The sequence below is a fragment of the Medicago sativa genome, chromosome 8, assembly GCF_051527215.1.
Source record: "Medicago sativa cultivar Bolivia chromosome 8, Bolivia_mono, whole genome shotgun sequence".
NCBI classification, from domain to species: domain Eukaryota; kingdom Viridiplantae; phylum Streptophyta; class Magnoliopsida; order Fabales; family Fabaceae; genus Medicago; species Medicago sativa.
Window position 1 is genome coordinate 65261555 of NC_140756.1, and position 144179 is coordinate 65405733.

Below are 144179 nucleotides of genomic sequence, written 5' to 3' on the forward strand. Positions count from 1 at the left end.
GTTAGAGGGATGCTATTAGTAGCATAGTTTTGCCATATACTACCCCTACTGAAAGGGTAATAGGCATATATTTTTGAAAACCAAAATGATTCTACAAAAGTGAATGCCATGGAAAATTCTGTTTTTTTTTTTTTTTGGTAGAAAAAGAGGGCTTACGCCCAAAAGCGAAAAAACACTAAAGAGTTACACGAATTTTCCTAGGCATGCAAGCCCCAGAAATGTCATCACAAATGAGACTTAAGATCCCACTAGGAGGAGTCTCCATAACATGAATGTTAAAAGAGTCCAAAGAGAAGCTAAAATTAGCCATCCAATCAGCACTTTTATTTCCCTCCCGCCAGGTATGATTGAAATGCACCTGCCAGTTCAACTTTAAAAGGTCTTGTATGCGGCGAATCAAGGTGGGTGGGTTTCCATTAATTGTAACTTTCCTTGTGATCATGTCAACCAAAGTTTTTGAGTCACTTTCCACTTGAAGATTGTGGAAACCTTGTCTCCAAGCAAGCTGCATTCCCAAGTACATTCCCCACATTTCAGCACAGAGAGCATCACAGGTTCCAATTTTTTGTGAATAGCCTTTAATCCATCTGCCATCTGAGCTTCGAAAGAGTCCACCACAACCAGCAAGACCTGACGAATCTTTGTATGCTCCATCACAATTGAGTTTAACCCACCCCTCCTGAGGTCTTTTCCAACCAACGAAAATAGTGTCACATTGGCGAACATTAAGAGGATGTTGCGTGTATTTGTCTATATTTTCAACCATCTTGAGAATCATGTAAGTGTGGTCAGTTGGACGTTGAAAATCATCCTCAAAAATAGCTTTGTTCCTCCATATCCATATCTGCCAACAAGCCACCATAAAAATTGTGCTCCATTTTTTATGCTGAATACCATGCAATTGATGATTGATATTCTTGAAGATCCAGTCCCTGCAATCAAAAGAAGAAAAAAAATTAGATATTTGATTCGAAGGGACTAAGCTTATCCATATTTGATTCGAAGAAATTCTGTTTTAAATTGCTCAAATACGTACGTATAGTGTCAAAGGTTTTATTATTTTGTATATTAACAATTTATTGTAAGGTGTGAACTATTGCAGCTTGTGTCAACGAATATTTTTATGGAGAAATTGAAGTTTCTGGTGATATAAATCATCTGAAGGTCCAATATACAAAGGTTATAAGGCTGTTTTGGATTCAAAGTCCACAGATGAAACCTTTGTAAGCTATCAATCTTATTTTGTTTCATTCTAAAATATTGAGTATAGTAAGGTCACGCTGTTCTGGTCTTCATGAGAAATTCTTGTATAATGTCAGACACACACAAATTGTGTACTAAGCCAAACATATATACTTTTCGACATCTCTTTTATATTTTAAAACTCATGAGTCCTAATGTGATATGGACATGACCCTATCTAGAACAACTTCACCAGATTTATATGAGACTCGCATGATTTGGTAGAATTTGTAGGATTTATGTGAGTTTTAACCGATTTTGAAACATATGTTTAAGAGAATGTGTGAAGCATTGCTCTTAAAATATATTTTAATACTCTACATATGGTTCTCTCTCATCACGTATTTTTAAATATTCCATAATTAAATTGTTTTACTTTTAACTTCATTATTTTTTTTACTCTCAATCGATTTTGCAAATAAAAATTTATTTTGTAAAAGTAAAACTAAAAAATGCACATGAATGAACTGAACTTTAAATTACATTATTTTCATAAAGTTGATGTTGATTTATATGATTTGGTAGAATTTGTAAGATTAATGTGTTTTTAACCGATTAAAACATTGTGTTGAAACTTGAAACACATGTTTAAGAGAGTGTATGAAGCACTACTCTTAAAATATATTTTACTACTAATACTCTACATATGATTCCCTCTCATCACATATTTTGAAATATTCCATAATTAAATTTTTTACATTTAACTTCCTTATTTTTTTTTACTCTCATTCGGTTTTGCGAAAAGAAATTTATTTCGTAAAAGTATAACTTAAAAATGCAAATGAATGAATTGAACTTTCAATTATATTACTTTCATAAAGTTGATGTTGATTTGTACACAATAAAAAGTTACTTTTAAAAAAATTGATGTTGTCTTTTATAAAACATTTTTTCTTAAAATTGATTCTACAAAATACAATTTCTTTTAAGGAATAAATTTTTTGTTATGCAAATCTCAAATTCGTTATTTTTAAAAAATATATTTAAATAAAACTAAAATTTAAGCTTTACAAAAAAAACTGCTTGTTTAAATTTTGAATTTAAATTTCAAATATTTTTTTTGGGTACAATTAAATTTCACATATTATTGTTTCTAAATTGAGTTATGTAAAACACAACATCATGTTTTGGAAAGCAACTTGTTATTATCAATTCAATTTTGAGTTTTAGAGAACTTTTAAATTTTTTACCTTAATTTTATTATGTTTTAGGGATTATCAGAATCTAAGCGGTCGGTGTATAGAATATGTGAACATTATAAATTTCGGCGTACTTAGATTGATTCATAATTATGGAATAAATTAAACTAGGGAAATGCTAACTTGTGCCCTTAGGGCACAAGATAAGAATCTTAAAATAGAATTAAACAATAAATATTGCATTGGAAAGATAAGTTTTTAAGCTTTTAAGGTTATGAATGCACAATTTCCAAAATTGAATTTCTATATTTAGTTTCTTATCTTGTGCCCTTAGGGCACAAGTTAACAAGACCCATTAAACTATCATAAAGAAACTCCAACACACTATGGATCATTTGGCTACCTGGGGGAAGTCTAAGTTTGGTGATATTCCCAATAAGATTAAAGTCCTTCAAGTCAGTTTAGACTCCCTAAAAAACACTATCCCTACTCAAAGCATTATGGCTCAAATTAAGGACATCGAGGCTTCTCTGGATGATTTACTCCATCAGGAGGAAATTTGGTGGTCTCAGAGAGCAAAGGCCCATTGGCTCAAACATGGAGATCTTAACACAAAGTATTTCCACCACAAGGCAAATCAACGAAAAAGGAAGAATACTATTTACTCTATTCAAGATTCATCTGGCACCACTTGGCAGGATAGTGACAAGATTAATTCTATTTTTAATACTCATTTTCAAAACATTTTTAACAGCAGTAGTAATATCTACAATCATGATATTTTCAAGGTGGTCCAACATAGAATTTCCCCAAATGATTACACCACTCTGAGTGCCACTTATTCTAAAGAAGAAGTACTTGAAGCAATCAAAAACCTGAAGGCTAACTCAGCCCCAGGGCTTGATGGCTTTTCAGCTTTATTTTACCAAAATTATTGGAAGATCATTGGGAAAGACATTTTGGACTATGTACTTAATATTCTTAACTCTGATAGTTCTGTGCATGATATTAATCACACCTTTATTAGTCTTATTCCTAAAAATAATTCTCCCATCCAACCCTCTGATTTCAGACCTATTAGTCTTTGTAATGTCATTTTAAAGATTATTACCAAAACCTTGGCTAATAGAATCAAACTAATTTTACCCCACATTATTCATGATTACCAAAGTGCTTTTATTTCTGGAAGATTAATCACTGACAACTCTTTGCTGGTTTTTGAAGCCTTACAATATATCAGAAAACCCAGGAAGAAAAACAATGGTTATGTGGGCATAAAATTAGACATTGCTAAAGCCTATGATAGTTTAGAGTGGAATTTTATTGAGCACACTCTAAAAGCTATGGGTTTTCCTAATAATCTTATCAAAAATATATTACAATGCATTAGTACCGTCACTTTTTCTATTCTTATTAATGGTCAACCCACTGACTCTTTTCAACCTAAGAGAGGAATCAGGCAAGGAGATCCTTTATCTCCGTATATTTTTATTATTTGTGCTGAAGTACTTTCTGGGCTTATTGAAAAAAGTCAGCTTGATGGTCATCTGCATGGTGTTTCTATAGCTACTAATGCTCCCACTCTCACTCACCTACTTTATGCTGATGATAACATCCTTTTTTGTAGTGCTAAGCCTAAAGAGGCTGAAGTGATTATGAAGATACTCCAGATATACCAAGAGGCATCTGGTCAGAAAGTTAACATGGATAAATCTGAAATGTTTTTCAGTCCAAACATTTCTATGGATCACAAGAAGGCTTTCCAAAACAAGTTACCTATCAAAATTAGCAACAACATTCACAAGTACTTGGGGATGCCAACCCATTTTGGCAGGTCAAAGGAACAAGATTTTCAATTTCTCATGGATAGGATTTGGAGCAAACTTAAAGGGTGGAAAGAGAAAAATCTTTCATTTGAAGGTAGAGGAGTTTTAATCAGGGCTATAGCCCAAGCTATCCCAACATATATAATGAGCTGTTTTTTGCTCCCTAAGGGTTTGTGTGACAAAATAGAAAGAGCAGTTTGCTCATTTTGGTGGGGAAGCACTGATGCTAAAAGGAAAATTCATTGGGCCAGCAGAGATAAACTTTTCAAATCCAAACATGATGGTGGAATGGGATTCAAAATTCTAAGGGACTTCAACATTGCAATGTTGGCTAAACAAGCTTGGAGGTTTCTCACTCTCCCTAATTCTTTAGTCACTCAATGCTTTAAGGCTAAATACTTCCCAAACTCTGATATCCTCCAAGCTTCTTTAGGCAACTCACCTAGTTATGCCTGGAGAAGCATTTTTACCTCTATATGGGTCATTAAAAAAGGGGGCTACTGGCAAATTGGGGATGGCAAGACAATTAGGGTTTGGGAGGACAATTGGCTTCCTTCGCACAACAACTTCAAACTCATTTCCCCTTACAAACACATCCCTGAAGTCAGATTTGTTAAGGATCTATTGAATCAGGAGAATACTGGGTGGAATAATGATCTCCTTAAATCTATTTTTCTACCCATTGATACAGACTATATTCAGCAACTTCTTATCATTAACACTAAACATAAAGACACATACATGTGGATGTATGAAGAAAAAGGAGTTTACTCTGTCAAAAGTGGATACAGGGCTATTCAAAATTGGAAGACTACCTCCAACACTGGACCAACCACTAGCAGTTCAGACACAAAATTATGGAAAAAAATTTAGGCACTACATACTATTCCTTGTCACAAAACCATTCTGTGGCGTGTTCTTAACAACTCTCTCCCCATAAAGAGTGAACTAGAAAAAAGAGGGATTCAATGCTCCCCTCTCTGCCCCAGATGTAATGGCAAAATTGAAACCATAAATCACAGTTTTATGTCCTGTCCTCTCATTACAAAAACCTGGTTTGGTTCTCAACTAAACCTTAGGATGTTGAAACAGCCTATCAACAACTTTGTGGATTGGCTAGCTACGATGATCCTCACAGAACAAGAAGATATTATTATTATGATAGCTTCTTTAATTTATAATATTTGGCAAGCTCGAAATCAGCAAGTTTTCGAAGATCTGAACATACCTGACGAAGCCATCATTCAGAGATCTGAACGCTGCATCAAGGATTTTCTTATGGCCAATGCTAAACCGACCGACATAACAGCTCCTCCCCCGTCCTCCTCTGTCCCCTCGAGCTGCACCCGTCCTAGCCGTTGGACTAAACCGGCGAAAGGCATGATTAAGGCGAATTGTGATGCCAACCTCCAGGTAGCTGATAAATGGGGTCTGGGTGCTGTATTTCGTGATGAACAGGGCCTTGTCATGGCTTCAGCAGCTTGGCTTACGAATGGGAACAAGGATGTTCTACTTGCAGAAGCTTTTGCCCTCCACCAAACTATGCAAATGGCGGTTGATTGTGGGTTCCGTCATATGATGTTCGAAGGAGACAACGAAAGGGTTTTTAGGATGGTTCAGAAGCACAAGACGGAAGATAGATCATATCTTGGTAGGATAATATATGAAATCCAAACACTGCAATCGCAGTTTGACACGTGTAGGTTCAATTTTGTTCCTAGATCTGCTAATAGTGTAGCCCATGGCATGGCACATTTGGCCCACTCTGACCCAAATAGAATTTGGATAGAGGAGGTGCCTTCCTCAATTCAGGAGGTGTATGTACAAGATTTAATTCCTTTATTAAAAAAAAAAGAAGATCTATTTGTCAAAATGAGTGATTGGAAGAAGAAAATATGTGTAGAGAGAGAGAGAGAGAGATTTGTGTTAGAAGCGGGTTTTACTTTTTTTGTGTTAACCATTTTGATTTATATTTTTTTTAAAGAATGATTTAGATTATTAAATAAAATAAAATAAAATAAAAGCAGAAATAAAAAAATTATATGAATTCACTATTCAAAGTATCTCTGGATTCATCCATACAATATCACCATTACAATTAAAATCAAGAATATTAAAATTCAATTCCACCTGTCACTATTACATATTGAATATATCACTGATATTCCGTGGAACTGTGACTGGTCACTCAGTAGTCATTAGAAACGATCATAGCGAACTCGGTAGGAATGGTAATTGACTCGGTAGGAGGAATGGTAATTGACTCGTAGGAGGAATGGTAATTGACTCGGTGGATGACTCAGGTACAGTGGCTAATTCAGTCTCGGTGGAAACCACACGGGCGTAGCCATCTTCATTCATGTTGAACAACGTACACAAATACGTAAAGAACATGTTACGCTTCAGAATGAGGAAGCTCCTGGCAAAGACGAAAACGACTGCAACCAACAAAATAGAGACAACAATTGCTGCAAACCACTTGTAACCTCCTTCAAAGTAAGGACTGAAAAGAGGACATATCCAGTATCCCCACCATGAGCATGAAACCCATGCTGGAATGTGTTGAACCATCTTTCCTCCAAACTAATTATTTTATGTGTAAAGAATTTAAGAAAATTGTTACGCTCTCTATTAGTAATTAATTTATTTGTTTTGATTGATCAATTTGGTGTGACGATAATAGGATAATCTTCTGTTTGTCTTTCTGAGTAAACTATTTTAAATTATTGAATATTAGGTTAATATATGGTATCTAATTAATGCAATGCTAGATTACTAACTAAAGGTTTAATAAAGTACAGTCCCCATGAGCTTAGCTCATTTGGTAAGGGATAATGCACAATTTGTGCAGGGGCCAGGGTTCGAACCCCGCACACCCCACTTAATCATCTTAAAGGTGAATTTCTCTAGCCATTAGACTACATGACCAAACATGACCCAAAAAAAAAGTACAAATATGATAATAGTTAATAGATAATTTGTCAAAAAAATAATAATAAAATGATAATAGTTAATAGATAATTTGTCAAAAAAATAATAATAAAAAGAAAAAAAATAATAATAAAAAGAAGGCTTAATTACTATTTTGGTCCCTTAAGTTATTTGTTGGTTACATTTTGGTCCCATAAGTTATTAACGTTATAATTTGGTCTCTTAAGTTATTTGTTGGTTACATTTTGGTCCCATAAGTTATTAACGTTACAATTTGGTCCCTTAACTTAATTTTTGGTTTCGTTTTGGTCCCTTAACTTATTTTTTGGTTTCGTTTTTGTACCTTAACTCTAATAACATAAAGGACCAGAGTGGTTGACGGAGGAAGAGTTAAGGTACCAAAACGAAACCAAAAAATAAGTTAAGAGACCAAATTGTAACGTTAATAACTTATGGGACCAAGATGTAACCAACAAATAACATAAGGGACCAAATTGTAACGTTAATAACTTATGGGACCAAAATGTAACCAACAAATAACTTAAGGGACCAAATCATTAATTAAGCCAAAGTTTGGCATATATCAGAACAAACCATAGAGCAGCGCACATATAGGAGGTATCTAGCGGCAGTTTATTTTGCGATTTTCTCACCGCTTCTAAGCTTCCTTGTGACAGAAATTATTGGGGCTAAAGTGGTTTCTAGGAAGGAAAGTTTTCAGGTAAGGGCATTTTCCCATACAACTCAAAATTAGAGATTGAATTAGAAGTCTGTAAAGTATTTATATGCTTTTAGGGTAAAAGATATTAATTTTAGGGATAATGAAGCTTAGTAATTGTTGGAACATTAGTGTGATGTTGGAAAATAAATTGGAAGATTAAACATCAAGTAATTATACTTTGATTTAATGTTGTGTGAATTGAAAAAATAGAGTGTGGGGGTCCCACATAAAATAGAACTCACACATTAGTAGTGTTTAAATTGCGGTATTTAATTTTAAATACTTGATAATGATAAAAATAATAGTAATTATTATTTTTATTCGAGAATATCATTTCTCATAAATTTAGCTTATGGTGGTTGTGATAAGAATAAAAATTTAATTAAATTTCTTATATTTCCTTCATTCAAATCCAATAGTTTGTTTCCTCCACTTTTGTGGATTTGTTTCTTTTGATCCTATCCACAAGTGTTGTTGAACTGATTAATGGATAAACTTCATTTTAAAGCTTATCCATTAGAGTAATTGTTGTCGCAATTTTTGCTAAAACAGTTGCAGAATCTCTATATAAATAGAGGACTCCACTCAGATCAAAAAACACACCAAAGAGTTTCATTGAGTTGCCGGGAACTCTTTCTCTCTTCTCCCTTTCTTGACTTGTGTTGACGAGTCTTTCTTCTCTTCATCTCCTTTTTCTGTCCCTTCGGAATTAAGAGTGTTCTTAAGACCATAGTCCCTTTTCGGTTTATTGTCCCTTCGGAATTAAGAATGGTCTTAAGTTCATAGTCCCTTCGATAATATAAGTCCCTTCGGAATAAAGAGTACTATTAAGATCATAGTCCTTTTTGAAATAATAATGTCCCGTCGGAATTAAGAATGATCTTAACAGTATATAAATATTCTTTCAATATTTTTCTATTTGAGAAGAAATTAAAAAGTGGAAATGGTGGTATCACCATATTTGAGTGGTCGTAGAGCCATATTGATATATTGGAGAAGTTAATAATTAGAATGGTGGTAACACCATATTTGAGTGGTCTTAGTACCATAACAGAGTGGTAACAATACCACATGAAAGTGGTATCAGTATTAAAAGAGTGTATTGGAGGTGTAATTCTCGAACGGTTTTCTACAGTGCAGTAGTTAATCGAACAGTTGTAGCTGGGCTTGTTTTATCCTGGAGGCGGCGTGGTTGATAGTCTGCCTTGCACAATTTTGGGCAGTGCCACGAAACGTCTTAAAGAGAGCGACCTCGTCGTGACTCAACCTAGTAACAACTTCGGTAGATAATAGAATTTGGAAATCCAAATACTACAGTTTGGAAATCCAAAAACAACAGTAATGAAATTAATTAATAAAAGTCTAAACTTTAGTATATTACTTAGTTTTCATAAATCTGTTTGTATCCATGAATGAGGTCATAGCAGACTAAATTAATATATATAGTAACTATAGTAAATGAGGGATATTTAAGACTTATAGCAGCTAGTTTATATAGTAGTATGTGGTATCTGGTTTATGACGCGGTTGGTTAAATTAACAGCAATAAAAATACAAAAATGTTTTCTATTCATGATTAAGTATGAGATCATCACTCTAGAAACTAGAAAAGAGGTCCAATATCTATGCAGTTTGGCGTAACATTTTATTTGCTCTAAACCAGTGCTCTGATTTCATTATTGTATATATAGGTATAACATAGTGGAGTTGACATATTTAACTGATTGGTTACTGTTAGGAACAAACAAACGTTAGTATCATTGTTTTCTTACGGTTATAGGAAGGAAAAAAAAGAGAGTAAGTTGTATGGACTATAAAATAGGGTTGTCAATTACTCATGACTTATATAAGTGTGCAAGGACTTAATAGATAAACTCAGGGTGAAAGATTATTTTATGTGTGGGTATATGTTTCTGACCGTTGAACATATGTAACTGAAATAATAAGAAGGGAAAATAAGACCTTTTTATGAAAGATTTCTTTTGTCATGTGCATGATAATGTGCTATTACTAATTTCTGTGTGGTTGCCTTAGTGGCGGAGATTGCATTTATTTTCATTATCATTATATAGATATTTTTTTTATTCTTTTTTTTTTTGTGTTGAGAGAAATTTGTGACTTGTTATTGGTTGTGATTAAGTGAATATAGTTTGTGTGATAAATACTGTGTCGTGGTTTTGCATTTTTGGTTATGTGATAATACATTTGTAAATTCATATATAAGATGCCTTTGAATATATATACATTTTTTTTTTGAAAGAATTTGAATATATATACATGTATCTTGTTTCTTAAATGAATGATTTTAATAGCTAGATTTTTGACATTGGATTTCTAATTATGATAGGATTATAATATGAATAAAGTAGAAAAATCTTGTAAAGGTTTTAACTTAGGGAGGTTAATTTTCTATTCTTGTTGAATTGGTATCCGAAGCTTACTTGTACATTTAATTGATACAATGGTTTTGTTTTCATTACATATGTTTTAGTGTATTTCGATGATATTTAAGAAACTTATAAACTTGGTTTATTGGTAATTTTCTTATAGTGATTGTTTGATTTATCCATCGTAAAAAAAAAAATTATCTATCATCTTATTGAATTTTATAGTCATGTTTTTCCGCAATGGTATTTGGTGCCTATGTTATGTTATTAGTAGTAAAGAAACAATTTTCTTTGTGAAAAATAGATAACCGACTAATTTATTCGAATTAATGAAATAACTTGTATAAAATATGGCAATCATAATTTATGAATTAGAGATGATTTAGATGATGGTGGGTGTCCTTATTGATGATTTTTGTATGAGTATTATATTGATTTAGTTTTTTTTTTTTGTCGTTATTCTTGTTATTATTTCCCTTACTTTCCATATACTATTGACCATGCGATGATCTATAGAGTTGAGTCTTAGATACTTAATTCTTTCATGAACTAAATGAATGAACGTAGGTTCTTGCTCTAATTTTTTTTTATTAGTCGCTAAAACCATTTTCATGTGTATTCGGTTTTCTGCTATTTGTCACTAAAACTATTTTTGTTTTTGTTGATTTTGTTTCTTGCAAATTGTTGTTGCTGCTGCAAAATGTGTTATCATTTTGACTTAAAATTCTTGTTGTTTTTATTTTTAGTTTTAAAATGTGTTTGTATTTTCTGTTTTTGTTGTCTATATGTCCAAATCTCTATTCTTTTAATGATGATGCTTATAAATGGATTTATGTAAATGACGTTAAAATAATTTTAACAAAGTTGAGGTAGTTAATATAATTTCTTTATTTATTAAGTTAAACTTCGTATACAATGATATCATGTTGGGTGTAGTGCAAGGGAAAGAGTTGAAAAATTGAAAAATGATATGATTGTGTAACTTGTGTACTTTAATTCTAGTCATCATTTAGCACGAGAATCATTGTTTTGGTGTTGGTATGTGTATTCGTGATTATAGAGGCCACTTTGTAAAAGCGAAGACAGCTTGGTTTGAAGGTGTATCTACTCCAATGGAAGCGGAAGCATGGGGACTCAAGGAGGCTATTCTTTGGCTTGGTGAAATGGGGATGTCAAATGTGTCAATTGAACTAGATTGCAAACTAGCGACCGAAGGCATTTTAGATAAATCCATAAACCAATCGGAGTTCGGCCAAATTGTAAGTGATTGTAGAATGTTCCTTTCCAACTATCCAAACTTTAAGATAAGTTTAGTTAGGAGACAAGCTAATTATGTTGCTCATCATTTAGCACGAGCATCAAAATTATATGCTAGTCACCATATCTTTGATTGTATTCCATCTTGTATCTCTCATATTTTGAGGAATGAAATAATATAACTTTGTTACTGTCAAAAAAAAAATAAAAAAAATTCTAGTCATCAGCATCATCTTCAATTTCTTCATCCGCTGGTACTCTGCGCATGTAGAGAACAATGTTACACATACAAATACAAACAATTAAATTAGACTATTTGAAAAATAAGGTTAGTGTTCCAATGGAATGCAAGTCAAAGCAGAATTCAATTAAAGAGTACAAATACGATATGACCAAAAAAATAAATTAGAATGCATGGAAACTGAATAATATACAAGCACTAATCAGTTTATATAGGGAGAGGGACTCTATTTTATTCACTCCTTCAACCTATAAATACTTATTTTGTTCTTTGACTATAATTATTAGAGCTTAGGATTTAGATGTCAAATATATTGATTTCCCTCCCTTTTGTTACTCCCTTAGGCTTTGTTTGCGAGTTCGGAGGGGAGGGGAGGGGAAGGGAAGGGTTTGAGGGGTGGAAAATATAAGGGAAAATAGAGAAATCTTTCAAAAATTTTAAAAGAGTGGTTTTTTAGAGAATGATAAATTAATGTATATGATTACTATATTTTTAATTTTAAAAATAATATAAAAACATCGATCAAATATGAAGATTTCATATAAACCCTCCAAAACCCCCTAAAACCCTCCTCCAATACAATTTTTTAGTTCCCCCAACTGAGGAGGGTTTAGTATTATGAAGAAAAAGTTAACCCTCCAAAGCCCTCCCCTCCCATTTTTCTCTATTTCTTCCACTTGCTCATTCATTTTTTCCCAAGCCTTCCCCTCACTTCCCCTCCAAACTCGCAAACAAAGCCTTAGTCTATTTTCTTCATTTGACTTCTTTTATTAATTTCCCCTTTTTCCTTGTTTTTTATTCAATCTTTGATCTCTTTTTTCGCTATACGATTGCCATCATACACATCTAACATTTTATGCATTGTTTTCATGTGGGATTCACATTAATATCGTGTCAACTGTAAACACAATATTGCAAAGTAGATTCATTAATTATTAATTATATTGTACATTCAATGTCATTTGTAAAAGAATGAAATTCTTACTTACAAAAATTACATGTCCTTGTGCCTTAACCAAAGGTAGTTGTCAGGCAATCTCAGTCATTGCTTGAGGAGCTATGATGCAAACTATGGTCATGACCTTCGAATGGTTTGAGATTGCGGCAGCAGGTGATTACCACAGCCCCGGTATTAATCCTACCTGAGTTATCTAAGCCTTTTCCTATCAAATGTGATGTTTCCGTAAGGGATTAGGGGCGGTGTTCACACAAGACCAAGACCAAATACCGATTGCTTATTTAACGTTAACCACAAAATTTATATGTAAGCTAATATATATCTTTCTTGTAAGCATGTTTATCAGCTAATGCACGCAATGTTCCTCTTGTAAGCATGTTTATCGGCCAATGCACGTAACGTGCCTCTAACGTGATTCATTTTCCTAAAGTTACAGATTTAACAAGTTAATTAAAATCGTACCAAATTGATCTATCAGAATTAGAAAGAAGTACACATATTTAACCTAACTAGTTCGTGCTAGCACGGGTGGAATTTTAATTGTAGATTTTTATGTTTTTCTTCAACCTAAATTATCCTATTAATTACCCTTTTTTTTTAAACTCTTTTTTCTTTATCCTAATAATTATTATTTTTCTTTTTAAAACTTCATTAAACAATTAAGGTCTGTGGCATTTTTAGATGTTCATTCCTTTTACCTAAATTCTCTCATGTTTTTTCATGGCCTTTATACTTTCTATCTAATTTTTTTTGGTGGCCAACATTAGTCCCTACTTAAATTTTATCAAATTTTTGGCCCCCAACGTTTTTTTCCGTTAGCAAAATAGGTCCTCATTGTTAATTGTTGCTGATTGAGCAAACGATGAAGCACACGTGGATGCCACATCTGACTTTTTTTGTTGGGTTAACTATGTTTTTAGTCCCTATAAAATTGAGGCATTTTAAGTTTAGTCCTTACTTAATTTTAATAGTTATTTTAGTCTTTACAAAAATAATATGCACTTAGTATTAGTCCATGCTCAATTCAAATTTGTTTAATTTATGCTTAAACACTTAAGTTTTTTAACAATTTTTTGTAGACGTGTTAAGAACATTACTAAAAGTTCCTCCGCAAAAAATTATCGCAAAATTTGATTTATATGTCCAGATTTTATTACTTTTATCTTTAACTTTTATCGTTTTCAAAAATTCATATTTAATTTGTTTCATGTTAAAAAATTCTAGATTTTAGTAATTGAACATTTCATAGTGTTCTAAACTTGTCTCAAAAACCGTTCAAAAATTTAAGACTTCAAGGATAATTAAACAAACTTTGTTTTAGCAGGGACTAAAATTAAAAGTAATTTTTTTTTTGTAGGGACTAAAAAACCTACTAAAACTAGTTATGATAGTATATTCATCATGAAAAGATATTTTTGACTAATAATTATTCCAAAAAAAAAAACTATCAATTCGGCAACAAAACCACTCATGCCCGACAATGCAAGAGAAGTCATCGATAAGATAGTGAAAATCGTGAATATTTTTGGCATTGTGATAGCCATTCCGCCCATTTCGTCAAGATAAAGAAGACATAGTCTATCAAAACTAGTTCCTGCCAAGAAAAAAATGGCAGTGCCAATAAATCCATGAGATATTATTTGTAAAACGGCTCTGTTGAGCCAGTATCACTTATAGAACCAATTCCTAGAATTATGAAACCCATATGAGATACCGACGAATAAGCTATTCTTTTTTTTAAAATACGTTGACCAAAAGATGTTGAAGCGGCATAGATTATTTGAATAGAACCTAATATCATTAACCATGGGCAAAATATTAAATGAGCGTGGCAAAATAATTCCATATTAATTCAAACCAACCCATATGCTCCCATTTCATGCAAAACTAGTGGCAGTATAAAAGATGGCTACAGATCAAACAAAAAGTAATGCTTAATTCAATTCTACAAAACAAGATTGTATTGTGAGGGATGTCTCGTACTTATAAATACCTTTTCAAGTTATAGTTTAGTCCTTACTTAATTTTAATAGGTTTTTTAGTCCCTACAAAAAAAAATTACTTCTAATTTTAGTCCCTGCTAAAACAAAGTTTGTTTAATTATCCTTAAACTCTTAAATTTTTGAACGATTTTTTTGAGACAAGTTTAGAACACTATGAAAGGTTCAATTACTAAAATTTAATTTTTTTTTAACATGAAACGAATTAAATATGAATTTTTGAAAACGATAAAAGTTAAAGAGAAAAGTAATAAAATCTGGACATATAAATCAAATTTTGCGATAATTTTTTGCGGAGAAACTTTTAGTAATGTTCTTAACACGTCTACAAAAAATTGTTAAAAAACTTAAGAGTTTAAGCATAAAGTAAAAAAATTTGAATTGACCTGGGACTAATACTGAATGCATAGTATTTTTGTAAGGACTAAAACAACTATTAAAATTAAGTAAGGACTAAACTTAAAATGCCTCGATTTTATAGAGACTAAAAACATATTTAACCCAACAAAAAAAGTCAGATGTGGCATACACGTATGCTTCACCGTTTGCTCAATCAGCAACAATTAACAGCGAGGACCTATTTTGCTAACGGAAAAAAACGTTGTGGACCAAAAATTTAATAAAATTTAAGTAGGGACTAATGTTGAAAACGCGCCTATTTATAGGGACCTAAAACATAATTAACCCTTAAAATTAATTCATATAATCTTGAAAATAGATGATTGTTTTATTTTGTGCACACAAAATATATAATTTGTTGTAATTTTTTTAATTACTCTAAACAAATGTTAAATTTTTGTGTCAACATGATCTATAGTTACTTAGATATTATGTGCTTTGATTTCTACACGACTAAAGTACTTTTTTATGTGTTTGCGTAAGATGCAATATTTTTGTGACAAACACACTCAAATGTGTGTTTTGTATGTGCATCTAACTTTTTATATGCATAAGCAGATTATACGTTTTATATAAAAAAAAAACTTTACATTTAGTTCGAGAGATTAATCAGATCCATTTAAGCAAACATGTGTTGTAGTTTTGCAACAAAACATTCTAGAAATCATAATAAATTTTTCAAAAAAATACATTCAGGATCAAATCGACAACTCTAACTTTATGATTAAAATATGAATAATGCTTAGGCATGACAATGGGGCGGGGTGGGGACGGGTTTTACATTCCCCATCTCCATACCCGATTCTCATATACTTACCCATTACCCTACCCATACCCAACGGGGATGAGAAATTGAACCCCATCTCCGTCCCCGACGGGTTCGGGTATCCCCGCCACATCCCCGTCCCCGCATTAAATATTTTTTTAATAAAAGATAGAAGTTTTTTTGCAACCCATAGAGAATTTTTTTAATGCATTATCCAGTAATATGCTCACTTTAACATTTGTTAAATTGATTAATTTAGTTGGACCTTTAAATATCAATGGTAGTTTTTATAACACGACAATTATCAAACAAAATAAACATGGCATATCAACATAAAGTAATTTTTAGCATTCGGGATGAGTTTGGGTAAGGGTTCGGGGTGGGTACCTATATACCCGTTACCCATCCCATACCCGTGTTTTCAAATCGGGGAAAACCCAAACCCATACCCAAACCCAGTCAAAACGGAAAAAAACCCATCAAATTGGGTTTGGTTCGGGCGGGTAACCACGGGTATGGGTTTTGTTGCCATGCCTAATAATGCTATATCTATTACATACTTTTCAACATCTCTTTTACATTTTAAAACTCATGAGTCCTAATGTAATATGGACTCCACCAAATTAAATGAGACTCGCATGATCTGGTAGAATTTGTAGGATTTTTGTGAGTTTTAACCGATTAAAACCGTGTGTTGAAACATGAAACATATGTTTAAGAGAGTGTATGAAGCACCGCCTTTACATATTTTAATACTCTACATATGGTTCTCTCTCATCACGTATTTTTAAATATTCCATAATTAATTGTTTTACTTTTAACTTCATTATTTTTTTACTCTCATTCGGTTTTGCAAATAAAAATTTATTTTGTAAAAATATAACTCAAAAATGCACATTGAACTTTAAATTACATTATTTTCATAAAGTTGATGTTGATTTACATGATTTGGTAAAATTTGTAAGATTTATGTGTGTTTTAACCGATTAAAACATTATGTTGAAACTTGAAACCATGTTTAAGAGAGTGTATGAAGCACTACTCTTAAAATATATTTTAATATTCTACATATGGTTCCCTCTCATCACATATTTTTAAATATTCTATAATTAATTTTTTTACATTTATCTTCCTTATGATTTTACTCTCATTCGGTTTTGCGAATAGAAATTTATTTCGTAAAAGTATAACTCAAAAATGCAAATGAATGAATTGAACTTTAAATTATATTACTTTCATAAAGTAGATGTTGTTTTTTACACAATAAAAAGTTACTTTTAAAAAAAATTGATGTAGTCTTTTATAAAATATTTTTTTTCTTAAAATTGATTCTACAAAATACAATTTCTCTTATGGAAGAAATTTTTTGTTATGCAAATCTCAGATTCGATATTTTTAAAAAATATATTTAAATAAAACTAAAATTTAAGCTTTACAAAAAAAAACTGCTTGTTTAAATTTTGAATTTAAATTTCACATATATTTTTCTAAATTGAGTTATGTAAAACACAACATCATGTTTTTTTGAAAGCAACTTGTAATTATCAACTCAATTTTGAGTTTTTAAGAACTTGTAAAGTTTTTACGTTTTGGGTTAGAAGCGGGTTTTGCTTTTTTTGTTTTAACCGTTTTGATTAAGATTTTTTTTTTTTTTAAGAATGATTTAGATTATTAAATAAAATGAAAGCAGAAATAAAAAATTATATGAATTCACTATTCAAAAAAAACTATTCAAAAAAACTATTCACAGTATCTTTGGATTCATCCATACAATATCACCATTACAATTAAAATCAAGAATATTAAAATTCAATTCCACCTGTCACTGTTACATATTTGAATATTTCATGAATACTAAAATTCAGTTTCATATATACTATCACTAATATTCCATGGAACTGTGATTGGTCACTCAGTAGTCACTAGAAACAATCATAGCAAACTCGGTAGGAATGATAATTAACTCGGTATGAATGATAATTGACTCGGTGGATGACTCATGTACAATGGCTAACTTAGTTTCGGTGGAAACCACACGGGCGTATCCATCGTCCTTCATGTTGAACAACGTATACAAAGACGTAAAGAATGTGTTAAGCTTCGGAATGAGGGAGCTCATGGCAAAGACGATAATGAACCAAATAGAGACAACAACCGTTGCAAATCATTTGTAACCCTTCTTCAAAGTAAGGACTGAAAAGAGGGCATCAAGCATCCCCACAATAATCATGAAACCCATGCTGGAACGTGTTGAACCCTCTTTGCTCCAAACTACGACGACATTGAAGAACATGCAAAACACGTTGATTCTCATTTGAAGTAGTGCAAGTCTGACAGGTTGATCTTCAATGAATGAGTCATGTTTATATATCTCTTGTAGAAGCTAAATTTTTTTTTTGTAAGCATGTTTATCGGCCAATGCACGCAATGTGTCTTTTCCTAAATTTACAAATTTAACAAGTTAATTAAAATCGTACCAAATTGATCTATCAGAATTAGAATGAAGTACACAGATTTAACCTAACTATTCGTAGCACGGGTGAAATTTTAATTGTAGATCAAATGTTTATGTTTTTCTTCAACATAAATTACCCTATTAATTACTTTTTTTTGAAAAACTATTTTTTTTGGTGTGTTTGTTTCAAGTTATATTTGTTGATTCCTAGAAATAAAATGATAGAAATATATATGCCTATGTTTGTTACAAGTTTACTAATTTTTTTTTTCCTGGATACAAAATATTCCTATGAATAGAAAAAATTTCGCAAAGAAAATGGTGGGAATAAAGTTCCCATGGCGATGAGAATAAATTCATATGTAGTTACCTATTATAATCACTATTTTTATGGTTCCTATGAATATTACAAAGTTAACCAACCATGTTTTTTCTAAATACCTTGGAATAAAATTCCCATCTTTATATTTCAAGGAATGTTATTAATTCCTAAGAATAAATTTGGTAAACTTGAAACAAACACACCGTCCTAATAATTATTATTTTTCTTTTTAAAACCTCATTAAAAAATTAAGGTATGTGGCATTTTTATAGTGGTAGTTTGGAATGTGCCATTGTTACATTAAAATCTGGTAGATGTTGTTCATTCCTTTTACCTAAATAATGAATCTTGTTTATTAATTTTGTTACGTCTGCAGCAATTTAACCTAATTTTTTCCCGCTCATTTGCTTTATTAGGTTTGCAATTATTTAACCTAACAAATTCCATCTAAAAAAAATGCATCGCACCAATTTCATTCTATCCTCTTGCCTTTTTTTTTCTACACTTATCCTTATTTATTAATTTTGTTACGCCTGCAGCAATTTAACCTAATTTTTTCTTATTTATTAATTTTGTTACGTCTGCAGCAACTTAACCTAATTTTTTCCCAATCATTTGTTTTATTAGGTTTGCAATTATTTAACCTAACAAATTCCATCTAAAAACCTTATTTATTAATTTTGTTACATCTGCAGCAATTTAACATAATTTTTTTCCGCTCATTTGCTTTATTAGGTTTACAATTATTTAACCTAACAAATTTCATCTAAAAAAATGCATCGCACCAATTTCATTCATATCCTCTTGCCTTTTTTTAAATTTTATTAGATCTGCAGCAACTTAACCTAATAATTTCCCTCTAAAATGATGTATTAGGTTAGCAGCAGTTTAACCTAACAAATTCCATCTAAAATGCAGCGCATCAATTTAACCTAACAAATTCCCTCTAAAATGCAGTAATCCCTAATATTTCTGCTCGCTTTTCATTCCTATCATGTTTTGTCATCGTTTGCATATATATATTGTTTCTGTAGACTTTTTTTTTTACAATAATTAATGTTAATATTTCTGAAGTCCAATAACTTTAAACCAAATATTCTCATACTTCTTTATTTTCATACGTCTTTGAAATTTTATTTATGACAAAGTATTATACCTTTTAACATATTATTTTATTTATGATGCAGGCTATGAATATTATTTTCTACCACTATAAGCCAAGTATTGATAGCTTATTTAGGTGCGAAACTAAAGTCAATATTTGTTGGTTAAAGGATTTTAACCATTAATATGTTATGTTGTTTAATGAATTTTATTTATGAATTAAATTATTTCAACCTAATATATTTATGTTTGCCCGAACACAAAAATTTGCTTATAATAATTAGGCTAAAGTGCACTTTTCCCCCTTTAACTTTCAAAAACTTGCAATTTTGGCCCCCTAAGTATGAAAACTACAATTTTGGCCCCTTAAGTTTTAGCCCCATTACAAATTTGGTCGTTTTTGCCAATTTTGACCGGTCAACGCATACGTGGCACGCCACGTGTGTAATTATTTAATTAAAAAATTAAAAAAAACATATAATCATTTTTTAAATTAAATAAATGAAAAATGAAATTAAAAAATTAAAAAAATACATTAAAAATTCATTTCTCTCTCTCTCTCTCTCTCTCTCTCTCTCTCTCTCTCTCTCTCTCGTACATTAACAACAGAAGAAGCTTTCTCTTCTTCTCCGAAAACACACAACCGTCCACCATTCCAGGCGATGTGCCGCCCTACTCCGGCCTCCGTTGGCTAAAAAAATATCACCATTGAACTCATCTCTTCTCCCTCTTCAAAACCCCTCAATTTATTTCATGATCAGAGAACTTTCGCCGACGACCACCGTGCCGGTAATCGCCACAACCGCGACGGAAAACTTCTCAGTCACGGTAAGCAACTTTAGTTGCTGTGAATATTCATTTGTTTTCTTCCATTTTCATCCCTTAACTCTTTCCTTTTGGTTTGATACCGTTGGAATTGAGAAACACTCAAAGCATCACTACGGAGTCCTTTTGTTGCCGTGTCGATGTAATTGGAGTTGTCATTGTTGTTGTCTCATTTCCTTGTTGACGTAAGTTGGTTCTTACTCATTTTGCTTACCAAATTGTTTTCCTCTAATTTTATCAAAACCAAATTTTACACTCTTTCACAATCGATTCTACACCTTCGTTTTTCTTCTTTGATTGCTGCTGGTTCGGATTTCTTCTATGAATCCGTCGTCAGCTTGTGGTTTGGATTTAACCGGCTTAATTTGTGTGTTGTGGCTGTCCTTGAATGAATTCGAAAAAAGCTGATTTGGTTTTGTATATGATGATTTTCGAAATTGATTATTGTGAGAAAAAAATGGTGTTTGTGTTCATGTGAGTTCATGTTGTTGCTGTTCTAAAAAATAAATCTGCCCATGGTTGAAAAGAATTTGTGCTTGTTCATAAAAATAAATCATGATAACGCCTCGGCAATTCAAGATCCATGGGCAGATTATTGCAGTGGCAGGAGTTTACTGTCTACAGTGTGGACATGTTTGGGTTCTAACAATATCACCCTTATAACTTGTCTAATTACTGTCTACAGAGGATGATCTTGTCTGCAGTGGAGGCATTGTTGAATAAGAAGGAGGAGGTGTCACCGGCGGTGGTGGTCGGAGAGTGACGGTGGGTGTTTTGAGAGGAAGAGATGAAGAAGAAGAAAAAATAAAAAATTGAGGGATTTGATTTTTTTTTTTCCTGATTTTTTAAATTTTTTTAATTTCATTTTTCATTTATTTAATTTAAAAAATGATTATATGGTTTTTTTTAATTTTTTAATTAAATAATTACACACGTGGCGTGCCACATAGGCGTTGACCGGTCAAAATTGGCAAAGGACCAAATTTGCAATGGGGCTAAAACTTAGGGGGCCAAAATTGTAGTTTTCATACTTAGGGGGCAAAAATTGCAAGTTTTTGAAAGTTAAGGGGGGAAAAGTGCACTTTAGCCTAATAATTAACCCGGGCAACGCCGGGTATTTAGACTAGTATATTAAAAAATAGGGAAAATTACACTCACCTCCCTTGAGGTCTTCTTAAATAACACTAACCTCCCCTCTAATTTTAAACTAAACACTAACCTCCCTTCTATTGTAACACTGTTAGCTTTCCGTTAGACATAGGACAAGAATTTTAGAGATTAGCTACCAATTTTGCTACCACTACCTGGGGTGGTTAACTCACTGATAATTAAAACACTACAAGAATGTTATTAGAGATTGATAACGTTTCCCTCAATCGATCACACTATGTTCATCAAACCTTACTACTAAACCTAATTTTTTTTGTATATATCCTTAATTAAACAGTTTTCAAACGTCGATTGAAATCAATTCACATTGATTTCACACCTTCCTTCAATTCACACCCTCTTCTTCTTCTAAGATTTCCAATTAGCAAATTTCTCTTGATTTTACATATGCAGCCTTGATTTCAACAATATATGCTACTAATGAGTTCATATTTTCAATCGATTTCTGCACTTACTTATTCTTCATCCTCTTGAATTTGGTTTATCTAGTTTTTTAACCTAGAATTTCAGTTTCTATCAATTCACTTCCTTCTCCAATTCTGCAAAAGCAACATTAAGCAATTCATCCAACTTTATTATGCTGATGTGAATTAAAATCACTTCCTTCATCCAAAAATTGAATATTTATTATGTTTAGACATCAAACTTCACGCCTCAAAAGTTAAGGTTTTATCTCAGGTCTTTCCATTTAGCCTTTTTTTTTTTCACTAGATAGAAGATAATCATTGTTATTACTTTTCCATATTTTTTTTTAAATATTTCCTTTAATCCTTCCATTAATCCATTTTTCACTAAATAGTATAAAGCATGTGTGAGTATAAAGAAGTTCGTTGAAGCAAAGATGAATGGTAGGGGGAGTAGTTTTTTCGGCAGAGAAAGAACCTTACTTAACAGAGAACTAACGGTGTTCCATCATAGGGGAGGTGTTTGTAGATTTAAATAAAAATTAAGGGAGGTAAGTGTTTAGTTAAAAACTAGAGGGGATGTTAGTGTTATTTAAGAAGACCTCAAGGGAGGTAAGTGTAATTTGCCCTAAAAAATAAAAACGTTTTTTAATCTCTCATTCCTATAATCTCTCTCCCTCTCTCTTGATCTTCATCTTCTCCCACTCTCTCCCTCTGATCTTCATCTTCTCCCTCTGCTTCTCTTCACCCCTCCTTTAGCCAAAACTCCTTGAAGCCCACTTAGTGGCACGCGAGGTTCCAACCGGAACCGACCTCACCGCCGCCGTACCATCCACAAACCACCGTCAAACACCAACGAACAAAACACTCAACAACCAACATTTTTTACTCACAACCCAGATTCGAATGAAGAAGGGGAAAAATTCGAAACCCTAAAATTGCAAATGGATATTCATACACGCACAATCCATATGTGTGTTTAGGTTTATGGAAGATGAAGAAGGAGAAAAATTCGAAACCCTAAAATTCGAAATGGTTTTTTTTTTTCTATTGATTTTTCTTGTAAAACATTGAATGAGTTTATATTTAGGTTTCTGGAAAATTAAGAAAAATGGTGAATGTGTTTATGAAGAAAAGTGTTTTTAATCTTTGTTCAGGAGATGAGAATGACAATTTGTGTTTCCTCAAAAAAAAAAAAAAAATTCTTTTTCAACTTTAAATCGAATTTGTTTCTCAGAAACTTCATATCTTAATGTTTAAATTGGGGTTTCAATTGATTGGAGAGTTTCAATTTAATTTGGGGTTTTATATTGAAGAAGAATAAGAAAGAGAGGGTTTGAGATGGGTTGGGTTGGAACAAGAACATATGAAATAAAGAAAGAGATGAAGAGGGAGATGAACAAGGGTTAATTTCCCGTAAAAGATGAAGAGGGTTTGCTGTTTTGTGTTTTTTATTTTTTATTTTTCTACTTGTGAGTAATAACATCTTTTAAAAAAGTTAACTCTAATCACATAAACTGATGATGCATCAATACACCAATTTGAACCGGTGCACAAGATACAAATCCATGGAAAATATCTCCTATTTAGGAGTTTTTTTTTATTTTTTTTTTATTTTTATCATTAGTTAATTCATAATATCTTTTAAAATTTGACATGGTATGATAGGTATTTGATTTTGATCTGTTTAGAAATAGTTTTCTTGTTTCCTCTTATAAAGATTATAATATATCATTTGTATGTGTTGTAGGATGAAACAGTGTTAACTGGTTCAATTAAGATCTTAGTGAAATAAATTTTACTTGAGTTTTAAGACTTTTCAGTTGAGTGCAAATAATACAATCTATTATAATGAGGTCCTTGATTCCGTTTACAATAGAAGTTACAATATTACTCTTAACAACAAATTTATTGTAGTCCAAAGTTTATTAATCCTTAAACATATTACACCTGTGATGCCTCTTTGGACACACTCCATGGTTCACAAAGATATTATTGAACCTTACAGTTTTAGCGCTCAGCTCCACAAATGCATCTAACATCTCAACATGATCCTATTTGTTAAGGAGGTAAACAATGCAAGTGTTGTTGTATTGAGTCTCAACATAAACAAAGTCGTGAGCCCAAAAATATGAAAAAACCTATCATTGCAAGTTTGCAAGGCCAACAAGGAGAATGAAGCCAACTTTGATGAGCTGAACCCTAGCTCTACCGAGCTGAATCTGCTCCAACAAGAGAATTTGGTCCCTCTTGTCCATTGTGTTTGAACTTATTATGCTTTGTGTGCTAACTGCTGAGTTATGAATGGCGAACCTATCTTGTGAATTGTACACAATTTTGGTATGGTAGGGCTTGTGGTCGGGTTGGGTTTAGTCTTGTCCAGTCATATCGGTACATAAACTTCATTGGCCGTTCTTATAAATTTTATGCATTTGAAATACCTCCATTTCATAGGTAGTTCTCGACTTGAACAAACCAACATAGTGGGAGAAACCCCTGTCATCTCATATGGGCTTCATTTCTACGGTTTGCACAACTACGTCTTTTAGTTCGCTCCCAATGGTGGCAATGTGCTCTTCAGTATCCTTGAAGATATCAATTCTGATATTCTCCAAATTAGTCATGTGAATGTGGTATTAAGGAGAACATCAGACGAACTCAATTTTTTAAACAGAAATAAACATCAATTCAGTCCCTAAACTATCACTCACTTTCGAATTTAGTCTCTAAATTATATAAATATAATTAGTTTTAAAGTATATGAAATCTATCAGTTTAGTCCCTAAAGTATCTTATAATTTGGGACGTAGGGAGTAACTGATTTTGTTTCTATTCTTCTATTTGGGGTGCTAATCGGCAGGTGTTTGATGAAGCTGATATTCTTCTCTGCGGGAGCTTCTAGAATAAAGTAATCCTCCTGATTAACTTGCTTCACTATAATGAAAACCTCTCGTCTCAATAAAGAACATCAGTATCTGATAAATTTCCAACTGCAGCCATCCGAGACGACGAGGATGATGATAACAATGAGGATATTCTCAATATTAATAACGAAGCTGAATCTTTCAACAAAAGAAGTAGTGATTGGAGGAGAGTTAGGAAACATTTGAACGTTTGCAGCTACACTTCCAATGAATGGAAAGAAAATAACTGGTGCATTTGTTGAAACACATGTTTCCTGATGCTGAGTTGGTTAGTGGAAGGAAACCATCTTCATTGTCACAATATATCATATATGCACAACATCTTTGATCTTATGCAATTTAGGCTCTACTGTAAAATCATGTCGTTATACATTTGTGATTTCATTTGTTGTTGTTTCTTTTCAATTTTCAGATTGAAGCAAAGATGGATAGAAGTGACAGTTGATAGACAGGTGAAGGAACTCACAAGGACTGTGAATCAGAGTTTAAAACGATTCATGTTAGTGCACAAAAACCATAACGGAGTTGTGAGCAAAAGGAGTAGAGGGTTTCTGCTTAGTCAAAGAATGTTCCTGCCAATAGGTGAATATATCACTCAAAATCTTAGGTGTCACTCTCCATATGAATTCATTGTTCTTGTAATTCGTACACACCAACCATATTAAGTTATTAACTCTTCAAATAACAAATAATTTCCGTTTATGAATCGATCTTCAAATAACAACCTTGTGGTTGCACCAATAATATGGCTTTTTCGAAATAATATTTGCTATAATTCGTCGTGAATTCTCTCCTCTGCTACTGGTACCTCCTAATGAAGCTTGACAAGATAAGGATTATATATATACTCTTAATTAAGGCCCGAGGTGTGAGACATAGCACAAAACGATAGTTACCATTCAATCAACAACACACAACATCTCCTTTTTCTTTTGAAGAGAAAAAGGGAGAAAGATAGAACTGTGACCAGCATCATCATCTGTGGTGATGGTGGAGGCATCATCATTCATATCTCATCAACCAATCGTCGAAGCTAAAGAATACGGAACCAGCCATAGAAGCAATCTCTCTTGTAAGGATCAAGATAAAACAAATTGAAATTTACATGATAGGTTGCATTGAGAAATTTTCAGAACTTGAGCATGGCAGGAACCAAATGACCTGAATGGTTATCAAGAGAAACGGTAAGCTTTTCCAAGCGCAAAAATCTTGAGCTAACAAATGTAGTTGTGGTGTTATTTTTTCAATTAACCAAAACAATATGAAAAAATCAAATGTCTGCTGTGGTTGATGCTTTTTTCAATTAACCGACTATTGTTATTTCGTAATGTTAAATTTTAGTATACTATAGATGCTTTTTTCTTTTTACGATTAGGGAAAAAAAAAGCTATTAAGGAATAAACAGGGTTACGGGATTTTAAACCTTCACTCCCACTCTCGAACCTTTACCCTCATATCCAAAAAATTGCAGCCACCATGTAGATCTAAGTGTTTGGTGGTGTGACGGGATACTTCAACAGTTTCTCCACATCACCGGAGTCCTGTGCATATCTGTTGTCGGTGGCTACGGCGGCGTCTGCTTGGTTGCCGGTTCAGATCTGCGGTGGCTTTTTTCATATCTTCAATGTTCAATCTCTTTTCCTTTTCTCCCTTTTCATCCTAGCTCTTGTGTTCAGTTCAGTCATCCTTTTGTTTTTCGACGTCACGTTGGTCTTGTGTGGTGGTGAGAAGACAGCCGGCGACCTCTTGCGGCTGCACCACCTTCATCCACCTCCTATGAGGGTCTCGCTGCTGTGTCGAGACCTCTCTCTGTTGCTGTTCACGCTTTTTTGGTGGTTGTGGTGTTGGTGTTACTGTTCACGGTTTATGAAGTGGTGGTGGTTCAGATGGAATTTTGGTATGGTGGTGGTGGTGCGGTTCAACGGTTGTGGTTTTGTGGTTGTGAAGAGGTGGTGATGTTCAGCGTTTTTGGGTTGTTGGGTGCTGCTAGCCGAGTTTAGAGGTGGTGAGGGTGTTATGGCAGTGATGTGGTGAAGGCTTGGTGGGAGGCTTTTGTAGGAAGATGCTGCAGTGGTGTGTCGCGTGGACCGGTTGGAGGTGGATGTGTGGTTTGATGGTTGTTTACTCCGATGGACGCTTTCCCATTTGTTACTGGCGGCCGACTATATACGATCTGGATAGATGTTTTTGTTTTCTGCAGGTTTCTTGGTGAGGCGGTTTGGCAGGGTAGTTTTATGCTGGTGGTGGTGGTTCAGTTGAGATTATGGTGGTGGTGGTGGTGGTTTCGGTTGAGATGGTGGTGGCTTGGTGGGAGGCTTTTGTAGGGAGATGCTGCAGTGGTGTGTCGCGTGGACCGGTTGGAGGTGGATGTGTGGTTTGATGGTTGTTTACCCCGATGGACGCCTTCCCATTTGTTACCGGCGGCCGACTATATACGATCTGGATATATGTTTTTGTTGTTGCAGGTGTCTTGGCGAGGCGGTTTGGCGGGGTAGTTTTATGCTGGTGGTGGTGGTTCAGTTGAGATTATGGTGGTGGTGGTGGTGGTTTCGGTTGAGATGGTGGTGGTGGTGGTGGTTCGGTTTGCGTGGGTGTAGGTAGGGGTTGTCTTGGTGTTGTTTGGATGGGTGGTCATGGATCTGGTGTCGAAACGCAATGCGGATGGGAGCTTTATCAAGGTGTGGTTGGGGTCGCTTAGTTAGGAGGTGGAGGTTGTTTAGGTGGTGGCATCTTTTTTAGGTGTCGTTATGTTGTAACAGATGTTAGGTGATTCATCTTTTTAGCACAACTTGTGCAGGGTGAATCACTCTGATTTTGAGTAATATATTCCATTTTGATTTGTTAAAAAAAAAAAAAAATTTAGTATACTATATGTTATATTTCACTAGTCCTCCCTTAAAAAGAATGTTGTATTCATTAGTCCATTTAGTCAAATAATAAAAATTCACTGGTTCAAATAGTTTTTATTCTTCAATGTTTTTAGATTAAATACATTTTTAGCTGTTGTATAAATTTTGTTCAGCTTTAGTCCTATCTTCAATTGTTAGGCCGGATGCCATGATCGGGGTTCAAATCCCACTACCTCCACTTGTGTGTGTGAGTTTATAATAGCTTTACCATTTCGTATATCTACCAAAAAAAAATCACTCACATTTTTAGTTAACCCTAAATTTTTTAGCCACTTGAAGAAATAATAAACATTCATTGTATTTTTTGACGGTCCGTACCTGACAATGATAAATTAATACTAATACTTCTAGGAATTTGTTTTAATAAAACAATACGAAAATTACCTTCCTTCAAAAAAAAAAAAAATACGAAAATTACCTCTAAATATTAGAGAGGTCAAATTTGGAGATCACTCTGTCTCTAACATTTATAATGCAACTTTTTGATTATAACAACAAATATCCTAAACGATAAAAAAAAAATGCTATAAAATCATACCTTAGATTGAAAATCCATAAAAAAATAAAAATAACATTACCTTATTTTTTTTGGTCAAGAACATTACCTTCTTTTTGTACTACATTGAAATGAAATTCAAACATGCATAAATATGGTGGTTTGATACCGAAACCCATACAGCTATGCTTCTAAGTTCTAATTGTCAAACTAGTCTTTTTTAATTTATCTTATCATATTAGAATTCAACAGCTATCATGGCAACCTACTGAATCTTCACACATATGGCTTAATCTTTCTTGTTCTCTCTTTTTCCACATTCTTTCTTATTTAATAATGCTTCTAGACTTGATACTTAAGTTTGTAATGATTTGGAGAAGATTATGTACAGACAACGTGGATTCATATGTGATCAATAATTGCGGTTGAAAAAAAAAAACCTAGGCATCAGCCACCAATTGGTGTTGCAATTTTTGAAAAGAATTTTCTATATGTTCCTTTTCCCTTTTTTGCGTTAGTGTGAAATCTAAAATGCAAAACTTCTACACAACAATTATTTAACAATTGAGGATTAATTAAGTAATGAGTTGAGCTGGGTGTTGAATAAAAAGAAATAATGAGTTGGCTGCATTTGACATGTCCTAGTGCACTAGCTGCCTTTGACAAATTTAATTCACACTAACATAAGAATGTAGTCAAAAGAAGATAATTGCAAATTTTTTAGGATTGTAAGTATTTTACGTATTGCAAAAAAAAAAAAAAATTTAATCCTCCACAAAAAGTGAAAGCATCAATTTAGTTCTCCATAAAAAATGAAAATATCAGTTTGGTCTCTTAAAGTTAAAAATCGACAAATTGTAATTTTGATTATTTTATGAAGAAATAAGAAGAAAATAGAAAGGAAGGAGACCTAAATATCTTTTGAATTACTGATTTTTGAATTACAAAATTCTTTTGGGGGCAAATTTTCCTAAAAAAAATAATTGTTGTAGAGACCTAAATATCTTTGATTTTCCTATAAAATACACGTGGACTATTGTATGACAGTTGTAGCACCATAAAATGACGATTTAAAAATGAGAAAACTCATTTGTTTTTTTACATAAGGACAAACATGGCTACGTTAATTTGTGGAAGGGGCTACAAATTGTTCTTTTTCTTCTCCTTAAGGACTAATACAAACTCCACAGTTTTTTAAGGGATCAACATTATAGGTCATCACTCAATTGCTATTGGACTTCCAACAACATCCTGACCGAATTCTGAATTACCATATATTTTAATGGTGTTGATGTGTCAAGTGTAGATAATGGAAAAGTCACACATTGATTGGAAAATAGATGTTGAATAACGTATAAGTGGGATGACTCATATACTTAATGTCTTAGTATTTTAAATGAAGACATGATGTCTAACCCATCTGTGAGATTGCTTTTAGGCCAACATGATCCCTGAACCCCCTCAAGACTCTAGAGTGGTAAAATGTTGGTATTTCAAGTGAGAGTAAGAGTTCCACATTGAAGAAAAAAATGAATGTTAAACATCAAATAAGTCAAGAGATCCATATGCCTAATATCTTAAGATTTTGGATGAAGATGTGATGTTCAATTCCAGTTGTTGGTTGCTCAAAAAGTGCAACATGATAATCCTCGTACTTTCCTTATGACCCAACATTGCAATCAGAGCTAACGACTTAAGATGAGTGCCAACGGTGGTGCAAGTGCAAGTGCATGTGGAATAAACCTTCTGCTAGAGGGATTGAATAATCTAATGAATGGATGAACTCATACTTGAAGGAGAGATTGATGAAGTGTCAAATACGAATTAGAGGTCTTACGTTCGATAGAAAAATGAATGTTAAGCAACATATGAATAAAGAGATACATATACTCAATATTTTAAGATTTTGAATAAAAATTTAATATCTAATTTACTTGTGTATTTGCTCTAAGTCTAATGTATCTCTGTCTCCATGATCCAACAAATGGAAGGGTTAAGAAAGAAATTAAACAAAATTAACCAAAAGTTTGAATTTGTCAACAGTTGATTTGCTAAGAAAGTATAAATACAAGGAGTTTGTCAACAATTGATTTGCTAAGGAAGTATAATACAAGTAAGGAGCCAAACAAGCTACTTGTTGACCACACAAATAGAAATTATCATAACAGAACAGACAAAGTAGAAGTAATGAGTTGAGCTGGGTTTTGAATAAAAAGAAATAATGAGTTGAGTGCTGCATTTGACATGTCCTAGTGCACTAGCTTCCTTTGACAAATTTAATTACTCCCTCCGTTTCAAAATGAGTGTCGCTTTAGCCAAAAAAAATTGTTTCAAAATGAGTGTCGCTTTCAGTTTCCAATGCAATAATAACTTTTTCTTTTCAATTGTACCCTCCAATTAATACTCTGCACACTACTTCCAAAGTATTACTTTTAAAACTAACCAATAGTTAATAAGGATAATTTGGTAAAATAACCATTCTCTTTCTCTTAATCATTGCATTTCTTAATATGTGTGTAAACACCTAAAACGACACTCATTTTGAAACGGAGGGAGTACATACTAACATAAGATTGTAGTCAAAAGAAGGTAATTGCAAAAATTTAGGATTGTAAGTATTTTACATATTGCAAAAAAATTATTTTTAATCCTCCACAAAAAGTGAAAGTATCAATTTGGTCTTTAAAGTTAGAAATCAACAAATTGTAATTTTGATTGTTTTATGAAGAAATAAGAAAGTGGAAAGGAGGAATGAGCGATATTCAATTTTACTTATTTTTGAATTATAAAATTCTTTTGGAGCAAATTGTCACCAACAATAATGATTGTAAAGACCTAAATATCGTTTTTGAGGCAAATTTTTAAATTTTTTTGTTGGAGCGCCACAAAAGTCGACCATGGTTTAAAAACGAGAAGAAATCTATTGGATTTTTTTTACACAAGATTTAACATGGCTATGTTTATTGGTGGAAGGGGCTGAAAATGCTTGTTTTCTTTCTTAGGGACTAATACTAACTCCAAGTTTTTTAAGGGACCAAAATTACAAGTTACAACTCTTCATTCTATTGTTATTGGACCAACTTGACTCCAACAACATTCCGACTTAATTCAGAATTACCAAAAATATTTTTTTTATGAGAATTGTGCTTGTGTGTCAAGTGTGGGTAATGCAAAAGTCTCACGTTACCGAAAAATTGAATATTGAACAATATATAAATGAGAAAATCTAACAAAAGAGAAACAAAAAGAACTCTACACAGGTGTTTGTTTTTACCTAATGCTTTTAGGTTTCAAGTGAACAAGGGATGTCCAACTCTCTTGTGTGTTTGCTTTTTTTTGGCCAATATGATAATCCATGAGCCCCCTCAAGACCCTAGAGTGGTATAATGTTGGTATATCAAGTGAGAGTAAGAGTTTCACATTGGAGGAAAAGTGAATGTTAGGCATCATATAAGTTAGGAAGAACCATATATCTAATATCTTAATATTTTTTGGTGAATGTGATGTTCAATTCTACTTGTTGGTTGCTCAAAAAGAGCAACATGATGATACCGTATCTCTCCTTATGAATTAGCAGTGCTATCAAAACTGATGATTTGAGATGAGTGCAAACAATGGTGCACGTGTATGCGGAAGAAAACTTCTACTTGAGGGGTTGCATACACATATGAATGGATAACTTACTTCAAGTAGAGATGGATGATGTGTCAAATGTGAATTAGAAGTCTCATATTCGATAGAAATAAATCACGATATCCATATGCTTAATGTCTTACAATAATAAAGATTTGATATCTAATTTACTTGTGTATTTGCTCTTAGTCTAACACGACTATCTTTGTCCCAATCATTACCCAACAAATGGAAGGGTTAAGAAAGAAATTAACCTAAAGTTTGAATTTGTCAACAGTTGATTTGCTAAGAACGTATAAATACAAGTACAGAATTTGTCAACAATTGATTTGCTAAGAAAGTATAAATACTTTGTAAAAAAAAAGTATATAAATACAAGGGGCCAAACAAGCTTTACAAGTTTTTTTAGAGGAAAAAAAGGAGCCAAACAAAGCTTGTTGACCACACAAATAGAAATACCATATTTTGATTAGATTCAAATAGAAATTATCATAACAGAACAGACAAAGACACTTCTCTCTCTATCTCTAATAGCAGGTCTCTGAAGTCCTCTCTCTCTCTAAAACCATTTTCAACATCAACAAAACCCATTGATACTTCTCTCTTTGTCCAAATTCATTGGACAATTGCAAAGAGAAACGGAGAGAACTTCACATGGGTCTCTGTTTTTCCTTTCTCTGCCCCTCCTCTGCACCCCCTCAATCTTCTTCCTTCAACAGACCTCTTTCTTCAGGCAAGTCTTCAACTTTTCCATTTTCTCAATCACCCATCTTCACAAATTTTCAATTCCAGTTCAAATCACCACATGGGCCATTCCATTTTCTCAAAAATTTCCATCAAAAGTTTTTCATAATAACACTTTCCTCTGTTTACTCTGTTTTCTCTGTTTTCAGGTTCAACAAGCACTGTTGGATTCTCAGCAACTACAAGCAGTGCTGGAAGAAGCCAATTCTCTGAGGTAGCAAGTGGAAGCATTGATGATACTACTGAAGGAGGGTCTCTTCCTTTACCTTCACCAAATGGTCAAATTCTTGAAAGACCAAATTTGAAGGTTTTTGCTTTTATTGAATTGAAAGCTGCTACAAAAAGCTTCAAATCTGATACATTACTTGGTGAAGGTGGTTTTGGAAAAGTTTATAAAGGTTGGTTGGATGAGAAAACACTTTGTCCTTGTAAAGCTGGTTCTGGAATGGTTGTTGCTATCAAAAAATTGAATTCTGAAAGTACTCAAGGTTTTCAAGAATGGCAGGTGAGTTTAACTTAAACTATTGGTTGAATCACTAATTTAATGTATACAGTTTTAGGTTTTGAATCTATCATTTTTTTTTTTTTGACAAACAATCTATCAATTTATAGTTTGTGAAATGATTGATATTTTATAGTAGTATTTGAAATTAGAAACATTTGATCATTTTAGTTCTTTTGAAAAATAAAAATTTAAATTTAGATTAAGTGAAGAATCACTAATTACGAGAAATTCTAAACTAAAATCTAAATTACGGTGGATGTGAGCAGAATGTCTAACCATATGCGTCAATTTAGTTGATAATAAATTTATTCTTTGAAATTAACCCCAATCTACAATTTTATGGACTAAATTTATCTTACTTATTTTGTTCATTTATTTGTGGTTGAAAATGTGGAAGTGTGTTTGGTTTAAAAAAACATGATGTTGAAGAGTATGTTTTCATTTCTAGTTGAATTTAGTATTGGTTATTAATGATTACTAGCTTGTCATTAATTAATATGGCTATATGAACATGATGTTGCCATCTAGAGTATTTTTTACTATATTCAATATGAGGAATGTACATTTAATTCAAACTCAAGAGTTTGGAAGATGGTCATGGAATTGGAATTGGAATTGGAATGCAGCAGGAAATTGTATATGGGCCCCACTAAATGATCTGTCCTTCTTCCATCCATTAATTATCCTTGAGTCAAGGACTATTAAAATATTGAAAAATAGTACATTGTTGCCTTAGTTTCCAAACTATTGAATTGTTGACTCAAAGATAGATTATTTAAAACGGGCGTTTACCTTTCACTTTCATAATCTTGGCTGTTGTGTGACTTGCGATATCTCTCCTTGACTTTATCTTTGAATAAGGGAAAACAAGTATTATTTTCTTTGTGTCTTTGTTTGAATGAGTATAATGTACATTTATTGTACATTGCATTCCCATTAGGCAAAGTGGACTATATTTGAAGTTATAATTAATGTACACGTGGGAGCCATAACAATGTTTGCTTGTGGAAAGTAGCAAATAACAATGTTTGCTTTGAGCACATGTGAGCCATAAATGATATAAACTATAATGTAAAATGCAAAATTCATATGAACTTGTATATCAATAACATCATGATGTATTGATTTTTCTTCTTCTTCATATTGCATTCATACCTATAGTGTAGCCACTTAGCCATCAACAAAATATGTGCATGTACTTTTATATGTCAATCTTACAAATGTTTTCCAAAAATGGTACTAGTAAACTAAACAAATTAATTTTGACAGTGTAAAAAGTTTTATATCGTTAATGAATCACAACCGACCATATGTGTGACTTTCGAAGTAATTATGATTGAAGTTAAACATTAGTAACGATTTGACAATTATGCAACAAATGCCCTCAGCTGATGAATTCTTATTTAGTAACATATGTTTTTGTGTTGATTGAACAATGCAGTCAGAAGTTAACTTCTTAGGAAGGCTCTCTCACCCAAACTTGGTGAAGCTATTAGGTTATTGTTGGGACGACGACGAGCTTCTTCTTGTCTACGAGTTCATGCCAAAAGGAAGTCTGGAGAATCATCTCTTCAGAAGTATGTATTCTGCTAAAGACAGTTAATTAAAATGAAAATTTTTCTGGTCTTGGTTTTGAGTATAATTTGGTTTATCTGTTGTGTTCTTTTTCAGGAAATCCTAACATTGAACCACTTTCTTGGAACACAAGAATCAAAATAGCTATTGGTGCAGCTCGTGGTTTGGCTTTCTTGCATGATTCAGCACAGCAAGTCATATACAGAGATTTTAAGGCTTCAAATATACTCCTTGATGGGGTCAGTTATTTTTGTCCATACAACTTATTTTCATAAGTTTTGTACAGTTTACCTCCCGGCCAAACTTTGGATTACCGGAGACCCTTTCTCCTAGTAACCGTTGGCACCAAATATAAGTTATGAGGAATAGTTACAAAACTAGCTTATAGTTTATATGAAAATAGTTTGACTTCATTTTAGCTTGTCATAATAATAATTTGTACATAGAAACTTATGTGATAAGTGATTATGCTATAAATACCTAAATAAAATGTTTATCCAAACAAAACTATTTGATGTTTTTTTAAACAACCAATGTTCGTATGTTAATTGTTGATTTTTCAATATTTGTTAAAGGTGAGAATCGAATCCGAGACCACCCTTTATCACTCCACTCCTTAACTCTCCAACTTCAGCCATCAAACCAACCTTACCCTAGAACTATCTGATGTTATGAATGCATATCTTTTAAGTAACAAATTGATGTTTTTTAATGCGAAATTCCACAGATCATTTTGATAACACATCTTGTATCTTGCAGAGTTACAATGCAAAAATCTCAGATTTCGGATTAGCTAAATTGGGGCCTTCTGGGGGACAATCACATGTAACTACCAGGGTCATGGGGACTTATGGTTATGCTGCTCCAGAATACATTGCAACAGGTAATCATATATATCCACTAAAATTGGCAATTGAAACATCATTCAGTTTATGTTTTGGCTTATTAGTGAGTGATACTGCTTAATGTGAGCCAAGACTGAATTGATGATAAACTAAGCAAGAAGGAAATGGAAGTAGTATAATAAAGTGAAAAGTTTTCTATTTTCACTGATCATTATACAAATGTCACTTTGTTTTCTTTTCTCAATGATTTCTGGAGATTGGAAATTGTTGAGATCTCACATTAGCGATATGACTTAATTAGTTTTTATAGTGCTTGGACAATCCTCACTTATTTTTAGACCTAAATTCTAAGATGATACGAACTATGAAGTACTAACACAAACACGACACTGATAGTATGTCCCATACACAACGATAATAATTTAACAAAATGAAAGTGGCTGAAGGTAATCACGTGTTAGTGTCAGAAATCGACACATGTTGGACATCAGACACACTTTCAAGACTTCTACCCAAAGTGTCAGTGAAGTTTATTATAAATCTATTATTGAGCAACAAAAACTAACATGTTGTATGAATTGAATGACAATTCAACAGGACACTTGTATGTGAAGAGTGATGTTTATGGCTTTGGTGTGGTGCTGTTAGAAATCCTAACAGCCATGAGGGCATTGGACACAAAGAGGCCAACAGGACAACAAAACCTAGTTGAATGGGTGAAACCATTTCTGTCCAATAAGAAAAAATTGAAAGGCATAATGGATGGTAGAATAGAAGGACAATACTCACCAAAGGCAGCAGTAAAAGCAGCAGCACTTTCTCTAAAGTGCTTAGAAAATGACCCTAAACAACGTCCTTCTATGAAAGAAGTACTTGAGTCATTGGAAGCTATTGAAGCAATTCAGGTCAAAACTAAAAGATCCAACAACAATTCTCATCAACCTCCAGTTCTTCAAGCTGCCAGGCACCAGAGAGTTGTGAAAGTATAATTTTTTTATTTGAAAGGAAACTTAGGTTGAATAGAAAATATAGGCTGGATCAGTCACTTGTTTTATAAAAAAAATTAATTTTTTCTTTGTTCTGGTTGTGAAGGGGTAGATTATTTTATTGGGCCTCTTAACTATTCTATTATTTTTTGTTGTTGAATTATTCACATTTTTAATGAGTTGGAAGATATTTGGCATATACAACATGGATAAGCAGAAATTCAGAATAGGGGCAGAATATTTGAGTCAAACCTCTTTCTCAACATTGAATTGCTCTTCAACTACTCACACAATTTACTCATGAAGCTTTGGAAATGAAAAGTATGCTGCAAAACAAAATAATTTGCCCTGTTGCAGAACAATCACTAGGGGCATGATAAACTTATAAATATGATTTGTTCGCTACATAATGTATTGTGATAGATTTGAAGCAAACATTATGAAAAACCATTTAAAGCAATGCATGAGAGAACAAAAACCTCTAACTAACAAATAAAAAGAACTACAATTTTTCAAACTGCAGATTCAAATGAACATTACTTAACTATGATTCATGAAGTAAACCAATAATCACAACAAAGTACAAAATAAAAAGCATAAACAAAAATTAACATGTCGGTTCCAATTTAATCTCATGCTCAAGTGACATAGCACCACATCTAAATTCTAGCATTAAGAACAAGGTGATATCAAACTCTCAGTGCAGACTTCTATGATGTTTTCAAACTCAGTGAACTTAAAAGTACCATCACTAGAATTGTAAAAAATAAACTTCCATTTCCTCTCCTCTTTAGACTTCAACAACACTTGGCCATCCTCAAAAATACGTATCACTTTGATAGTTGCATTAGATGTAGGAAGATCTTGCATGTAAGAAATAGTGAATAATTTAGTCCAAGAGTCTTTATTTCCATGTTCCTTCATAAACCAAACATCACGACCAACAACCATGCATAAACTATCTTTCAACACATCCAAGTGCAAATAAATATATCCATCTACCGCTCCATAATCAGGCAGCAAAACTTTTTTAAAAGACTCACTCCCCAAATCAAGAGAAATAATAAAACCTTTTGTAGAAACCAACCAATTGATTGTGCCACTCACAAATTTTCCTAAAACGTTCAAAGGTAGACAACCAAAAGGAAACTTTTGAATGCTTTTCCAAGAATCAGTACTCAAAGTATAAACCTTCACTTCATCATCAAAAACAACCACCACCTTGTAATTATTAGTAACTGTGTCATAGCCGAAGCCATACATCAAACCTTGCTGCTTTTGAAGATAGGACAATACCTTGAATTTTCTAATGGAAGGGTTGCACAAGAGAATGGTAACAAAGCCTGCATAACCATAGGCAAGTAGACAGAGGATGCCATTGCACGAGCCAACAAAGTAAAAATAATATTTGGAAGGAATGTTGAGCTGTGTGATGGGGTGTGCGGTCTGGTTAGTAGTCAGGTCGTTGAAAACGGAGTGGAGTGGGTAAGAATTGAGAATGTGTTTGTATGGGGGATTGGAATAGGTTAAGGTGTGGACAAGGCGCGTAGTTGAGAGGCGGCCATGTTTCTCAGCAAATTTGGGATCAGATATCAGAGAATTCCATGACTTGCAAACGCAGCGGAATTGTACGAGGAAATTTACAGGGAGTCTACAGAGGATATCTGTAATGAGATCGAAAGGAAGAGTGGGCAGAGGTGGCGCATGAAGTGACGACGATGTTAGGGTTCCGAATAATTGCTGTCTCCTGGCGTCAATTGTTTTCTTAGTCAGTGATGGAGAGAAACAGGCGTTGTTTCCTTTGTCGCTGTCGCTACCCATGTTAGCCACAGAAAGAGAAGAATAAAAGAGGAGGGGGTGGTGGGGGTTAGATTTGCCGAACGCCGGAACCTAGGGTTAGGGTACTTTTTGCGTGAAAGAGTTGTGTAGGTTCTGCCGTTTTTGATACTCAACACAAATTCTCAACTCCAAAAAAAAAAAAAAAGTTTTTATTTTGAGTAAAAAAAGTTTTAATTTTATATGGGCACTTTCCATACCAACTAAGCTAAGCTCACAAGGACACTTTCATGCAATTTTTATTTTGTCAAAGAAATATTTTTTATTATTATTTCAAATTTTACCATTTTTGGTCTTTGGGGAGGACACTTTCATGCAATTTTTATTTTGTCAAAGAAATATTTTTTATTATTATTTCAAATTTTACCATTTTTGGTCTTTGGGGAATTTGACAAAGAAAAAATGTAAATGTGTTATGCTAAGCGGATAAAATAAATGTTCATTAGATATTTTAAATTGATGTGCCATTTTTTAACGAGTCTAATTTCAAAAAGCAACCTTCAACTTTGAGATTAGGTGAGACGATATCAGTTCCAATGTGTAAACATAATTAACCCTTGTTCCCTTTTGTTTTGTTTTTGGTCCCTATTAAACATAATATGGGCATAATAAGTCGGACATAAAAGATGAACATAATTTAAATACATCTTGAACATAAAAGGATCATAGCATTGATATGAACATGAATATAAACTTGTCTTATGGACCAAAAATGAAACAAAATATTTTGGGAGGATGAAAACATCCCATTTTTAGTTTAAGGGGCCGAAAACCCTTAATATTTTATGCATCATACATATATTATTCTCCATTTTGTATTTATGATAATGATAATACATCAATGGTTAACAATGATAAGTTAGTAAAATAATCTGCCCCATGATCAACCCGTCTAAGAGTGTGTTTGTTATAGAGTTGAATTTGACGCAGCCGTGCGTTTAAAGAGAAGCTTGCAATTCTCCCTTCACAAAATCATGACAATAGTAGCATTTGGACGCGAGAAAGTTAACTTGAAAGCAAAACCAAACAAGCCATAAATCAAGCGGGGCAGGCCAACATGATCAATGGTTGAGGAAAATTGCTTTTTTAACATCAAAAACTTTTTAAAAACACAAGTAAAATACTAAAATGCCCCCAGCAGTAGTTAACTGCCGCTGGTTTATAACTAGAAAACCGGTGGTAGTTAACTACCGCTGAGTTTTTTAGTCATTTACATGTGTTCCTATGAATTATTGAATGTTAGAAAAGTAACTGTAACACCCTATTTCTAATAAGCGGTAAAACGCGCGAATATACTAACATATTCTAGAAATAGATGCTACGTCTTCGAATAAACCACAAATCATACATGCATAAATATCATGCTACACAACATAGCAGCGGAACGACATATAATTCATAAACATATCTGGATCTTCAAACTAAATACAACTGTATCCTTCAAATCTCAAATAACAGAATATCTCAACAACTCCAAAATACAAAGTCAAATAAACAACATGCAAAGACTATCCTAGATCAGAGCCCTAATCTAGACACTTGCATGAAAAAGAGGAACTCCACTCCTCGGCATCAACAAGCACAACTAAGCATCCTGCACTCCATCTACCCGTCCATACGGAAAGATAGGTGGTAAACCACTGAGGGTTAGCATTACATCATCATAATCCACTTAAAATTAATCAAGAAACTTTGAGAATGAAAGATACATTTAAGAACGATGGATAACAAACCATACACGTATTCACAAGTATTCTTAACATTCACATCATTCAATATCAACATCTCAAATTCATACCCACAAGTGTAACATACACACATCACAAAATCAACCATCTTAATCAACAATTAACAAATTCAATCATCAACTCAAATGCATTTCAATTCACCAACAAGTATGCAATGGCTCTAGACTCATCTAGATGCATGTGGTACCAATTCTCCTCGAGGTCGTCACCCATGATGCAACAAAAACATCATTATCAACGGCTATAGTCAACGGCAATATGGATATAACATCCGACACGACATATGATGCATGAACATATGACTCAATTCACTATGCATATGTTCACAACAATTCAACGGCTATAATCAACGGCTATAAGTCAACGGCTATAATCATCATTCAACTATATCATATAGTTCATATCTCCACATAGTTCCTTACATTCCAAATAAAAGAACAATTACAACATATGATCACAAACATCATATTAATCACCTAAAAACCATTCATACATCATCTCATAATCATATCAATCTAATCATAGAGGGTTCATAAGCAATTGGCCTTCAATGATCATTTTCAATCAAGTTCGTCTCAAAAATCACAATATTGAAAATAATTGAGCACCTAAGCCAAAACCAAGTAAACAAGTTCAATTGCCTATGCCATGTATCCTCTCAAGTCACACATATGTGCAGTAGAGAATTACATAAGCATTTCATCGGCCAAATACGATGAATTCATAAAAATCACAAAGTTCGTCTCACCGAAACACTTTTCAAGAAATTTTCCATTTTCTAAGTAAAACAAGTTAAATCCCTCACATCATAGTTTAAATACTACTAAACACCTTAATTGAACTCATAAAATATAAGTTTGAAAGTTTGGAAACAATCCATAAGGTTTGGGTCGACTTAGAAATAGTTATGCGGATTTTTCGTAAAATTTCACCAAGACCACCTTGGAGTATTTGCCTCATAACTCAAAAACCAAGAATCATTTTCAAGTCAAACCAAAGCCATTGGAAAGCTAACAAAATTATCTACAACTTTCATGTTTACACCGAAAACCAATTCAAAACAGAAACGAGGGAAAAAGATGCAAGAATGCGAAACAGGGGATGCTGCCACTGTGCAGCTCGCCGTGGCGAGTAAATCTACTCGCGAGGCGAGTAAGCATCACCGAAAGCACCTCCTGCTCGCCTCCAACTTGCCTCCCACTCGCTGTGGCGAGTTGGGACAGTCCTGTTACGAGAAAAACTCACTTTTTCACCCCAAAACCCCAATTTTGACTTCCCAAAGCTCAAATTTGATCCCAAAGTTTGTTTAAACATTTCTAAACATGAAAAGACACCCAATTCCATATAAAATTTGCCCCAAAACATTCTCCTAACAAAAATCACCATTTGACCCATTTTCATCAAACTTCAAACAAAACAACACAAAGTCATATCAAACTCTCCAATTATGATTACCCAATGTTTTAATCATCAACAACAACATCTATCAACAACAACAGCAGCTAAACATCATGAATTCACCAACAATTCATCACAACAACATCTCATATCACCATTTTTGCGCAAAAATGCAAAGTATACATATAACCACAACTTAAGCATGTAATTTCATCATCAACAACTCAATTAACATTCAAATTTCATATTCAAACATTGCATCAAAACATGAACACGAATTTGAAAGTAATTAGGTTCAATTCAACAATTTCACAAAAATGGGTAAAGAGAAAAAGATGTGAATTATGGTTGAAACCTAACCCTCTTACCTCTAGCACCAAGATTCTCTAACCCAAGCTTCAATTTAGCTCCTAGATGATGAATCCCTCTTGCCTCTAACCCTTGCACTTGTTCTTCTCTCTAGCCTCTATCTCTTATCTTCTCAAATGAAAAATGAAATGAAAATGTTGTAACCCTATCTCTTCTCACTAACATTAGTTTATAAAGGCTCACTTAATGGGCTTATCTCACAAACCTTAATGGGCCTAACCCATTTCTAATTCAACCTTAAAAATGTTACTACTCACCTACCGGTAAAATATAACACTAACGGTCACTTAACGGTAATTAAAATAATTACTACACCCTCTCTAGTAACTTGGTAAAATAATAACTTCCACTAAACACTAAAAAAATAACTTTCTGCAAAATTACAAAATTGCCACTGCCCTCAAAATGACCAAAATGCCCCTAAGTCCAAAATGACTAAAATACCCTTCTAACACCGAATTCTACGATTCCCAACCAAAAATACACACAGAGGCAAATAATCACATAAGAGCACATATAACACACATAAATAAATAATAAAATAAAACTAGCGAAAATCGGGCTGTTACAACTCTCCCCCACTAAAAGAATTTTCGCCCTCGAAAATTACCTGAAGGAAACAACTCCGGATACGAAACCTTCATCCTACTCTCCGATTCCCAAGTGGCACTCTCACCCGTCGGTCCAACCCAAATTACTTTAACCAAAACGATCTCCTTGCCATGCAAACGCTTCACTTCACGATCCTCAATCCTAACTGGCCAAGTCTCAACAGTCAAATTATCCCTTACTTCCAAATCATCCACTTGGATCACATGAGACGCATCATACACATACTTCCTCAACTGAGACACATGAAACACATCATGAAGATTCGACAATGATGGCGGTAACGCAATCCGATACGCTACAACCCCAACCTTCTCAATAATCTCAAACGGTCCAACAAAACGAGGAGTCAACTTCCGACACTTCAAAGCACGACCAACACCGGTTACAGGATTCACTCTCAAGAATACATGATCACCAACCTGAAACTCAAGGTCTTTCCTCCTCTTATCATGATAACTCTCCTGCCTACTCTGAGACGCTCTCATCTTCTCTTGGATCATCTTAACCTTTTCTGTAGTCTCTTGCACAACATCCGGTCCTAACAAAGCACCCTCTCCTGACTCATACCAACACAAAGGAGTTCTACACCTCCGACCATACAAAGCCTCAAACGGTGCCATTCCAATACTAGAATGAAAACTGTTGTTGTAAGTAAACTCAATCAACGGTAAACATTCAACCCAACTGACACCTTGCTCCAAAACACAAGCCCTCAACAAATCTTCCAAACTCTGAATAGTCCTCTCTGTCTGACCATCAGTCTGGGGATGATAAGCGGAACTCAACCTCAACTTAGTCCCCAAAGCAACTTGCAAACTCTCCCAAAACTTAGAAGTAAACCTCGGATCCCGATCCGACACAATACTAGAAGGAATACCATGCAATCTAACAATTTGCTCAATGTAGATCTCAGCCAACTTCGCCACAGACATACCGGTCTTAATAGGAACAAAATGTACCGACTTCGTCAACCGATCAACAATCACCCAAATTGAATCAAAACCGTTAACAGTCTTCAGCAACGCTCCCACAAAGTCCATTGATATACTATCCCACTTCCACTCTGGCACAAACAACGGTTGCATCAAACCTGACGGTCTCTGATGTTCAATCTTGGACTTCTGACAAACCAAACAAGCATAAACAAACTCTGCGATCTCCTCCTTCATTCCAGGCCACCAAAACAACCTCTTCAAGTGTTGGTACATCTTAGTCGCTCCTGGATGAATACTCAAACTACTCCTGTGACCTTCTTCCAAAATCTGCCTCTTAAGCTCAAGAACACTTGGTACACAGACACGATCACGAAACATCAAAACACCGTTCTCATCCAACCTGAAGTCTCCACCCTTACCTTGATTAACCAACACCACTCGATCAACAAGTTCCAAATCTTCCTTCTGACCATTCTTGATCTCCTCCAGAATATTACTTGTCAGCTTCAACATTCCCAACCTCACACCATCCGGTGTCAACTCACTAACCAAACTCAAATCTCGAAACTGTTCAATCAACTCTAACTCTTTTACCATCAAAGCAGACATATGCAACGACTTCCTACTCAACGCATCAGCAACAACATTGGCCTTTCCAGGGTGATAACTCAGCTGAAAATCAAAATCCTTAAGATAATCCAACCACCTTCTCTGCCTCATATTCAACTCTTTCTGGTCAAACAAGTACTTCAAACTCTTATGGTCACTGAACACTTCAAACTTAGAACCATACAGATAATGCCTCCAAATCTTCAACACATACACCACGGCTGCTAATTCCAAATCGTGAGTCGGATAATTATTCTCATGCACTTTCAACTGCCTCGAAGCATAAGCCACAACCTGACGATTTTGCATAAGCACACCACCAAGACCCATCTTAGAAGCATCACAATACACAACAAACGATTCCTTCGGATTCGGCAAAATCAACACTGGAGCTGAAGTCAACCTCTTCTTCAACTCTTGGAAACTCTTCTCACACTTAGCATCCCAAACATACGCTTGCCCTTTCCGAGTCAACTGCGTCAATGGCAATGCCAACTTAGAGAATCCCTCAATGAACCTCCGATAATAACCTGCCAACCCAAGAAAGCTTCTAACTTCAAAAACAGACTTAGGTGGTTCCCACTGCAACACTGCATCAACCTTCGACGGATCCACGGCAATACCACCTTTAGAAATCACATGACCAAGGAAACTCACTTCCCGCAACCAAAACTCACACTTCGACAACTTAGCAAACAACTTATTCTCCTTCAAGGCTCCCAACACTATCCTCAAATGCTCGGCATGCTCCTCTTCAGACTTCGAATACACCAAAATATCATCTATGAACACCACCACAAAACGGTCCAGAAAAGGATGAAATATTCTATTCATATACTCCATGAAGACACCTGGCGCATTAGACACTCCAAATGGCATCACAGAATACTCATAGTATCCATACCTCGTTCTGAACGCAGTTTTGGATATATCTTCCGCCTTTACTCTAATCTGATGATATCCTGACCTCAAATCAATCTTACTGAACACTTCTGCACCAACCAACTGATCCATCAAATCATCAATCCTCGGAAGCGGATACCGATTCTTGATTGTCACCTTGTTCAACTGCCGATAATCCACACACAATCTCATGCTACCATCCTTCTTCTTAACCAACAATACAGGAGCACCCCATGGAGAAACACTCGGTCTGATAAACTGTTTCTCAAGCAACTCTTCCAATTGCTTCTTCAATTCACCCGACTCCAATGCAGACATCCGATAAGGCGCAATCGAGATAGGACTCGTTCCCGGAACCAAATCAATTGCAACTCAACTTCCCTCTCCGGCGGTAATTCGGTAATGTTGTCCGGAAAAACTTCTGGAAACTCTTGCACTACCGGCAATTCACCAACTCCTTTCTCACTACTTTCCTTCAAGGAAGCAAACATCATGAACACACTAGCTTCACCATCCAAGGACTTCTTCACTTGCTCTGCGGTCAAGAACTTCCCACCTTCCTCAGCCACCGGCTTAGAAAACGTTACACTCTTGGTCAAACAATTAATGTTAACACCAAAAGTCAACATCCAATCCATACCAAAAATTACGTCCATATGCTTCAATGGAAGACACACAAGATCCAACTCAAAATCCACGTTACCAAAACTAACAGGACACTTAGCACATACTAAGGAAGTAGTCACCGAACCACTAGCCGGGGTATCGATAACCATCCCTCGCGACAACGGAGTCACAACCAAACCCAAACGCTCAACACAACTAGCCGCAATAAAAGAATGAGTAGCACCAGTATCAATAATTGCAATCAAAGGAGTACTATTGATAAAACACATACCTCGGATGAGATTATCCGGATGCTCCACCTCTTCCGCATTCAATGCAAACACCTTCCCCGCCGCCTTCTTCGGGTTGGTACACTTAGTACTAAGATGACCCTCTTCACCACAGTTGAAACAAGTAATATCCTTCTTGCACTCAAATACCTTGTGACCCTTCTGTCCACACTTGTAGCAACTATCACCCTTGCGACAATCACTAGAGTAATGACCCAAGATTCCACACTTGTAGCATCTCACATCAGCAACATTCGGCTTAGAGCCTCCACCAGATTCCTTCTTCTTTCCTTTGTCCTTGTTGTACGGCTTCCCAAATCCATGACTCTTTCCTTTCTTCTCATTCATCGCCTTATAATGATTCACCTTGACCTTTCCAGCTTCATCAAACATGCGACACTTATGCACCAAAGTATCAAAGTCTCGGATCTCCTGAATACACATGTACTGATAGATATCGGGCCTCAAACCGCTCTCGAACTTCACACACTTAGAGACCATAGCATCCTCCGCATTGATGTACGGACAAAACCTCGAAAGCTCCTCAAACTTTGCTGCATACTCAGCCACTGAACGGTTCTCTTGCTTCTGTTGAGGACAAAATCCTTATTTGATGTTTTAAAGATCACAAACATTATATATGTTTTTTACTTGTTATCTACTAATATGTTTTGTGAGAATTGTTTCATGAAGAATGTTCTTGTTAAAGAGAAGAACATTCTAAGCTTATAAATATCTCATCAAAGCAAAAGAGCAAAAAGACACAAGTGCACTTTCTGCTACAGCACGTGCATCATTTGAAAGCAAGAAAATATTGTTCCCTTTGTTTCACTAAAAAAGGATAAAAAGATACCTTTGATAAATAACATTAAAAAGGAAGCAATCTAATGACAAGGAAAGGCTTGGCAACAAAAAGAATATTCAATGACAAAAGGCCAAAGACTCACGTGAGTCTTAAAGGAAAGAAGAAAGAATTAAAGCTGCACAAGAAGAAGGTTCTGGTGAAGCTTACACAACAAACAAAGAATGTTCTCAAGATGGTCTGCTGAAAGTACAACAAAGATAAGGACCAGTTCACATGGCCACCACATCACAGCTGGTGATCCTTTACGTGTATGCTTGCTGTAAACAGCTGGAACTCAAAGAATGTTCTCAAGAACATTCTGCAACTCACAAAGAGTTCATTTTTTGCATCCTTGCACTTCAAAGAAAGAAAACACACGCACATGGGATGTTTTATGGAAGGACAACACAGCTGGCTTTGTCTTTGAAGCATGAAGTTCAAAGCTTCTATAAAAGCAAGCATACCTCCACTAAGTTTCTTAAGAGCTTACAAACAAGAATACATAATCTCTCAAAGCAAAATCAATTGTCTCTCTCACGTGAATATCAATCAAGAATATTCATCAAAGTTCTTCAAGCTCTTCAACTACAAACAAACAAACTTCTACTCTTACACTAGATTTGGATCATAATCCTTTAAGTTTGTTTTATCATAATCTCAAACAAGTGTTGAGAAAATAGGATCCACAACCTAAACCTCTCATAAACAATTTGTATTTAGATCTCAAGTCTATTGGGCTTAATAGTTTGAGATAGGACTGATCTGGTGTGATCAAGAATTGTGACTAGACTGATCTGGTGTGATCAAGAACTGTAGTGCTACTAAGGACGATTTGGTGGCTTGAAACTATAGTGGAAAAATCTCACACTGAAAGTGTGGGGACTAGACGTAGCCCACGTTGGGTGAACTAGGATAAATCTCTTGTGTTCTCTCTCTTCTCTTATCTCTTATATTCTGGCCGTCACATATAACTATAACTAATCATATTAATTTTCCAGAGTGTTCTGGTCCTTAAACTAAAATTAAATAATTAACTTACTACTTAATTAATTATCCAGAACCTTCTGGTCCTTTATCGCTTTATTTATTTCAGTTATATATCCAGAATATTCTGGTCCTTTACTGCTTTATTTATTTCAGTCTTTTATTCCAGAACTATCTGGTCCTTTTACTTATTTTATTATCCAGAGTTCTCTGGTCCTAATATTATAATATTCTATTATTACTCACGTAACACTAACCAAGAACTTTCTTAAGCATACATATACTTAATTTTCTTTTCAGAATTAAAATTTAAAAAGGGTCACAATTCAAACCCCCCTTTCTTGTGACGTTTATTGCTACTTCAATTGGCATCAGAGCCCGGTTCCAAACAAAAAACACTTAACACGTGTTGGAAAAAGATTCAGAAAGAAGCAATGTCAAAAGAAAAATACATACCAGAAGGTCTCTCATGTACTAGACCACCATACTTCAATGGTAAAAACTATTACTATTGGAAAGGAAAAATGGAACTATTCTTAAGATCTCAAGATGTGGATATGTGGAAAATAATAACTGACGGAAACCATATACCTATGACAACTGATGACATTACTAAAACAAAAGTAATTACACCAGAGGCTTCATGGACAAAAGAAGATAAAGAAAAAATACTCTTAAATTCTAAAGCTCGACTCTTTCTATCATGTGCACTAAGCATGGAAGAAAGTGAAAGAGTTGATGAATGCGATACTGCAAAACAGGTGTGGGATACTCTCAAGGTTCATCATGAAGGAACAAGCCATGTTAAAGAAACAAGAATTGACATTGGTGTTAGAAAGTTTGAAATCTTTGAAATGATTGAAGATGAAAACATTGATGAAATGTACTCTAGATTCACATCTATAGTCAATGAACTAAGATCACTTGGAAAAACTTATTCTACCCACGATAGAATAAGAAAAATACTGAGGTGTCTTCCAACTCAATGGAGACCCATGGTCACTGCAATCACTCAAGCTAAAGACCTAAACACTTTAGCTCTTGAAGATCTCATCGGATCACTAAAAGCTCATGAGACATTACTTCAAGAAGATAAACCAATAAGAAAAGGCAAAATGATCGCTCTAAAAGCTTCCCAAAATGATCAAGAAATTTCACCCACACAAAATGAAGAGATCAAAGAAACCGAAGAAGAAGAAATCATTCAAGAAGAAGCAGAAGATGAACTAGCACTCATCACAAAGAAAATTCAAAGAATGATTAGAAGAAGAGATCAAATAAAAAGATACTTTCCAAATAGAAAAGAAAATCCTAAAGGAGATACAGACAAAAGTCAAGTAACCTGCTATGGATGCAACAAACAAGGACACTACAAAAATGAATGCCCACTAAACAAGAAGAGTCAGAAGAAACCGCCCTACTCAAAATCCATGTTTACATGGGATGATCTTGAAGAACCAAAAGAAGAAGACATTGAAGCAAATCTTTGTCTAATGGCAAACTCAGAAAATGACGAGGTATTTCTCTTTGACAAACCTCTTTTAGATTTTACTATTGATAATGAAGAACAAATTATTACTAACAATAAGGATCTAGAAAATACAATTGATAGTCTTTTATTCGACTCAAATTTCTTAACAAACAAATGTCATTCTCTACAAAAAGAAGTTCTTGAGATAAAAGAAGAAAAAGAAAAACTTCAAGTCTTGAACGATAATCAAAAGAAAATCATTCAAAACTTGCAAGATTCATATTTTCAAGCAACTGAAAAAATCAAAAACCTTAGCAAAAATAAATTTCCAGAAACTTCTAAAGTTACTGAAAATGATTTGCTAAAAATCGAAATTAAAGAACTCAGAAATGATCTTAATCATTTTATCAAATCAACCGAAACATTTCAAAATATTATGGGTTCTCAAGCAGGAATATTTGATAAAGCTGGTTTAGGTTTTGATATTTCCAAAAACCAAAAAATATATGAAAATTTCTTTATACCTGAAAAGGATAAAATGAAATGTTCCTTTTGTAACAAAAATGGACATCTTGAAAGGTTTTGCTTTCATAAGAAAATAGAAACAAGACTAGAACATTCTCATCAAATGAACCCAGAACATTCTCAAGAACATTCTCTTAGATTGAAAAGAAAAGAATGTTTATACTGCAAAAGAATAGGTCACTTAGAAATAAATTGTTTTCTCAAGATTAAAAATCTTGAGCTTAAGAAAACTAACCACAAAGGACCCAATTCATCATGGGTACCTAAGGGACAACTAACTCAAAATGCAGGAATCCTCTCAAAATGCAAGGAAAAAGCCATGGTACTTGGACAGTGGTTGTTCAAGGCACATGACAGGGGATAAACAATGTTTCATCTCCTTCGAAAAGAAAGAAGGAGGACTGGTTACCTTTGGAAATAATGACAAAGGTAAAATTAAAGGTAAAGGTATTATTGGTAAGAAAAATACTGCAAAAATTGAAAATGTTCAATATGTTGAAGGATTAAAACACAATCTGCTAAGCATAAGTCAATTATGTGATAGTGGTTTTGAAGTTAGTTTTAAAACCAACATATGTGAAGTAAAACAAATATCCTCAGGAAAAACTTTTTTCACCGGTTCTAGAATAAAGAACTTATATGTTTTATACTTAGATGATCTTCCAGCCGAATCATGTTTTATGGGTTTTGAAAAAGACAAATGGATTTGGCACAAAAGAGCTGGACATGTAAGTATGAAAACTATTTCAAAAATTTCTCAACTTAATCTAGTTAGAGGGCTTCCAAAAATAAATTTTGAAAAAGATAAAATATGTGAAGCATGCACAAGAGGAAAACAAGTTAAAAGCAGTTTTAAACCTATAAATGATATTTCTACTCAAAGGCCTCTCGAAATTCTTCACATAGATTTATTTGGCCCTGTTAGAACTGCTAGTCTAAGTGGAAAACAATATGGATTTGTTATAGTTGATGATTTTTCCAGATATACATGGGTGTTATTTTTAAAACATAAAGATGAAGCTTTTGAAGCATTTAAAACTTTTTGCACATTAGTTCAAAATGAAAAAGAATTAAAAATCATTTCTGTAAAAAGTGATCATGGAGGAGAATTTGAAAATGCATATTTTAAAAACTTTTTTGATGAACAAGGAATATCACACAATTTTTCATGCGCAAGAACTCCTCAACAAAATGGAGTAGTTGAAAGAAAAAATAGAACATTACAAGAAATGGCAAGAACAATGATTAGTGAATCAAATGTAGAAAAATATTTTTGGGCTGAAGCCATAAATACCTCTTGCTATATTATAAATCGTGTCTCTATCAGAAAAATCTTGAACAAAACCCCATATGAACTTTGGAAAAATAAAAAACCTAACATCTCTTATTTTCACATTTTTGGGTGTTATTGTTATATTTTAAATGATAAAGAAAATCTAGGAAAATTTGATTCAAAATCAGATAAAGGAATATTTCTAGGATATGCAACAAATTCCAGAGGATACAGAATTTTTAATCTAAGAAACCAAACTATGGAAATTAGTATGCATGTTGTCTTTGATGAATTCGATGATCTAATAATTAACAAAGAAGATGAAGAAGAAATTTCTCAAAAAGAAAATGAAGACAATCAAGAACAGTCTCCACAAGCACCACCAAGAAGTTGGAAGACCATTGGTGATCATCCTCCTGAGCAAATCATTGGAGATACATCTGATGGGATAAGAACAAGACGATCTTTTATGAACAATGATGGTAACATGGCAATGATATCACATATCGAACCAAAAAATATAAAGGAAGCAATATGTGAAGAATCATGGATAAATGCCATGAAAGAAGAACTATCTCAATTTGAAAAAAATGAGGTATGGACTCTTGTTTCTAAACCTAAAGATCAAAGTGTAATTGGAACAAGATGGGTCTTCAGAAACAAACTAGATGAAGAAGGTAAAGTCATTAGAAATAAAGCTAGACTTGTTGCACAAGGATATAATCAACAAGAAGGTATTGACTATGATGAAACTTTTGCTCCAGTGGCAAGGTTAGAAGCAATTCGTATTCTTCTTGCATATGCATCTCATAAAAACATTAAACTTTTTCAAATGGATGTTAAAAGTGCATTTTTAAATGGATTCTTAAATGAAGAAGTTTATGTGCACCAACCTCCCGGTTTTGAAAGCACAAATAAACCTCATCATGTCTTTAAACTAACAAAGGCACTATATGGTCTAAAGCAAGCTCCTCGAGCTTGGTATGAGAGGTTAAGTACATTCTTAATCAAAAATAATTTTTCTAGAGGAACAATTGACACAACACTTTTTAGAAAAGATGATAAAACAAATTTTCTTATTGTTCAAATATATGTTGATGATATTATATTTGGATCAACAAATGAAAAAATGTGTGAAGAATTTTCCGGTCTCATGCAAAGTGAATTTGAAATGAGTATGATGGGAGAATTAAAATTTTTTCTCGGTTTACAAATTAAACAAGAATCAAATGGAATATTTATTTGTCAAGAAAAATATATTAAAGATCTTCTCAAAAAATATAAAATGAATGAAGCCAAAATAATGGTAACTCCCATGCATCCGTCTTCAAGTTTAGACAAAGATGAAAACGGAAAAAATATTTCTGAAAAAGAATACAGAGGCATGATTGGATCTCTGTTGTACTTAACTGCTAGTAGACCAGATATTGTCTTTCCTAGAGAATCTCATTTAACTGCTGTAAAAAGAATTTTTAGATATCTAGTTGGTACTACTGATCTTGGCCTTTGGTATAGAAAAGGTTCTTCTTTTGATTTAATAGCGTATTGTGATGCTGACTATGCTGGAGACAAAATCGAAAGAAAAAGTACAAGTGGTGCATGTCAGTTTCTTGGAAATGCACTTGTCAGTTGGTCATGTAGAAAACAAAACACAATCGCTTTATCAACCACTGAAGCAGAATACGTGTCAGCAGCAAATTGTTGCTCTCAGGTATTATGGATAAGAAATCAACTCGAAGATTTCTCAAAAAGGTACACAAATATTCCAGTATTTTGTGATAATACTAGTGCTATAAATTTATCAAAAAACCCCATTCAACATTCAAGATCAAAACATATTGAAATAAAACATCATTTTATTCGAGATCATGTGAACAAAAAGGAAATTGAATTAATTTTTGTTGACACTGAAAATCAATTAGCAGATATATTCACTAAACCTCTTGTAGAAGATAGATTTAATTTTATAAAAGAAAAATTAAATATTATTCAAAATCCTCATAAAAATCCATAAAGAACATTCTGTGAACACTCTTGATGTTATGTGTGTAAACTTGGGACTCACGTCCAAAAATTTGGTTAATCTTCCCACTTAGGCTAACTAAATGCATCATTAGCTTTTTCTAAAAATATTATATTTCTCTTCCCAACACTAAATTGATGCTAATCACATCACTTGGTCTGGCCCACCTATCTCTCTCCTGCGCCCAAAACCACCTTCAATCAAATCAATATTTCCTTCCCTCTCTATCTCTAAAACCGGTTCCATTACTTCTTTTCTTCAAAACCACCAAAGAACTAAAACATTACCTCTCCATCTTCTCTATAAAACTTGCTCTTATTCTTCCAGAAAAATCAAACCAACACTCATCAAAATTCATGGCTAGAACCAAAGGGAACCATGCAAACTTTAGGACCCCCTCACCTTCACCTTCTCCTCCTTGCTCTCCATCACCTCCCTCACCACCGTCACGGCCATCCTCTCCGATGAACCCTCCACCGGCCTCACCAGAATCTTCTGACTACCAAATTCCAACCAAAGCTACTCCTCATTCTTCTCCTCAAACTGAGCCTAACCCTAAACCATCTTCAAACCCTAACATTGTTGAAGAACCTTCTTCACTTCCTGAACCCACTCCAACCAAACCCTCTCTTCCAGTAAGGGCCATGCCATTAAACTTCATGCTTCCACCTCTCTTTCAAGCCTCTGCTCCTAATTTGAATCAAACCCCTCCTCACCTTAAATCTAAACCAAAGAAAGCAACCTCAGCTCCAAATTTGGCTCCAAGGAAATCGCAAAGGTTAATAGGAAAGAAGAAGACAAATGTAGTAGACAACACAGTACATGTAATCAGCGATGATGATGATGATGTTGTCCAAAAAGAAACTGTTCAACAACCTAATCCTACTTCTGAGAATGTCATTCCTCTTCCTACTCTTAAGGAAACTACTCCTCTCACTACAAATAAGGAAACAATCGCTCCTCCAATAGAAAAGGAAAGCAAATCTTTTCCTAATCCCTATGATGCTGTTGAAATTGAACCACAATCAACAATCGTCCCTGAGAAACCTCCTTCTCCAATCGAAATTCCAAAGGAAGTTCCACAGTCTCCTGTGCAACAAGAAGCTCAAGCTGCTCCAGAACGTTCTCGGGAAAGCTCTCGAATCAGGAATAAGGGAAAAAGGAAGCTCACTGAAGACTCAGAACTTTCTCAGACCAAGCAGTCAGTTTCAAAAAGGGGTAAATCTCATAATCTATCTGTGTCTAAGTCTAGTCGTATTCCTCTAATCAGTCCTGATTTAACCAAAACCTTCTTTGACAAATGGGCATCTAGACCTATTGGAGTAGGTCGATACTTTGATTTTGAAAAACTTCAAAATTCTGAAATATTTGTCAAACAATACCCTGATGCTTTAGGTTGGGTTCCATTCCTACAAATTAGGGAAAAGTATTACCCTGAAGCTGTTCAAGCTTTTTATTGTATGGCTGAATGTTATCCTGAAAAGAATTTGATCATTTCTCACATTAAGGGAGTCAAGGTAGAAATTAACTTAGAAACAATAGCTAAGTTGTTGAACATTCCTCTAGAAGGTCCAGCTGTGTTTGGTGATGATTGGTATGATGTACTTCATCTAGATCGTAATACTGTGTTTGATACAATTTACCAACCAAATGCAACTGATTTATCTTATTCAAATCTGTTACACACTACCCAAATCCTTGCAAACATGTGTCACAACAGCCTTCTTCCTAAGAATGGCACTTTCAATCACATCTCCCACAATGACATTCTGTTAATTTATCACATGTTTATTGGAGAACAAGTTAATCTCCCATTCATCATTCTCAAAAATATGATGCTTGCTGCTAACTCCACACACAAAACAAGCACTGTCCCATATGGAATGGCCCTATGCAAAATCTTTAGGTTACTCAAAGTCCCTTTGCATGATGAGATGTCCAGTTTCAAAATCTCAACATTTGGACCTAAAAATGTTCACCAAATGAAAACCAAACCTGAGTCTGTAACTCTTTCTGTTGAAAATGTGTCTAAATCTCATGATCTCAAAAGGAAAAGTCCAATCTCTATGGAACACCTTTTGAATTGTCTCCAAAATGAAATCACAACTCCTAGAGAAAGTTCTCCTGTCTCACAAGAGCATGCTAGGCTATTAGACAATTTTGCCAAACATCCCATTCTTCCTAAATTTCAAAATTTGGATGCAATGAAAAGCTTCTTTGCAGAAGCTGCTCCAGCAAATGAGATTTCTGTTGCGGCTCCTATCTTTGTCTCTCCACCAAGGCACAATTATTCAGCTCTTTTTCGATCTGAATCAATAGACAAGTTCTTTGCTGATCCACCATTCTATGACTCTTCTGTTCCTATGAAATCTTCCTCTCCTTCTTTTAATGTTCTAACTGGGGCTTCTCTTCCTCCTCAAATGAATGAGCGCCCTCCTAAGCGTTCAAAAACTGAGAAAAACATTAGAAGGATTAGGAAAGACATTCTCAAGCTGTTTGAATTTCTGCATGGTATTATGAATCATATTGTATATGATTCCATGGAAAGAACACTAATTAGGCAGTGGTTCACAAGTCTTGCACATGCCTGTTCCTTCACCTCCTGCTATGCCCATGCCTGTTCCTTCAGAATCATCTTCATCAGATGGGTCTTCTCCATCATCTTGATTCTCTGATGCATTCCCTCCTTTTTTATGTGACAAAGGGGGAGAAAATAATAGAAGTACTTTTGCTCTGGAATACTGTTGCTGCGCATTTAATGCATACAAGGACATAGTTTAGGTTGCTTTGCTTCTTAAAAAATGTTGCTGCCTTGTATATTTATTCCATGTACTTCTGTATTATGTACTCTTATATTTTGTCTTTATGCTATTTTGCTATCTTATGTATTTGAACCATGCTGGACTTGAAAAATGTGTTAGCATCATTATAAGAATGCAATGTTATTTTGGTTCAATATTCGCATATATTCTCAAGTTATTTAAAAAATCTAGAATGCTAAAATTGAGGGGGAGCTATTGATAAAATTATTTCACTTTATTATCAAAATCTCAATTTCTAAATATCAAAATCAAAAACAAATTATAAATGTTTGTCATCATCAAAAAGGGGGAGATTGTTGAGGACAAAATCCTTATTTGATGTTTTAAAGATCACAAACATTATATATGTTTTTTACTTGTTATCTACTAATATGTTTTGTGAGAATTGTTTCATGAAGAATGTTCTTGTTAAAGAGAAGAACATTCTAAGCTTATAAATATCTCATCAAAGCAAAAGAGCAAAAAGACACAAGTGCACTTTCTGCTACAGCACGTGCATCATTTGAAAGCAAGAAAATATTGTTCCCTTTGTTTCACTAAAAAAGGATAAAAAGATACCTTTGATAAATAACATTAAAAAGGAAGCAATCTAATGACAAGGAAAGGCTTGGCAACAAAAAGAATATTCAATGACAAAAGGCCAAAGACTCACGTGAGTCTTAAAGGAAAGAAGAAAGAATTAAAGCTGCACAAGAAGAAGGTTCTGGTGAAGCTTACACAACAAACAAAGAATGTTCTCAAGATGGTCTGCTGAAAGTACAACAAAGATAAGGACCAGTTCACATGGCCACCACATCACAGCTGGTGATCCTTTACGTGTATGCTTGCTGTAAACAGCTGGAACTCAAAGAATGTTCTCAAGAACATTCTGCAACTCACAAAGAGTTCATTTTTTGCATCCTTGCACTTCAAAGAAAGAAAACACACGCACATGGGATGTTTTATGGAAGGACAACACAGCTGGCTTTGTCTTTGAAGCATGAAGTTCAAAGCTTCTATAAAAGCAAGCATACCTCCACTAAGTTTCTTAAGAGCTTACAAACAAGAATACATAATCTCTCAAAGCAAAATCAATTGTCTCTCTCACGTGAATATCAATCAAGAATATTCATCAAAGTTCTTCAAGCTCTTCAACTACAAACAAACAAACTTCTACTCTTACACTAGATTTGGATCATAATCCTTTAAGTTTGTTTTATCATAATCTCAAACAAGTGTTGAGAAAATAGGATCCACAACCTAAACCTCTCATAAACAATTTGTATTTAGATCTCAAGTCTATTGGGCTTAATAGTTTGAGATAGGACTGATCTGGTGTGATCAAGAATTGTGACTAGACTGATCTGGTGTGATCAAGAACTGTAGTGCTACTAAGGACGATTTGGTGGCTTGAAACTATAGTGGAAAAATCTCACACTGAAAGTGTGGGGACTAGACGTAGCCCACGTTGGGTGAACTAGGATAAATCTCTTGTGTTCTCTCTCTTCTCTTATCTCTTATATTCTGGCCGTCACATATAACTATAACTAATCATATTAATTTTCCAGAGTGTTCTGGTCCTTAAACTAAAATTAAATAATTAACTTACTACTTAATTAATTATCCAGAACCTTCTGGTCCTTTATCGCTTTATTTATTTCAGTTATATATCCAGAATATTCTGGTCCTTTACTGCTTTATTTATTTCAGTCTTTTATTCCAGAACTATCTGGTCCTTTTACTTATTTTATTATCCAGAGTTCTCTGGTCCTAATATTATAATATTCTATTATTACTCACGTAACACTAACCAAGAACTTTCTTAAGCATACATATACTTAATTTTCTTTTCAGAATTAAAATTTAAAAAGGGTCACAATTCAAACCCCCCTTTCTTGTGACGTTTATTGCTACTTCAGCTTCAAGTTCAAGAACTCAACTTCCTTCTTAGTCCTCAAATCCTCAGGAAAGTACTTCCTCAAAAACTCAGTCTTGAACCTAGCCCAAGTCACAGTTCCACCAGCCTCAAGCCTTCCCTTAGCATTGGTCCACCAATACTCAGCCTCTTCAGCAAGCATGTGAGTAGCCAGTCTGACCTTCTGATCCTCACTAGTCACCATAGCACGAAAGATCCTCTCCATGGCTTGCACCCAACTCTGAGCTCCATCCGGGTCATATCTACCCTTGAACGTCGGCGGACTGTTTCGCAAGAAACGATCCAACCTTCGCTCCTCAGCCTCACCAGGATCACGATGACCAACTGCCGCCTGCTCATTAGCCTGAGCCAACACCTGAGCCATCGAAGCCAAAGCCTGCGCAATTGCCGCATCATCTCTACCACCAGCCATCTCACTTCTACACAAAACCAACCAACAGATAAGAACAACAGCACAACAACACAAGAACAAGTACCGAAGGTAACTCATTACCATTCGCATACTAACAGGGTAAATCAACAAACACTAGTCTACTAGTCTGGACAAGATTGACCACGGCTCTGATACCAACTTGTAACACCCTATTTCTAATAAGCGGTAAAACGCGCGAATATACTAACATATTCTAGAAATAGATGCTACGTCTTCGAATAAACCACAAATCATACATGCATAAATATCATGCTACACAACATAGCAGCGGAACGACATATAATTCATAAACATATCTGGATCTTCAAACTAAATACAACTGTATCCTTCAAATCTCAGATAACAGAATATCTCAACAACTCCAAAATACAAAGTCAAATAAACAACATGCAAAGACTATCCTAGATCAGAGCCCTAATCTAGACACTTGCATGAAAAAGAGGAACTCCACTCCTCGGCATCAACAAGCACAACTAAGCATCCTGCACTCCATCTACCCGTCCATACGGAAAGGTAGGTGGTAAACCACTGAGGGTTAGCATTACATCATCATAATCCACTTAAAATTAATCAAGAAACTTTGAGAATGAAAGATACATTTAAGAACGATGGATAACAAACCATACACGTATTCACAAGTATTCTTAACATTCACATCATTCAATATCAACATCTCAAATTCATACCCACAAGTGTAACATACACACATCACAAAATCAACCATCTTAATCAACAATTAACAAATTCAATCATCAACTCAAATGCATTTCAATTCACCAACAAGTATGCAATGGCTCTAGACTCATCTAGATGCATGTGGTACCAATTCTCCTCAAGGTCGTCACCCATGATGCAACAAAAACATCATTATCAACGGCTATAGTCAACGGCAATATGGATATAACATCCGACACGACATATGATGCATGAACATATGACTCAATTCACTATGCATATGTTCACAACAATTCAACGGCTATAATCAACGGCTATAAGTCAACGGCTATAATCATCATTCAACTATATCATATAGTTCATATCTCCACATAGTTCCTTACATTCCAAATAAAAGAACAATTACAACATATGATCACAGACATCATATTAATCACCTAACAACCATTCATACATCATCTCATAATCATATCAATCTAATCATAGAGGGTTCATAAGCAATTGGCCTTCAATGATCATTTTCAATCAAGTTCGTCTCAAAAATCACAATATTGAAAATAATTGAGCACCTAAGCCAAAACCAAGTAAACGACTTCAATTGCCTATGCCATGTATCCTCTCAAGTCACACATATGTGCAGTAGAGAATTACATAAGCATTTCATCGGCCAAATACGATGAATTCATAAAAATCACAAAGTTCGTCTCACCGAAACACTTTTCAAGAAATTTTCCATTTTCTAAGTAAAACAAGTTAAATCCCTCACATCATAGTTTAAATACTACTAAACACCTTAATTGAACTCATAAAATATAAGTTTGAAAGTTTGGAAACAATCCATAAGGTTTGGGTCGACTTAGAAATAGTTATGCGGATTTTTCGTAAAATTTCACCAAGACCACCTTGGAGTATTTGCCTCATAACTCAAAAACCAAGAATCATTTTCAAGTCAAACCAAAGCCATTGGAAAGCTAACAAAATTATCTACAACTTTCATGTTTACACCGAAAACCAATTCAAAACAGAAACGAGGGAAAAAGACGCAAGAATGCGAAACAGGGGATGCTGCCACTGTGCAGCTCGCCGTGGCGAGTAAATCTACTCGCGAGGCGAGTAAGCATCACCGAAAGCACCTCCTGCTCGCCTCCAACTCGCCTCCCACTCGCTGTGGCGAGTTAGGACAGTCCTGTTACGAGAAAAACTCACTTTTTCACCCCAAAACCCCAATTTTGACTTCCCAAAGCTCAAATTTGATCCCAAAGTTTGTTTAAACATTTCTAAACATGAAAAGACACCCAATTCCATATAAAATTTGCCCCAAAACATTCTCCTAACAAAAATCACCATTTGACCCATTTTCATCAAACTTCAAACAAAACAACACAAAGTCATATCAAACTCTCCAATTATGATTACCCAATGTTTTAATCATCAACAACAACATCTATCAACAACAACAGCAGCTAAACATCATGAATTCACCAACAATTCATCACAACAACATCTCATATCACCATTTTTGGGCAAAAATGCAAAGTATACATATAACCACAACTTAAGCATGTAATTTCATCATCAACAACTCAATTAACATTCAAATTACATACTCAAACATTGCATCAAAACATGAACACGAATTTGAAAGTAATTAGGTTCAATTCAACAATTTCACAAAAATGGGTAAAGAGAAAAAGATGTGAATTATGGTTGAAACCTAACCCTCTTACCTCTAGCACCAAGATTCTCTAACCCAAGCTTCAATTTAGCTCCTAGATGATGAATCCATCTTGCCTCTAACCCTTGCACTTGTTCTTTTCTCTAGCCTCTATCTCTTATCTTCTCAAATGAAAAATGAAATGAAAATGTTGTAACCCTATCTCTTCTCACTAACATTAGTTTATAAAGGCTCACTTAATGGGCTTATCTCACAAACCTTAATGGGCCTAACCCATTTCTAATTCAACCTTAAAAATGTTACTACTCACCTACCGGTAAAATATAACACTAACGGTCACTTAACGGTAATTAAAATAATTACTACACCCTCTCTAGTAACTTGGTAAAATAATAACTTCCACTAAACACTAAAAAAATAACTTTCTGCAAAATTACAAAATTGCCACTGCCCTCAAAATGACCAAAATGCCCCTAAGTCCAAAATGACTAAAATACCCTTCTAACACCGAATTCTACGATTCCCAACCAAAAATACACACAGAGGCAAATAATCACATAAGAGCACATATAACACACATAAATAAATAATAAAATAAAACTAGCGAAAATCGGGCTGTTACAGTAACCATCATGGTTGAGTTGAAACACAATAAAAATTGGATAGAGAACAATTGTCTACTAAACTAAATATAAAAATAATTGTCCGTGCGTTTTACGATTTTGCCCTTGGAGGGGTATTTTGGTAAATCGGTAAATCACTATCTCCCCCATATATATATGTTTTGGTACGGTTGTGAAAAGAAAAAAAAAGTTATGCAAAACAGAACGGGACAGAGAGGGTCGAGGGAGAGGAGAAGAAGGAAAAGAAGGGAGGTCGAGGGAGAGGAGAAGAAGAGGAAAGGGGTGACCAAGTGGAAGAAGGAACTCGTCGGCGGTGGGATTGGAAGATTCGGCGATTCCGGAGACGAAATTGCAGCGGATTGAAAGTTTGGTTCCCAAAGTGGTCCTTCTGGTGTTTCTGGTAATGTTAAGTTCATCTGAGATCATGCATGTCTCTAAAAATGCTTTATTGAATCAGTTTGTGTTTTCTTGCTTTTTTTGTGCTTTGTTGAAAATTCATCAGGTTTTTCACTGTATATACGGGTGGAGAAAGAAACTGAGAAACCTTCCGTTTCAGTGGGTGCGGTTGCGGGATTCTGAGAAATTGAGAAAAGAGAAACTGAGAAACCCACCTTCTTCTTCAGTTTTTCTTCATCATCGATCAAAGGTGGGTTTTTGATTTTTGATCGGCATGCATGTTTCTTTTTTGTGATGTTATTTTTAGTTTCTTTGTTTTCCTTTTTCTTTTGTGCGATTGAGATTGTTTGTTGTTAATCGATTGAGGTTTTGATTTGTTGTTGCATGTTTTTGTTTTGGCCTGGTGTTTTATTTTTGTTTGTGCCTAATGTTACTGGGTTTTTGTTTGTGTTAAACATTATGAAGGGCTATAATAGTTTTTGAGAATGTTCATTCACTGTTTGATGAATTGATTCAGAGAGCTTCTATTTGTGTTTCAAATCCAAGTGGTGGTTCTACTGGTTCAAATTCTAGGAAAATTGGTTATTCTAATGGTTCTTCTTCAACGGTTTCGACGAATTTTTCGAAGAATTTGGCTTCTGGTTTTGGTTCTAAAAGTGGTTTTGATAAGCAGGTTTCTTGAAGTGTTGGTTCTTCTACCTTGGTTCGTGTTGAGAAAGATGTTTCTGCCAAGGGTTCTGAATTGTTTACAGGTATAATATTTGACTATTGCAATTTTGTTATTTATGTTTTTGTTTGTTTGGATAGCCATATTCAAGGTTTTAAACCATGGTAGTAGTAATGATAACGATCGGTTGTGTCGCTATTCTTGATATCGTTGAGAATTGAGGTCTCTAATGTTGTTGATGCTGCCTAAATTGCGGTCGAATTAGACTTTGATGGAATGTTGTGCTGATGGGATGTTGTTTTGTAGGTCAAGATGGTGATATGTTGAGTTTGATTAAACTTGCTAGCATAATTGATTCATCAAATTGTTTAATTTTGTGAACAAATTGTAGGTGTTGCTGTTTGAAATTTATAAATCTGAAATTTATTGTGGTGGTCTTTGAGAGGACAGATACAAAAGATGTAAGCCTGATTTTTGTTTAGTTAGTTTGAATTGTTAATTGATGCTTGGTATTTTTTATATACGTGGAATGTAATATCATGCAGAAGCAAACATATTATTCTTGGAATCTCCTGTTGGAGTTGGATTTTCTTACTCAAATACAACCAGTGAATATGCACAACTAAGAGATGACTTCACATGTTCTAAATTCATATAAATATCTGTTTTTTTCAAAATGATCATCAAATGTTAGAAAATAAGTCTATAGTCAATTTTAATTGTGCTCTATTGACTATTTGAAACAGCTATTGATGCTTACACTTTTCTGCACAATTGGTTTCTCAAGTATCCATCATATAGAACAAGAGCATTTTACATAGCAGGAGAGAGCTATGCAGGTATTGAAATCAAAATCGTTGCGTCTGAGTATCGAGTTCGATTCTTAATGATAAAAGAAAGTCATTTTTAGTCTTCTGAATTAATCATAAAACATGTTTTGCAGGAAAGTATGTACCAGAGCTTGCTGAACTCATCATTGATAGAAACAATAACCTTCATATTGATCTCAAGGGCATTTTGGTATGTTCCTACTTGATTTAAAATCTAGCTTTAAGTTCTAGATAAATATCAAAGTTTAAAGAATCTTATTTTGAAATAAATATGAAAGAGCAAAAATAATGCTTTTATTTTTTTAGGCAGCTGGGAAACCCTGAAGAGTGAGCTGGATTGGCTATTGTGTCAAAGAAAATTTTGAGGGTTTCTCATGTTGCAAGTGATAGAGGTGTTAGAATTATGTGTTCTATTTGTAGGTATTCTGCAAATTTTAGAGTTTTACATGAAATGTTGCATGTTGGAGCAGTTTCAAAGTTGTGTTTGGTGCTTCAAGTTGATAGTAATCTCTCAGTATAGGAAATCATTCTGATAATGACTATATTTTGTAAAGTAGTTTGATCTATGGTCTATAAGTTTTTAGTAGTTATAATTTGTAATTTAAAAACTGATGTAGTTTGATCTATAAGTTGAAAGTAGTTATATCTCTGTCTCATATAGTGTTTGGTGCTTCAACAATATTCTTATAAATCAATGGCAGGTAATGACTCAAATTTTCTGATATGGTTTGATGAGATATGCCAATCTCTTATGAAAGGTTCAATTAGATAGAGTGCTTTGGTGGGAGCTAATTAACTGATGTTACTTGCAGAATGTTCATCAAGGACATGTAACTGAAACCTTGATTCGGTTTCTGAAAGCAAGGGAATGGAATGCTTCAAAGGCTTTAATTTGGGAGCTTGTGAAAGAATTCAGATTTAGCAAGGTGAGTTTCTTCTTTTAGGCTTTAATTTGGTTGTATAGGACTGAAATTGTTGTATGAATTTATTGTTATGCTCTAAATGGGAATTGTTGTCTATGAACTTGGGAAATTAGTGATCATTATAATTTGTTTTGTTTTGTTTCTTAGAAAAAATTGATTTTTTCTGGATTTGGAATCCTGCATTTTTTTTCCTGTTTTTTATGTGATTGCAGATGCTAAAAAGGATGAAGGATCGTTTGAGAGAAATGAAACAATGGTGGGATGAACTAATGAATGAAGAGGAGGAAAAATTAGAAGAACAGCAAGAAGAGGTAGAACTTTTCAAACTTGTGCCTTAGATTTGTTTTGATCAGCCTGTAAAATGAGTCTCTTTGTCAAATTTTCAGCTTCTAACACAATTTAAGATAGGATAATAATGGAGAGCATTTGAGGGTAAATCTTGGTTCTTCATCAACATATTTGATTTGATGGCATCTGAGGATAGTCATGTTCTTTAAGTCACTTGCTTACCATAATTCAAAATTTTACTTTTTACAATCTCATAACTCAACACTCTCTAAGATACACATGACTTCTCTCTTCCTCTGTGTACTTCCTGCATCCTCATCTCTTCTAATCCCCTCTTCCTTCTTTCTCTACATTTTCTCTACTTTTTTTTCTTTTGCTGAATGTTGACGATGAGCTTAGTTCCACTACAGGTAGTGATTAAGAGCACAAGCACAACAGCAGAGGATGGACAAAGGTAGTTTTTCACAAGCACTTCTCATCAATGCATGCTGTTAGCATGAGCTATTTCCCCTTCTTTTCTTAATGTTCGAATGATATTTCCCCTTCATTCTTTTTTATTTTCCTTTGAGCCTAATTTATATATTGTTTTATATACATTCATTTAACCATTGGAATTTCTGAATTTTGGCCTGATACGGCTGATACGGACTGGATTTGTCTCAAGTATAGTTTTTGAAGCATGTTTCTATTGTTGCTGTTATAATCATGTAGTCGCCTAAATCATAGATAGTAATTTTGACCGAAATAATTTGGTGTGCCTGAAAACTTATCTTGAATGTGTGCTTCGTTTCAACTTATTGTGATGTTCTTTTAATTGCCTCACTATGGCCTTTTTTCTAACTAGCTTTCAAAGCAATTAAAAGCTTTTAACTACAGTAGAGATTCTTGGCTAAGAGAATACACAATTTATGAATGTGTCTTATTAATAATTTTCATTACACTACTTAATTAATCAATAAGACAGTAAACAATTCTTGGCTATTGATTCTTAGTTAATTGAGGCATTATTTGAATCATTCGCTATGGTTTCCTTGGCATTTCTCTAATGATTTTATCTTACATTGATTACATTGATTCAATTGATGCTCTTCTCATATCACAATTATGAATCATGATAGTATGCGTATTTTATCTTTGTTGTTAGTTTGGATTTGGCCATAGATTCGGAGGAGTTTAATTTATTTTTGCTTATCCTTTTTGATACATTTGGTTGTTAAGAACCCATTTCATTTGAATTTTATCTATGTTTAAAGAAATCACTATTGTTGAATATAGATTGAAACCCTACTATTTATCAATTCAAATACAAGAATACTATTTTTTTTATTCTATAAATATTTCTGGATCCTTTCCTACTTCAGCATGGTATCACATTTATTCTATGATAGAATTTCTCATTATTGTATTTGAAAGATACTTCTTTTTGAGCATTAGTGCCTATACTTAAAATAAATAGAGTTTTTCCTTAATACAGGTTACCACAAACGGAATAGCCTCAAGGGTTGATGGATATGGTGTTGATCTCAAGAAAGTGGTAGAAAAAGTATAACATGGTTTGTAACTGGCCTGGGTATACTGCTTTGTCTATTGCAACCAATGGCTTCTTGAGTATTTGTTGCCTCTTACAAAAATGTCGTAATATATATAAATTTTAGTGAATGAGACTGATTTTCTTAGGGTTTCTATCATTTCTATGTTTCCCTTTTTTGATTTGTTTTATAGGGATTTTCTTCTTGCTTACCAGTTGAACCCCAAATTTTAGTTTTTGATTTGTTTTATTCGGTTTTAGTTCTTTTCGATAGTGACTTTACATAATTTGATGTTATCATGAAATTTTATTCAAAGTTTGAAAGAATAATGTCATGATTTTTTTTGCCAATTGTGATAACAATGCTAACATCATTTTCCATTGGTAGTAAAATGTCCTCTTTCTAGGAGAGTTTGTTAAAAAATCATGTTTTGATCTGCCTTCTAATTTTAAAATCAAACTACTGTGCAGCCTCTGAGATATTGTGCAGCCTCTCAATTGTGATAAGTCTGTTGATTGCTGATTTTTTTTTTTTAATCACATTGTATATATCCTTTTTTTATTTTCTTACAATTTTGCAGGTTTTTTATGGAGAAATTCAGATTGGTACTCATTTGGGAAGTTGTTTTTGCAGGATATTAACTTGAATTGATTTGAGTCTGTTAAATTTTGATGAGTTAATTTATATAAACCTCATATGTCCTGATTTGTATGTGTTGAATGTTGTTTAGGAGAGGTATTGTTGCTTCCAATTCACATGAATAGGGGATGGAAGGTCAAGTACAAGCTTTAATTAGAACTGCTGCATCTTATGCAAGAGGTACTAGCAGCAATGGTTACTTACCTCATATTTGTAAGTTGCTATTAAGCTGCATTCTCTCTGAGCAAACAATAGTTACATGCCTCTGAATTTGGTTCACACATCTCTGACATTATGTTAAACTTTGAGAAATGAGAATGAAAGATGATATCCTTTCATTCAATCATATGGTGTCTCTTTCTAGCAAAAGTGTATTTACAGTATTAAAACAATTTTGATAGCAGCAATAGTAAATGTATAAAAAGGTTGCAATTAAATTGTTGCATGGGTTATGATAGGAAATTAGTTGATTTTGATACATTTTTTTATGGTTGGTTTATTTCTTAACAGTGTCACTGAAACATATTCAAACTTGAGAAGCATATGTGTGTACAAACTTGATAAAAAAAGGATCCGATATTATTCATCAATCAATTCCCTAATAAAGACATGAAAAACTTCATAAATGGTTTATGAGACTTGATTCCTGTGGATTTGGTTATGTCCCCTTAAGCTATTATGGTATACTGCAGGCAAGAAGGTTTCTACAGGGTTATGATTGTGACGGATATAGAATGAGAGAAGAAAATGGTTTTGTAGTAACCTGCTGGCAGGACAGGTCTTTGTTTTCAACAACAGTGTGGAGAGCTAGGAAGTAGTTAAGACTAATTTTCAAGCAAGAATAAGAAGGGAATATTAGAAAGAATAAAAATATGATATGAAGTGAAGAAATAGTCGGTAGACTTTTGAGGGTTTTAATTTTTCTTTTTGTTTTTCTTTGTTTGAATGAAAGAGTTTACCAATATGGTAATGAGTAGTCATTTCATCATTGTCAATTTAGAGATACTTTTATTTTCCTACTTAACTGCTACTCATTTTGTTCTTCATGAGTTAATATTGACCTCCAAGCTTTTCATTCCTATGATATTCTTCTATGTATACGTCAAATTTGTCTTAGAAATTTACTCCGTGCTACTCCTTTTTCCTTCAAATTGGTAGTTCCATTGATTGTCCTTCCCGTTTCATTATTGTCTTGCAGGTTTTCTATTACACTGGCTGCATCATTAGCTGCACACCATGGAGCAACATCCGTGGCTGCATTTCAAGTCTATCTGCAGGTTTCGTTGGCAGTGTCCCTTCTTGCGGATGGTTTGGCTGTTGCCAGGCAGGTGAGATATGATTCATTACTCTCTCGGCTTCTTTTAATCTGCTAAAAGTCTGTCTTTTGATCTAGACAATCTGATAAATAAATATAATGTTTTCAAAAGAAACTGCTAAAAGTCTTGGTTATAGTTTGATTTTGATCTACTTACTATATATATTAACCTGCAATTAAAACTTCTTCGTTTTAATTTTTGTCTTCCCTATGTTCATTATATATTGGCCGAGACTATCTATTGAGTACCTATGTCCATTGCATTTATATATATCATGTTCATTTCTGTTTATTTGTGTATGACTTTATTATGTTTTATAAGATGCAATATTATTTGGTTTTAGGATTTTTTGTAGTGGTTAAGTGCATCTTAGAATAAGTGAATTCATTTACTTAGTATTTAAGTGTTTTTTGTGAGTTACCACCATGCTTTGTGGGCTGTAAATAACTTGTGTAGTAGTATTGTATCCACTTTATGGTGGCTATTCTTTTGGCCTGATACCATATATTGATTATGTTTTTGGAGGAGCTGGTTTGGATTTTTGTTCCACTTTTACTGGTATATAATTGATGATGCTATGTGACTTCTTTGCAGGTTAGAGAGGAAGTTGAATTGGCTCTAAAGAAGCATTTGAGTAGCATGAAACAGTAAGAAATAATCTTCTAATGATAATTTAAATTCACATGCCTCATTTGCCGAGTTGCATATGAAGCAAAGGGAATGGATTAGGGAAATAAAAAACTTTAGCGTAATTTAAATTCACATGCCTCTTTTTTGCTTTGTTTTCAGGACCTGTGGAAAGGAGATGGATACTTCATAATCAAGAACTTTGCAGTTGCAGTTTGGAAAGAGTATATCTATCCCTATCTTTACAGGAGCTTGAATTGAAGGAGAAGAAAGAACCAAGTAATGTGACTGATAACTTTAGTCCTGCCAATAAAATTGGAGAGGGTGGTTTTGGTTGTGTCTACATGGTAATCTAGACTACTACCTGATCGTTGTTTTTTCGTTCCTTTTCTTATCGTTTAGTATGAAACCTTAATTGTATTACGGTGTGGATGATTAGGGACGACTGAAAAATGGAAAACTTGCTGCTATAAAAGTTCTTTCAGCTGAATCAAGACAAGGGGTGAAAGAGTTCTTGACGGAGATTAGTGTGATCTCTGAAGTAGAGCATGAAAATTTGGTTAAGTTGTATGGTTGTTGTGTTGAAAGAAATAATAGGATATTAGTCTACAATTACCTTGAGAATAATAGCCTTTCACAAACTCTTCTAATGGAAGTATTCCTTTAAACAATCAGCAAATTTTCTTGAGAGATTATTTCTTACTAAGCAAATTTGCCAAGGATGATTATTGTATTTCAATAAGTCATAAACCATAATAATCTTTAAAGACACTTGTAGTTTTAAGGATCCTTATTATGCAGAAATAGAAATAAGTTGATTTCATGCATCCAGAACCCTCACTGATCTTCTAATACTATTCCTTAAATTATCAATATTAGTTGTACCCCTTCGATATAATATTCTTTTAGTTTTTATAACTACAAATTTGTCGAATACACCCGAAGGTATACCTTGCTAACTTACATCTGCGAAATAATGAGTAGGTGTAAGCTAGCAAGTTATAACTAAAAATTTCACACGCCTGAAGACGTAACTTGCTTACTTATCTGCCAAAATTTTAATTATATGGGTATAAAATGTTTTGATTTTGGTAACTGAAAACCTATGATTGGCTAAATTTAAGGAATAGTATTTTAGAGGAATAAAAAAATATCCAATTTTTATTTTAATTTTTTTTAATTCATCTTATTAGGTTCACCGTTTCCACTTCATTCACATCATAAAACATATAGATTATCTAAGAATCATGAATTTCCTATGGATTATGTATGATTTATGAAATTTTGAACAGATTATATATGGATGTTTAAAAGTTGAGGTTTTTTGGTAATTAAAAGAAGTTTTTATTTGTACCAAAAAATAAATAAATTCAAAACTCCATGGGTACCCATGGATACCTGAATACCCACGAGTACCCGTATAGTGGCTACCCACGAGGTTAGATTGACTCTGCATAGTGCAGGGGTGGTGGATCAGATCAAGTACACAGTTCACAATTATTCTACTAAATTAACTTTACAGTTATTGAGTTGTTGAAAGCCGCTACTTTTCCAATGCACGTTTAGCCTTCTCAATTGTTGTCTTCGCTGCAACTTGCTTTGTGTCTCTCTACAAAAAAAGTCCTTGACGTTTTCATTTGTTACTCGTGATAAGCCGTTTTGAACATTTCATTTTCTAACCCGTGATACAAAAATACTCTAAATATTGTGTTATGGTTTATAATTATCTGTCATTTCGCAATCTATCCGTCCGATATAATATTTTGTCAAAAAAGTAGCTAACCCCGTGCAAAGCACGGGTTTGTAACTAGTTTGAAATGAAAAAAAGTTAATGAGAGAATAGAAGAGGAAGAGAAAAACAAAGGATAACGGGGTGAAAAATTGTAGGTTAAGGTGATTTTGTCAATTCTAGTTGTAACTAGAAATAGTTGATTGGATAAAATCAACTTATCTATACCCTTTTATTTTTATTTTTATTTTATTTCATTTCATATAATAAACGAATCTCATTACATGACTAGAAGAAAAAAAGAACAATTTTTATACTAACAATTTAGAGTTTTTAGAAATAGCCTATTCTAAAATCCTCTCCTCTAAAGATGTCCACATCATCATAATCCTACTTGGCCTTTGTTCCAAAAATTCCTCCTAATTTTTAATACAAGCTTAATAATTATAATTATTATTAAAAATCGTTTTTTATTTAACATTAAATTGTACATAAAAAGGATAGTTGGTTACAATCAAATAATTATTAATATAATTATTGTTTCGATTAAAATTTATATGTTACATTAAAAAATTGGTACGTTACAATCCAATAATTATTAATACAATTATTGTTTTGATTAAAATTTATATGTTACTTTAAAAAATTGGTACGTTACAATCAAATAATTATCAATGTAATTATTGTTTTGATTAAAATTTATATGTTACATTAAAAATTTGTACGTTACAATCAAATAATTATTAATATATTTAGTATTCGATTAACATTTATACGGTACATTAAAAATTTGGTAAGTTACAAAATTATAATAAATAACTTGAATAAATTATATTTTGAATTTTGGTCCGTTACACTATGACAGTAACCTACTAATTAAAAATTTAATTGTAGTAATTAGTTTTTAAGGTTATATAATTAATTTTTATTCGTTACAAAATTATATTACTTAATAAGATATTAATAAATTCCAAATGTTATGAAGTTAATTTTTGTAGGTTACATGAAATATAATCTAATCGTTTAATGCACTTTTTATAATATTAAATACGTTGATAATATTAATTTTAAAACAGTCAAATTAATAATTAATAGATATTAACCGATATGGTACTATTTTTCTATATAAATAGTAGTACTTTTGGGTACGAGTACACAACAATCACAAAATATAGTTCTTCTTTTACTGTTATCTGATATCTATATTTTAAGTTATTTCTGTAATTTTTTCTATTGCAAAGGAAAATGTCTACGAAACACGACTTTATCTTTGATGTTTCGCAAATAAAACAGTCGTGGACATTAATTGTGAGGGTTTTTCGTGTTTGGTTTGTTCAAGACTACAAAAATAATGGATTGGTTCTAATGGATCGAAAGGTACTTTTTCCATATCGTTTTTTTTTTTGTATTTTTTTGTTTAAGGTATAATGTTTTAATCTTTGTTATCTAGGGTGATCGAATTGGTGCGTCTATACGGAGAACATTGATCTAAAAGTTCATGGAGCAACTCCAAGAGGGAATGGTGTTCACGATTTCCTCATTTGATGTTGCATGGAACAGTGGTTCATATCGACCATCAACTGAATTTCACAATCAACACAAAAGTCAAACTATCTAAAACTGTTTTGGTCCCAACAAACGTGTATTCATTTACACATGCATCTGATGTTTTCAATGATTTTTACAACAACAACTTGGTTGGTAAGTGACTATCCCATTCTTCGTATCAATTGGATTATTTGATATTGTTTATTTACAATAATACAATAATAAATTAATTACTTTTTGGTGAAAATAGTTTTATTTTTCAATATATTTTTTTTTAACCTTGATTTTTCTCATTCATATATATTTTGTTTTTTTAATGATATTTCAATGTTACACATTATTTTTAAACGTTGTATAATTACCTTAAAGGTTGAATTAATAGGTTTAATAATTAAGTAACCGTTTAGATCTTTTTTTAATGCTAATAAAAGGTTTTGTTTAATATGATTCAAGTATACATTATATTCTTATAATATTAAATTGTAATTTAATCAATATTTTAATTTGTGTTATATATGCAGATGTAATTGAAGTCATGACTAGAGTGACTGTTGAAAGAGAATATGAAGAGATGGTGGAAAAACTAAAATGAATGTCATTGAACTGGATTCAAATTGCTAAGCTTTATTTTTTGTATGTTTTTTTTTTAAACATGTATTATGGGTAAGCTTAAATGTACTCTTTTGACAATTTTTATGGTAGGATTTAATGGATAAGTTTTCTGAAACAAGTCCCACAACTCCACAGGATGTAAATGCGAAAAATGTTATTGACTCAGATTCTTAATTATTTGCACCTCCTAAGAAGAGAACGTTGCCAATAAACGAAGATTGCGGGACATCTGACGCAATCGTTCAACTGGTCAAAAAGATTGTGAAGATAGAGAAATAATATTTACAAGTGAGTTGGTTACGATTAAGTTGTTTATCCATTATGTCAATGTTATGTGTCTGTTTTTAATGTAGTAGAATATAATCCATGTTATAGACAACGGAATTACGATTTTCAATTGAATAAATCAATATTGTTGCATGTATTGACACTTCAATAAAAAAATATTTCAGTTTTCATATTATCAATTTACGATTTACTTATGTCTTAAAACTTTACACAAATTCAAAAATAAATATAATAATTAAATTAACGATTCTATGGAAGAAGTTATATATTGAACAAGATACACCTTATCTCTCTTAATCCAATTAACCTTTCTAGATTCCTTACTCCCTCCTCACAATACAAGAAATAAAATGAATGTCATTGAATTGAATTCGAATGAGTGACCTTTATTTGTTTTTATTTTTTATTTTTAATATGCAATAGATTATGGTATTTAATTATAATTTTGATTATTTGTCAATTCATTTTTAGAGATATCGGTTTGAATGTACTCTCTTCAGATATTATGTTGAGGAATTAAACTCTTTGTTTATAATTATCAACTTGATTGTTTAATATGATTGGAAAGTAAAAATCTATTCATTTACTTAAATCGTTTTATTTGTTTCTTTAGGAATAGGAAAATCAATGTTACAAATTTTTTTCATCAACTAGGATCACGTTCAACCCTGAAATTATAGAGACAAATGAACTAAAGAAAATGTATTATTATTTTGGTAGAGAGAATTTTTTGGTCACACTTTACTTATGTCTTTTTTATGCTCCATATTTTGGTCACACTTTAACTTCAAAAGGTTCCATATAGATTAGGATATTAGATGAGTTCAGTCTTTATAATGAAAAACAATTCTACATTCAATCGAGGGAGTTGACACATATCTTATACCTTTTTATTCCCCGTGTTTGGGTTTGTTGGTTTCAATTAGGAACTTTGAGAAGGAGGGATTGTTCTTTTGTTGGTTTCAATGGAAAATAATGATTTGAAAATCAGAATTACGGTAAAGTAAAAGGACATTAATTTAGAGTGTTTTAATTTGTGACCCTTTTATCTCCAATAAAATAAAATTGCGGGAAGATATTAAAGAAAATTGTTTTCTCATTTTCTCTCTCTTCATAGATAAGTTGTTTCTGAGAAAAATACTATCTCCAATATTTTTTAAGGACTCTTTCCAATCTTAAATATAAATAAATAATTAATTTTTTTAATCTCAAATCAAATATAACTTACTTTGTCTCTATTTAATGTTGTTTATCCTATGTGGTATTGTAGAAATAATCAGATTCAATAATTCAAGACTTTTGTAACAAAAAAAAAACCAAGACTTGCTAGAAATGCAATTATTGCTATGATCACAACTCAAGCTTCTCTATCTGATAGGACAAAGCTAACAAATTGTCCAACTATCTTTGATTTTGTTATTTTGAAAGCTTTTAAAATGGATACTCATCATCAAAGAACACAAAAATTATTGAGGTTATTTGACAATCACCTATCCATAGTTGGATAAAGTGTAATACTGATGGCATAATTTAAGGCAATCCAAGACCAACAACTTCTGTAGGCATCTACAAAAACAATCATGGAGAGAGTATTGGTTGTTTTGTTTCAAACCTTGCAATTTGTAATGCTCTGTTTACTTAGATTATGGCAGTCATTCTTACATTGGAATGTGTTTACCAGAAAAATTGGCATAATATTTGGATTGAAAGTGATTAAAAAATGGTTACCTTAGTCATCAAGTAATTCAAATTGTTCCTTAGCAAAAATAGATGGTTTAACTGTCTTACTACATTGCAATCAATGAATTTCATGATGTCCTATATGTTCAGATAGGAAAACTGTTGCGCAGATAAGTTGGGTACTTTAGGTCTGTCTATCAATGATTTTATTTGGTGGTCTTTCACACATGTTCAGATTAGTGAAGATTTAGTTAAGAATATATACTTGGTCTTCAATGTTATAGATTGTCTTAACATTTTGAAGGTTTGGTTTGCACACCCCCCCTCCTTTTTTTTGTCCCACTTTTCATTTTAACACATCTATGGTGTGTCCTTCATAGGCCGTCAATTTATAAAGTAATGTTATTTATCCTAAAATATATTTTAATTCATGTAAGTTTATTTTTAATGACTTTTACATTCTCATGAAAGAAAGTTTTAATAGATGAACTTTTGAGACAGTTGTATTATTTATGAAACCCAGAATAATAATTGATACAACTAAGTTTTTGAATTTAGGTATTTTTGTTTATAATTGAGATCTGAGAGAGTATTGAAATTAAGTATTTTTTTTTTATTAAGAGTGGAAAATTAAAACATAGGTAATCATATCCATTTGATAAATGGATATATTGAATGACTGATAAACCAAATCTAATATGAACTCTTACTAATTTCCCTTAAAAAAAAAATGAACTTTTACTAATTGGTTAATTTTTTGGAAATATATTAATTATTTATAGTGTTTTTATCTTTTAGGCTTAGGGGGATGTATTGGATTAGGATTCTATAGGATTTTAAAAGACTTTTTAATTATGAAAAAGTCTTGTGGTATTCAATCAAGACTTTTTGCAACTTAAAAAAAGTCTTGTGGTATTCAATCAAGACTCTTTGTCATTTTAAAAAAGTCTTAAGGTATTCAATCAAGACTTTTCATCACTTAAAAAAAGTCTCATGATATTCAAAATCATTCAAATTTCGAAGGATTGTTTAATAAATTGGATTTTGATGGATTTTGTGGGATTTTGTAGTGTAATTTTAACAAGAAAAAGTCTTTCATGAAAAGATGAGATTTCTTGGGATTGTTTTTCATTTAAAAGTTACTATCTCTTTCTTCTCCCTTCTCTCTCTCTCCCCTCCCCCTCCCCCCTCTCTCCTTTCTCTCTTCGTCTCTCTATCTCTCCATTCTCTCTCTCTCTCTCTCTCTCTCTCTCTCTCTCTCTCTCCCTCCCTCCCTCCCTCTCTCCTCTCTTCTCTCTCTCTCTCTCTCTCTCTCTCTCACCTCTCTTAGAAAAACTCAAACGATTTCTCTAATTTCAAACACAAAATGAGGGCTGACACAATATTTTTTTTTGAAAGATTTGTAAGGGCTGTCATAATTTTAAATATGTACAATTGAATTTTGTGGGAATAACATTTTTAACAAATAAAAAATGTGTATGGAGAATAATGTGTTAAGAGTGTTTTTTAGTCCCTTAAAATCTTATAAAATCCATAAAATCCTTAAAATTTTAAAATCAATAGTAAAAGAATTTTTTATTGGTTTTATTTTTCTTTATTCAAACGCTAGAATTTATTTGTTCATTATTTTTATCATTCACACTTGTAAGTTTGTTCTTTTTTCCCCTAAAATTCATTGAATCCTTTAAAATTTTAAAATCCCATAAAATCCTTTGAAATCCTTAAAAGTCAGTGTGATAAATCCATTAAAATCTTGAGTGTATAAAGTCTTTTACATAAAAAGTCTTTTAAAATCTCACAGAATCAATACAATCTCACACAGTCTTTTAAAATCTTAAAGACTTTTTTTATTAAAATAGTCTTTTAAAATCCTAATCCAATACACCCCCCTTAATTGTACTTTTGTTAAATATTTTATCCCTTTCACAAAAATAATCATCTCTTTATAAAATTCAACATTTTTTATCTCAATAAATGATGATTTATTGTTTCAATTTTAAATATAAAGATAAAATACCACATGACGCCGAAATTATGGATGAAAAGAAACAAAAACAATAATATTTAAAAAAATTGTTAATATGTAAAACCTGTTAAATAATTTTAAATAAAATGTATCCCGTGCTTGGCACGGGACGTTACTCTAGTATCAAGACATGCGATAGTGCTAAACGTGTCAAGTACGACTAGGACCAATCAACAAGGGTTCATTGACTGAGGTGTGAGGCCGGAGTTGCATCCTACAAAACACAGGTTACGCGGACATATCTCATCCAATTGGGCATGGACTACACATTCATTTCATTTCATTAATTAATAAAGTACTATAGTTTTTTTAAAAAATAAAGATTTAAAGTACTACTATATATTTAAAAAATAAATAAAGATTTAAAGTACTAGTATAGTTGTGACTGGAGAACTTAATACCAGGTTAGGTCCCATGAATTTTTTAATATAATAAAGATGAGAGGAAGTATTTTTTTTACAAAAGCTAATATACGAATTCCGGATACCGATACTCTACAAATACTCGCATATATGTACCTATAAAATATTGGAATTAATTATTTTAATTTTTAAAAAATATTTTATCAAATACTTATAAGATACTCCATGTATACATAATGATATTTATTAGATACTTTGCAGATACGTATCTTATAAAATTTGAAGGGTAAAAAAGTCAGACAATGTTGAAAATTCAATGGAGATTTATTTGATTCAATTTTAGATATGAATCAATAGAATTGTTTCTCGATGAACCACTTAAAATAATATTTTTTGTGGATGATGGTAAGAAGAGAGAAGATTCAATTAATCAACCATAAACAAAATTTATGTTGAGTTTTTTTTTAACAATGTTTTTGTTGATATCTTAATATATGATTGAAAATAGAATAAAGTTTATGTCAAAACTTTATTTTTTTATTTTGATCACTTGTTTTATTTTTTGTTTTTAACTAAGTGTCTTTTTTAAAGTTAAATACATCATTAAATGTTGTTTTATCTATATTACCTATATATATATATATATATATATATATATATATATATATATATATATATATGGGTTATGATAGAAGACACCTTTTATGAAGGTGTCTTTTATCAAGTTACTCTATGAGCATCTGTTAAAAGACACCAACTACTTTTTATGAAGGTGTCTTTTATCAAAGTTATAACTAAAAAGTGAAAATCACACATTGAGGTGTGACTTGATAAAAGACACCACCAAAGGGTGGCTTGTAACATAACCCTATATATATATATATTATAGAGAGAAATATATGAAATGAGATATTGAATTATTAAGGTTATTATAGAAAAAAATTGTTGTATCAAAAGTAATAAAAGTATTTGTTGTACGGTTTGTGTAAAAAATAAAAAATGTGACAATTAAAAATGAACAGAGTGAGTAACAATGAAGAGTAATCCATGCCTATTTTCTTAAGTATTTTACATGTATATAAGTTTTAGCATAAAAATGTTAGCAACATATCTTATTCATATCGTATCCTAAATTTTTAAAATATCGCATATCAACGTATCGTATCATACCCACACCGGTACCACATATACTTAACACACACATACCTGGTATAGGGACAAGACCCTCCCAGAAAAATCAAAACATGAAAGGTTTGAGATTTGGTTTCAACGAGGAATTCCAACGTTAGATTGTGTTGTGCTGTGTGTAATCAATCTATCATCCAAACCAAAATCAAACAAAACCTAACGTAGTTTTTGTTCGATAAAATTTGTCTCTTCTTTCAAAGGTATGTCCTTCATTTTTTCTTTTGAAATTTCCAATTCTTGTTGTTCTTTAGTATTGATTTTATTCACAAAGAATTTTTGTTTTTCATTTTGATTGCGCTGCTTAGGTGTTTGATAAATTGCACACTTGATAACTGTCATATTGATTCATACTGTATTCACTTAATGGCTGAAATGAAGCATTTCAAATGGATGATGAATTCTAAACGTTGATAGTGCTTTCTATCTGGTATCACAGTTTGATTCTGCTAAGTTTGATAGAGCATAATAGGAATGAGTTATTTCCTCAACAACCATCCAGTGCTAAGTTTCCTCTTCAAACTCAGTGTCGTGCTTCATAGACAAGTTGGGATGGGATGGTTTTGTTCTTGTTTTTAATTGTTTTATGCTTCGAAGTTGTTTCGGTTTTGGCTTGAATCGAAACAACTTTTGGTCTGGATCGTGGGGAGAGGTTTTGCAGTTTTTAGAACCTATTTTAGTTGTGTGGGGTGGTGGCTTGGTGGTTTTTAAAGAACTTTCGCACTGTCTGCTCTTTGCTGGTTGAAATGTTTTAATTGTATTTATCTTACTTAGTTATAGAATTTTAAGCATGCTATATTGATGACATGTAACTTCTCCGACCCCTTTTTCTCTTGCTCATGTAAGTGTTAGTAATTAGTTGTAGGCTCTAACCATGTACTGATTGTGCTTACTCTAAAAGTTTAGGACATAGAAGCTTATTACACCTTTGTCTCAGTTCAATGAACATGTGTGCATAATGCTTTTATTTGCAGTGCTTTGAAAGAATACAACACATTGCTTGTTCTCAAATATGCATTATATTTTCAATTTGGTAGTATGTAGCCTTTTGTTTGTTAACCTTTTCTACAGCCATCAACTGTATCATTGAAGTATATACCGAGACTTTTATTTTCCTTGATCAATGTCTGAGCTTGCTCTAGGTTACATTTTAAATACCTCTTTCATGATCTTTCTTTTTATGGACTCATTGTCGACCTTTTGATTCTTTGATTTTGCTAATTCTTTATAAGGAAATAGACATTTTCTTGTTCTGCAGAAAAGATGATTTTTTATTGTGTACTTTACTGATTTTGTGCTATAAAACTGTAATTAGTGTTTAACAACTCCGTTGTTTCAACGCTCGATGAAAAATAGACTTTGATTTTTTTGATTTAGCTTTATTGCAGCAAACTGATGGACTAAAGGCAGCTAAGGTGCTCGCGGTTTCATTCCCTTTTACAGTTTGCAATGCTTAAACACTCAACAAAAATTATCATTTGTTGATAGGAAGAACATGTTTGTGTATATGTGTATATTTTCAACTGAGATTTTCAAATAGACTTGATTTAGCTTTGTTGCTGCAAACTGACGTAAGAAAGGCAGCTAGAGTGCTTGTTACTTCATCCAGTTTTACAGTTTGTGATGCTTAAACACTCAAAAGAAAAATCATTTGTTCAATGGAAGAACTTGTTTGTGTATATGTATATTTTTTCGGCTGTTTCTTTTGAGCATGTACTTTGTTGAACAATTTGTGATTAATCTTTTTCTAATGCTAATTTTATAATGAAATATTCTTCTCATACAGGTTTTGTATTGCACCCTTCAAGTTTCATTTCTGATAGCTCCCGATGCAGAAAAGTGCAGGAAGTATTACAGGCCACTTGCTTGGAGGTTTATATTGTTATCTAAGAAGATGCATCTTTGCCGTTTTATCAGCCGGACCTTTGCCGAATCATATTGCTTTCATCATGGATGGGAATCGAAGGTACGCAAGGAGGAGAAACTTGGGAGAAGGGGATGGTCATAAGGCTGGATTTTCAGCTCTCTTGTCCGTCCTTAGATACTGTTATGAATTGGGAATTAAGTATGTAACCGTTTATGCATTCAGCATTGATAACTTCAGAAGGAAGCCTAAAGAGGTTCAAACATTCATGGAATTGATGCGGGAAAAGATTGAGGAGTTGCTTCAACAGGAAAGCATTATTAATGAATACGGTGTTAGATTACATTTCATTGGAAACATGCAACTATTGACCGAACCTGTCAGGATTGCTGCAGAAAAGGCTATGAGAGTTACCGCCCACAACCAAGAGAGAGTTCTTTTAATTTGTGTGGCCTATACTTCTCGTGATGAGATTGTGCATGCTGTTCAAGAATCTTGCAAGGATAAATGGAACAAAATTCAACCATCCAAGTCAAATAAAGTTTCCAATAGTGAAATTACAAGAATTAATCAAGGCCCGAAAAGAAACGGTCATAATTTTCATTCTCACGATCCATGTAAAGAAAACGGAACCAAAGCTTGTAGTAATCTACATGAAGAAGGGGAAGGTGCTGGAGAGAAAGATGCTTTGTTTGAGCAAAACATTGATAAAAGTAGCTATAATCGCAGTGAAGGTGAAATCACATCCTGTAACGGGATCGTTGAAATAACTGAAGAGCAAAAGTACAAGCAGGGTGAGATTGCTTCTATAAAACTAGTCGATATTGAGAAGCACATGTATATGACAGTGGCACCTGACCCAGATATCTTGATCAGAACGTCGGGAGAGGCACGTCTCAGTAATTTTCTTCTTTGGCAAACTAGTGCATGCTCTTTGTATGCACCAAAAGTACTTTGGCCTGAAATTGGTCTGAGACACTTGGTGTGGGCAGTATTGAACTTCCAGAGACACCATTTTTACTTGGAAAAGAAAAAGAAACAGTTTTGATTTGTAACCTTAATCTGCCATAATTCAGAGTATAATTTATGTGATAATAGATTGCTTTTCTATGATGGGCCATTTTATGTTTTTATTTTACTTTGATGGAATTGTTGAACCTATAAGAGTTTAAGTACAGATTTGAACCTTCAAAAGTGTTTGTTCTGTTTGATGGTCCAGGATGAATGTGTTTGTTCCCTCCCAAGAGGTGAATTTTCAAATTCCAAACAAGTTTGTCCATCTGTAGTCTAAAATAAAAATCTGATTTGCTTCAAAAGTGTTCAAAACAAGTTTGTATGCTTGGTTAATTTTGGTTCTAATCCTCAACGTAACATCGAATGATAGTAATAGGTACATACCGACATTTATGGGACACATTGGCGTTGACATGTGGCATTTCTATGCCATCTAGCGACACATCAGCAACCAATAGATGATTGCCACATGTTGGAGATGAAAAGTAAATAAAAATTGTTTACATTTTTTTACTCAAAATTATTTACATGGACAAAAAAAATATGGGTCTTTTTTATTTTTGATAATAAGCATTCTACTATTATTAGTACTCTTGAATATGGAATCATATTCGATCAAAGTTTGTAAGTCAATTCTATAATGCACAAGTGAAACATGTCTTAGTTGATTTATATCATTGAATTAATAAGTCACATCATTGGAGAAACCATTAGAAAAGATTTTGAGGTTAATGAGTTGGATCAAAATTTGGTTTATGATAGAACACTATGACGTCATTTGATCCATGTAGCCTTATCCCAGAAACCATTAGAAAGGATTTATACGTCAATGAGTTGGATTCAAATTTGGTTTATGATATAACACTTAGCGTCATTTGATCCATGTAGTCGACCCTACTTAGTGGGATAAGGCTTGGTTGTTGTTGTTGTATCATTGGATCAAGTGAGGTATTATGTAATTTGTTAATCGAATAATGCAATTTAACTTTTGCAAGACATATCCAAATTTGTAACATCATATTTTTCCATACTTTTCACAAGAAAATGGATGGCCTCCTACAAGATATTTCAATTGCAGGTTATAATATTACACTTTGGTCTAAAAAGTAGCTAATGGCGATATTTTTCAAAAAGATATCTATGGTGTGGACAAGGTTTTTTCCTCTCCTTTAACAGTAGGAAAAAAAATTGGAAATTTAAGAGTCGTGGTAGAATTTGCTAGTTTCTTAGTCAAGATATTTGAATAACACAACTTTAATTACACTTCATATGTTTCAAATGGAGTGTGAAAGTATGGTAGCAATTGTTAGTTAGACAGCTAAAAGAGATAGAATAAAAAATAAAGGGTTAAATATGTTTTTGGTCTCTATAAATATATAAACTTTTTGTTTTAGTCCTTCTAAATTTTTTTTCAACTTTTAGTCCCTAAAAAGTTTTTCATCTTCACTTTTGGTCACTCCTTTAAAGTAAACTCATATGTAAAATTCATATTTTCGAATAAAATTTTGCAGAAAAATTTATAATATTATAAGAATCTCTCCCACAAAAAATTAGAATTTTTTAACTTAACATGAATTAAATATGAATTTTTATATTTTTACGGTTAAAAATTCATATTTAATTTATGTTTTGTTAAAAAATCCTTTTTTTTTTTTGAAAATATTTTTACAATTTTCTACACATTTCTGCAAAATTTCATTAAAAAAAAATACAAAAATTAACTTAAAACTAGGACCAAAAGTAGTGATTGAAAAATTTATAGAGACTAAAAGTTGAATGAAAATTTTAGAGGGACCAAAACAAAAAGTGAATATATTTATAGGAACCAAAAACATATATATTTTCAAAGTGTCTAACAATTGCTAAGAAATTATAATATTAAAAGAATCTATGGTGTGGACAAGGGTTTTTTTCTCTCTTAACAGTAGGGAAAAAAATGGAAATTTAAGAGTCTTGGTAGAATTTGCTAGTTTCTTAGTCAAGAGATTTGAATAACACAACTTGAATTACACTTCATATATTTCAAATGAAGTGTGAAAGTATGGTAGCAATTGTTATTCATCAATCTTAAAAGTGTCTACGTGACTTAACTCACGTTGAAAAATGTTCAGCGTGAATTAATTCACGCATGACATTTTTAAATGAATGAACAATATCAGAAGAGCAATTTTCTACAGATTTAGAGTATTTTTTTATGGTTCAAGATAACAACTACATCTACATCAAATCAGGGCAAGACAATGCGCAATACCAAATTACCAATCATCATACTTAATGTGCCAGGAGGCACATAAATATAACATGCTGGTGGTGTAGTAGAAGCCAAGTAACCAACTAACATATACCAAGACTAGTTCCAGATTTAGGATATATCCTTAAGATATCGTGGTTAGAAAACACAAGTCAATTTAGTTTTGTGCAAATAATAAAAATTCAGTTAGATTTGTCATCTTAATATAGGTTCTAACTCGAGAAATCTTAATTAGTTATTTATGTTAGTTTCAAATGGTTTTTATCACTTTATCTCCAAATTTAAAAAATAAAAATAAAAAATGATGATCTGGACATATGTTTAGTTTTTATACATATAACAAATTTTTTAAATACTTGATTGAAGTCAAGTAGTTAAAAAATTATTTAAAGACGAATCTTTCAACAAAACCTAAATTCTAACATAGTTTCTTTTTTAAAAGGAAAATTCTAACATAGTTGAAGTAATCTTTGACCTAACTTATTTATGTTGTGATCAAATTTTAGATTATTATAACTATTTACTATAGGAATTGAAGATATGAGTTATAATATGTCATAACGATTAACATAGGCCTACGGTCTAGCCTATGTAGATCAACACCGATAATTTTTTTAAAAATAGATAAGACCGAAGATTTTATGGACTTGGATTTCCTGCTGTTACAGCAGGACGCTGTAACAGATTAGGACCATCCGATTTAATCTAATGGTCAAGTTCATAAAGATAATTTGTAATATGAACTGACCGATGTCATATCAATGGTTATGATTAATTATAGTGTGAAACTGTGTGTTTTTTTACAACACCAAATCTAGATCCAAAATTTTATAAACGTCTACTTTGGCAAAGATTTTATTATTATAAAATCCACACAAATAGTGGTCCAACAACTTTAAATTTATTAGAATTTATAATTATCACAATACTATCGTTTTCCTTGACTTAATTAGCTGCAGAGACGGTTGGTTTTCATATCACATCACATATTAAGGTGATCAAAAAAGTCATCCTAGGGTCTTCCACTAAAACAAAAAGAAAAACAAATATATTTTTTCAGGCAAATAAACAAATAAGAAAAGAAAAAAAAACCAACTTTTGTACATGTATATAATGAGACACCACCCTCCTTTGTTCAAATCATATCATAGCTATAACAATTAATAAGCATATAGTTAATTATGGCATCCTCATTACACAACTATGCTATTAATGTTGTTTTATTCTTAGCCATAATTCAATTTAAAACCACTTCTAGCTCTTCTCATCATCATCACCACCACCACAATAACCTAAAATCTATCCACTTTTCACTTTACCAACATGAGACAATAAACAAAACAGGTTATATTATAGTGAATGGTATAAAAGGAAATGCTGGAGTCACACAAACAACAACACCTTTTGGAACATTATTTGTGTTCCAAGATCCTTTGACTCTAACATCAAATAGATCCTCCAAACTAGTTGGAATTGCTGAAGGTACTTCCATCACCTCTAGTCTTGATGGGCTTCGAAGCATTTCGATTGCGAAACTAACTCTTCGTTTGAAGAATCATAAGGGTTCTGTATCTATTGTTGGTGGAACAAATAATGTTAAAGCTTCGGATCATCCTATAGTTGGAGGTACTGAAGATTTCATGTTTGTTCAAGGATATGTTACATCTTCTCCGGTTGATCTTAAGGGTCTTACTGTTGTTTATAAAATTGAGTTTCATATTTATTGGCCTCCATATGCAATTCAATCCTCATAATGTTGTGGAGACTTGAAATGAATTTCAATGGTTTATGTTTTTATTTTGTGTAAACTTTTTTTTTTTTTTTTGAAGGAATTTTATGTGTAAACTTGGCAGTGCTACAATTATTACATCCATAATGTGCTTGGTGTTTGGTACATGTCTGTATCAATGCTTTATAGTGAATAAATATTAGAACTTTTATTTCAGAATAAATGTTGAGAACTATTTTGTAATTGAAAAATATCAATTTAGTTACTGAAAATATTAAATGTCATTTAAACTAGTGAAATTAAAATAATTTAAATAATTTGAAAGTTTTTTTCTTTTTGTCATGAACTATTTTGACCGACACTTTAGATGTTTGAGACTAAATTGATGATACATTTTATTTTTTAAGTAATAAATAAATTTGTTTACCATTATTTCAATTTTGAACTCTAGATCTTATAGTAACCAAAAAAAAAACTCTAGATCTTATAATCGTAGTGTAGACTTCTTCCTATTAGTTACCAATTTGAATTTTGTTTCTTAGATGTTTGATTCTTATGGTTAAACTTTTTTGTTATATAAATATAAATATAAGGTAAAGCTTTCATTTTGTCTATTTGAAATATTACTTTAATAGAGAAATGGAGATTGGGATCAAACTTGTTATTAACTTTCATCATAGTTACCTATAACTTTTTTAAGTATTCGTTTAGACTTTTTTTTTTTTTGACAAAAGTATTCGTTTAGACTTCAATGTGTACACAAGCAAGATATATATTTTTCTACCATTTCACTTTATTTGTGAAATGATCGATGCTCCAATTGTTATCAAGCAAAATAACAACTACAACTGACCGTGGAAAAATGATGAATGCAATAAGAAATGACCAAGTGTGGGATTGGTTATGCTATATGCTATATGATCGATGCTCCATTTAATTTTTTTTTTAAGAGTTTAATTTGGAGAAATATAGACACAAAAAATACATATAGTAGATCACACTATTAAGTGAGTTTCACTATCATCAATTTTTATTAAATATTTTCAATTTTCTCTGTGTCTATATCTCTCTAAATAAAGTCTTCAATTTCTGTTTGAAAACGGAGAGGATCCTAACCTTGTACCAATGGTAACAAAAAATAATTATGAGTAAATTGAATTTTAAAAAATGATTATGTTTAAAAGCGAATTGAAAGTAAAACGATTTATGTTTAAATACCTTCGTGTAAAAGTAAGTTTAGTGTAAAAATCAATTTTAGAATAAAAAAACTTCAAATTCTAGTTCAAGCAATTCTTAAGGCAAACTCAATTATACTCTAAAACAATATTCAAATATGTCAAACACAATTTTATATCTAAATTTTTTTTTTACCTCATCAACAAAATAGAATCAAGCATACACAAAAAATTCAAATGGAGGTCAATATCGTAGACAAATGAGCATCCAAAATTTTCAAAAACATTCATTCTATTAATAGGAGCTTTACTTAAATACAGTCCACTATAGTCAGTTTTCCTAATTAAAGTTCAACTCTGCATGACATGTGTTACATAAAATCATAGATATCTATTTAGACTTATTATTTAGGCAATTAGGATTTAGGGTTTAGGGTTCAACCTTGCAATATGCAATTATTTAGGCTTGCACCAGCATTATGTCAATTTGCTGGATTTTACTTGCATACGTGACTTGTTATGTATTCGATGAAAATATATGCAAAGACCAATTAGGAGTAGGATATAATAAATAAGGTTTCCCTTTCCTCAAAAAACTAAAAAAGGTTTTACCATCTACTCATAAAAAGTATAAGAATTGTTGAAGACCTCCCAAAAATACTTCCAAGACAACAAATGAATTTGATCTATCAATTGGTCAACAAATTGAACATTATCGGAGAAGATAAACTCATTTTGTGACTTCCAATTAACCCTTATAACAAAATACCAAACTAAAGTCGGACCTTGTTTGTGCCAACATGACGCCTACTCCCACCCCAACCATCTGAAAACTCGATATCAGACAACTCAAAGAAGATCGAACAACATAGACAACTCCCACCCCAACCACTTGAAGACTCGATATCAGAAAACTCGCGACACAAAATAAGAGTAAATTCTTATAACAATTGACATTATAATGGTGAAACTCACATAAATATTTAAAATCATACCATAAATGAAACACACAAGGAAAAATAAAATAAGTCTACAAGCTTCCAAAAGTAAAGATTAAGTCTAAACTTCAAATATCACATTTAAATGCATATGTTAGGTTGGTCTTCTTCAACTTCAAAAAGCTCATTCAAATCAAATGTGTTCACCCATGCAGCTTTGCCATCTCCTTTGCCAACAGAAGATCCGGTTTCCTTCTCAGCATCATTAATAACATCTACTTCTGTTTCAATTATTATAAAAATTAAATACAAGAAATGCAACTAGTTAACAACATATATATATAAAAATTAGCATCTGTGCATAAAAATCTCATTCTATAAATGAAAAAATAATATTCAAAACAAAATTATTCTTCTATTAATTTTCAGTTCTCTTTCATTAAAAAAAAAAAAAAAAAACTTCAGTTTTCCATGCTCACACCATTTTATAGTCAATATTGTGAAAGTGAAAACATAGCTGTATATAGAATTTCTTTTTACATTATTTCTTTTTAAAAAAAAATCACAGTATAAGAAACAAAACCCTAACAATAATTTATCGATATAATAAAGCTAACCTTTTTCAGCAGAAGCTTTGCCTTTTAAAGAATGATCCACTTCGTTGTGAGAAACATCATTGTGCAAACAATCCTTCTTGATTTGTTCTTTACTGGTGACTTCTTCTTCTGCAATCATACATCAATAATAATCATTAAGTAAATGAATTTTTTTTTTCCATTCAGAGCAAAACAAGGCTCTTAATCTATAAGATTTGTTTCCACGCCTCTATGGACATATTGAGATAAGAAAGAAACGGATAGAAATGCTATTAAAATTTTAGTTTAGAAAAGTTACCCTTTCTCCAAAGCTAACATACTAATTTCTCCAAATATAAGGCTCTTACTAAAGGTTTACATAATGGTGACTCATTTTTTGAATGCAACGCATGTCAAGTTCCATTCAAATGATTATGGATCTCGTTGGGGATAACCCTCAAAAGTTGAGCACTTGGGAGTTTACCCCCAAAATACTAATCTTGCATAAATTAAATTTTAGCCCGGAAGCAAACTTAGGACATCAAATATTCATCAGAATGTTGTTGTGTTCTGCAGGATGAACATCAGAATGTTGTTGTGCTCTTCATCAGAATGTTGATGTTCATCATGACATTCATCTGGGTTCATCATTTATGAATTAATGATGAGTTTCTGGGTTTATCCAATGCATGCCTTATGAATTAATGATGAGTTTCTGGGTTTATCCAATGATGAGTTTCTTATATTGTGTTATGGCTACATTGAAGTTAGGTGTTCCTTTGTTTAATGGGCGGATGGACTTCTCTTTATGGCAATGCGTAATTAAATACAGTATGGTCTAACAAGGCCTTATTGTGCTTTGGAAAAAAGAAAGAAAAAAAAAACAAATGAGATGAAAGATTCAAAGTTGAGTACAACATAAAAAGAGACAATGAGCATAATTTTATTGAACTAAACATCTCCAGAGAAATTGTAGGATTTTTTACGATGCATGTTTTCGTCAACCAAGTTTTCCAATTTATTGATGAAGAAAATGAGCTTGTAGTTGCTAAATTTGGAAGATGAATGTCTACAATTATGAATGTTAGAGAAAATATAAAAGAGGAAGAGAAAATGTTAATTATGTTGGCTTCACTATCCAAATCTTATAAATCACTAGTACAATCAATATTAACAGGGAAGAGTACACTACAAATAGTTGAGGTGATGAGATCGTTGAAGGAAAGTCAACAAATGATGGTTGTTGATAACTCTTAAGTAGATTATAAAATATTATCGGGAAATGTTAATGAGTGTCCCGGGACACTCTTTAAGGACCATAAATAGCAAGTATTTATGAAAATACATGTAATTATTGCATTGGAAATCGAAATATTTGACTTTTTTAAGAGATAATTGCTTATTTTAGTATGCTTAAAGAGTGTCCTGGGGAGACATTCGTTAACAAGACCCAATATTATCTAGTAACTAAAGATGGGAAAGGAAAAGATCATAATGATAGATATGATAGAATATTGTAACCAAGATATATGAGTATTCACAAATGTTACTACTGTGAAGTGTTTGCTCACATACCATATAAATATCAACATCAACAAAAAATTGGAAAGTTTTCAAAGCTTAAAGGTTACGACACAAAAGTTGAAGTGTGCTCTTTCTGCAAACATGATTAGTTATAAAGATGGTATTTTACTTTGTGACGATGAAGTTGATAATAAAGTGAAGAAATATGACACTTTGTATTAAGGGAGGATATGATGTGTCAAAGAGGGTACTCCTCCAAGTCCTACGTCAAGTATTGGGAAGTTAAAAGTATAGAGTTATTATAAATAGAGATTCTAAGTTTGAATTCTCTCTACTACAAAAACTCTAGTCTTTTGGGTGTATTAAAGACTTGGGTGATTGTGTGTCATGAAAGTGTTTGCAATTTTATTTTTGTAAGAAATGCAATTGTGTGATTGTATTTTCAATTTTATTTTTCTAAAAGTTGAATGTTCAGAACAATAAAATATTTTATTTTGAGTCGTCTTTTGTTTGTTTTTTATTTTGTGTGAAGACTAATCATTCAAGCTGGTTTAGATCTAGTTGAGTGATTGATATATCCCAATATAATCTTTTATACCTTCATCATCCATAATAAAATCCCCGACTAAATGGTTGAATGACTTAGCATTTGAGTCACACCATGTTGTAATCATTCTTATGAAAACATATTTGTTATTTGTTAATAGGATTTATTTTTAATATTGCTTTTTTATTCAAATTCACATTACAAGAAACAAAACACCTACAATAACGATTGATATAATATATCTAACCTTCACCAGCACAAACTTTCTCTTTAAGGGAAATATCCACTTCATTTTGTGAATGATCCGTAGGCAACGAGTCTTTCTTGCTCCTTTCTCTACCATTGATTTCTTCTACAAACATACATCAATAATAATCATTAAATTAATGATAAAGTAACATTCAAGTAAAACTAATTGGTATAATAAAATTAGTGTATCTTTTTGTTTATGAATGACAAATAATATATATAAAAATGAACGAGTATCGCAAAACACAAAAACACCGATCATTCAGAAAGCTCCGGTTACAACGACCACATAGGGCCACCAACACACCAAACAACAAAAATAAAAAGAGGAAACAAATACCTATCAAAAAGAAAAGAAAAAAACAAATAACACCAGACATCACCACAAAAACATTGGAGAAAAATCAGAAGCAAACATAAAATGAAGGACCTCTACACCGAACATAATAGCACAGAAGATTGGAACCACCCAAACTACGAAAGCACAAATCATATCCAGCTCTGTCCACCACCCCGAACACTACCGACGCAGACAGCGGATCGACTCCACTATCCACTCGTATGCCTCATGTGTTTACGGAAGAACCACTTCCAAGTTTGGAATTGGATCCTCTCAACCAGTTGATCAACATTAATTAGCTTACTAGTAAAAATTAGATCATGACGGGCTTTCCAGATTGACCACACAACTGAATGGCAGATTAAAGTAAAACCTATCCTCGACTGTCTATCCACTCCTAAAGACACAAAGACCTGAAACAACCCCAAAGAACCATTCGGGAGGGACCATTCCCACCGCAACCACCTACAAACAAAATACTATATCATTGATGCAACCCTACAAGTGACAAACAAATGATCTACACTAAATTGACCCTAATTGTCTTCTCTGAAACCCCAGCTGACATCTGATCGGACCCCGAAAGAACCTCACAGGCAGACCGGACCGAGTAAATTCCATCGGATCTAAATAACACCTTCATCCAAGGCCACCACATCCAACAACACCCTCAGCTCCAAACATAGGTCATGCTTCCAAACAAACAACTATCTGCGCCAGTACAGGTCCCACACCCAAATATCCCCTATCCAGGGCCCCAAAGCCCCCACAGTAGCCGTTGTTAGACTATTTTACTTGTAATTAAATATTTTTGTGTCCCTGTCGATGAGCATTGCTCACTTGATAGAGATATTACAATATAGAAGGGTCAAAGTTCGAACCTTCGATTCCCCATTTAATTACCTCAAGGGGTAATTTTCTAACAATTAAGCTACTTGAAAAAGAAAAAAAAAACTTTCTAGCCATTGTTTTTTTTACTTAAAGTCATGAATATTCAATTAATACTTAGCATATATTCTTGCTCAATTGACTCATTTGCTGACTGAGTGGTTTGACTCGTTATTCAAAAAAAAAAAAATTATTCCAATATTTTCTACTAGTTTTGTTTTAAAAAAACTAATTAATTCAAGTCAACATTCACTCATTTTTATTTCTATAACAATTAAATTAACTTTAATTTAATTGTTCTATGATTGACCTTGATTTATTTTTATTTTTGAAAAACTAAATTAGTCCATCCAAATTGACACTGAAACCTCAATTGAACTTAATTTATGATTGAATAATTTGTTTTTTTATAATGCGAAACTAAAATATTGTTTAATTTTTATACAAACATTTTAGTCATAAAGGGATAACCATCATGATTAATTTTTTTCCTTAATTTTTTCACAATCCAAATCGCACACTCATTGTAAATCATTCTTTAGATTTCAGTTCTGTTTCAATCACATCTCACTTTTTCTCCTTTCCTTCTAATATATATCGGATTGAATGAAATATAAGTAAAAAATAATTGAAAAAGTCAAATGCATCTAGTTCAATTTTTTTTATCAAATACATATAATTGATTTTTTTTTTAGATCTTTTTTATTTATATTTCATTTCAGATGAAGCAGAGGCATTATAGTGTGGAAATTATTGTAGTAATTTTTTAGAGCTTGATTTAAAATATCTTTTGTGCCTTAGTTTTAAATGAGACTTGGATATTGACTAATCAAACAAATAACAAAAAAAAAACATGCAACATGACTTTGTAGGAAATTGTAGTTCAATTATAAGATTCACATTTTGAGAAAAGATAGATTTCCAATTTACACAAATGATTTTGACATATGAGATATATGTGACTAAACAAATTAAAGGAATCAACTTTAAAATGTATACCTTCAGAAATATTTTCTTTGTGACCGATGAAGCTAGTGCCCTTTGATTTCTTAGAGGGCCCCTCAAATATGGTTCCTAGGACTGAATCACTCGATGCTTTTTGTTTTCTTTTATTATCTATACTGCCACTAGAAAGCTCCTCCAATTGTAATGAAGTTTTTATGTCTTCAGATCTTTCTCCATCAATTCTTCCAATAGCACTATCAGCGGATGGTGAGAGAGACATGTTGGTGGAATCCTTTTCAATGTTTGCCATGACTAAAAGGATGTTGAAGTCAGAAAATTTTGATGAACCAAATGAAGAATAGGCAGGTGTCAGAACCTAATATAATATAGACAAAATTATGCGATTTCTTCCTTTAACTTAATTTTAGCTAACACTTTTATTTTTATCTTTTTTTTATCCTAATTTAATGCTTTATGTTATAAAATGTCAAAATAGTTATCTTTTTTTATTAAAAAAATAATCAAAAACTGCAAAAAAAAAAAAAAATTCATCAAACTCACAAGCAAACTCAAATCTTCATCATGCAGACCTAAAAAATTAGATTTCATTGGAAAAATCTCATAAAAATGATAAGATATTGTCATTTTATAACATAAAGGACTAAATTATAACAAAAAAGATAAATGACTAAAGTGTTACCTGAAATTAAATTAAGGGAGGAATTGTTTAATTTTGTCAATAATATAATATAATATTAGTTTTGGTCTAAAAATGTTTTTTTTAAAGAGATGGTCTAAAAGTGTTATAAATTGTTTCTTTCATTTATAACATCTCATTGAATATACTTTTGAACAATTTCCAAAGTGTTCCTCATTTTGACCAATTCAATGATCTCATTAAAATAAGTTATTTCTTTGACTAACAAATAAATTTTGAAAACTATTCATCATCACCTTTTAAAAAAATACTACATCCGTTTTAAAATAAGTGTCGTTTTAGCCAATTGCACACAGATTAAGGAATGAAATAAAGTAGTTAAATGTCATAGCAATTTTACCAAATTATCCTAATCAACTATTGGTTTGTTTTTCATTAAAGAAAAAATAATATTTTGGAAGTAGTGTAACATAATATTAATTGAAGGGTACAATTGAAAAGAAAAAGTTATTATTGCATTGGAAACTGAAAGCGACATTCATTTTGAGACAATTTTTTTTGGCTAAAACGACACTCATTTTGAAACGGATGGAGTAAAAAATAATACTCTATCTGGTTCTATAAATATGCAAAAGTTAGATCAACAAAAGTGAATTTATTTGGTTCAAAATTTGAATCAAATACATCAACTTGAATTGTGTTTTTTTTTTAATTTAAAACTCTTGTTCGACACACAACACAAAGAGACACTTAGTGCAAAAAGTAAAGAGAAAGCATCACACACAAAGTTAATCATGGTAATTCAGTTTTATCCTAAATCATGCAACTTCGTAGGTGTTTTGCGTCTTTTTAGTGAGAAATCACGTAAAACTGAAAAACAAGAAATCAATTGAACAGACATATTTTGTGGAGATCAAGTGGATTTTCAAATTGATATTGGTCTAGATAAAATTGAGATGGGGCCCACTCCTTTGGTGGGAATTTATCTGTTGACGTTTTAGCTAGGTCAGGGGCGGTGGGGACCACTTTTTTCAATATTTCAAATTCTGGAGGGGAGTCTTTGGCAGTAGTAACTCCGAAGGTGAAGGAGAATTTTAAATAACCAAAGAAAGGTGCCTTTGTTCTAGGTGCCTCTAGGCGTATGAATTTGAAAGACATTGTTGTTAATAGTAATAAACAACGTGATGGTGGTGATTGTGTGTGTGTGTGTGTGTGTGTGTGGGGGGGGGGGGGGGGGGGGTTAATGGATGAATGTGTGTGGGGAAAGCGGTAGAGGCGACGTCGGTGGCACTAGGGGTGTGTGGCTGACGATGGCGATGAAGTGAGGGGGGTTGTTGGGGAGTGTGCCGTCAGAGGGTGGTAATTTGGAGGTTCATCTTCCTATTTGTTCCCAATTACCGACGTTGGGGGTTCATGCTATTTTTGATGAGGATGGGTTGGTGGTTCCAGAGACTTCAATTCATGTGATGGGGGATTTGCAGAGAGAGAAAAATGACTACAAGCATTTATTAAGGATAAAAGAAGGAAACCGATATTACTTTTATTTTGGTGGATGGAAGGGTGGTGGATAAATTTATTGAATTGTAAGATATTGATGTTGCTAAGAGAGATGTTAGGGAGAGGAGGCCGAGTAATCCATGATTGTGTTGTCCTTCAATGTGAGAGGTTTGAGAGGTGTTTTAAAGCGAAAGAAGGTGAGGGAATTGGTGTGGTGTCATTGGGTGCATTTTTTGGCTATCCAAGAAACAAAAATAGAGGTGATTTTGGATTCGGTGTGTCGTAACCTTTGGGGGGATGACGATTGCCGATATGCTATCCTTCCTTCCGTAGGTAATAGTGATGGAATTTTATCGATTTGGCATAAGTCTGAGTCAAGGTTTATTTCTTCGTTTGTAAGGGAGGGCTTTCTTGGAGTGTGTATCGAATGGGGTCCACTTTGTAGAAGATGCTTAGTGGTGAATGTTTACTCTAAATGCGATTTGCTCGGCAAACAAAGGTTGTGGGAGAATCTTGTGGTGCTTAGGAACTTTATGGGTATTGGAGCATGGTGTTTTATTGGTGATTTTAACTCGGTCCTCCATCGTGAAGAAAGAAGGGGGTGAATTTGGGTCCTAGTGGTGATATTAGAAAAGAAATTGTTTTATTTAATGATGTGGTTGATAATTTGGAGGTGGAAGATGTAAACCTTGGGAGGAAGTTTACTTGGTATAATTCTAATGAGAGTGCGATGAGTATAATTGATAGGGCGTTGGTGTCAGAGGAGTGGGGGGAATATTGGGGGACTTTTACTCTTTGGGCCCTTCCGAGAGATATGTCCGACCATTGTCTTTTGGTGTTGAAGGTGGATGTCACCAATTGGGGTCCGAAGCCGTTACAAATATGTCTTACTAGTGGAAGGAAAAGGGTTTGTTTGTTGGCTTAAGTTTCTGACTGGTTTTTATTATGGGTGACAGAAAAAAAGGGAGGCAGTGATACTTAAGATCTGGTAGGTCGGACCAATTTGATAGGAACCAACATATCCTACCACCGAATTAATAGTAACACAACCAAGAAATAAGATGAAACATATGGTAATTAAGGATAATATGGTGTTTTATTGATATGAATGAAAATAGTAAAATAATATAAGAGAGAGTTTCCCTAACTACTCCCAGAGCAAAAACTCTAATATAACTCAGAGAGAAATCATACTCTAGCCCTAAACAAAAAACTTATTCCGTCATACTCTAAAACTTCTAAGAATTCCCCTTCCTTTATATCTAATCCTAGCAAACAATGCTAACCTAATTGCAAAACCCTAATTCTACAATTTTGGCTCCACATTTGAAATTTTTTGAATTCGAATTACCCTCCCAATGCATTTAATTATATGTTGTTGGTTTAATATAACTATCCAGCTTACTAGGACATTTAATTTTATTCTGTTTCCTATGCAAAAGAAAACTCAACAGCTGATGTGTGCCATGCTGCTATATATACGCGTGCTATAATGCAAAAGGGTCATTACAGCTTGCTCTGCCTTTTGTTATTATCAATCAAGTTATGGCTAACATAGACCTGGAAACCTTCATATCATACCATTCTCTGACTGGTAAGAATAACAAGTTCAACTTAACCGTATTTATATTTCCATTTCACAAATGTTGATTTGATATTCTATGATTGTGCAGCGCCATTGATTCCCAACCCCGTTACTGAAATTGAAGAAGGGATGCAGCTGCTGTTTTTTGATTTGTTTCCGTTTTTCATGTTATGTCTTTGATTAAGTTGTCGTTTCCGTATGTTAAATTTCCTTTGTTGTTAGCCTTTCAAATTCAGAGCGATCCATGGCTGGAATTTTGGTATCCCATCTGTAATATGACCTTTGGTCTTCAGCTACTTTAATGGCAGTATTTCTACTTTGTTACTGTTTGGTTTAACTATTGATGGTCTTCAATCTATTGCACCTTAATATTCAAGCTTACACTATATTTTAAACTAAGTAATACTCATATATTCATTCCTATGAACAGGTATCAAATGAAAAATTATGCATTTCCCTTATTGACTACTTATTAAACTATAACTATTTGAGTTCATTGCAATGAGGGAATAAACTAATAATTTATATAACTCAATATATATCCATTCAATTTTTTGAGGTAACAATCCCTGCATATGACCGTATATCTGAGGAGTATATTTGGGGTACCATAAATATGTATATTTGGGAAGCAATGATATTGCAAATGTTTTGCAATGGTTGTCCTTGCTTCATGCATTATAAAAATATATTTGACCCTTATGTGTAGTGGCCAAACTTCGGTCACATCCTCCTAATTAGTCAATAATATGTCAAATTAAGTTTTTAATTGAAGTTTGTTGTGACTGCCATCACAAATAATTATAAGAAAATTATACAAATGTTCTTCTATGGCATATGGTCCTGTCTCTAATTATTTATGTAATTTTTGAAAAAACCTTTCTTAAAAAAACAGTTTTTCTTCTCCCACATTTTAGTTAAGATGTTTACATGTGTACTGTCTCCAATTGTTTCCATTAAATTATCAGATTAATTTTTTGTAAATAAACTTTTTTATACTTTGTGGATAAACATTGAAAAATTCCCATTGTGGCCGATTTTGGAACGATTTAGAAGCACATCCACTTATGATTCATTGGGGTTCCGTATTGGCATTTAATGGCTTATGCATTGAGAATTTTTTAGTGGGGGACAAATGATTAAAAGCATTGTCTGCTGCGATTTACTTCATGGATATCTTCCAATGTTACTTTTATGGAGAAGTGCATTATGGTTTATACCAATGGCATAGAATAATTGATAAGTTATGTAGATTTCCAAGGCTATTCTCTAATTAACAGTCCCCTTATTAGAACATCAAAGGCCACTTTTAACCTTGAGTGGTTCCGTTTGTATGTTAGTTTTACACCATTCTGAAGTTATGTAACATGTACCATATTATGTTTGTTATCAACGTTAAATTATTACGTCGCGTCGGTGTCATGTACGTTTCACAACTTTCATTACACAACATATCATAAACAGCAAAATTTGTTATTGACTATATATGGCCCGTGCGGCAGCACGGGTAGACGATCTAGTTATATACAAATAAAGGAAACATTCTAATGATCCTCTTATCATCTTAATATATAATACTAAGGTTCACAATGCATGCTCATTATGAAACCCTAAACCTAAACCTAATCCTGCCTTTTTTGAGAGGTTTAAAAAATCTTTCTGAAAATATAATAGAGTTTCCCTAACTACTCCCAGAGCAAAAACTCTAATATAACTCAGAGAGAAATCATACTCTAGCCCTAAACAAAAAACTTATTCCGTCATACTCTAAAACTTCTAAGAATTCCCCTTTATATACAAATAAAGGAAACATTCTAATGATCCTCTTATCATCTTAATATATAATACTAAGGTTCACAATGCATGCTCATTATGAAACCCTAAACCTAAACCTAATCCTGCCTTTTTTGAGAGGTTTAAAAAATATCTTTCTGAAAAAAGTCTCTGCAGGGAGTTGAACTCGCAACCCATAGCCTCCATCCAAGCACTTTAACCACTTGACCAATAGCTGTTTTAGTGATATAATATCGCTTCCACTAATACATTATGATTGAAATGAATGAATAGCATATCATGAACAAACCAACAATGAATTAATACAGCAGTTGTTATCAACAATTAAAAAGAATACACAAGGTCAAGTAATACAAGGCACAATTAACTTTTAATTTGACGTTATGATTTTTGTTTCATTTTACGTTATACCTCCTTCACACATTCTTTACATGTTTATTATGGATTATGGATGGATGGATTCATTTCTATCACAACCTTTGAACTGCTTTTTTTTTATTCCGTAACTCATTTTTTAATTATGACCATACACTCACTCATTATATATACAACAACTAATATGATCTCAATATTTTTAGTTTCTACATTGAAAACATTGTGTATAAATATGTGATTTTGTGCATCATATTTTGGGTTTTGTTCATCATCACTTTCAAGTAACAATTGGATAGTTTATCTTCAATTTTGTATTGTTGTTTTTCCACTCACTTTTACTCTTCATCTTTTGATTATCAAAGTCTAAAACAAGAGTGTTCTATTTGTGGATTGGAGTTTGCAATAGGACAAGCTTTAGGTGGCTACATGAGGAGACATAGAGCTTCAAATATGAAAGGAAATAACAATATTCACAATTCTAATAATACTATGTGGTGGTAGTAGTCTTGATTCGCTGCAAAAGATGAAAGCTAGAAACCAGTGAGTTTTGGTGTTGGATTTGGATTTGAATCCATTTTTCAATATTTCTTGGTATTAATTATATGACGATTTATTCATTAGTGTAGGTACAATTTTTCTCTTATCTCTTGATTATTAACTGGTTTCTATGATATGATAATTGATAGGGAGTCAAGTTACTCTTAGATTGATCAAATAGTTAAGCTTCAAATGTTTATTAGTATATTTTTTGAACTTTCTTTTATATATTTTTTTATTCCTTAATGTGTATGTGGATTTTTGATTTTTTTTTGTGAATTAGGATAAATGATGCTTCTATTTTTTATTTCGTTGCATCATTGATGGTGAGGAAGAAGCTTATTAAAAATGGTTGTTTATCGTCACTTTCTCCATGAAACTATTTGATGATTCCTCTTCAATTTGGTGTTATAGTTTTTCTTCTCTTTTTTACTCTTTATTTTTTGGCTATTAATTAATACAAATTGGTAATATAAATAAGGGGTATATTTATAAATAATACTGTTTTTTTTTTATAAAGGTGAAGACAAGTGTCTACCATTTTTTCGTATAAAAATAATAATAAACATATTACTCCAAGTATAATGATAGAGATAAACATTGTGTAGGTGTAATTAAGATAAAGATAGATAAAATTGAGATGAATAAAGAATAGTGTCTCTAAAAACAATATATAGAGAAGGTTAAAGGATATGATCCAAGTTACTGTTATACCCTCATTTTGGACCTAAAAATACCAACTCAATTCTTCTTTTCTTGCGTTTCAAGCCATTTGATATGACTCTGATCAATTGCATTTTTCTCTGCATTTTATTTCAATGTTATTTGCAAAATTCACATGCAAGGGTATTTTAGTCATTTCCTATGATAAAATTCCTTTCACTCTTTTAAAAATTTGTTTGAGTCTCTTCATTTGGTTAGAATAAGTCTCTGTTTCATTCTATGTCAAAATCTATCTCAAAAATTGCATGTCAAGTCATTTTGAGTCAGTTATGCCCCTAGGGGCATTTTAGTCTTTTCAAGTGTCAAAGCTCTGTTTAAACCCTTAAAATTGTCTCTGAGTCTTTTAATTTTGTTTGTATAAGTCCTTGCTTTAATTTCTTGTTAAAAATCCATTTTTAAAACTTGTATCTGAGTCATTTTCAGTCGTTTTAATCCCAGGGGCATTTTGGTCATTTCACACAAAATTTCGGCAGAGAGAGGTTACTTTAAAGTACCTCATTTAAGCCATTGGTTCGTTTTAGTCCGTTTTGTCAATTTTAATCGTTTCACTTTACGTTTATTTCCAAATTACGTTTTTACCAATTTTATTATTAATTACTTTTTAAAGTTCTTTTTTTTGTCATTTTTTGCATTTCAGTCCTTTTTTCAGTGTAATTGCAGATTAGTCCATTTGTGTCCAAGTCATCTGTGTTGTACACGTGTCAGGTCCTAATTGGTCCAAGAGTTAGTTATGCCACATGTCATGTTCGTACTGGTCCAAGCAGTTACACCTCAGCTATAAAAGCTGACTCAATGGTCAAAGTCAGAGATCACCATTCACTTCTTTACACATCATCAACAACACAATCACATTTCTCTCTCTCCCTTCCACGAATCAAACACCACAAAAATCCAGAAAAAACTCAAGAACATGATGAACAAGTTTATCATCTTCAAACCCTAACCGAATTCGGTTATCACCAAATTCATCAATTCTCATCAAATCCAAACCCTAACCGAATCAGAAACATCACATAACACAAAATCCCTCATCAATTTCACAAAAACAAGACGAATTCACAAAAAGGAAGAAGAAGCTTTCAGAGATTCCAAGGAATCATCATCACCAAGCTTACCTTCGCAATTCCAACGAAGACTCATCAACAACGATGAAATCTTCGTGATCACGAAGGATTTGAAGAAGAAGAGGGAAAAAAGTTCGAATTCGAAGCAGTAGCAGAAAAAGAGAAAGAATACGAAGTTCATCAGAAGAAGAACAATCGAAGAATTCACAATCTTCTTCGTTCGTCACATCTCCAACCTAAAACGCAGGTATCAAACTCTTTTTCCTTTTCTTTTCACTTTTTCATTCGAAAATCCAGAGTATTAGCTTCGTACATGTGCTGTTGCTACGAATCAAAGTAGATCGGAACACTTTATGAACTTTCTTGCAAGGATCTTTCGAATAAGAGAAAAAGAAGAAGAGTTAACAAAAAGAAGCATCAAAGCCGTAAGATAAAAGTCCGATCTACGTTGATTCGTGAGTTTCCTTGAGAAACTAGCCTCAGATTCGAATAGAGGAGAGGAAGATCTGTAGAAATAGGTAATTAGGTCATGGATCTGGGCAGCTTAGGGCTCTGACGCGGCGGCGCCACCGCCGGCCACCGCGTCGGAGAGTTGGAGAAGATGACCGACATTAGGTCGGAGAAGAGAGAGTCTGCAGACTCTCTCTCTCTAAGAACATTGTAGAGAGAGAAGCAAGTGAGAGTTGTGAGAGTTTTCTTCACATTTCTGCTTATATATGCCATGCCTGATCCTGTGTGCGTGTGTGTTCCTCTTATCATGCTCCTCTTTTGCCTGAGCCGTTAGATCTTTGATCTGACGGCTACTGTGAATTCTCCCATGGCTTGATGTGGTGGTCTGTGTGTTGGCGCATGTTTGAGCGTTGGATCTTGGATCCAATCCAATTGGATCGATCCAACGATCCTTGTGCCTTCACCAGATCCGTCTCCACCTTGGGCTTGGTCCTATCCTGTGCAGATCCTGTGTTTTCTATGATTTTTGCTATTTTCCTACACTTCTTTACTTTCTGCACCTCTATATGTGCTCAAAATTACTTGGAAATTTCTACAAATTTTTGTGTATATTCTTGATGATTTTTGTGATGTTTATGAGCAACTTGCTTACTGAAAATGTTGATAAAAAATATTCTTGTATTTTCTTGCATTTTTTCTTGATTTTTTTTTTTGTGAAAATTCTCATTGAAAAATTGTCTAATTTTTATTTCAAATTCTTGATATGTTGAGGATATATGTTGATTGATTTTGTGAATACTTTGCTACTGTTTTGCTGCATGTGTGTGATTTGTAATTGTTTACTTGCTTTACAAGTTACCTTTGTGTATGAATAAATGCAAGAAATATCTAGATTTACTTTGTAAGTGTTTAGATCATCATGTTGCCCTAATTCTTGTATTAAAACCTCATCCTAAATCTTAAAAAATTACATTGGGATATGAGAATTATAGGTTGCATGATTCTTGCATTTTATGAGTGAATTTTGATATAGTTTTACACTTGTTTAGTTTTATTTTTGTGAAGTTTCCCATGTTTTTATCATGATATTTTGCTTGCCTTATTTTACCCTATGCTACTAACATTTTCTTGTTTCATGTCTCATACTTCCCATAAGCATTATCATGTCATTCCATGTCCATCTTATTTCTTGCACTTTAAGTTTCACCAAGGCTTAGAATGTAACACTTAGAATTTTCTTTTGTACTTTACTTTTATGCAATTTAAATTTCTTGCAAGACCATAGAATGTATCTAGGCCAATGATGTAATAAGGACAATGGACTCTAATGATGTACACCGACACAAGCACCGACACATGCACACACCTCACTTTAGATGTAGCTAGAATATGCATGTTTAGATGTATGTTTAGGATTGTATGTTTAGATGAATGTTTAGGCTTTATACTTAGAAAAATCAATTTCCAAAAAATATGAACAAACTTCACTCAAATCATTTTCCAAATAAACCTTGGGATCAAAATCCCATTGTAAATTCCCTTTTCTTTTTCTTAATCAAATTTCAATGAACTCTAATCATGTTTAGACCACATTTTGCAAATAACTAATTCCACCTCACCTTTTCTAAATCTCATGCCCTTGAGGCCTCTTTCTATTCTTCAAAATTCCATTTTCAAACCTAAAATCAACCAACAAAAACAAAAACTTTTTTGGAAGAGAACTACGGTGGATTTGATCCCTTAAACGGGTACGTAGGCAAGGAACAAAATTCCTTCAATTCAACTAAAATAAAAATCCAAAAACATTCTTCTCCCTCCAATTCTTCACTTAGAAACTCTTAGGCTTAACATTTTCTTTCAAAATAGCATTTTAAAATAAAGCGCGCGCGTAGCAATTAAAGACGGTTCCTATAGGATACTATAGTCGTTATGGGTGCCTAACACCTTCCCGTAGCGAAAACAACTCCCGGACCTCGATTCTCAAGGGTTTTGCTTACTTTTTCCCTTCCAAAGAAAAAATAAGATATCACCGGTTTAAAAGGTTCAAACTTAATAAATGTTTGACACCCGAAAACCAAGATAAAACAGTTACACATCTATCTCTCTATCTTCTATATATTTATATATCTTTGAATTTGTACATCTAAAAAAAAATTACACTATTAATTAACAACTTGACTTTCCAATTATCTTTGAAGAATTAAAGAATTAATTAATTATCAAATTGAATAGTTTCCTCCACTATTGAAAAAAAAAAGGAACTTCCCATTCTGCATGTCACACAAAATGAAAGGAGAAAACAAAGACTTACTTGGCAGTTAGTACTATATACCTCAAAGAAAAATATGTATGCTACAATTATTAAATAATTAAATCCATATGTCCACATAAAATAAATAAAAAAACGTATACACTAATCAAATTGTCAGAAAATTTAGGAAAAGTCGGTCCTAACATGATAAGAAGATTAAAATGATTATGATATCCAAAAAAAGTTACATTCATTAGATTGGAAACTCTAAAAATGAACGTTTTAATTTTTTCAATAAAATCTTGCCCCAACTTATCTTATATATGCATGATTGCCCAACTCTACTACCATAATCATTTATGCTTTTCTGCTTTGTTAAGGTGATGTGGTTCTCCTTTTACTTTCCTTTCCTTATTTTTTGTGTTTGGGTATACATTTTCGGTCCATAAATTGGTTTTTTTTTTTTTAAAGGAAGGTCCGTAAATTGGTTGATATGTTTTCTCAAAAAGAAGTTCATATATCCCACACATATAGCATATAAGATTATACATAGAGAACACATTATTTTCTTAGACTAATACAGTTTTATTTTCATATTTTATCCATAACAACAGAGAGAGGTGTGATCACTAATATGTACTTTCAAGGTTTGATACTTACTATTAAAATTTGCTTTTAGGATTGACACATATGCAATTGGGTGCAAGGACTAGTTTAACTCTAAAGCTAATGGATCACTTACTAATAATCTACTTAAACCTAATTAACTACCTACTAATTACTTAAAACAACCACCTCATATTTTTTTTTTGAAATTAAAACTGGATTAAATTAGAATAATTTGTCTTTACAAAGGTGGGCCCTTATGAATATTGGCTCTTCCTCCATCCAAGTCTTATTACCCACACAATGGGCATGCTTAGCTTTTTTTATTTTATTTATCAAAGTAGTGAAATATAAAAGACAGGAGAGGCCTGAACCAATACAACAGAGATACAAAGAGTAAGACTTAAGAAAAGAGAAACCGGATCTATCCCAATAAAGTAAATGACCTAATGAAACAAGTGTCAAAGACAACCATTGTACAGAAAACTAGTCAAATTATGGCCATTATTGGCCAAACAACAACTAAAAGACTGCCCTTTCTATGAAAATATGAACATAAGTATTGACATTCCCAGATAATCTAATGCAATTGGACCAATTATTCTGTATCTGCCAAGGCGGCTTTGGAGGTACCTTTTTGGGCTCGGGTCCTCATTTCGGCTGAGTTAAAGCTAGACGACTTCACTTTGTTCATCTATTTCTTCTTCTTTCTCTATGTCTTAGTGCTCACATATAGGCTTGGATAGTCTTCCATCTCAAGCCTCTTGTCATGGCTAATAGTGTCCTCTATCACATCTTCTACTTCATTTACCTCATCCCCTCAAAATTTGGGAAGAATCTGCACAATCTTTAAGGCTGCAGCATAATGGAAGGAGGATTTGGAAGCAGAAACCAAGGTTTTGCTTGGAGGGAGCTTGTCAATTGTCAAATTATCATAGCTGGTAGTGATAAGTTGCGACATAGGAGTAAGCACTGGAGTATCCACCCAAGCCTTTAACCTGCCTGGATCCAAAACTCTAACAACAATGCTACCCTGCTCAATAGAAAGGGACGGAGGGTTGGGGAATGACAACCTCCTAACACCATCCGGCCCCTGCTTGTCAAGGGTAAGCACTGTGTTGGAGGGCCTTGTTCCCTTAGGAAGAGGTGCCTTTGAGCTAGTGGTACCCAATGAGCAAGCAGTTTCTATAGGAAAATCCAAATCTTACAACTGTGTATCAGCCAACTGCCCTGCAATGGGAACTTTGGAATTCAAGTCTGGTAACAATGCCTCCCCTTGAACAACCTCCTCCGAAGTGAGCATGTCAAAAGAGTTGCAAAGAGGCAGAGGGTCATCTTCCCCCTCCACGGGTTCAACCTGCAAAGACAAAGGGTGCTCAACAGTTGCAAACACCGAGCTTTGCTCTGGATGCAATAAAAGAACCTCCACTTCTGTAGATGTACCCTGTGAATTTGTGTTCAAAGGAGGAATAACAATTTGAAATTTAGATTGAAGGACTCTAGCTCGGAAGCAGCTCGCTTGGAAACCTTGTCAACAGTAGCATTCTGGTGGTGTGAAGGAGGTTTTTGAGTGGTGTGCTTAGGTTGCTTGCCTGATGTGACTTGGGAATTTGGAGACTTGAGTCGGTTGCATGACTCGATGGAATGCCCTATCATTTTACAGTGGGGTAAGAATGCAGGTTTCCTCTCATAATCTACATTCACCGGGAACACATACCCTTCTCTTTCCACCAACACGGTCTCAAACAGAGTGTCAGACATATCAACATCCACCAGAGCACGTGCATAATGTACGAAGAGACGAGACTGAGTTGCCTCATCTATGGAGAGTGGAGTGCCGAGTCCGGAAGCAATTTCAAACAAAGTGGTTTTCCTCCAATACTCTTGAGGGAGATGTGATAAACGAACCCATAACTGCGCATGTGTTTGTGTTTGTTTGTGGGGGTGAAAATCCTTAGACCAATAAAAGAATTTCAGCAGTCCCGACTTTAGGTTGACAACATTCAAAGCCCAAACCTGCTTCATTTCCTCCATAGAATGAAAGTGAAATTCAAAATACCCTTTTCCTAGAGGAGTAACGGGCCAAGTCTTCAAATGCGGCCACAACCTGTCCAATTTCTGCTTCAGGAGCTTCGAAGTGAGAGGAGAGTCACCCTTCTGAAGTAGGACGCGACCATGAAGGTGCCTTTTGCCGTCATCAAGCTCTGTTTCATACATCTTCTGGTTGATTTTAATGCGGACCTTATCACCCATTCGAACTTTGGGAGGGAGAAAACTCAAATGAGATTCCTCAGGAGCAACAACTGCCAACGCACATAACTTCTCCAAAGAAGCGGGCATCGCCGTCTCCAAAGAGGGGAGGATGTTTGCTGCCATTGGATAGTCCAAAAATTGAGACGCAACAAACAATAACCAAGTCTAAGCCGGAGAATAGGAAGTGCAGCCATGCCTGAAAAATAGAAAACTCAGAACAACCAGACAAAACCAGCCAGAGCCGAACCCAGTACTCGCCGGAAAACCGCGTCACCGGCGAACGACAGAATCAAAAACAACAGATGGGAAGAGGTCGCAGTCCTGAAATAAACAGGACTAAGCTTCGCGACGGCGCTAATCCAGAACATGCCAGAAAATGAGCCTGAGCCGAACCCGGATCTCGCCGAAAAATGGCGACACCGGCGAACGATGGAACAGAAACACTAGATAAGAAGAAGACGTCGTCCTGAAATAAACAGGACTAACGTCCCAGAGCTTCGCGACGGCTCTAATGGCTCAGATCTCTTCGAAAAAGGAGATTTCGTCGGAGATGGTGAGAACGGAAGATGAAAACCGATCAGAGAGGAGCGCAAGATAGAGAAGAGGGAGAGATAAGTGAAGGAAATGTGAAATCCTGGTCGGAACACGTACAACAGTCCTCACCGGAGAGAGTAGATCTCGCCCAAAAAAGGCTAGTGAGGAGAGAGAACATAGCGACACATTTTTGCCTATCTGGGTATGCTTAGCTAATGAGCGGCCAACACGGTTATTATCCGTCCCTTTTAGTAAAATTAACAACGGTCTTGTTAACGAGTGTCCCTGGGGCACTCTTTAAGAATACTAAAAAAAGAAATTATTCCGTAAAAAAGTCAAATATTTCAATTTCGGATGCATTGATTACATAAATTTTTAAAAAAAGTTACTATTTAAAGGTGTTAAGTGCCCTTAACATTTTCGAATTAAATACAGCTATTGAAAAGTGAAAGGTTGCTACTATGCGTGTGGTTAATCTCTTTCACAACACTCTCACAATCTGAATTCCAAAATGATGTTCATGTTCCTGAAGCAAGCTTGATATGCAAAATCTATTGCTAATTGAGCGGCGCGCGCTTCAGCCATCACAGGATCCCCGCTTGAGTCTCTGACAACCGCCGCCAGACCCCACCATCCATCTCTGCTCAGGTTTGCATCGCAATGGACCTTGTATATGTTGTTAGGAGGTGCTTCCCATTTAATGATCCTAACACATACCAACCGCTTTGACTCAGAATCTTACTTCTCTATTTTCAGTGTCAGCTATGGCGGTTAACGATGATCCTATGGTGGTTCCCACTCTCTCTCCGCCCAACACCTACGAAGCCGTCGTCAATGGTGGCACCTTCGACCGATTGCATGACGGCCATCACCTTTTTCTCACTGTCTCTCTCTACTTCCCTTCTTTCTTTCAGTTTGAAATCTCTCATTCATTATTTCAATTATTTTCAATAACTCGTGAGGTTGAAATTTGAAACTTGTATGTATCTGCAGGCTTCGGCTACGTTGGCAAAACACCGTATTGTCATTGGAGTTTGCGACGGTCCTATGCTTGCTAAGAAACAGGTTACATTTTCCTCCAATTTTGGATATATCATAATCAAATATCTATATTTTGTGTTCTTAGTTTTTTATGTTTCTACAGATTAAGTAGTTTCCTTGCTATATTAGTTGTTATTTGTATTGAAATTATTAGTGATAATATGAAGCATGGACACTTCTCGGATTAGCCGTGTCCTGGTGTCGGACACGTGTCCGACACCGAAACATATAATTACACTGAATTATGCGATTTTCTCAAATTATTAGCCGTGTTGGCATTTCAACAATTGATTTTTTGTGTATCCATAATTTTATGGTTTTAACCAGTTAGCATAAGCTTCACAATTAATTGGTATTTAGCTTCAATCAAATATTGAATTGGTTGTTTTGATAAGATTACCCCTTTGTGAACCAGGGCCTCCCCTTACACACAGAGGAAAACTAGTACTTCCTTTGGAATGAAATATAAGCAAAAATATCCAAAAAAATTTAAATGTATTTGGTCCAAGATTTACACTCAAATACATTTGACTTCTTGAATTCATTTTGCTCATATTTCATTCCGGAGGGTGTACTACATTAAATGCAACAGCTTGCTTAGTTTTATTGTGAACATCAACTTTTAGCTGTCGATTATCTATCTTCGACCCTGTTGTCTGATTTGGTCATTAAATTTACGCCTTGCTGATTGTTAATTCATATGTATCATGTACATCAATACTTGGTCATTAGTCTGTGCTGTCAGAGTTAAAACATCAATGAGATAACTAGAATCTGAAGTCTGAACTTTGATTTCATCGTTAGTGTCATAAACTCTTGCCTGAATTCTTTTTCAACATTATTTTATTCCAAGTATGTTGAATTCATTTTGGATTATCATGGATGGAAATAATCAAAGGAGATTAAATTACGTATAAAATTGTCTTAAAATCAAAACGAAGGATACCCTTTAGCTGCCCTGTTTGCAAAATTTCAGCTGAATTTGGTATCTAAACTGAGAAAACAATTGAATGTTACAGATTAGATGTTTGAAATAATTTACTTCTTAGATTTAAGTGATACTGTATAATTTTACCTAAATATATCTTTAATAAAAGATGTAGGAGCTAGTTAAATCTAAAGCTTTGTGTTATATTGATCTTGTTAACTTACTTAGCCATATACCATGGATTGCCTTATTTCTCTATCTGACGATCTTTGGATTTTTACATGAAAAGGAGTTGTTATATTCTCGTATGTTTTCCTTTCATGTTTAGGTTTGCAAATTTGTGATATGATCTTTTACACTTGCAGTTTTCTGAACTCATAGAACCAATTGAGACAAGGATACATAATGTCAAAACTTTCATAAAGGTGAGTCCAAGTGATGACAAATTTTTGCCATGTGCTCTAATACACGGTTCATAAAAAGAATCCCCTGTATTTTTGTTTTTTATTTTGAACAAAACATTGACATGAATAATGGTTGGCTATAAAAAGTTCAAACTTTCTTTTTTATTGTTCATATAGAACATAAGGGGTATATTTATAGACATCTTTTATCATCTGTCCGACAACAAAATATATATTTTAATCGGCAGAGTGTAAGCAAGAGAGGCTCCTGAGTTTTGTATTGTTAGGTTCTATTTGGTGCACAGTTGTGATAGTAAACAATATACTTATCTTCATCTTGAAACGGTGTTCAATCAGTTGCATATATTGATTATTCTTGCAAGATCTATTTACATTTTTTATCAGTTTAATTTTGATTATGAGTTTGATTTAACATGCAGTCTGTCAAGCCAGAGTTGGAAGTGCAAGTTGTACCAATCACAGATCCTTATGGCCCTTCCATTATAGATGAAAAATTGGAGGCTGTGATTGCGAGGTTTGTTATGTAGCATATTTGTCTGTATTAGTATTGTGTAGTGGTCTTAAGTGTACATTCAATTGCATAATGATAGACTTAAAAAAAAAGAAACAAACCTGTGACCAAGTATTTATTCCTAATATCTGTTTTGTGGCCTTCATGATAACTGAAGTCTTGATTTGATATCAAACTTAGCCGAATGTTTGGTCTTAGTTGTTGGGAAGGGAACACTAGTTTCCTTAGTTGATTTATTACGTAAGAAAAATAAATGATAGAAATTTAAAATGAAATGTTATAACCTTAAAAGGAACACTTTTCAATCAACCTGATATAGATACTCATTTTCAAAGGAACTTTGCTGTGGTCCTTTAACAAGGGAACACCCTAGAACTAGCCCCGAGCTGGATATCTTCTTTTATTCCTCTGTCAATTGTTGTCATGATTTTGTAACATCTTTCTGATTCTAATCGCAGAATAAGCAAATGACATGCAACTCTATATATTAAGTTATTTGATTACTAACTGTGGAGTTGGTTCTTTTACAGCAAAGAGACTTTACCTGGTGGATTGGCAGTAAATAGAAAAAGAGCTGAAAGAGGCCTTTCACAGTTGAAGGTCTCAATTTATTTTTGTATATATCTTTGTAAATATTTCTGTGACACATTAGAAATATTTTTTCCTGCCCTGGATATATGCAGATTGAAGTTGTAGATTTGGTCTCTGGAGAATCAGGCGAGATTAAGCTGAGTTCATCAATGTTGCGGAAGCTTGAGGCTGAAAAGGCCCAAAAACAAATTACAATACCATAGACATAGTAGTAACAAAGATTTGTTGACAATTTGACATGTATAAAAAACAGAGGCCGAGTTTAAGATGTCTAGTAAAGCAAATTGATATGTTGGTGCATGTTCATGGCATTGTTTCAAAAGCCAAATTCATATTCTTATTCTTTAAAAGAAGAAAAAAATATTGTAACAATGTATATCTCTTTCTGAAGTTAAAAATAATCATGTGTAACAAAAATATTATGGTTTTGTTATGACATTTTTTTTTTTTTCGCTTAGAAAATTTGTAGTTTGAGTAGTCACTGTGAGTTCAGCTCCAGATCTTTGTTAAGACAAATGTGTTTTGCTTGTGTGTATTCATTTTCAATGAATGTTTTAAAATATTATTTATTTTAATGTTTTAAAATATTGTCTTAAAATAATTCTGGGTTTTGTATTTTTTGAACAATTTTTGTTATGGGTTTTGTTGTTTTTGAAGGTGGGTTTTGAAAAAACATTGCAAAGATGAATGACTTGATGACAAAATCGTTCCTAAGTTACGTGGAATTGAAGAAACAGGCACAGAAAGATTTTGACCTTGAACTAGGGAACCTCAACCCAACACAACCAAAGTTGAAATGGAAGAGATCACCAATCTCTTGTTAGATCTTCAGCAGCTGAATGAAGACACAAAATTCACTCACATTGCGAAAGTTCTTTGCGGGTTAAGAGACCGAATGGATTCCGATATGGTTGCCGTGCTGCCCAAGGCAAATATAATCAAGGCAAGGTTAGAGGCTTTTGAGAAATCAAACATTGCAAATCGAAGCATATCAGAATGCTACAAAGAAGGAAGTCCTATTGATAGAACAAAAATTTCTGTCACGGATGGTTTTAAGGTCAAGCTTAGGGACATGATGAATGATTTTCAGTCCTTGAGGGATAAGATTGTGTTGGATCATAAGGAGGTTTTGAAGAGAAGGTACTATACTGTCACAGGTGAGGTAGCTAGTGATGAGGTTATGGAGTTTGAATGAGCTTCATCAGGTTTTTCTTGATATGGCTATTTTGGTTGAGACTCAAGGCGAAAAAGTGGATAACATTAAGGATAATGTGGCCAATGCTGCTCACTACATTCATGGTGGAACTAGTAATCTTTACTATCAAGAAGAGGAATAGGAAATGGGTCTATTGGGTTATTTCTGTTTTGTTGATTGTGCTACTATTGATGTGTCTCATTGCAATGTTGGCTTCTTGAATGAAGCTATTTTGGAGGAAGTGGTTTGGAGTTGCAATGGTTCATTGTTTGTTAGTAGAAGTTCTATTAGAAGTTCTTGAGAATCTACACCATGTTTTTCATTAGTAACTTTTCTCCTTTCAACATATTTTATAACAGAAATCCTAATAAATCGGGTGCTAGACATTTTGCATTGAAAGTTAAAACTTAAAACATTCTCTTTAACAAACCAACAACTACTTCATTTAATAACATTAAGAGAATCTGCATGAATACCTCGACATAACTATAGAATCCATAAACAAATGCATGTGAAGTGTAATATACAGCTCCACCCAAGTCTCAAAACAAATAAGCGAAAAAATAAAATTGATAACAAAATATTCATTACAACCAATAAAATAGAAAGGAAACACGCATGTGTGACTTGACCGGAGAGAGCATCATGAAGGGAATTTTCCACATTATCTGCTACTGATTGGAGTTCCTTGAAAGACGTTGAATTGCAGCATGAACATCCCCTGAAGTGGCAATAAGAGATCTTATGTTTTCTTGTGTGTCAAAGAATCCCATCTCTTGAAGCTGTGAAAGTTGGGTGGCATACAATTGTTCTGCATCCTCTGAGAAGACAACAAAGTTAATGTGAGTACCGAGTAGTACAAAATCCAGAGGTTAAATGCATTAATGGGTTCCTGTATCATTTGAATATCTTTTGATTACTTCCAATTTATTTCGAAGTTTATAACGGAGTATTCTGGTTTATATATTAGAAGTAAGGGAAACCCTGACCACATACACAGGTATATTAATATACTCCTAAAAATTTCTGAGTAAGCACATACATATAACATAATCATATTTAATTTTTAATAAAACAGGAAAGAGAATGGAGGGGTTATCTTGCATACCACTGCCAGTGCCTCCAGTTGTCTGACCCGGTTTCCTGCAGACGATACCAGGTTAGTTCATCCTTAAAGAGGTCTTGTGTTATGCAGTTTTTGTTACATGCTTATAATGCAAGAAATGTTGTATGGTTTAATAAGAATAATATGAAATGCCCAAGCTCACAAAGCAGCGAAATTTCCCTAGTGAGTAGTGATAATTTTTAGGATTTCAAATGATGCATCAAGATGTAAGATTAGTTGCGCAATGGGGGTGTTAGACAGTTTGATCAAGAATAAAGATGCATTCTTGAGTAAAAGATTAAGAACACGAGATAAGACAATTAAAGTTCTTGATTCTTTTCAAGGATGGGAAAAATTAATGCCGAGGGAGAATGGAAAGAATAGGATTGCATATTTACTTACTGCATTGATTCTTGCTGATTAAGATGAGGTAGAAGATCTTGTTGCGGAGACAATGGTTGCTGTCATTGTGCAATAACACAAAATTGTGAGGATATTAATTGAAAGAATAGAAGTACCAAATAACATATCTTAGCAAAGCAAAATATTGGCAGAAGGATTTTCATTCAACCATCAGAACTATGATATCTTTGTCCAGCTATATCTGTATCGTGTGCTCATTAATTATTTTTCCATAATAAGTTATAACATTTAAAAACCTGATATTCTGAGCATCATGCAAGCAACATACTTATTAATGTAAGCAGAGATATAAAATCATATAATCAACCCTATGCTTGAGATAGAATAGAATATTCATTTAAATCCTCCTACCTCAGGCTGTAAAGACAAAGAAAGGAAATCTGGATTTTGAATCTCGTCTCTGAGAAAACTTAAATCAGCCTTGCCATTTTGTTCACCATCACTACCACCAAACTAAAAAGTAAATTAGATATTAGAACAATCCAATAAACACATGCACATTGCATCTTGTGTTAGTATTAGGCACAATAAGTAGTTACCTGACCCATAGCTTCTGGGTGGGAAGGTATAAATTCTTGTAGGGCAGGTTGATCTTGCACTAATTGGGTCGATAAATTAGCATTTGGCATAACATGTCCACCCAACAGGCCATCAACATTGGACAAATCAATTCTTTCTAAGGCAATAGTTGATCTTCTTATGTTACTCAGGTCACCTTCAACTGCATTGTCCCATATCAATTGCAACACCATCAGTCACAATATAATAAATTTGTAGTTATTCCAAGCCTTGGAAGCATTACTCAGACATAAGCACTGTACTATTTATAGTTACAAATTACTATAATAATCAGACTTAAAAATATATTTTTTTGAAAACAAATTAGTTAACAAGAGGTGTCGATTATCAAGTAACAATATTCTAGTGTTAGTACTTACTTCTTGTAGAAGACCAAGGATTGGGAAGTGGAGTAGTATTTGGTAGCGAAGAACCAGCATTTGTTTCGCTACTAGTTGACTGATCCATGGCGTGGCTGCCATAGATTCCTGCAGTGACATTTTCTTCTACAATTTCTTCATAAATGTACCTCATCAGGTTGAATCCCCCAGGAATAGATTCAACGCTGCTCAATTCGAGGTCAGCTAGTCTCCTTAATTCACGCACGATCCCAGGGATCCTTGCATCTTCAAGAATCCGGCTCACACTGCTAGGATCAAAAATTATGCTCGACAGCTCTTGACTGTTCGTCAAAATACTCCACATGACATCAGGATTCATGATTAGGTACTGCATATCTGGTCTGCTGAGAAATTCTCTCATTAAACGAGGATCAATGGAACCATGTAGGGGATGGCGGCGCTGCATTGGTTCAAAATCTGGATATCCTTCGCCAAGTAAGCCATCCCTCTCACCATCAGCATCAATGTCCATATTGTTGGCCCCATCATTTGCATCGGTGGGTGCAAAACAACGAACCAAAAAGACAGTATGATTTGCCTTCAAACCTATAGATTACAAATGTAGTTCAACATAGTTTACAAAATAGAAAAGTTTAAATATAGTCAAATGTTGTGTATTATAGCATCACCAAATGTAGATCTGTTAGTTTACTTCATAGATGAAGGAATGATTCACAAAATAGATGAAGTACTGAAATATGTTTAAGCATTAACTTAAAAGACGTAAACAATGTTCCAAATCGAAACCAGAAACTAGTTAAACCATTTTATATCTTGTACCCTCCAAGCTTCATTTTTCAGAAGAAAATAAAATAAAATAAAATAAAAGAGCATATGAAATCACTAGTAATAATTTAAGAAAATATAAGTGACTAAATGTAAGTGTTAATGGATATTGATATGTGTCGAACACAAGATACGCTTTTGATAAGTTTGCATAGCATCAAGGTAGAAAGAAATCATGAATCTTCTTGGAATGGAAGCAAGGGTAAAAATATAACCTTCACACCAATTCTAACACCAAAAATGTCATTAGAAATTTTTCCCTTTAAGCATATTTCTTTTCATAAATATTACAAAAATGTTTCACGGACATAGTCACATGCAAAATTATGGTTAATTCATTTGAGTATATGATTAATTCAGGTCACGTGAAAATTGTGAAATTGTGGTTAATAGTGTAATTAGTTTAACCCCAATTTTGTTTGCGAATTGAATTAATCATCTACTCAACTGAATGAACTAACCAAAATGTTGCATGTGTCGAAAAAAATGGATGTCAGAACATCGTTACTCTAAATATTAATCATCTATAAACTTTTTTAGTTCATAAAATTCATAAAACAATAAATAGACATCATCAAATTAATGAAAAATGGTTAAAACAAAAATGACATTAAAGTAACAAGACAACATGAGAAAATAGAATGTACCATAGCTTTGAAGAGATTGATTATTCTGCAAGATTTTTCCCTTGTGAATGAGTCTTTGATTTTGGATTGGGATGTCACACTTTCGAACGATAAGCTCTTTGAAGGATTCAACTGTGGATTCGAGTGCAGCTTCAACACAAAACTTTGAACCATTGAAGGAACGAACACTAATGTTTACACTTTCAGCAACGTCCTTCAATTTGCATGCAACAACTTCTTCATCTTCAATCACATAACAACACAAAATAATGTATCAAACTTTGCATGCATGCATGCATAATAAAGTTACGTTTGGATAATAACTAGTTACATGTTTATAATCTTTATAAGTTTTTAAGCAAGGAAATACATTTCAGTGGGATATGGTGTCATGTTAGGCATGTTTGTTTCAGCTTTTTTCTTAATTTTTTTTTCAAATACATACGTTTTTTTAGAAGTTTTTGTCAGTCAACCTGGTTTCAACTTTAAAATCTATTTTTTGACTCATGTAGAAGGAAAAATTCCAAAAAGATACTTTAAATAAAAAGTTTTTTTTGACAAAAAATAAAAAGTTTTTTTTTAAAGCTTCTCTTTAAAATAATTGTTGTAGATGACATTTTTAAAAAATATAATATTTTTATCTCAGTAGACAAATATAAAATAAATTTTGTTTTTATTTAATGCTCACATGAGAAGGGGAGAGGGTTGAAATTTGTTCTTGTGAGCTTAGCTCAGTTGGTATAGACAATGCATAATATATGCAAGGTCCGGAGTTCAAACTCCGGGCACCACCAAAAAAGAGGGTTGAAATTTGAGATCAAACCTAAGCACCGGCATATAACGTCGCTATAGCAAACCACTAAGTTTTAACAACACCAACATAAAAATCATATAGATCTAAGAATACAACTTATTTTCATTGGTGTATTAACTCCTTATTCTATTAAAAGATAGATATTGTTTTTTTTAAGCAAAATGGGTGCAAATGGATATCTGCAACACCTTAAGTAGATTAAAAAAAATATACATAAGACTGAGGGACATAAAATTTGATTCGATGGCAAAAAAAAAACCCCAAATTAATGGGTAAAATAAATCAAAGGAAAACACATATCTAATTTCATAGCAAACAATCAACATCACATGCACAATCTAGCAGACCCGATTACGTTCCAAAACCAAATTGCGAAAAAAAATGAGATATATTACCACAAGGAAAACAGTCTACTCTAGCTAGCACAAGAGCATAACAAAATACAGCAAAGTGCTTAATAGAATAAATAAACATAAAAATATAAAATATAAGGCATGATGACCTGTAGCAAATTGTAATTTCAGTGCAAAATTTACATATGGTGAAAGGTTGGTTTCAAAGTCACAAAAATGATTGACATATATGATACGTGACCAAACAAAAATAAGTGAGTCTAAAGTATATATACCTTCTGAAATATTTGGCGTATAATTGTTGCTCGTGGGACTGGTAACACCAACACTCTGAGCACCATTAGTTGGTAACAAAGATGTACATGAATCATTTTCATTGTTTGCCATGTCTGCACAAAACTTAATACTAGAGAAAACTTTAAGGAATCAATCAAGGGATTGGAAGATATATGTTTAGAGGTGAATTAGATAGAATTCTTCCTATTCACAATGCTTAGGAAGTTGAGATAGTATCATATATTCACAATGCTTAGGAAGTTGAGATAGTATCATACAATTTGATCAAATGTGAGGGTTTGAGGTTTATACAAAGAGTGCATTGGCTTGAGATTATTTATAATCAATACTCAAAAACTAACATATCTATTAATTTATTAACATTTGCCAAGAAATAATTATATTATTTATTAAAATAATGATTTATATATTTTTAGAATGTTGTTTTTTTTTCCAAAAAATATTTTTAGAAAGTTCATTGTGTGATATTTTAAAAATAATTTTTTTATTATTTTCTATAAATGTAAAAACTTTTCTAAATAAAAATAATATTATTTTAATGATGTTTAAATAAAAATAATACTTTTCGCATTAAATGCATATAAAAATTTATTTTTTTTCACCACAAAAAAAAAATGCATTTGGCACCTTGTATTTTTTTGGTAGGACAAAAGAAAAAGGTGCCTTATGTAATACAACTCATTATGAGCAAAACAAAAAAAAAATACTACTTTCATAGTAATTAAGAAATTTAGTTTAGTGCAATTAATTTTATATATTTCATGTAAAATTTAGGTAGAATTTACTAAATTGTTCTTTTTGATTTTTTTTAAGAAAAATTGTTCTTTTTGATTTTTTTTTGATGCACGGGGTTTGAACCTCGGACCTTGCATATATTATGCATTGTCCATACCAATTGAGTTAAGTCCACGAGGACAAATTGTTCTTTTTGCATTAAATATTTTTTTTCGTTTTTGGTAGAGAAAAGAGGGCAAAGACCACATAGAAAAAAGAAAGTTACAAAACTGAACAAACATTTCTAGGCATGAAAGCTCTGAAAATGTCCCTAAACAAAATACTATGCAGATTCTTTGGAGGGACTTCTAAAACAATGGGCACAAAAGAATCTTGTGTTAGACTATACACAGCTAACCAATCCAAACTAAACTAAATTTTGCAAGGTCCCGAGGAAGGTTTGGTAAGACTTCTAAAACAATTGTTCTTTACGAAAGGTTTGGTTTATTTGAACCTCCCGAGGAAGTTTAATAAGATCTCGGATTCGACGAAACAGAACGGAGATGGCTCCATTAATTATGCAACTACCTGTTACCAAATATTTTTGAATTAAATGACGATACATGAGGAAAAATAATATCATTAAAGTAGTAAACTTTCACTTAAAATAGTGACCAAGATTTGAAGCATCTTTTTTTCTTATAATAGTGTTTATGGGGTGTATACATCTATATAAGTTTAGGTTACGTGGACTTGTTATAAATCTAATATTCACCTGGATTTAGGTCATATGTCAAGAGTCTCTGCTCGTTCTGATGATGAATGTGTTCTGTTAAGATCTAAGAGTTAATCTTTCTTCATAAGTTCAACGTTGACCAACTAACTCACTTGTCGTCATTAAATAATTATATAATTGATTTAACAGACTGTTAATATTAATTTTTAGGCCAAATACCTTCAATGATCTTTTGAGTTTAACGTTTTACCGGATTAATCCTTTAAATTTTAAATAGGTCTTTTAAGTCATACAAAGTTTGCAACGTTGCCTTTTCCCATCAACTCTGTTAATTGATACTTATGTGGTTGTTAAACAATGATGTGGCAAAGTCAAATCATTAAAAAAAAAAAAAAGGTTTCCAAGATCTTCATCTTCTTCTTCCTCTTCAACCTTGGTCATCTTCTGTTCATTCTCAAGCTCAAACCCAGGATCAAAAACATCATAATCTTCGCCAAACTTGGCTTTCTTTTTCCTCGCCAACACAAATCTCAACATTACAACAACACAAATAAATCTAAAAAATCACTTTCCTTCATTATCACCTCTCTTAACATCGCAATAAGAAAATTCCCAAATGTTAAAGCATGACTTTAGAATTTTCTCATATGTCTTTATCTTCACATTTGATTTCAACAAATACTATTTGCCTCTTTCTACCCTTCTTGGAGTTTGATCTATGATTTAGAAATTATAAGATTTGATTATAAGCACCAAGGTTATCAAAATCGGGACTTTACTTCAAGTCGAAAGGGTGTAGCAAAATCGGGACTCGTAAAATCGCAATCAAAATCGTAGGATTTTACTCAAGGACTTTTGTAGAATCGATATAGGATAGCAAAGTCGGGACTCGTAAAATCGCAATCAAAATCGAGGATTCTACCAAAACAAAAATAATGCTAAATATATGTTATAAATTGCATATAGTAATAAATGACTAAAGTTCAAAGTACACAAAATACATATACATAAATGACTCAAAGCATAGATGCAAATATTATTTAGTAGTCATAATAATGGTAAATAACCTAGACAAAATACTTAAAGGAAAATCCTAATTGCCTGACAAAATACTTGATCACAAGTGAGTAAGGCTATTAAGTTTCAAGGCAAAGACTAGAGGCCTAAAAAAATATTTAATGGCAAAGCTTATATGTAATCATAAGTCACGAATAAATCGCCAATTATATGAACAATCCCGTGTAACTATTGAGGAAGTGTGGGGGAAGTGAAAGAATGAAAAATTTTGGCCTTTTGGGTATTTATAGAACCGGCTCATGGATTCAAATCGGGTCAATTTACGAACCGGGTCAAAAATTGACTCTTATCAAAAAATAAACAAAATCCTTCAAAATCCATCAAAATCCTGCGATTTTGAACGGATTTCACGATTTTGTGGGATTTTGTGCGATTTTGATAGGATTTTGCCTGTTTTTGGGACTTTGCTATGGATTTGAGTCGTTGAAGCTATGCAAAGTCGCAAAAACCAGGATTTTGGGACTTAAGTCGCGTTTTTGATAACAATGATAAGCACTAAAACTTGAAACAGATTCACATCTTGTTGCTTTGGTATTTAAGTCTCATGCTTTAGTTCCATGGCCCTTAAGAAACAGATGGTACAACCGTTTCTCCTTTCGTAGGAAGGGCAGCGGAACGTGTTGGACTTGTCTAGGGTTCGCTTCAATTTGGGAGGATGAAGAATGAATCAATCCAGCATTGATACTACTGTTAATCAATTTGAATTTTTCCTTAAGCACGTAACCACCCCAAAGAGACACCTGGAGCATTTCAACATTCGCTGTTGCGGTCAGGGACCCCAATTATCCTCATCTATCGAGAGCGAAATAGGACAATGATTTGAAAGACCACGAAGTAAACTCTTTGAATCATATTAGGCCATTGAGCACACCAATCTTCAGATAGTAAGAATCTATCGAGGCGGCTCATTGACAACCCATCTCCCCGATACCTTTTACCTTATGCATCTAAATCTAATGCCGAAATTAATTTTTTTTCTTTGATAGAATTAAGCTTCTCCAACCTCAAGACTCAGAGAATGTTGACAAAGTACTTAGAGATTACTTATCAACGACTTTCTTACACTAGCAGAAGTTGAACTCATGCCCTATATCATATAACCTGACTCCTTATACCAAATAGGTCAACACCCACTCGCATCGTACACCATGTTTTTCATTAGAAAATTTTCTCCTTTCAACATAGTTTATAACATAAATCCTAATAAATCGGAAGCTAGACATTTTGCGTTGAGAGTTAAGACATTCTCATTAACAAACCAGCAACTACTTCATTCAATAACATTAAGAAAATCTACATGAATACCTCGACATAACTATAGAATTCATAAAAAAAATACATGTGAAGTGTAATATAAAGCTCCACCCAAGTCTCATAACAAATAAGCAATAAAATAAAATTGATAACAAAATATTCTTTACAAGTAATAAAATAGAATGGAAACATGCATGTGTGACTTGACCGGAGAGAGCATCATGAAAGGAATTTTCCACATTATCTGCTACTGATTGGAGTTCCTCGAAAGACGTTGAATTGTGGCATGAACATCCCCTGAAGTTGCAATAAGAGCTCTTATGTTTTCTTGTGTGTCAAAAAATCCCATCTCTTGAAGATGTGAAAGTTGGGTGGCATACAATTGTTCTGCATCCTCTGAGAAGACAACAAAGTTAATGTGAGTACGGAGTAGTACAAAATCCAAAGGTTAAATGCATTAATAGGTTCATGTATCATTTGAATTTCTTTTGATTAGTTCCAATGTATTTGGAAGTTTATAACGGAGTATTCCAGTTTATATATTAGAAGTAAGGGAAACCCTGACCACATACTTAAGAGACACAGGTATCTACACCTAAAAAATCAAAGAGAATGAAGGGGTTATCTTGCTTACCACTGCCAGTGCCTGCAGTTGTCTGACCCGGTTCCCTGCAGACGGATACCAGATTAGTTCATCGTTAAAGAGGTCTTGTGTTATGCAGTTTTTGTTACATGCTTATAATGCAAGAAATGTTGTATGGTTTAATAAGAATAATATGCAATGCCCTGGCTCACAAAGTAGCAAAATTTCCCTAGTGATAACTTTTCGCATACAGAATCGGGAAGATTTAAATTTTACTATGAAATACCTGAGACGTGAAGACAAAGAAAGGAAATCTGGATTTTGAATCTCTTCTCTGAGAAAACTTAAATCAGCCTCACCATTTTGTTCACCATTACGACCACCAAACTAAAAAGTAAGTTAGGTATTAGAACAATCCAATAAACACATGCACATTGAATATTGAGTTAGTACTAGGCACGATTAGTAGTTACCTCTGGGTGGGAAGGTATAAATTCTTGTAGGGCAGGTTGATCTTGCACTAATTGGGTCGATAAATTAGCATTTGCCATAACATGTCCACCCAAGAGGCTATCAACATTGGAAAAATCAATTCTTTCTAAAACAATAGGTTCGCGCTGTAGATAATCATCCTCATTCTCACCAGTGATTGATCTTCTTATGTTACCCTGGTAACCTTCAACTGCATTGTCCCATATCAATTGCACCACCATTAATCACAATATGGTAAATTTTTTAGTTACTCCAAGCCTTAGAAGCATTACTTAGACATAAGCATTGTACTATTTATAGTTACAAATTACTATAATATTCAGACTTAAAAATATATTTTTTTAAAAACAAATTTGTTAACAAAAGATGTCGATTGTCGAGTAACAATATTCTAGTGTTAGAACTTACATCCTGTAAAAGACCAAGGATTGGGAAGTGGAGTAGTATTTGGTAATGAAGAACCAGCATTTGTTTCGCTACTAGTTGACTGATCCATGGCTTGGCTGTCATAGATTCCTGCAGCGACATTTTCTTCTACAATGTTTTCATAAATGTACCTCAACTGGTTTAATCCCCCAGGAATAGATTCAATGCTGCCCAGTTCGAGGTCAGCTAGTCTCCTTATTTCATGCCCGATCCCAGGGATCCTTACATCTTCAAGAACCCGGCTCACACTGCTAGGATCAAAAACTATGCTCGACAACTCTTGACTGTTGGTTAAAATATTCCACATGATATCAGGCATCAAAACTAAGCACTGCAGATCCGGTGTGCTTAGAAATTCTCTTAAAAAGTGAGGATTAATGGAAGCATGTAGTGGATGGCAGCGCTGCATTGGTTCAAAATCTGGAAATCCTTCCCCAAGTAAGCCATGCCTCTCACCCTCAGCATCAATGTCCGTATTGTTGGTCCCATCATTTGCATTGGTGGGTGCAAAACAACGAACCAAATAGACAGTATGATTTGCCTTCAAACCTATAGATTACAAATGTAGTTCAACATAGTTTACAAAATAGAAAAGTTTAAATGTGGTCAAATGTTGTGTATTAAAGCATCACTTAATAGATCAAAGAATAATTCACAAAATATACGAAGTACTCAAATATGTTTAAGCATTAACATAAAAGATATAAACAATGTTCCAAATCGAAACCAGAAACTAGTTAAACCATTTTATCTTGTACCCTGCAAGCTTTATTTTTCTGAAGAAAAAAAATAAAATAGAAGAGCATTTGAAGTCACTAGTAATAATTTAAGAAAATATAAGTGATTAAATGTAAGCGTTAATGGACATTGATATGTCTCGAACACAAGATACGCTTTTGGTACGAAGTTTTCTACTGCATATATAGCATCAAGGTACGTAGAAAGAAACCATGCATGAATTTTCTCATAATGGAAGCATGGGTGAAAATATAGCCTTCGCACCTAAATCTAACGTAAAATCTTATATTAGAAAATTTTTCTCTTTAAGCATATTCTTTTCATATATATTACAAAAATGGTTCATGCATGCACACCCAAATTTCCCAACACCTGCGACACAGTCCCATGCAAAATTATGGTTAATTCAATTGAGTATATGATTAATTCATATCACGTTGAAAATTGTGAAATTGCGGTTAATCATGTAATTAGATTAACCATAATTTTGACTGTGAATTGACCTAATCATCTACTCGACAAAATTAACTAATTTTTGGAGGTAATCACTAAATATTAATCATCCGTAAGCAATACATTTTTTGTTGATAAATGAGATATTCACTTCAACAAACCAATCATTAAACTCATAAAAAAATGGTTAAAACAAAAATGACATAAAATGTAACAAGACAACATGAGAAAATAGAATGTACCATAGCTTTGAAGGGATTGATTATTCTGCAAGATGTTTCCCTTGTAAATGAGTCTTTGATTTTGGATTGGGATGTCACATTTTCCAGTGATAAGCTCTTTGAAGGATTCAACTGTGGATTCGAGTGCAACTTCAACACAAAACTTTGAACCATTGAAGGAACGAACGTTGATGTTTACACTTTCAGCAACACCCTTCAATTTGCATGCAGCAACTTCTTCATCTTCAATCACATAACAACACAAAATAATGTATCAAACTTTCAATGCATGCATGCATATGCATAATAAAGCAATGGATAATAACTTGTTACATGTTTATATTCTTTATAAGTTGCTATTAGACCAACCGGTGTCTATGCCTAGTCTACATTAAGTGGCTACACTTGTTTTTTCAATGATTTTAGAAGTGTGTTTAATTAAAAATGGATAAGGCTAAACACTTTACGCCGACTTATCTACTTTTTGACTAAATTTTATGACGATCAACTTACTTAAATAAATAAATAATATATTTTATTTTTATATTAAATTTAGTATTTTACTCCCTTCGATCACATTTATAAGCAAAAAAAAATTTTATGATTCATTGAATAACTAATGTATTTGACTTATATATAGACCAGATACAATAATCATTCAATGAATCTAAAAAGTTTTATTTTTTGCTTATAAATGTAACCGAAAGGAGTATATCAATTAACTTTTTCAATAATTTAATCATATTAGCCTACATCAATTTTTGACGTATCTAAAGGCATTGTTGTAAAATGGAATTAAAGTAAAATGTCATAAAGTTATATTCTTTTTTTTTTTTTTTAGGGATAAAGTTATATTCTTTAAAAAGCCATTTTTTATATATGACTTGTCAAGATGCCACACACACTCACATGAGAAGGGGGGAGGTTGAAATTTGAGATCAAGAATAAAACGTTGTCATAGCAAACCACTAAATTTTAACAACACCAACATAAAAATCATAGATCTAAGAATACAACTTATTTTCACTAGTACATTAACTCTTTAGTCTATCAAAAGATAGATCTAATTTTTTTTTAAGCAAAAAGGGTGCAAATGGATCTGCAACACCGTAAGTAGATTAGAATAAAAATAAAAATGAGTACATAAGATTGGGGGACATAAAATTTGACCTAGTGGCAAAAAACAACTCCAAATAGGTCAAATAAATCAAAGAAAAACACATATCCAATTCCATAGCAAACAATCACACATTGCATGCACAATCCAGCAGACTGGATCCAAAACCAAATTGCAAATAAAAGATAGATCTAGTTACTTGTTTAAAACCTCAACATAAAATAAGTACTTGATAGAATGAATAAACATAAAAATGTAAAATATAAGGCATAATGAGATGTAGCAAGTTGTGATTTCATTGCAAAATTTACATATGGTGAAAGATTTGATTTCCAAGCCATGAAATGACGATTGGCATATAGAATACGTGACCAAACAAAAATAAATGAGCCTAAAGTATATATACCTTCTGAAATATTTTGCTTATGACTGCTGCTGGTAGCTCCAATTTCCATCTTGAAGAGACTCCCAAAATTGCACTCACCACTAATGGGACTCATAACACTATCACTATGAGCGCCATTAGTTCGTGACAATGATTTACATGAATCATTTTTGTTGTCTTCCATGTCTGCACAAAACTTTCAGTTATCAAATAAGGGGTAGGAATATAGATGTTTAGAGGTGAGTAAGAATTCTTCCTATACACAATGCTTTGGAAGTTGAGATACTATCATACAATTTGATCAAATGTGAGGGTTTGAGGTTTATAACTAAGAGTGCATTGGCATGAGATTATTTATACTCGTACTCAAAAACTAACATATCTATTAATTTATTAACATTTGCCTTGAAATAATTATTTTTTTTATTAAAATAGTAATTTATATACTTTTGGAATGTTGTTTTTTTTTTCAAAAAATATTTTTAGAAAGTTCATTGTGTGAGATTTTAAAAATAATTTTTTTATTATTTTCTAAAAATGTAAGAACTTTTCTAGGTTAAAAAAATATCCTTAATGAAAAACAAAAAAAAAAGGTGCCTAATGTAATACAGCTCATTATAAGCAAAACAAAAAAAAATACTACTTTCATAGTAATTAAGAAATATAGTTTAGTGCAATTAATTTTATATATTTAATGTAAAATGTAGGTCAAATTTACTAAATTGTTCTTTTTAATTATTATTTTTTAGAAAAATTTGTTCTTTTTGTTATTAGTGGGAAAAAGTCACTCAACTATTTGCATTAGATATTTTTTATTTTTTTCGTTTCTAGTACAGAAAAAGGGCAAAGATCAAAGAGAAAAGGAATATTACAAAACTAAACGAACATTTTTAGGGATGAAAGTTCCAAAAATGTCCTCAAACAAAATATTATACAGTTTCCTTGGAGGGAGCTCTAAAACAATCAATGTGCACAAAATAATCTTGTGCTAGACTATACACAGCTAAGTAATTCAAACTTATGTTTCCTTCACGCAAGGTGTGGTTTATCTAAGCCTCCCGAAAAAGTTCAATAAGAATTCGGATTCGAGAATCAGAACGAAGTAACCCCATTAATCATGAAATTACCGGGTACCAAATATTTTTGAATTAAATGACGTTAAATGACGATGTATATGAGAACTTAAAATAGTGAACAAGATCTAAAGCGGGGGGGGGGGGGGGGGGGGGGGGGGGGGGGGGGGGGGGGGGATCGAAATATAAATCTTAAAAAGAATTAAGTTTGGAGTAGTAATCCGTTTCAAGAAAAAGAAATAAAAAGGTGTATACATCTTTATAAGTTTAAATTATGTGGACCTGTTATAAATTTAATATTCGGATTTAGGTCATATGTCAACAGTCTTTGCTCGTCCTGGTAAATGTGTTTTGTTATGATCTAAGAGTTAATCTTTCTGCACAAGTTCAAGATTGATCAACCAAAACTCACTTGTCATCATTACATAATTATATAATAGATTTAACATACTATTAATATTAATTTTTATTTTTATTTTAAAACATTTTTTATTGGTTTATCATGCTTTTTTTTTTTTTTTGAAGAGGTTAAAATGAGATATATTACCACTGCAAAAGGTCCTCCCTAGCATAAGGTATGCCAGAGGAGAAACATAGAATCGACAACAATATTTACAAAACCGACAAAAACACGGTAAAACAAGAAAACAACAAACAGTTAACCAATACCCAAAATGGTGTAAGGAGTAAGCCACCAACCATGGTAATTAAAGGAAAAAGATGGAAACTTCGCCTTCAACCACATGAAAGTTAGTGATTTAATTTTATCCACCACTTGAACACTAGAGCAATCTTTACCATTGAATAATCTGTTGTTTCTTTCCTTCCAAATTTCCCACGCAGATGCAAACCAAATAACCTGAAGAATAGAACGCCGAGCCTTAGCTACGCCCCCCGCAAAAATGAATTGATTAAAATGATCCCCAACACATAAGGGTGAGGCTGTAATGATTTAATTCGTCAATTAGCTAAAGCAACCAGCTCTAATGCATATATTACTTATTGACCTTAATCTAATCGAAATATAAATCTTAAAAAGAATTAAGTTTGGAGTAGTAATCCGTTTCAAGAAAAAGAAATAAAAAGGTGTATACATCTTTATAAGTTTAAATTATGTGGACCTGTTATAAATTTAATATTCGGATTTAGGTCATATGTCAACAGTCTTTGCTCGTCCTGGTAAATGTGTTTTGTTATGATCTAAGAGTTAATCTTTCTGCAAAAGTTCAAGATTGATCAACCAAAACTCACTTGTTATCATTACATAATTATATAATAGATTTAACATACTATTAATATTAATTTTTATTTTTATTTTAAAACATTTTTTATTGGTTTATCATGCTTTTTTTTTTGAAGAGGTTAAAATGAGATATATTACCACTGCAAAAGGTCCTCCCTAACATAAGGTATGCCAGAGGAGAAACATAGAATCGACAACAATATTTACAAAACCGACAAAAACACGGTAAAACAAGAAAACAACAAACAGTTAACCAATACCCAAAATGGTGTAAGGACTAAGCCACCAACCATGGTAATTAAAGGAAAAAGATGGAAACTTCGCCTTCAACCACATGAAAGTTAGTGATTTAATTTTATCCACCACTTGAACACTAGAGCAATCTTTACCATTGAATAATCTGTTGTTTCTTTCCTTCCAAATTTCCCACGCAGATGCAAACCAAATAACCTGAAGAATAGAACGCCGAGCCTTAGCTACGCCCCCCGCAAAAATGAATTGATTAAAATGATCCCCAACACATAAGGGTGAGGCTGTAATGATTTAATTCGTCAATTAGCTAAAGCAACCAGCTCTAATGCATATATTACTTATTGACCTTAATCTAATCAAAAATTATATTTGACACAAATTTTACCAGCAATTTGGATGATCAACATAGTTTAAATATATGATTAATTTTTTTTAATAGATAATTGGTGAATATGGAGACAAAGATATTAGCCACTGGCTATTGTTAGTTGCTGAAATTTTCATTCACAAGATCTTTCCATTTGATTCGAGATGAAACATAATAGATTTAAAATAAAATATAAGAACTCTAGAAAATTATTTCGTATAGTTTTATTCTTGCCAATCTTCGTAAGAAAAAACTTCAATATCGTCATAAAATTCTAGAGGGTTTCTTTTTCCACCCTCGAACTTCTCGCATGCCTTATTTTTGGATTTTAAAATTCAAAAAATGGATGATTTTAGAGTATTTATGAACGTGTTATACGTTTTTCAGATTATATAATCTAAAATTCAATAGAACGCATGAAAAACAAGTAGCACGAGAAAATAAATTATCAAGAATCTATGTTAGCGGAGATTGCAATTGTTATGGCGCCCTTAGAATTTAACTACAATTGTTTTGAGAATTTTCTTGTAGTAATTTTTCCCCCTCTAGTTTGAGAATTAGATTTTACATAGTTACAACAAGACGTTGCAACTGATCTGAGTCATATGATCTCAAATCATCAATCGAGATTAATTTATTCTGTAAAACCTAGTTTCATTTTAAACTGCTGGTCTTAAATCATCGGTTGTGATCTACTACAAAGGAAAACTGTGTGAAATTTTGACAAGAGAGAATCAGGAACTCTAGTTTGAATGTGGATGTTGTTGGTGTTTAGTGAATTTTCTTGTCTAAAAATAGATAGTTGTGGTGTATCTTTAAGAGACGTGTTATTTGAATAACTTATTTGGTTGGCAATTTATTTGACAACTATAGTTTTATAAAGAAAAAGTAGATATTGACACGAAAATCAAAACAATAGATAAATAAATAAAGTAAAAACATAATGTGAATATAAAAGAGAAAATTGTCACAAAAGTTGTCACGGCTGTATAAATATTATTTCTCATCTATTAAGCAACTGTCATAACACAAATAACAAAAGCTTAACTGTTGAAAAATAATCTTAATGATCCGGACAAAGTTCCTATTTGGATAAACAACACAATTAAGTGATGATAACATAAGCAATCATCACTACAAGTGTTATTATATGTGTTATTTTAATAATTGAAAAATAAAATAAAATCAAACTATTTTTTTTATATAAACTATAACTTTCATAAAAAACTTACAAAAATTAGGTAAAGCAACTTAACAAAGAGTTTTTTTTAAAGAAGTTAACATAGCATCATAAACTCTCATACAGACTCAAGTATTTATTACATCAGGTAAATTCAAATAAGTGAGTTCAAATGTGTTCAAAATTACAAATCAAATCATTAAGAAATATTTTATAAATAAATGGACTAATTTTAAACAACTACATATAAAGAGGATATGAAATTTTGAACCGTCTTTTCCATCAGTCTTTTTTTCTTTCTTGAGGAATAATGATATATTGTTGGTATCATTGAAAAAATTAAACATTGTTTGTCGGTTTTTTTATAATTTGAAAATTCAAAATCATGTAATCAACTTTATTCAAAATTTCGTAAAAACACCGTTCATACTTTACAAGTGTTACCATACTTTACAAGTGTTACCGCAACAAAAAAAGCAGGACAGTCGTTCTTTCCGCTAGTAATACTAAACGAAAAAAAAAAATCATAATATCATTTAATCTAATCTACACCAATTCTCTAATGGGATGAAACTCATTTATTGTTGGGTGGAAGACTGAACTACACAGTAATTTAGAAATACCAGTGATAAATAAAATCCACAGATTAGTTCAAAAGACACAATCAGAGTAAAAGTTCAGTCGATCAATAATCTGTTCACACTACAAATGAGTATTTGGGATTTAACAGCTCTTCCCCTGCCAAATCAGTGATGACGTAGTTATCAAAGTACAAATACAAATGAATAATATAAAAATGAATTCACTTGAAAATATTAAGCTCTCAAGATGCGCCATAAAACTATAAACTAGTTTTAATATAAGTATGTACATGGAAAAATAAATAGAAACATCAGAACTCAAATGAAGGAAGATGAAGAGATTACAGTAACAACGTATATATAATCTACACCATTTCAGCTCTGACCACTATAATTTGGACAGATTTCTGATTTTATTTAAATATCCAATAAGGCGCTTGAACATAGTGGTCAACCTCCAAAGTCTGCAGAGTAGAGAACATCATGAAAGCAATTTGCTACTACTGACCAGTGTTCCCCAAAAGACGTTCAACGGCTGCATGAACATTCCCCGAAGTGGCAATAAGAGCCCTTATGTTCTCTTGTGTGTCAAAGAATCCCATCTCTTGAAGCTGTGTAAGCTGGGTGGCATACAATTGCTCTGGTGGCTCTGAGAAGACAACAAAAAAAATCTAGGTTAAATTCATTACTCATTATTCGGTCCCACATTGTTTGAAGTTTTTTTATTAGTTTCATATGTTTGAAAGTTTATAACTGGGTCCTAGTGATTCAAAAATATCCAATTGGGAATAACATTATAACAGTAAAGGACCAGATCGGATATTTTGAAAATTGGAACCAAACTAACAAATTTTATTGGTACCCCACAGTTTCAAGAAGACTTCTTATAGCTCCCTGAATTCAGCTTACTTTTAGAAACTTACATAATTCAACCGTAAGCAAGAACCTAACTAGATTTTTCTAGTGGAAGAGCCGGATACAAAATGTAAACTAGAGACTTGGGCTTATATATTTGGATTGGTAGAAATGGAATGAAACCATAACATGTTTAACTGCTTGGATTGTGTAAATTAGAATGAAACAAGATCGCATGCATTTCATCTAATTCCATCCAATACCTCACTTTTATTCCAATTTTTATTGCGAGAAGTGGGATGGAACATGCCTTTTCTTCCATTCCATGATTAAAATATCCAAACAATAAAATGATAACTTTATTCAATTCCACACCAAACCATTCTGTTTTGTTCCATTATGTACCATCATGCATTAAATATCCAAACATAGCCTAATTCCTAAATAGTATCTATCATATGCTACAGATTAGCATAATCTGAAATATATTGAGAAAAAAGTAGAAAACAACAATGCTAACCATTTGATCTATTTGGAGCAGCTCCAAGGCCACCAGCTCCAAGGCCACCAAACATGCTGGATAACATCTCCAACCCCATGTTGTTAAATGGTCCTGCCAATAAAACAAGTAGATAATTATTTCGAAGAAATGTTGCAACTTCTGTTTGCAATGAAATGACAGTCGCATCATCCAAAATAGCCATCACCTAACTTAAAACTCCGCCTCCAAAAGAGTTGTTAATGCACATGAAAATTAATTATGCAGCTTAAATATGGTTTGAAAAGAAGACATCCATGCCTACTTTTATTTATGAATTGCCTAACAATATCTGAGTTGGTAGTCACCAAAGTGTATTTCATAATCAAATTCTCATTTTATTACTTAAAAAGGAAAACCAAATTTCCTGTTCACCTGAATCTTCATTCAGAGAACAAGTGGAAGAAAACTACATTATATTATTCTTTTTTTTAATGGCGCGGGTAAGTTTGTTAGTTGTTATGTTAGTATTTTCTCCCAACTCCATTATATTCTTCAATGTTCAGCCGATTAAAAATATTTATAATTCATTAAAGTCAACTACTCAAGTATGGATGCATAATTTTAAGATTTAGTTAAGCAATTTGAATCACCAATGAAATACTAAAACAACAATATAACAAAAAGAACAGTTTGAATTATCAGAAACCAAGATAATGGGGGGTTATAGTGTACCAGTCGCTCCACCAGTTTGACCGGTTTGACCCGATTCCCTGCAACAAGATGCCAGATTAATAAAGCAAAAAAAAAAAAATATTAAACAGAATAAGAAAGAAAAAAAAAAAGTTAACAAGAACAGAAGGAAAAAAAACAAGTTAACAAGAACAGAGACTGTATTATATATAACAGGTTAGGCCAGCACAAATGTAAACCACCCTCAAACAACTCTAAGTAATTATATCCACTGCATAAAACTTTAAACCTTGTGTTTAAGTCACAGTCACTGGTAAGAATCCGGTTCCAAGAGGTTTGAGTTGTATTGTATGTAAGATTTTGTTGCATGAATATAGTGCAAGAAGTATCATTTGATTTAGTACGAAGAATAGCACTTCACTTTATAACAATTTTATTTACGCACACAGAATCAGAAAACTTTATACTTCACTTCCTTAACATTTCTTTTGGATTTTGGAATGATATATTAATTTGAGATTTCTCAAAAATATATGGTATTTCTAGTTCCTAGTTTACTCGCACAAAGGCAAAAATTTCCTCTTTCGGTAATTGTGAACAGAGATATTAAAAGATCTTGGTTTTCAAGGATAGACTCATAACACCTTGGACAGTAAAATGGAAGCTATATATATGCATAGTTTTTGGCAAAGTGATCATGTAAAAACAAATAAATACAAGAAGGCTTGGACAACTACATATTTATGGAATGTCAAATGAGCCATCTAAGTATAAGGTCAGTTGCAATGGGGTTTTAGACACAGGAGCAGAGATAGTAACTACATCATTAAGCAAAAGATTAAGAACTTGAGACATTTGAAGTTCTCGTGTCCTTTCAAGGATAGGTAGAAAAATGCCAGCTGAGAATGAAAAGACCAGAGTTGTGTAATTACGTACCGTGTTGATTGTTGCTGAGACAGAAGTGCTTGCTGGAAAGACATGAGTTGCTGTCATTGTATAATGAGACAGGGTAGTGAGAATATATTATTTGAAAACAAGTAACTATCAAATTACATGGGAAGCAATATACTTCTTTATCATAATAACAAACCACATTTTAAACAAACGAATTTTCTGCTGAAAAAGTGTAAATTTTTAATTCACAATACTTAGGCATCAGAGTTTTCATTCAACCATTTGACCTATGACATTGACGCCGTTGTTCAAATTAGTCTTTTTGCCCGTTATTTTTCCATATTAATTTTGAATTTGTTACGAAGTAACTATATACAAACATATGCAGCAACTTTTGACAAATTAAGAATCTGAGTATCAAACCACATATTTATTGAAAGATATCAAGATATATTAGATTAAATCTGTCAATAGTAGATACATTAGATTAAATCTGTCTACCTGCATTGTCTCAGGTGATTGAAACAAACGTAGGAACTCTGGATTTTGCATCACATCTCTAAGAGAATTTAAATCAGGCATGCCACCACGTTGTTCAGTATTAGCAGCACCAAGAATCTAAAAAGTAAAGTAAATATTAGAACGATCAGGTCAACATATGCACATTGCATCATGTACTCGTACAAGGCACAGTAAGTAGATACCTGACTCAAAGTTTGTGGGTTGGAAAGCATACTTTGCATCATTTGTGAGATAGCTGGATTTTGCATTAATTGAGTCAATAGAGCAGGATCTGGCATACCACTACCACCCAGCATGCCTTCAAGGCCAGGCAAACCAAGCCCTCCTAAGCCAGTAGGTGCTTGCTGCCTAGCATCCCCACCAGTGGTTGATCTCCTGGTGTTATTTTGGGGAGCTCCAGCTGCATTGTTCCCCATAAATTACAGCATTAGTCACAATAATAGTCTCAAAACATCAAAAAAACAGAATTAAAAAATGTCTTTAAAACGAGCTGGATTGGAAAAAAAAAGTATCAGAACTTACTACCTGTAGAGGACCAAGGATTAGGAAGTGGGTTAGCATTGGGTATGGGAGAACCAGCAGTTGTTTCAGAATTAGTGGTTGAGGGATTAGTTGATTGGTCCCTGGCTAGGCCACCCTGAGTCCCTGAAAGTGCTGTATTACCGGCCATTGTAGTGGCATTTAAAAATGGTTCTTGAACGTTTTCATACATGCGCCTCAGCATGTTGAATCCCTCAGGAGATGATTCAATGTTGCTCATTGCCCTATCTGTATTTCTCATCATTTCACGCATGATCTCAGGGTTCCTTGTAGCTTCAAGGGTCTGGCGGAGAGTACTGGGATCATTAAGTACGTGTGCTAGCTCAGGGTTTCGATCCATGAGCTCTTGCATCTGTGGGTTGTTCATTATGAGATTCCGCACTATCTCGGGGTTACTTACTAGATTCTGCATAGCAGGTGAATTCATCATTTCTCTCATTAAATTGGGATTTGAAATAAATGGTTGCTGCATTTGTTCAAGATCCGGAAATCCCTCGCCAAATAAGCTATTTCCCCCAGTGCCATTGGCACCTAGTCCAGGAAACAATGAAGCTCCAAAACCGAGCCCTCCTAAACCCCCAGCAGCATTAGCTCCAGCGCCTGCGGCATCATTTGTTGTGGTATTGGTGCCACTACTATTGGTCCCACCACTCGCATTGGTAGGTGCAAAGCTACGAACCAAATGCACAGCATGATCTGCCTCCAAACCTATAATAAATTACAAATGCAGATATTAAAAGAGTTCTATATAGTTTACAAAATAGAAAGAATAAACACATTCAAAGGCTATGTGAATATTATCAAAGAATCGCCAATATAGGTCTATTATATTAATTCATAACAGTTTCAAGACAGAAAAAAGAACTATCTACAAAATCGCTGCATGTATAAAAGCATACAGTTACTCAAAGATGTGTGATGTGAACTTGACTTAAAGACATAAACAATGTTCCAAATCGAAACCAGAAACTCGTTAAAAAAACCATCCCGTCCCCTCAAGCTTCATTTTCAAAAAATTATAAAATAAAAAAAATAACATTGATATATAAAAATAAAAACCAATTTGTTCCCAAATGGAAGCATGAGTGAGAAAATAACACCCTTCACATCCCACACCCTTCACATCCCACATCCAACACCACATCTTCTATTAGTTCAGAAGCGGGGAATTGCGAGTTCGAACCCGCATTCCAGCATATCAAATGTCCCAGCAGCCACCATTTGAGTTGTACTTATGTGACCTAACACCGCATCTTCTATTGTGAACTTCTTAATAAATCATTCTCCTATAAGCATAATTCACATCACAATCCTAATCAACCATAAGCTACGCATTTTGAATTGAATCGTTCTCTTTTTTTGGTAAACCAAGTATTCTCCCGCTCGCAACTGCAACTGCAGAGCCTATTCTCTCGAGACTTGTTGGACCCCAAACAAACATCAAACTCTACCTAAAAGTTTTTAATGTTACTGCATGGTCAGTCTCAGATTTGAACCCGAGACCTTGGTTAGTTGAGTCATTCTCTATCACAAACCAACCACTCGTTAATTCATTCATTCGAAAATCATCAAAATCTGCATTATACTCAAGCAAACCCATGGAATAATCTACAATACCTAACCGAATATCATTAAATTCGTAAAAATTAAATAACAAAATCACATAAAAACTAAATCGAACAGAATTAAACCATAGAATAATTTACAATACATAACTAATCATCGTTAATTTCAAAAAAATTAACTAAAAAATCACCTAAAACTAAATCAAACAGCATTAAACAATAGAATAATCTACAACACCTAACTATAATTAAATTCATAAAAATTAACCAAAAAAATGACATAAAGCAAAATTAATCAGAATTAAACAATTTCAACAGAACCAATCAAATTAACTACATCGAGATCGGAAAATTGAACTACCATAGCTTTGAAGCGTTTGATCATCCTTCAATATACGACCTTTGTAGATGAGACGTTGTTGTTGCGCGGGGATATCACAGTTACGCGCAATGAGATCCTTGAACGATCCAACGGTGGAATCGAGAGAAACCTGAACGGAATACTTTGTACCGTTGGAGCATCGAACGTTGATGTTAACTTCGGTCTTCGATTCTGAAGCAGAATCCTCAACGGCACCGTCACCTCCCATGGTGGCGCGTGAATACAGTCGCGCGTTGAAGGAAGATTGGATTGTGTTGAATCGAATGAAAGGGGGAAACAAAACCCTAATTGAAGGAAGAGAGTGTAGAGAATGGAGAAGGAAGAAGGAGATAGTAGAAGCTGAAAATTTGTTTGTTTCGCAACAATAAAGAAAATTTATTATTTGTCTCAATTTATTTATGTTAAAAGGATATGTATTGATAGTGTAAATTAATGTTACACGGACACTCGATCAAAATCTATTATTTTGTCATGTCAATTGGCCCGTTTGTTTTGGTTTTTTTCCAAAAAAAAATAAAATCTATTTTAATTTTAATTGTTTGTTTACGATTTTTAGAAAAATCATTTTATCAAAAAAATCTATTTTCACTCAAAAATGAAAAGCTGTTAGGTTTATTCTCAAAATCTATTTTTTTTTAAAACAACAAGGAGGTAAACACATTTACATGATAAAACTCTTTTTTTTTTAATAGATTTTTATGAGTTGTGACAAACAAAAAAAACTTTAGATTTTTTTTAAAATCTCTAAAATTTAATCTCTAGATTCTTTTAACACAAAATCTATTTTTTTAAAGGTAAAACAAACGCACCCAATGTCATCCCACTCTAGGGTAGTTAGAAGTTAATAATGTGATATGAATGTCGGGAGTAAAGTGTAAAAGTGAGAAAATCAAAGGTTGTTATTTAACAAATTTATGATTTGTTATTATGTATCTATAATATTTATTTTTAACTAGCATTTAAATTGATACTTCGTGCATCTCTGTCCGTTCTTTTTATTACGTTAATGCATATAAATTACGAATAGCAGTTTTTATGAAATACTATATTTTAATTAAAATTAATTTAAAATAGATTAAAATTATAGGCATAGATAATATATATTTTGCACTTTTATATAGCAATGAACTAAACTTATATTTTTCAATGATATTAACAATATAACAAATATAATATAAATTCTTATCTTTTTGAATGACATCAACGAAATATCTTATCAAATTTGCTTAAAAGATATAACTGGAAGGAGAAAAAGTCATTACAAAACACTCTTAATTTCTATGTATATCTTTCTATGTATATAGCATAGATAATTAACAGAGTATGATCCATCAAAATAAAATAGCATAGCTATTTAACAGTTGATATTTACTAAGTTTAGAGGAGTATGATCCATCAAAAGTATTATGATATCTCATTGAATTTCAATGTAAACATAATTTCTGGTGACAGTGCATGTCTTTTAAAAAAAAATTAACTTGTAGGAAAAGTTTATATTTTTTTATCATCATTATCGATTAATTATAATTTTGTCAAACAGAAATTATCAATTAATCATAAAAAGTTTCTCTAACATGTTCAATATTGCACATGTTAAAGCAACTAAAAGTACCAAACTTTTATTGAAAAACAATATTTCTTTATAAAATAGTAGTTATGTACACCCTCCGGTCACTATTATAAGCAAAAATCAACATTCTAGGTTCATTCATTAAATGATGTATGTAGTCTTTGTTATAGACTACATACATCATTTAATGAATGAACTTAAAATGTTGATTTTTGCTTATAATAGTGACCGGAGGGTGTATTTAATATAAAATACACAAGTTCCAAAAAAATTACTATTTTGAACTACTTTTTTTAAAGAACTATTTTTTTTTGTACAATTTAAAGAACTATTTTAAATTAGGCTTAATTGATTATTTGGTCTCCTAACTTATTTCTTGTTTTCAACTTGGTCCCATAACTCTAAAAAAAGAAAAAAAATTGGTCCCTTAAATATACATGTTAGTCAAAAAAGTCATTTCTGTAAAATCTTGACTTCTCCCGTGAATGAGTGCACAAGTGGCCAATCCCATGTGGCACATATAAAAGAAACGTTTTTTTTAACCTAGAAATATGGTTCTTATTTTTTCTTCTTTCTTCCTTCCTCCTTCTTTCCTCTTTCTCTCCTCTTCTTCAACCTTCAAAATCGAATTCAAAAGGTCACACAAATTCGAATTCTTCCCAGTTTTTTTATAAACCCAAATTTAGTTTTAATGATCAATTTGCTTCATTTTAACTTGACATCAAATAAATAACTTGTTGCAACTTGTTTTGTTACGACATCATAAAATACATGAACATCAACGAGGACCTGAGGTTGAGGTTCCATGTCGTTCCCCCCAACAATGAGCTCCTCTCGAAATTCCTCAAACTTTGATATCGTTGGCAGTTCTTTGACTTGAAGGAGTTGAAGCGATTCCAAATAGAGAATAGAGATTGAGTTGCTTTTATGGATATGGGTGGACGATGAAAATAGCATAATCAGGAAATGTTGTTTCAATTTAAGAAAGGGAGGCATGGCTTTTTTATGATCTTTGGGTGAATCAAATGGTTAAAATAACGTGATTGTAGACATTTTGCAACTATCGTAAATCCAAATCCTTCTCTTTGATTGTTTGGGTTTTAATGAGTTATAATCTCTTCTTCTCTCATAACTCAAGAACAAATGAATATTGAGTTTATTAACAAATGAATTTGAGCGTTTGATTTTTGATTTTCTGGGTTTACATATGAAGATAGATGAATGTGTATGATGATTATGATGAAGATGAAGAAAATGAAGAAATGTAAGAAAATATTAGTTGTTGATGATGCATAGTAAGATATAATAAACCTGCAGTATCTAACTTCTATCTTTTAAAATAAAAGATCAAACGATCAAAGTTAAAACTTTAATAAGATCTGCGATCGACCTCCCACAAAGTTGGTCCATCTTAGACATTTGTGGTTAATGTTAACAAACTCAGACTAATTGAGTGACGGAGGTAAAGTTAAAGGACCAGTAAGGAAATTTTATTAGTTACGGGACTCAAAATGAAAACGAGAAATAAGTTAGGGGACCAAACGATCAATTAAGCATTTAAACTACTTAACATGTGCAACTTTGCACATGATAGAAAAACTCAATCATAAATTAGGTAACTAGAGTATAGAGGAGCCCGAATATAGGACAAAGATTATCCCATCAACGAATTCTTCACATCAACAACAAGAGTTCAATACGTGTATTTATGAATATAAGTCAACATATTATTGATTAATTTTTTTTGTCAATTAAGGTTCCAATAACCGCATCAAGAATCAACACAATTGAATTGAAAAAATATTTAGGTAAAATTACCTCAAATGAATATTACATGCAAAATTCAACTAGGAACTAAATAAAAATGTGATTTGTGAGTACAATCAGATAAAATTATGCACATTTACGAAATTCTAATTTTTACCCTCAAAATACAAATACATAAGTAAGAATCTAATCGGTAACAAAAAAAAGTTTTACACAAAAACATAATTTTATTTTTTTAAAGACAAAAACATAATTTTATTCATATGCAAAATAAGATGCTTATGCACTTTTAGAAAAAGAAATTTTTTGTGAAAAATTTAATCTTGAAATGTGCAAAAAAAAAATTCAAGAATAATCATTAGGAAAGCAAAGAAAACAATCACAAGCATAAAAGAAGATTTATCCACCACATGAGGTCGTTAAAAGTAAAGTTATTGTCCCTCAAAAAAAAGTAAAGTTATTGTGTTTCACTTTCAACCAACCATAGGATTGCGCACCTTAATTTTTTCAAGCGAGTGGTGGATAGAATCATGTTTATTCTTGAAGATTTTTGCATTTATTTCTTTAGAATCTTCCCCATCCAACCAAAGATCCCACCAAAATAAGAATGTCGTTCTGTCACCAACTTCACACACAAAATTATCATATATCCATCTTCTCATACTTGTAGTAACACCATTGCTAATATTGCCTAAATTACTCCACCACATTGAACCCCGTTCCCCCTTTACGTGAAACAAGTGCCCAACCTCCCATAACCTAGTTGACAACACTCTGACCCACAAACTACCATGCTCTTCCTTCAACCTCCAAGACCATTTACCTAACAGAGCCATATTAAATCCCCTTAATCGCCTAACCTCCAGTCATCCTTTCTCCTTGTTAGAGCAATCAAAATCCCATTTTATCCATGAAATTTTTCTAACATCCACACCCCCCATAGAAAAAACAATTAAAAATATATTTGAAAGAGGAAATGATACACACGGAAACTTTGAAGAATGAAAGAAAGTGGACCGAAAGAGAGGACAAGACAAACTTCAGAAGAACCAATCGGTCATTCAAAAAAAGGTTTATACTCGACAATCTAGATTTGATACGGTCAAGGAGCAGTTGCCAGAAATTCAGCTTGTGGGACTCAACACTAATATGAAGCCCCAAATAAAGGAAAGGAATATGACCAGTTTTGCAACTCAAAATAGAAACAGCCTCAACCAACCAGAAAGCAGCCACATTAACACCAACCAACAAAGTCTTATTTAAATTAACCTTTAGGCTTGAAATCAGCTAGAAAAAGGATAAGAACAATTTTCAGGGATAAAACATTTGCTCCACTCTTGACACCCAACAGTAAAATGCCATCAACAAATTGTAAATTAGAGACTGAGATGTTGTCTGAATGACCTACTGAGTATCTTGTAAAGAGCCCAGCCTCCATAGATGCTTTCAACAAAACATTAATTTCTTCAACTGCTTCTAAACAGAGAAATGGTGATAAAGGGCTTCTCTGCCAAAGCCCTCGTTCAAATTTGAACTCATTGGTTCGACTCCCGTTAACCAGAACTGAAGCTGAAGTTGTACTAACACATTCGATAATCCACTTCCGTGAAAGGGTAGGAAAATTCATTTTTACCATCACCATTTTGAAATACTTCCAATCAACCGAATCAAAAGTTTCCTCAAAGTCAACTTTGAATAACAACAAATCCTTTTTTAACTTGCAGACATCATCCACTATATCATTTGCCACAATAATTTCGTCTAGGATTTGTCCTCCTTGAATGAAACTTGATTGAGAGTCTGAAATTACACTTCCTATTACTTTTCTTAATATGTTAGATAAGACCTTAGATAGAACTTTGTACATGCTTCCTACAATGGAAATTGGCCAAAAATCAGAAAGTCGTTGCGGACTCTCAACCTTAGGAATAAGGGCTATAAAGTGTTATTAATACCTCTCGACAGTTTCCCGTTACGATGGAATTCCGACATGAACCGCATAAAATCATCTTTAAAATCAACCCAAAAATCCTTTATGAAACCAAAATTAATACCATATGGCTCTGAACTTTTAAAACTATCACAATCCAACACCGCCTATTTTATCTCCTCAAGGTTGAAAGGTTTAACTAACTCTCCACTTTGCAAAAAAAAACATAAAGGAATTAAAAGAGAGATTTTCAATCGTTGGACGATTCGAGGTACCTAATTGAAAGTGAGAAGCAAAATGATTGAAAACTGCTTCACGGATACCCTCCACCCCCTCCATTTGTGGCTCATTAACAAAAAGATAAATAATAACATTTGAACAAAGACGAGAAGACATGATGCCATGATTTTTTTTGGAATTAGCGTCACCTTCTTTTAACCACAAAATTATGGATTGCTGCTAATGATTTATGGTATTCAATTTTGACAGAGTGGGCAAATTAGAATTTAATGAGTGCAGCTCCTCTAGCTCTTAATCCTCTAAATCAAAATTCTCCCCCTAAAGGAAAATCGATTGCATAAACAGGCAGCGGAATAAAAAAAATTGATTTTCTTTCCTTGGATCAAATTAAATTTGACATTATCAGTGATTCGAATGTTACCTCTCGAAGTGCAGAAAGGAGACAGGAATCTCGATCACAGCAAAGCAAACATCAGAGCCTCTACAAGTCCACATGAACGGTGCTCCTCCAATTCTTGGTGCCAGCCAAGCGATCAGAGGTTTGGGAGAATTAGGTTTTTTGAAAACGTGTAACCATAACTTCAGCACAAGAGTTATATTTATAAAACTCCTAGTGTGCTCTACAAATCAAAAGTCATGATACATAACACAAGTTTAACGTAAACTATTGGCCTCTAGAGCTTACACCCCCCCTCCTCCTAAATTTTGAGTGTGTTTTTACAAGATTTTATAATTTTTAGGCATGATGATTTCTCTTAATTCAACCAATTTATTGACAACAACATTCTTTTTTATCTTCCCGTGTGTGGTAGGCGTTTCACTTGGTATCGGGGTGACGACCTCTCTATTAGTCACCTTTATAAATTTCTTTTATCAGAAGATTGGTGCGCACAATAACCCAACTGTGTTCAAATTGCTTTGCCTAGAGGTTTATCTTACCACTGCCTAATCTCTTTACAATTGATTAGGAAAATTGGGGTCCATGCCCTCAACGCGTGCTCAAATGTTGGGCTGATCTCCAAGGTACAAGCAGTAAGTTACATATATACAAATTTACAAAATTTAAAGATACAAGAGTTTAGATAATTTAACCTTTATTTACAAAATTTTATTTTGTGTGAAGATTTCTTCCATTTTCTACTATGAATGTGTCACGCTTCAAATTTTGATCCAACACATTACGCCAAATTATTTTAATTTTTAGAAAAACCATATTTTTTTAAAGGAGATTAACTTATTTTTTGGTAGTAGCGGGGATTTGAACCCCAGACCTTGCATATTTTATGCATTGTCCCAACCAACTGAGTTAAGCTCACGAGGACGGAGATTAACTTATTTAAGTAGACTAGAAAAATTTCACTAAAATAAGAAATTAAAGAGTTATTTTTGAAGGTGAGAAAAACACAAGAAGGGGGGGTTGAATTGTGTTTTAGAAAAATTCTTCGTTTCTCCTAAAAACTGAACACACTGATCAGAAGCTAAGCGAGACAGCTTCTGAAGTGATAATCAGAATCTAAATGCAGCGGAATAAAACAGAGAGAGAGAGAAGAAGAACGACACAAAGCAATTATACTGGTTCCTTCCACAATCCGGAAGTAGTCCAGTCCCCCTTGCACTTCCAAGGAGATTTCACTATGAGTAATATCTGATTACAAATGCTCAAGCACACAAGCAAGAGACTTCCAATGCTCAAGCACACAAGCAAGAGACTTCCTTTGCTCAAGAACACAATCAAGAGACTTCCTGCTCAAGCACAACTGCAAGAGACTTCCTAACTAAACAAAATTACACAGAAAATTGTTTAAGGTTGAACACTTGATATACAATCAGAGGTGCTCACAATACAAATCAGATACAGACTCAATGGACTTAAGAATTTCTAAGATATGACTTTGAGACACAGAAATTCTAAGTGAATGCAGAACAATTTCAGCAGAGGTTTGGTACTTGTGAAAATCTTGTGAGTCTTTCGTTTAGCGTTCTTGCATTACCAATTCTCTAGGTCTTCACTCCTTTATATAGAGGTGTGAGAGAGACGTTGTGAAATTGCCAGCACACCAAAGAGTCGTTGTTGAAGCTTGATCTTTCACCAATAATCTTTTGCCTGATTTGGCTGTTGTCCTATGAAGAACAAATTTGAAATCCATTCCTTATCCAAAGGAACATCTATGCAGGCGAAACCGTATTCTGGAGCTGTTTTCTTGTCCTGTAGCGCGGACACAAAACAGAGTAGTGGAGAACGTGGTTGTACAATTCGTACAAAGTACAATGTCAACGCTTTCGTCCAAATTGCAAACACACGCCTTCAAACACCTTTGAAATGACCGTTGCAAACTCCACTAATCCTTTGTTTGTGTTTTCGAATCCAATAGACAGCTTTTGCATTGATAATTCTTCAATTCTTGATTCTTTGCAAATCCAGTTGATATTCAGCTTCTGGTGAAATGGCTTCTGATGAGGCAGCTTCTGATGATGCAGCTTCTGATGATATGACTTCTGCAGCTTCTGATGACGCAGCTTCTGATGATGTGGCTTCTGGACCTCTTGTCTTCAGAAGCACTATTCTTCAGGAGCAGCTTACTTCAGGAGCGCTATTTCTTCAGGAGCAGCTTGACTTCAGGAGCGCTTTTTCTCTTCAGTAGCAAGTTGCCTTCAGGAGCGTCCAAGCTTCAAATTTTTGTTGTTTCCATAGCTCTTTATTTGCTCATTCAGAACCAATGATGATGTAACTTTATAATTATGGTCCTGTACACTTGAACAAATATTAGCTAGTCCAATTTACAATTTTTAATACCTTGTTATCATCAAAACCCTTTAAGGTTCATTGTTAAACACATTTTGTTCCAACAATCTCCCCCTTTTTGATGATGACAAACAAAAGTATTTAAAATTGATCAATTGTTGTTAATCTAATTAACAAGTTGACTTTGGGGTTCTGAGGTTTGTAAGCTCAGAATCTGAGGTTTGTAAGCTCAAACTCCCCCTGAGTCTGATAGTCTTTAAGGTGAGGTTTGTAAGCTCCCCCTAAGTTCTATCCAGGTTAATTAAATTCATTTTTCGCGCAATAATATTATCAGAGCTTAAAAACAAAATTGAATCATTGAAAGAATTAACTTATAGATAAGAAGAATGGTTCAATTAATTTTACTTGAATTTTGATACTCCTTCGTTCGTTCATAGCTTATACCAATAAGGTAAAAAAATGATAGAAGGTTTTCAAAAATTTCAAATGCCATTAATGGGGCTCAGAGCCTTTAAATACTTGTCACATATACTCCCCCTTTTGTCATTATCAAAAAAAATTAAAATAAATTTAAGCATAAAAGACAAAAAGATATGAGAAAAACTCAAACAGGAGAGAGTATAAAAGAAAGTGAACTAAATAAGTCAGAGCAAAATATATGAACATGTATATCAATTGTCAGAAGCAGCTAAACAGTCAGAAGCAGTAAG

General features: G+C 33.1%; 12 protein-coding genes, 3 long non-coding RNA genes and 1 pseudogene across 23 annotated transcripts; 10 read left to right on the forward strand and 6 right to left on the reverse strand.

Moving 5' to 3' along the window:
* Nucleotides 1-5332: 5332 nt before the first annotated feature.
* Nucleotides 5333-6745, forward strand: LOC146900554 (uncharacterized). The gene is made up of 2 exons (XM_085736958.1): nt 5333-6024; nt 6529-6745. The coding sequence occupies exons 1-2, from the start codon at nt 5333-5335 to the stop codon at nt 6743-6745; spliced, it is 909 nt and encodes a 302-aa protein (XP_085593084.1).
* Nucleotides 6746-20365: 13620 nt separating this feature from the next.
* LOC146900555 (uncharacterized) lies at nt 20366-27253 on the forward strand. 2 transcript variants are annotated; one of them, XR_015021051.1, is made up of 5 exons: nt 20366-20758; nt 21259-21338; nt 25008-25055; nt 25144-25339; nt 25484-27253. It is a non-coding gene; the product is annotated as an uncharacterized LOC146900555 (long non-coding RNA). The 2 variants fall into 2 exon arrangements; XR_015021050.1 differs by having other exon boundaries at nt 25008-25339.
* A 5485-nt stretch (nt 27254-32738) lies between these two features.
* On the forward strand, nt 32739-36968 carry LOC146900556 (putative serine/threonine-protein kinase PIX13). 2 transcript variants are annotated; one of them, XM_085731332.1, is made up of 6 exons: nt 32739-32842; nt 33003-33358; nt 34800-34946; nt 35029-35172; nt 35693-35816; nt 36376-36968. In XM_085731332.1, the coding sequence occupies exons 1-6, from the start codon at nt 32764-32766 to the stop codon at nt 36765-36767; spliced, it is 1242 nt and encodes a 413-aa protein (XP_085587458.1). In that variant the 5' UTR covers nt 32739-32763; the 3' UTR covers nt 36768-36968. The 2 variants fall into 2 exon arrangements, with proteins under 2 accessions (XP_085587458.1, XP_085587459.1); XM_085731333.1 differs by having other exon boundaries at nt 34800-34935; nt 35030-35172.
* A 188-nt stretch (nt 36969-37156) lies between these two features.
* LOC146900557 (F-box/kelch-repeat protein At3g23880-like) lies at nt 37157-38587 on the reverse strand. The gene has a single exon (XM_085731335.1). The coding sequence runs from the start codon at nt 38583-38585 to the stop codon at nt 37437-37439; it is 1149 nt and encodes a 382-aa protein (XP_085587461.1). The 5' UTR covers nt 38586-38587; the 3' UTR covers nt 37157-37436.
* A 1338-nt stretch (nt 38588-39925) lies between these two features.
* Nucleotides 39926-42807, reverse strand: LOC146900558 (uncharacterized). The gene is made up of 2 exons (XR_015021052.1): nt 42115-42807; nt 39926-40205 (listed from the first exon to the last, which is right to left on the reverse strand). It is a non-coding gene; the product is annotated as an uncharacterized LOC146900558 (long non-coding RNA).
* A 3850-nt stretch (nt 42808-46657) lies between these two features.
* LOC146900559 (uncharacterized) lies at nt 46658-50644 on the forward strand. Its single transcript, XM_085733835.1, has one exon. It carries the CDS (start codon nt 48333-48335, stop codon nt 50256-50258), a length of 1926 nt encoding a protein of 641 aa, XP_085589961.1. The 5' UTR covers nt 46658-48332; the 3' UTR covers nt 50259-50644.
* A 5960-nt stretch (nt 50645-56604) lies between these two features.
* LOC146900560 (uncharacterized) lies at nt 56605-69375 on the forward strand. The gene is made up of 15 exons (XM_085736959.1): nt 56605-56757; nt 61836-61979; nt 62247-62388; nt 62942-63037; nt 63143-63235; nt 63340-63416; nt 64039-64152; nt 64362-64460; nt 64558-64581; nt 64848-64891; nt 65912-66818; nt 67804-67933; nt 68516-68568; nt 68711-68895; nt 68988-69375. Exons 1-11 carry the CDS (start codon nt 56605-56607, stop codon nt 65928-65930), a joined length of 1005 nt encoding a protein of 334 aa, XP_085593085.1. The 3' UTR covers nt 65931-66818; nt 67804-67933; nt 68516-68568; nt 68711-68895; nt 68988-69375.
* Nucleotides 69376-78012: 8637 nt separating this feature from the next.
* On the forward strand, nt 78013-80952 carry LOC146900561 (dehydrodolichyl diphosphate synthase CPT3-like). Of its 3 annotated transcripts, none has more exons than XM_085734241.1 (3): nt 78013-78181; nt 79356-79393; nt 79765-80952. In XM_085734241.1, exon 3 carries the CDS (start codon nt 79808-79810, stop codon nt 80888-80890), a length of 1083 nt encoding a protein of 360 aa, XP_085590367.1. In that variant the 5' UTR covers nt 78013-78181; nt 79356-79393; nt 79765-79807; the 3' UTR covers nt 80891-80952. The 3 variants fall into 3 exon arrangements, with proteins under 3 accessions (XP_085590367.1, XP_085590366.1, XP_085590365.1); XM_085734240.1 differs by having other exon boundaries at nt 79367-79393; XM_085734239.1 differs by lacking the exon at nt 79356-79393.
* A 3297-nt stretch (nt 80953-84249) lies between these two features.
* LOC146900562 (dirigent protein 19-like) lies at nt 84250-85059 on the forward strand. Its single transcript, XM_085735698.1, has one exon. The coding sequence runs from the start codon at nt 84289-84291 to the stop codon at nt 84859-84861; it is 573 nt and encodes a 190-aa protein (XP_085591824.1). The 5' UTR covers nt 84250-84288; the 3' UTR covers nt 84862-85059.
* Nucleotides 85060-95454: 10395 nt separating this feature from the next.
* LOC146900563 (uncharacterized) lies at nt 95455-95963 on the forward strand. The gene is made up of 2 exons (XR_015023386.1): nt 95455-95766; nt 95846-95963. It is a non-coding gene; the product is annotated as an uncharacterized LOC146900563 (long non-coding RNA).
* Nucleotides 95964-104377: 8414 nt separating this feature from the next.
* LOC146900564 (uncharacterized) lies at nt 104378-105933 on the reverse strand. Its single transcript, XM_085736960.1, has 3 exons — nt 105085-105933; nt 104766-105001; nt 104378-104714 (listed from the first exon to the last, which is right to left on the reverse strand). The coding sequence occupies exons 1-3, from the start codon at nt 105931-105933 to the stop codon at nt 104378-104380; spliced, it is 1422 nt and encodes a 473-aa protein (XP_085593086.1).
* Nucleotides 105934-106767: 834 nt separating this feature from the next.
* Nucleotides 106768-110302, forward strand: LOC146900565 (phosphopantetheine adenylyltransferase-like). 2 transcript variants are annotated; one of them, XM_085735699.1, is made up of 7 exons: nt 106768-106992; nt 107101-107228; nt 107338-107409; nt 108679-108738; nt 109158-109252; nt 109780-109849; nt 109933-110302. In XM_085735699.1, exons 2-7 carry the CDS (start codon nt 107109-107111, stop codon nt 110041-110043), a joined length of 528 nt encoding a protein of 175 aa, XP_085591825.1. In that variant the 5' UTR covers nt 106768-106992; nt 107101-107108; the 3' UTR covers nt 110044-110302. The 2 variants fall into 2 exon arrangements, with proteins under 2 accessions (XP_085591825.1, XP_085591826.1); XM_085735700.1 differs by lacking the exon at nt 108679-108738.
* Nucleotides 110303-110427: 125 nt separating this feature from the next.
* On the forward strand, nt 110428-111381 carry LOC146900566 (syntaxin-112 pseudogene; annotated as a pseudogene).
* Nucleotides 111382-111653: 272 nt separating this feature from the next.
* Nucleotides 111654-116488, reverse strand: LOC146900567 (ubiquitin domain-containing protein DSK2b-like). The gene is made up of 8 exons (XM_085735701.1): nt 116377-116488; nt 114956-115177; nt 113502-114068; nt 113115-113284; nt 112915-113016; nt 112543-112601; nt 112144-112178; nt 111654-111855 (listed from the first exon to the last, which is right to left on the reverse strand). Exons 1-8 carry the CDS (start codon nt 116486-116488, stop codon nt 111707-111709), a joined length of 1416 nt encoding a protein of 471 aa, XP_085591827.1. The 3' UTR covers nt 111654-111706.
* A 3938-nt stretch (nt 116489-120426) lies between these two features.
* Nucleotides 120427-124778, reverse strand: LOC146900568 (ubiquitin domain-containing protein DSK2b-like). Its single transcript, XM_085736961.1, has 8 exons — nt 124690-124778; nt 124616-124638; nt 123114-123335; nt 121663-122229; nt 121236-121444; nt 121049-121149; nt 120814-120848; nt 120427-120575 (listed from the first exon to the last, which is right to left on the reverse strand). Exons 1-8 carry the CDS (start codon nt 124776-124778, stop codon nt 120427-120429), a joined length of 1395 nt encoding a protein of 464 aa, XP_085593087.1.
* Nucleotides 124779-129373: 4595 nt separating this feature from the next.
* On the reverse strand, nt 129374-135585 carry LOC146900569 (ubiquitin domain-containing protein DSK2a-like). 4 transcript variants are annotated; one of them, XM_085735705.1, is made up of 8 exons: nt 135199-135585; nt 133258-133980; nt 132915-133132; nt 132712-132828; nt 132253-132302; nt 131359-131396; nt 130666-130758; nt 129374-129939 (listed from the first exon to the last, which is right to left on the reverse strand). In XM_085735705.1, exons 1-8 carry the CDS (start codon nt 135425-135427, stop codon nt 129791-129793), a joined length of 1617 nt encoding a protein of 538 aa, XP_085591831.1. In that variant the 5' UTR covers nt 135428-135585; the 3' UTR covers nt 129374-129790. The 4 variants fall into 4 exon arrangements, with proteins under 4 accessions (XP_085591831.1, XP_085591830.1, XP_085591829.1 ...); XM_085735704.1 differs by having other exon boundaries at nt 130666-130761; XM_085735703.1 differs by having other exon boundaries at nt 133255-133980.
* Nucleotides 135586-144179: the final 8594 nt, after the last annotated feature.

What these genes read in the sequence shown, in the direction of transcription:
- LOC146900554 (XM_085736958.1), top strand. Translation starts at nt 5,333, where the DNA reads ATGATCCTCACAGAACAAGAAGATATTATTATTATGATAGCTTCTTTA. An exon ending in CCTTCCTCAATTCAGGAGGT is followed by an intron (nt 6,025 to 6,528) that starts GTATGTACAAGA and finishes TGGCTAATTCAG; the next exon opens with TCTCGGTGGAAACCACACGG.
- LOC146900556 (XM_085731332.1), top strand. Translation starts at nt 32,764, where the DNA reads ATGGGTCTCTGTTTTTCCTTTCTCTGCCCCTCCTCTGCACCCCCTCAA. An exon ending in CAACAGACCTCTTTCTTCAG is followed by an intron (nt 32,843 to 33,002) that starts GCAAGTCTTCAA and finishes CTCTGTTTTCAG; the next exon opens with GTTCAACAAGCACTGTTGGA. An exon ending in TCCAGAATACATTGCAACAG is followed by an intron (nt 35,817 to 36,375) that starts GTAATCATATAT and finishes ACAATTCAACAG; the next exon opens with GACACTTGTATGTGAAGAGT.
- LOC146900557 (XM_085731335.1), bottom strand. Translation starts at nt 38,585, where the DNA reads ATGGGTAGCGACAGCGACAAAGGAAACAACGCCTGTTTCTCTCCATCA.
- LOC146900559 (XM_085733835.1), top strand. Translation starts at nt 48,333, where the DNA reads ATGTCAAAAGAAAAATACATACCAGAAGGTCTCTCATGTACTAGACCA.
- LOC146900560 (XM_085736959.1), top strand. Translation starts at nt 56,605, where the DNA reads ATGACAAGGAAAGGCTTGGCAACAAAAAGAATATTCAATGACAAAAGG. An exon ending in TGGTTTTGGTTCTAAAAGTG is followed by an intron (nt 62,389 to 62,941) that starts GTTTTGATAAGC and finishes AATATCATGCAG; the next exon opens with AAGCAAACATATTATTCTTG. An exon ending in TTGATCTCAAGGGCATTTTG is followed by an intron (nt 63,417 to 64,038) that starts GTATGTTCCTAC and finishes TGTTACTTGCAG; the next exon opens with AATGTTCATCAAGGACATGT.
- LOC146900561 (XM_085734241.1), top strand. Translation starts at nt 79,808, where the DNA reads ATGCAGAAAAGTGCAGGAAGTATTACAGGCCACTTGCTTGGAGGTTTA.
- LOC146900562 (XM_085735698.1), top strand. Translation starts at nt 84,289, where the DNA reads ATGGCATCCTCATTACACAACTATGCTATTAATGTTGTTTTATTCTTA.
- LOC146900564 (XM_085736960.1), bottom strand. Translation starts at nt 105,933, where the DNA reads ATGGCAGCAAACATCCTCCCCTCTTTGGAGACGGCGATGCCCGCTTCT. An exon ending in AGAATGCTACTGTTGACAAG is followed by an intron (nt 105,002 to 105,084) that starts GTTTCCAAGCGA and finishes ACAAATTCACAG; the next exon opens with GGTACATCTACAGAAGTGGA. An exon ending in CAGTTGGCTGATACACAGTT is followed by an intron (nt 104,715 to 104,765) that starts GTAAGATTTGGA and finishes GGGTACCACTAG; the next exon opens with CTCAAAGGCACCTCTTCCTA.
- LOC146900565 (XM_085735699.1), top strand. Translation starts at nt 107,109, where the DNA reads ATGGCGGTTAACGATGATCCTATGGTGGTTCCCACTCTCTCTCCGCCC. An exon ending in GCCATCACCTTTTTCTCACT is followed by an intron (nt 107,229 to 107,337) that starts GTCTCTCTCTAC and finishes ATGTATCTGCAG; the next exon opens with GCTTCGGCTACGTTGGCAAA. An exon ending in CTATGCTTGCTAAGAAACAG is followed by an intron (nt 107,410 to 108,678) that starts GTTACATTTTCC and finishes TTACACTTGCAG; the next exon opens with TTTTCTGAACTCATAGAACC.
- LOC146900567 (XM_085735701.1), bottom strand. Translation starts at nt 116,488, where the DNA reads ATGGCAAACAATGAAAATGATTCATGTACATCTTTGTTACCAACTAAT. An exon ending in TTATACCTTCCCACCCAGAA is followed by an intron (nt 113,017 to 113,114) that starts GCTATGGGTCAG and finishes TTTACTTTTTAG; the next exon opens with TTTGGTGGTAGTGATGGTGA. An exon ending in CTTTGTCTTTACAGCCTGAG is followed by an intron (nt 112,602 to 112,914) that starts GTAGGAGGATTT and finishes GCACAATGACAG; the next exon opens with CAACCATTGTCTCCGCAACA.
- LOC146900568 (XM_085736961.1), bottom strand. Translation starts at nt 124,778, where the DNA reads ATGGAAGACAACAAAAATGATTCATGTAAATCATTGTCACGAACTAAT. An exon ending in TAAGCAAAATATTTCAGAAG is followed by an intron (nt 123,336 to 124,615) that starts GTATATATACTT and finishes ATGTGATTGAAG; the next exon opens with ATGAAGAAGTTGCTGCATGC. An exon ending in TCAATCCCTTCAAAGCTATG is followed by an intron (nt 122,230 to 123,113) that starts GTACATTCTATT and finishes TGTAATCTATAG; the next exon opens with GTTTGAAGGCAAATCATACT.
- LOC146900569 (XM_085735702.1), bottom strand. Translation starts at nt 135,427, where the DNA reads ATGGGAGGTGACGGTGCCGTTGAGGATTCTGCTTCAGAATCGAAGACC. An exon ending in TCAAACGCTTCAAAGCTATG is followed by an intron (nt 133,981 to 135,198) that starts GTAGTTCAATTT and finishes AATTTATTATAG; the next exon opens with GTTTGGAGGCAGATCATGCT. An exon ending in TGCTCCAAATAGATCAAATG is followed by an intron (nt 129,940 to 130,665) that starts GTTAGCATTGTT and finishes TTGTCTTCTCAG; the next exon opens with AGCCACCAGAGCAATTGTAT.